The sequence below is a fragment of the Lampris incognitus genome, chromosome 4, assembly GCF_029633865.1.
Source record: "Lampris incognitus isolate fLamInc1 chromosome 4, fLamInc1.hap2, whole genome shotgun sequence".
Taxonomy (NCBI): domain Eukaryota; kingdom Metazoa; phylum Chordata; class Actinopteri; order Lampriformes; family Lampridae; genus Lampris; species Lampris incognitus.
The window spans coordinates 5,691,997-5,836,175 of NC_079214.1; the positions used below are offsets into that span (position 1 = coordinate 5,691,997).

General features: G+C 46.1%; 3 protein-coding genes across 6 annotated transcripts in view; 1 reads left to right on the forward strand and 2 right to left on the reverse strand.

The window, feature by feature from the left end:
• Positions 1-9,914: 9,914 nt before the first annotated feature.
• Positions 9,915-78,345, reverse strand: rnf111 (ring finger protein 111). Of its 4 annotated transcripts, none has more exons than XM_056278089.1 (15): positions 77,835-78,345; positions 60,704-61,656; positions 36,198-36,330; positions 23,730-23,884; positions 21,502-21,684; positions 20,984-21,375; positions 18,231-18,474; positions 17,137-17,509; positions 16,912-17,037; positions 16,687-16,804; positions 15,576-15,656; positions 14,432-14,527; positions 14,079-14,165; positions 13,575-13,678; positions 9,915-10,896 (listed from the first exon to the last, which is right to left on the reverse strand). In XM_056278089.1, exons 2-15 carry the CDS (start codon positions 61,575-61,577, stop codon positions 10,779-10,781), a joined length of 3,084 nt encoding a protein of 1,027 aa, XP_056134064.1. In that variant the 5' UTR covers positions 61,578-61,656; positions 77,835-78,345; the 3' UTR covers positions 9,915-10,778. The 4 variants fall into 4 exon arrangements, with proteins under 4 accessions (XP_056134064.1, XP_056134062.1, XP_056134066.1 ...); XM_056278087.1 differs by having other exon boundaries at positions 18,231-18,477; XM_056278091.1 differs by lacking the exon at positions 14,079-14,165.
• A 30,734-nt stretch (positions 78,346-109,079) lies between these two features.
• sltm (SAFB-like, transcription modulator) lies at positions 109,080-134,600 on the forward strand. Its single transcript, XM_056278384.1, has 20 exons — positions 109,080-109,214; positions 117,386-117,467; positions 117,564-117,625; positions 118,908-118,935; positions 119,958-120,534; positions 121,153-121,196; positions 121,308-121,420; positions 122,013-122,162; positions 127,525-127,637; positions 127,730-127,893; positions 127,993-128,096; positions 128,184-128,243; positions 128,333-128,478; positions 128,591-128,771; positions 130,039-130,163; positions 130,372-130,545; positions 130,644-130,958; positions 132,666-132,798; positions 133,299-133,459; positions 133,544-134,600. Exons 1-20 carry the CDS (start codon positions 109,080-109,082, stop codon positions 133,653-133,655), a joined length of 2,979 nt encoding a protein of 992 aa, XP_056134359.1. The 3' UTR covers positions 133,656-134,600.
• A 7,187-nt stretch (positions 134,601-141,787) lies between these two features.
• mindy2 (MINDY lysine 48 deubiquitinase 2) overlaps positions 141,788-144,179 on the reverse strand; it is a 62,777-nt gene continuing 60,385 nt past the window's right edge. The window contains exon 9 of the mRNA XM_056278770.1: positions 141,788-142,527. Within this exon, the coding sequence (XP_056134745.1) occupies positions 142,381-142,527 (147 nt within the window). The 3' untranslated portion in view covers positions 141,788-142,380. The remainder of the gene's footprint in view (positions 142,528-144,179) is intronic.

A 144,179-nucleotide genomic window follows, 5' to 3' on the forward strand; every position in this document is an offset into this window, starting at 1 on the left:
TGAAAGAGACGGCTCTGTTTTCATTTGCTTAAATATTGATGACTTGGGGCATGAACTACATCAGTTCAGCCTAATTTTAGAAAGGAAAATACAGACTGAGATGCAGAGACCTTCTGGTGCAGTACAGCTGGTACTGTTCATTGAGCCATATAAAGAAGTGTTTTTTGAGCTCTTCAGACTCTGTGAAATAGCAGTCGCGATGCCAGTGAGTTCTACTTCTCGTGAGCGGAGTTTTTCTACGCTGAAGCTGGTGAAAACTTACCTCAGGTCCTCCATAACCAATGAGAGACTGAGCAATCTGGGTGTACTGAGTATTGAGTCTAGGAGGGCAAAGGCTTTGAATCTTGACTCATTTGTTGATCGGTTTGCCAAAAATCCCCAAAACCACAGAATACAGTTGCTGTAATGTGAAATTCAAGAAAGGAAAATACAGACTAGGATGCAGAGACCCTCTAGTACAGTAGAGCTTGAACTGTTCATTGAGCCTTATTACATTACATTACAGTCATTTAGCCGACGCTTTTATCCAAAGCAACTTCCAATAAGTGCATCGTTTAACGTAGGAAATCAGAACTACTAGTCATCAGAGGTCATAAGTGCATCTAAACAAGCATCTAAGAGCAACACCAGTGCTAAAGTAAAAGTGCAAGAAAGAGTTTTTTTTAAATGAGTGAATACAATAAGTGCTAAGAACAAGTAAGAGGGTAGTAGTTCTTTCCTTATAAAGAAGTGAGTGTTGCAGCAAAGAAGAAAGAAAGCCACATTATTTTGTCATTGTAGGTTACAATGAAATTTGTTCTCTGCATTTAACCGTCCTGTTGTATAGGAGCAGTGGGCGGCTACAGCACCCGGGGAAGAATGTGCTGTAACTTGAGCTGAAGCTAACAGGAATGTGTTTTATTTTGTTTTCAGTATTGTAATTTAGGCAGCACCGTGGCGCAGCGGTTAGCGCGGTCGCCTCACAGCAAAAAGGTCCCGGGTTCGAACCCCGGAGTTGTCCAACCTTGGGGGTCATCCCGGGTCGTCCCCTGTGTGGAGTTTGCATGTTCTCCCCGTGTCTGTGTGGGTTTCCTCCAGGTGCTCCGGTTTCCTCCAACAGTCCAAAGACATGTAGGTCAGGTGAATCGGGCATACTAAGTTGTCCCTTGGTTTGAATGTGTTGTCCCTGTGACGGCCTGGCGGCCTGTACACAGTGTCTCCCCGCCTGCCGCCCAACATCTGCTGGGATAGGCTCCAGTATCCCGCGACCCTACTTGGGATAAGCAGCTTGGATAATGGATGGATGGCTGGATATTGTAATTTATTAATATTGTAACTGTAAGTTATTGAAACAAATATTGTTAGGGAAACAAATAACTGCAAGTTACTGAGAAAAAATACTGTTACTGAAACAAATATCAATCAGGGTATTTTATGTTTGGTTTTTTTGTGTACTAGTACTGAACTAAAAATTTTAAAACTTGGACACTCTTCGTCTCTTTTGTCCCGGGTCGAATGTGCCCCTCTGACAACATAACTGGCCCCAGCCTGGCCCCCCCAGTAAAACTGGTCTAGAACTGCCACCGTGCCTCACACATCCATACCCCCACCCCTCAGCCACTTGCCCAATTTTTAGCATTTTTCAAAATTATGCAGTGGGTGGAGTTAGGCTCAGACGTGGGGGATTAGTTACACTTTCACTTTTTTCAAGGAAGATAAAATAACTTGAAAATGCATTTACCAATACATCGGATGTCACGTAGAGCTCTAAAGTGTGACGTAAATTTCATCCCCAAAAAAGGGATTCCAGATCCAATCTCGTTTAAGTTGTGTCCTCTCAGCAAGCCGCCATTACCGGAACCTCCCCCAGTGTGTATTTTATGTCTGAAAACTCTGGCAGCTGATAGTGTGAGACCAAACCAACACGTAGAGACGTTACACCCCAGTCACGCCAATAAGCCACTGGAGTTCAGAAAGCTTGGTGCCCACCGTCAGCAGGAACATGGCTTTGTAAAAGCTGCACCAGTGAACAACAAAGCACTAATGGCATCATACAGAGTCACATACGGAATTGCCCAGTGTAAGAAACCACACACAATAGCAGAGGGGCTCATGCGTCCCACGGCTTTAGATATGGTCAAGCCAAGTCAATTTTATTTGAATAGCCCAGTATCACAAATTACAAACTTGCCTCAAAGGGCTGTACAGCAACACAACATCCTGTCCTGTGACCCTCGCGTCGGATAAGGAACATCTCCCTAAAAAAGCCTTTTACAAGCGCCGCAAATTTGAAGGCTGTCCCTCTGTCCAATGTCCCAGTTGCAAGACGTATATTACAAATGACCTTGAGGAACAACTCATTGGAAAAACTGAAAGACGAACATTTCGTCTTACAAGTGGACGAGGCTACTGCCAGCAATAAAGACTGCTTACTGCTTATGTTGGCTTTGTCACGTCACATCCCTGTGTGAGGGTTTGCTGTTTTGCAGGTACGTCCCAAGTAGAGCGACAGCTGATGAGCTCTTTGGGCTTCTTGACTGTTTGTTACCTGGCAGAACATGGGCTGAAATGGGAGAACAGACCATGGCAGGGAAAACAAAGGGATTGCAGCCACTAATCAAGAGGGTCTCGCCAAATGTGCAATGGACGCACTGTGTCATCCAGAGAGACGCGCTAGGCCAGCATCAAGACAGATCAGCCCTGACCTAAACCAGCTTTTGACCCATGTTGTTCCGTGGTCAGTGTCATCAGAACAAGACCCCTGTTCTCTGCACTTTGGGAGGGGATGGGAGCTGAACATTCAGCTGTGTCGCTTCACAGCGACGCCAGGTGGCTCTCGCAAGGTAACGTGTCGTCTTGAGTCTTTGAGGTCAGAGAGGAAATTCGGGTGTTTCTGGAGGAGCGGCGTATGCATGAAGTTGCAAGTTTAGTGATGAACGATTTCTGACGAAGCTGGCTTATTTCAGCGATATATTTGGAAAGTGGGATGAATTAAAATCTTCAGCTTCAAGGCAGCGACAAGCACCTTCTTCACCTGGCAGACGATATCAGTGCGCTCGCTCTCAAAAGCTTGAGACGTGGGGCAGGCGACTTGATAAAGGAAATACTGATTTCTTTGAGAATCTGAGTGAATTTGTTGGAACCTGTGATTTTGGAGCCACCACAGCGATTACATGTCTTAAGGAGCACATCTCTTCCCTGAGAGGATTCTCTCAAAAATACTCCCCAAACTACAGTGCTCAGTATGACTGGGTGACAGATCCATTCAGTGCAGCAGCACCTGCTGATTTCAGCTCTGCTGAAGGGGACCAGTTCATGGCGATGACATCTGACTCCACCCTGAGGCTGAGCTTTACAGCTCAGACACAGTGAATTCTGGCTTGGTGTGGGGAGGGAGTATCCACTCATAGGACAGACGGCTGTGGGCATTCTGCTTCCCTTCACCACTTCCTGTCTCTGTGAGATGGGCTTTTCTGCTGTTGCCACACTTAAAACAGTACAGAGCTCAACATTGAGCATGACTTGGCAGTATCAAACCTGCAACCCCGTTTTGAAAAGCTGTGCAGTGCAAAACAGGCTCATTGCAGCCACTAATGCGGTGATGAGACTTGAGCTCCCACAAATTGACTTGCTCATCGTTTTTCCTAAATAACTGCATTTCTTCTTTTCTTTTGCAGATTGAACTTTATTGTTATTGTTCTAGCAAAGTGGTTATAAATTGTATTTCGTTTTGCTGTTTTTGAAAAAGCACACAGACTGATGGAGCAATCTAGTGACAGATGTCACAACAAGAGGTTTGATAAAGTTGAAGTGGAAGTTGCGTTTGTTGTTTGCGCAACAGAAATTACTGAAAGAAAAGTGAAAGTAATGTTCATGATCTTGATGTTATTTAAATAAAGTTAAACTTTGCCCATTTTGTTGGGAGCGGGGGGCATGAAAAATGTTCTTCCTCCAAAGGGGGGCATGACAGAAAAGTTTGAGAACCACTGGCCTCCTCTGTTGTTCTCCCTGAGGTTTCTTCCTATTTTTCTCTGTTAAAGGTTTTTTTTAGGGAGTCGTTCCTTATCAGATGCGAGGGTCTAAGGATGGGATGTTGTGTTGCTGTAAAGCACCCTGAGGCAAATAATATGGGGCTATACAAATAAAACTGACTTGACCTGACTTCTGGTGCTCTGATGTTGCCAAGAGGCTCAAACTTAAGTGTACAATGCATCCGGAAAGTATTCACACCCCTTCACTTTCCCCACATTTTGTTATGTTACAGCCTTATTCCAAAATGGATTAAATTCCGTTTTTTTCTCATCAATCTACACACAATACCCCATAATGACAAAGTGAAAGAGGTTTTGTAGAAATTTTTGCGAATTTATTAAAAATAAAAAACTGAAATATTGCATGTACATAAGTATTCACACCCTTTGCTATGACACTCAAAATTGAGCTCAGCTTCATCCTGTTTCCACTGATCATCCTTGAGATGTTTCTACATCTTGATTGGAGTCCACCTGTAGTAAATTCAATGGATTGGACATGATTTGGAAAGGCACACACCTGTCTATATAAGGTCCCACTGTTGACAGTGCATGTCAGAGCAGAAACCAAGCCATGAAGTCAAAGGAATTGTCTGCGGACCTCCGAGACAGGATTGTATCGAGGCACAGATCTGGGGAAGGGTGCAAAAAAATGTCTACAGCTTTGAAGGTCCCGAAGAGCACAGTGGTCTCCATCATTCGTAAATGGAAGAAGTCTGGATCCACCAGGACTCTTCCTAGAGCTGGCCGCCCAGCCAAACTGAGCAATCGGGGGAGAAGGGCCTTGATCAGGGAGGTGACCAAGAACCCGATGGTCACTCTGACAGAGCTCCAGTGTTCCTCTGTGGAGATGGGAGAACCTTCCAGAAGGACAACCATCTCTGCAGCACTCCACCAATCAGGCCTTTATGGTAGAGTGGCCAGACGGAAGCCTCTGCTCAGTAAAAGGCACATGACAGCCCGCTTGGAGTTTGCCAGAAAGCACCTAAAGGACTCTCGGACCATGAGAAACAAGATTCTCTGGTCTGATGAAACCAAGATTGAACTCTTTGGCCTGAACGCCAAACGTCATGTCTGGAGGAAACCAGGCACCTCTCATCACCTTGCTAATACCATCCCTACAGTGAAGCATGGTGGTGGCAGCATCATGCTGTGGGGATGTTCTTCAGCGGCAGGAACTGGGAGACTAGTCAGGATCGAAGGAAAGATGAATGGAGCAAAGTACAGAGAGATCCTTGATGAAAACCTGCTCCAGAGCGCTCAGGACCTCAGACTGGGTCGAAGGTTTACCTTTCAACATGACAATGACCCTAAGCACACAGCCAAGACAACGAAGGAGTGGCTTCGGGACAAGTCTGTGAATGTCCTTGAGTGGCCCAGCCAGAGCCCAGACTTGAACCCCATTGAACATCTCTGGAAAGACCTGAAAATAGCTGTGCAGCGACGCTCCCCATCTAACCTTACAGAGCTGGAGAGGATCTGCAGAGAAGAATGGGAGAAATACCCCAAATATAGGTGTGCCAAGCTTATAGCTTCATACCCAAGAAGACTTGAGGCTGTAATCGCTGCCAAGGGTGCCTCAACCAAGTACTGAGTAAAGGGTGTGAATACTTATGTACATGCAATATTTCAGTTTTTTATTTTTAATAAATTTGCAAAAATTTCTACAAAACCTTTTTCACTTTGTCATTATGGGGTATTGTGTGTAGATTGATGAGGAAAAAAAGGAATTTAATCCATTTTGGAATAAGGCTGTAACATAACAACATGTGGGGAAAGTGAAGGGGTGTGAGTACTTTCCGGATGCACTGCATCTGTTGTGTCCTCTATCGAGGTGGATGAATCTATAATTGGTAAACTTTGTTTTTCAAATCATCATGAAAGTACAGATGTGTTATGAGCTTCATTCCAAACATATTGTGTCAATCAACACCTTATGTCAAATTCTTTTGGGGGCAAACTTGTGGAAAACCTTCTTTGGAAAAGAGTTTGGACTTTACCGCTCAGATATCTGGTAATAAAGTGAGAGAAATGACATTTAAATCAAATTATACTCTCTACCCTGCTGAATGTGATGTTAAAAGTGACGGCGATATTGGTTGTTCCTTTTGCGTTACCATGCCTGAGACTGCTCTGCATCTGTTTGGGAATTGTACACACTAGAAAGTTTTGGTCTGACGTCCTTTATTAAAAAACTCCTCGTTGCCGTTTTGTCTTTACCTTTAAAAATGGCCTCCTTGCCTTCTTTGATCTCAGGAAGTCAAGTCAATGTATTTGAGTAGCCTAATCGCACAAATTACAAATTTACCTCAGGGGGCTTTACAGCAACACATCCTGTCCTTTTTATTGTAAATCTCATCTTTTTACTTGCCAAATATCATAAATACACATTTAGAAATGCTAAACCTTCTTTTACTGCAGTCAGGAGTGAACTTGAACATCGTGTGGGTATTATTGGGTCCTCTGCCATTGTGAAAAGAAGGAAAACTGTTCTCTAGTACTCATCTGTGGCCTCGTAACGCATAGACTCGACATGTGTGGCATCTTTATAATATGGATTCCCTCCCCCGGCGTACGTGGTGTTCTACATGTGTGTTGGTGCATAAATGTCTTGTGTAACGTTTTGTAATTGCAGAAAGTCAAAACCCACCATTCTGAGAAAGATGGGTAGAACTTTTCCCAACACCACTGAAAGTGAGCGACAACACTGATTACATTACCCCTTGTGTTGTCCACACATCGTGTATACTGCCCTTTTCTTAAGGATCGTGTATGACCCGCCTTCATTAAACCTCTAAATTAAAGCAGCTTCATTTTAAACCCCAAATCTATTCTGCATGAAGACACAAGCTGTCATCCACCACAAACTGTGTGACCATCTGGGTTTTCCCTCTTCACACTGCAGAGAGACTGCATTTAATCAGTGGACACCCCTCGTTTCTATCAGGTCACATGACCCACACATGTCTGAGGGTCACACATGACCCTGACACCATCTTCGTACCCTAGTGGTGCACCGCTTTCTTGGAAAAACCCTGTTTCAGTGTTTCTAATGTTGGGGTCACTGTAGGACAAGTCATCACGTCAGGTTAAAGAAGATCTTTTCTCTGCTGTTATGGGTCCTGCTGACCCGGAACGCAACCCAAGGGTAAGGTGGGTTTGGTACTGAACAGAGTATTTATTGTCATGAACTTTTTTTGGGGTGGTGGGGTTCCCCCTTTTTCTCCTCAGTTGTACTTGGCCAATTACCCCACTCCTCCGAGCCGTCCCGGTCACTGCTCCACCCCCTCTGCCGATCCGGGGAGGGCTGCAGACTACCACATGCCTCCTCCCATACATGTGGAGTTGCCAGCCGCTTCTTTTCACCTGACAGTGAGGAGTTTCACCAGGGGGGATGTAGCGTGTAGGAGGATCACCCTATTCCCCCCAGTTCCCCCGAACAGGCGCCCCGGCCGACCAAGTGCAGCGACCAGGACACAAACCCACATCCGGCTTCCCACCCGCAGACACGGCCAATTGTGTCTGTAGGGACGCCCGACCAAGCTGGAGGTCACACGGGGATTCGAATGGGCGATCCCTGTGTTGGTAGGCAATGGAATAGACCGCTACACTACCCGGACACCCCATCATCATGAACCCTCGATGTGTAGTTCCACCTACGATTCAGCAGGCTAATCGTTACCGTTAATCCTAGCCGTGCAACATGGTGCAGCTTCTTCTACCCCCACCTCTACAGAAAGTATCGTAAAAAGGTTTATTCCATCTGTAAACTCACAAAGATCACCAGAATCAAAGGTAGGCTCAAATCAGATCTAAGTGGCACTGTTGCCTTTACATTGCAGTGTAGTCCCAAATATGTAAACATCTTTAAAAATGTCCCCTGTGAAGAATTCAGGCTGTCTCGGCAGGACCACCATCTTGTCCAGGACCACGACATTCACTTTCCCTCTCATGGAGGAAAACAGGAAACGGACCCGGGTGTAGTCTGGGAGCTGCGAATTGGGGGTCCAGTATGTGTTCGTCGCTGCTCGTCTACATTCATCCCTGAAGAAGCGTGGCTGAGATGATGGAAATGGAGGGGTCAGAGGTGACTGGCCTTAACCGTCTGATGACACCTCAGAAAGGTTCCTCCACACGACCTGCACTTTGCTGATGTCTCACATGTAAGCAGAGACATGAAAGTACACCAGGACTTCCACTTCCAGCCTCCTCAACATGCTAATGGCCGTTTCTTGTATCGACAGAAATCCCACTCATCCAGCAGAAACGCTGCTTTATGTACCAACTGTCAGTAGGTATGGGTGCTGTCAGTGATGTGTGTGTGTGTCCTGCAATGGACTGGTGCCTTATCCAGGGTCTCTCTGCCTTCTACCTACCCAATGCAATGCATGCTGGGATAGACTCCAACCCTCTGTGAACCTGAACTGGATTAATTTGGTATGAATGTGTGTGTGTCGGCCCTGTGGCCTGGTGGCCTGTCCAGGGTCTCTCCCCGCCTGCCGCCCAATGATTGCTGGGATGGACTCCCAACATCTTCGTGACCTTGAGAGCAGGATAATGGATGGATGGATAACAGATAGATGGAAATCAAGTTACTTTTAGTCTCACTTAAAATTGTATGTCAAGTATTTAAATCACATTCAAACTGTTAAGTTTGGTCCTTGGGTCAAAGTGGGCAAGTGGATCTGGGAAACCATTTATTCATTTTGGTGGACTTGGCCAATGACCCCACTCCTCCGAGCCGTCCCGGTCTCTGCTCCACCCCTTCTCTGCTGATCTGGGGAGGGCTGCAGACTACCACATGCCTCCTCCCATACATGTGAAGTCGCCAGCCGCTTCTTTTCACCGGACAGTGAGGAGTTTCACCAGGGGGACATAGCGCGTGGGAGGGTCACGCTACCCCCCCCCCCCCAAACAGACACCTGACCGACCAGAGGAGGCGCTAGTGCAGTGACCAGGACACGTATCCAAATCCGGCTTCCCACCCGCAGACACAGCCAATTGTGTCTGTAGGGACGCCCGACCAAGCCGGAGGTAACACGGGAAATCAATCCGGCGATTGTTGGTAGGCAACGGAATAGACCGCCACGCCACCACGCCCAGTTTTTCTTTATAAATATTAAGAGGGACAGGACCACATTTCATGTACACCGTCTGATTTGGACAAAAAGTTCCATGGCTGCCACACAGTCACACCGTGCAGCTCACATCAGTCAGGTGTCTACAGGTCTAAGGTGTAATAGTCTGCTATTTTAAAGACAAGCAACATTTCCTTCAACCCCCCCCCCCCCAAAAAAAATCATCCTAATTTCAAAAATGAAATTAAGGAAAGGACTCAAGAAAGAGTTATCCAAGTTTATTTAGATTATTTTTTAAAACTAATATAAATCCCACAGAATATGTTTCTGGTTCCATTAAGTCAGTGAATGCATGGATACCTGCTGTAAGTACTGCATTCCAACACTCCAATCAAAATGTTAGGGCTCGTTTCCTCATTAACTATCAACCCGAGTGGAAACGCGTGGCCTCGGCATGCCGTCATATTCACTTCTGCACCCTTGTCGGTTTCTCTCTTGTGCAAGTATACGCAGGTGAATAGTCAAGAATATTACTGTGAGCAGTTTTCGCCTCGCAGCACAACTGGAAACTGCTGCAGAAACACAACCAGAGAGACGTGAAAGTGTAGCTCAAAAGTTCATCTGCATCGTAAGAGTAAAACATAAGTAAATGAGTCCTAACTGAGCTGTGGACCTCCCTCAGCACAAAGAAACCAGGATTCGACTCAAATCCGGGACGCCGCTGACGCCATTAGACGTGTCGATATGACGAGGTTACCCCTGGCGGTAGATTCATGTGACACTGGTTAAAGACCCCACCCCCCACCACCACCACCTCCCCCACAGGACCCCCCCACTAAACATCTCAGCCCCTCCGTCCGCAGGGGGGAAATCCCTGTAAAACACAAACTAGACTCTCAGCAGACCTCAACAATCGTCGGATTAAAAAAAGAACAGTCAAGAGACAGATGTGACATTCATTTTCTTTTTTCTCTCTAAAATACATTAGATAAGTTTTTTTTTAATTGCGTTTAGTAAAATGAATGTGCAGGAGGGAGGTGTAACGGTAGCCAAGCATGTGCATATTTTGGGAGTGAGGTGAACATCGGAGCTTAATTCACTCTAAAAATACTGGGGATGCACTAATACAGCAGCTGATCTGTTAACGATACTTTCCTAGTCAGGAATGTCTTGATTTACTTACTTCACTAACAATCCACATCTTCTAAACATTAACTAATCAATACAATGATTGGCAAAATGAATCCTGCAACGTTTTGAAAACGGAGGTTGACATTCTATTCCAGTAAAGCAAGGCATTAGGTTTACAGAAATGCTTCTTTACCGGAGCAGCTCTCCTCACCTGCAGTTGTCAGGCCACCTCGGGCCTGCGTTATATGTGCAAAGAAACGCATTGCGAGGAAACATGCGCAAAACCAGAGAACAAAACGATGACACCTAAGGAAACGAGTAAAAGCTACAGAAAAGCTTTATAAATACAACAAAATTTCCAATCCTTAATGGAGAACTCTAGCTGGGGTAATAGGTGATAGCTGGCACTCTGTTGGGGTTTATTGAGTTTGTTTCTCGTAGAAGAGCGGCGCAGGTATTATTCATGCCATCTTTGGTTGACTGCAGTACTGAAGAGAAAATTAAAATGGTTACGAACGAAAAGAACATTTCGACAAAAGGGCTGGTTAGAAAAACAGCATCAACTCTCAGCAGACAGCTGTGCCTCGATGTCCACCCTGCAGATGGGGCACTTCTTATTGGTGAGGAGCCACTGGTCCACACACAGCTGATGGAAGAGGTGCATACATGGTAGGCGTCTGGTTGGAGGGACACAGAGGAAAGCAGATTCAAGACATAAAAAATGTGTGTTTGCATGTCACACTTTAACGCACAGTGTGGCGTTAACACAAACCAGCTTTTTAAATCAAATATGGCCGGTGTCTACCTCCCACACATGCACAACAATCAATTCCTGCTTCACATCTACAGGAGAACAGCCTCGCAGTTTCCTCATTGCTTTTTCTTTTTCCTCCCCAATTGTATCCGGCCAATTACCCCCCTTTTCCGCCCCACCCTGGTCACTGCTCCACCCCCTCTGCCGATCCAGGGAGGGCTGCAGACTACCACGTCTCCTCCGATACATGTGGAGTCACCAGCCGCTTCTTTTCACCTGACTGAGGAGTTTCACCAAGGGGGACGTAGCACGTGGAAGGATCACGCTATTCCCCCAGTCCCCCCCCCTGAACAGGCGCCCTGACCAACCAGAGGAGGCAATAGTGCAGCAACCAGGACACATACCCACATCCAGCTTCCCACCTGCAGACACAGCCAATTGTGTCTGTAGGGATGGCTGACCAAGCCGGAGGTAACACGGGGATTCAAACCGGAGATCCCTGTGTCAGTAGGCAACGGAATAGACCGCTACGCCACCCGGACACCTCACTGCTTTTTTTTTCTAAATTTATTTCTGATTTTTTTTCCTCCAATTTAGTGGCCAATTGGTCCCTATTTTAATCCAAACACCCACCCTCGTACTGCATGCGTTCACCAACTGCATCTCTCCGGCCGACAGTCTGGAAGGAGTCGCCTCGCCACTTTCGTGACAAGGTGACTCCAGGCCGAACCACTGCTTTTTCCGACACACACAGAGACGCATTCATGTGACGCACACAAGCCGACTCCGCCCCCCTCCCGAAGACAGCGCTGCCAATTATCGCTGCTTCATCGAGTCCGGCCATAGTCGGATCTGACGAGACCGGGGCACGAACCCCGGTCCCCAGTGGGCAACTGCATCGACACAAAGTCGATGCTTAGACCGCTACACCACCGCGGACTCCAGCTCACTGCTTTTTTTTACCCCAAACTGCAAATAAATCAGCGGGCTGGAGAGATCACTCCGTTTTAAAAGTGCTCCAAATGCTTTTCAGCAAACGATAATGACTGACAGGTTTGTCAGTGCAAAATGAAATAATTATTAATTCTTCTTTCAGCGTGTTCCCTGTTTCTCTGGGGTCGCCACAGCGGATTTTACAGTTTCCATCAGGACCCTGTGAGGGCACAGCACCAATGCTGGCCATTGTTAATGCGGGCCTCGACCGATCCGTTATGGTCTTGTCAATCCACATAGGGACCGATTTGGCAAAACATTAAGTCAGCTGCCTTTCCTGACACAACCACTAACCCTATGGATGGGGGCGCAGGTGAGGCGCTGCATGCCATCCCAGTATTCATGGACTTGTGCCCATGTCTATCGCATTACATAATAAATAATTAGTTCAATAATTTTTACGTAAAACAATCTTGTTTTGTGGGGTTTCTGGACCCCACACAAACACTGCTCAAGGCTGACTGTATTTTTTACCTAAAAGGTGCTCTATTCAATACTTGTGTATATATATTTTTTTTCAGTTCCATAAGAATAAAAAAAAATGTCTTTATTTTACCCCCCTTTTCTCCCCGATTGTATCTGGTCAATTACCCCACTCTTCCGAGCCGTCCCGGTCGCTGCTCCACCCTCTCTATTGAACCAGGGAGAGCTGAAGACTATGCCTCCTCCAAGCTGCTTCTTTTCACCTGAGTGAGGAGTTTCACCAGGGGGACGTAGTGCGTGGGAGGATCACACTATTCCCCCCAGTTCCCCCTCCCCCCCGAAAAGGCGCCCCAACCGACCAGAGGAGACGCTAGTGCAACGACCAGGACACACACCCACATCCGGCTTCCCACCCGCACACAAGGCCAATTGTGTCTGTAGGGACGCCCGACCAAGCTGGAAGTAACATGGGGATTCGAACTAGCGATCCCTGTGTTGGTATGCAACAGAATAGACCGCTACGCCACCCGGACACCCCAATACTTGTATGTTCTATCAAAACATAGAAAAATCCATTTCTACAAATCATGGTAAAATGTTGCAAAACAGAGATATGAACTGAAAATGTAATGGTGTCAAACGTCTGTGGTAACTGCACAGGACGTGAAGCAGCAGCTCATCTTACTTCGGATACAGAGCCAGTCGAAGTTGTACAGTGAGAATGTGAAGCCGGGATGATCTCTTGCTACTGTCGCCTATAAACCATCAGCAAACCAGGCGTGATGAATAAAGGTGAGCCTTCCCCATCTGTACGACCAATCAATGTTAAACTGTTGATTTTCTACATGGACATCATTTTGGTGCGCTCAACAGATCCAACCTGGTGGTCATGACTCGATTTGTACCAGCAGGGGGCAGAAAATCCCCCTCAGGAAGTAAGAATGAATGTTAGAACGTGAGGGTGTCCTCAGAGAGCAGTCGTTTTGGGTTCCTGGGAGAGGTTTTTCCACTGATTACTGTGCTTGGGGGTTTTAAAGAAAAACAATACTTGGTTTCCTCCCGTGGGGTTAATGAGACAACTCGCGTGTGGCACGTGTCAGTGTTCACACAGCAGGCCCATGACGGCGTGCCTGAACACACAACTACACACTGCTACAAAGTGCAGAAGAGAGCGGCGGCGTTTACCTGACGTCCTCCCCTTCCTCCAGTATAGACAGACAGATGGTACATTTCTCCTCAGTGTCTTCATCTGCACCCTCATCATCCTCTTGCTTGCCATGCAGCTTCCTCTGTAAATGAAAACAAAACAAAAACAAACATCACAACTCTGTTCAGATGCTCGACAGCAGACATTGTATTTGAGGATTCATTCTAAAGCATTTCTAATATTTTCCATAAGACTTTAATTAAACTGTACATGATGTCCTATTGGGGTTGTTGTGTATAGAGGGAGCATTTCAACACACACACACAAACACACACAAAAAAAAAATATCATTACTATTATCCTTTATGGACAGAGAGAACCGTCATTTTGTCCTGGCAACAGAAAACTTGGTCTGTTGTCTCCACAGGACAGAAGTAATTACTCTACAGCCGAATTCCCTGGGGGCCCAAAGCTAACAACAACTACTGTACATGTGAGCAGAGACATGTTTCCAAATCGATTTGTTCATTTTTATTTCTCACCGATTCTGGGGTTGGGTGCATATTTTTCCCAATAGATGCCCATGCTTCGGGGGTTAACTGTTGGTCAATGTCTCTCTCCAACACCTTCTGTATTGGGCGGCAGGGTGTTAGATTGCTTATTTAGATACATCTTTTGTTCCCCTCACAATACTGTCACAGCTGCTATCTACGATACAGGACAGCAGTTCTGCTGAATGCTGGCAGTACACAAGTGTCTTTTAAATGAGCACGGTAGACCGTCAGCACTCCGTCCCAGCCTAAACTGTCAGACATGCAGAAACATATGTATGTTCAAAGCCAGATGTGCATGTTAAACTAGGCCCTCGCCCCACCCCCTCGGTAGGAGCAGTTACCTTTTTGTACTTGTGTGGGTAAGTGCACCTCTCTATTGTTCCCTGGGACGCGCCGCGGTTCACAGTCCCCAGTCTCTCCTCTAGATGCAGCAGATCCTAAATGGAAAAGATGACAGACTCAGACACACGGGTAAACCTGCAAACCTGGGGGTGTGTGGACAGCATTGGGAGAGGATGCAAATTCTCCCGCCCGGTATTGAGCTGCTTTAAACCTGCACAGATCACATGTCATCCATGCTGGTTCTGCAGACGGACGCAAGAGTTGTGTTGTGTTCTTACACACGTGACTGTGTTGCTGAACAGGACAAATGAATTCCTTTGTAAACATTGAGACATTTGTATTTCTATCTGTCCACAACTCCTCCAGGCTGTTCTGTCCACACACACATTTAGTGATTGCATTCTGATCACAAACTGTATGAATACATAGTGTATGTCACATGGTTCTGGTACTGGATAGTGCCTGTTAGCATAAATCCTATGGTTCTGCACAAAACCAGTTCCTACATTTATCATTTATTTATAACTGAAAGTAACACCCCCCCCTTTTCTCCCCAGTTGTATCCGGCCAATTACCCTATTTTCCAAGCCGTTCCGGTCGCTGCTCCACCCCCTCTGCCGATCCGGGGAGGGCTGCAGACTACCACATGCCTCCTCCACTACATGCGGAGTCGCCAGCCGCTTCTTTTCACCTGACAGTGAGGAGTTACACCAGGGGGACGTAGCGCATGGGAGGATCACGCTATTCCCCCCGGCACCCCAACCGACCAGAGGAGGCGCTAGTGCAGTGACCAGGACACATGCCCACATCCGGCTTCCCACCCGCAAACACGGCCAATTGTGCCTGTAGGGACACCCAACCAAGCCGGCGGTAACATGGGGATTCGAACTGGTGATCCTCGTATTGGTAGACAACGGAACAGACCACCACAATACCCAGACGCCTGAAAATAACAGCTTAAATGACAATTCAACCCTAACTTTCCATCAACCATGGAGCCCTCTCCCCCTCTTGAGATCAGCACAAGAACAGGGCCAAAATCTGTCATACGGTGAGGACTAAACATGACTGATGAAGTCATTCTGCTGGGGCAAATACAAACACAGCAGCAGGTAACTCACATGTACTGAGCCTCAATCTTACCTCGTAGGTTCTTCCAAAGCCAGTCATTCGGGATGAGATGTACCGGATGTGCGGGTAGGTCACTTCAGATATGCCAGCGTGCTGAGGGAGGAGGCACAAGAATTTTGAAATTTTAAAGGAGTTGCAAATTAAATTGGTTCTACTCAAAAACAAATACAGGAAGAAAATTGTCACTAAAATTATATTACTTTTAACAAAAGATTTCTAAAAGTATATTCACATTGTATAGAAAATGTCCCCTTTTTTTTTCCAGCCCTAAATACTTTAACCAGATCTGAAGTGACTGGGCAATATAACTGTTAGCCATGTCTCATCACAGCTCAGCTGTTGTTTATTAACATTTATGAATATCACAATATGTTTACTGACAGGAGGTCCACAACAAAATGTGTAGTAATGTAGTAAACTTAATATGTAGTACTGTAGTCAACTTAAAAATGCAGTTCTATAATACATTTGTCAAGGTGTTTTTGTGTGTCCACCGTTGTGAGAGCTCTACAACTGATAAATCCCATGATGCCGTGAATACAGAGCTGTTAAATAAGCATCATGGTGACACCGTAGCCCTCTGCCTTGCGTGTTCACTGGATGAGGTGACAGCTAGCCCACTAAAAATCACAGCTGGTACATTCTGAAGGCACTTGACTGCACCCACAGCCAATGAAATACTCAAACATGGCCCCCCTTGTTGGTGCTTTGGATGATGTTCCAGGAAACAGGAAGTCTGAAAATACCAACTGTGCTCCGACTTCAGCAGTTTGGATGTGAATTTGATGCTTTGATGAACTCACTTAAAAGGCTGCTTTTTACCCAGAGACGACCATGGAATCGGTCACAGAATCTGGAAACTGTCAACTAGCTGTGTGTGCGTTGACGATCTCAAAGCTTCCAGATCTGTTGAGTGCAACCTTGCAACGCTTGATGAGCCACCATTAATTGGTAATGCATTATTCATGTAGCTCACCAAACCATCCTTGAAATAAGCGATGTTATAAATAAGGGTCTATCATCATTAATCTACACCAGACTTCAAATGATAAATGAAACCGAATGAAAATGGTTCTTCCTCATTAATGGTAATATATGCATATGTGCACAGTCTTCCGCTCACCATGAAGGGGATGGGGAAGTGGTGCAGCCGGGGGGGAGCGTGGTAGTGTGAAAGGTGGGGGTGGAGGTGCCCTGATGGGTATGGTGTCACAGTAACTCCAGCCTCGATGCCCAGCTCCCTGCGGAGAGAATTAAAAAAAAAAGACCGGTCAGTCCCCATCAGGTGGTCTTTCCTCCTGACCGCAGGTGAAAATAACACCAAGACACTCTCAGCTCTGACACTGACCAGGCCGTCCGCTGCTCCGCCTGCCGAGGGTGGGAAGACATGGTCTGGGGCACGTGGATGTGGTGTCCATGGCCGTAGTTGGGGTGCATTCTGTGGGGGTGTGGGGGAGGGCGCTCGTGTGCCCGTCTAGAAAGAGAGGAGTGCACCGATAACGAAACATTTTATTTCAAGAGCCTCACAGGGTGTGCTTATCACAACCAGCAAAGTAACAATTTCTGCACTCACGTGGGGTGCTGCATCAGCCTGCGTCGCTGGACCTCCATCCTCTGCAGCATCTCGTGCTGATGCAGCCTCTGCACCGATGCCCCCAGTGGTGGCATGTGGTGCGGCAGGGTCTGGTGATCCGCGGGCAGGTGTTGGGCCAGTGGGGCACTGGTGCCTGAGAGGTGGTGGGCAGGCAGGGAAGGGGGAGGGGCAGTGGGCACAGTGTGCCCTGAGGGGTGGGAGGGCAGGGGTGTGTGGAACGGGTGCACTGGGTGGGGGATGACATAATCCCCCTGCGGAGGAGGCTGGGGGGCAGGGGGAGGTGGGGGGTTTCCATGGGAATGGGGACAGGCGGAGGAGGGCTGATGGTGCAGTGAGCGTGCTAGGGGGCCATCTGGGTTGGAAGAAAAGAGAGCAGGAAGGACACTAGTTAGATGTATTGTCTTTCAGGGATAAGCAGACATTTTGAGACTTTTCCTCCATCAGTTACGATACTATTTTCATTCCTCATGGATAAAAAGCAGTGCTGCCAAAGGCAGGCTATTCTATTTGCTTGTTATGCAGTGAATGTATTCAAGACAATCTTCAGACTAAACAAGGAGTCAATACTTAAAAAATTCCATGCTAAAATGAAAAGTCTAAATGACGTGGTATCTCTTTAGCGAACACTCATTTCATCATTTCTGTCATGATTCATCTCTCAGTGGACCTCACTGCTAACTCTTCACCAGGAGTAAAGCAGGGAAGGAGAGAGAAACACAAATGGCTTGAGTGATGTGATGGAGCAGTGAGTATTGTTCTTCCCAAAGCCCCACCAGGAGTCTCACCACGCTGTCTCATTCGCCATACTAATATATCAGGAGCACAAAGAACAACGAACCGTTCCGGCTCCCGACACACTGGCCAAATTAAACATCAGCTTCTGTGATTTACTACTAGCAAAGCCTTTCAGGAGTACAGCTGTCTGCATCACTTTGCAAATGAGAATGTGGTCTTCTAGAACTCACGTGGAGGCAGGTTTCAAATCATAGCTGGATATTTCCCTGTTAATAATGACTGGGTTTAAACCAGTCATGAATATGTTTCGTGTCCGGTGCTAGAGCTAGAGGACTCACAGGAGGGGTGCATGTAATGTCTACATGAGGACAGCTGGGACTGGGGCTGAGCAACCATGGAGGAGCTAAAGGAGTCCACACCGGTGGGCTGGCTGGGCCCAGGAGTTGCCTGGGAAACATAAGTGGGAGGCCGGGAGGCGGAGCCTGGGCAGCAGGGGTCAAAGGCCGAGGTGTTGCCATGGAAACCAGCTCCACTGCTTCCATTGCTCCGTACGCTGCTGTTGCTCAGGTCAACGGGCAGAGTCTGCTGAGGGGAAAAGACACGGGGGTTACAGAAAGGAGGAGACAACACTAAACGTTAAATGTATTGGTTTACCAACACATTTAATAGAATAGCTCCCCTTTTAGACAAATGGACCCACTGGGTCAATACCCAGTCAATAACATACAGCTTTAAGTTTTTTCTTTTCCTCCCTAGTTGTACGCGGCCCATCACCCCACTCTTCCGAGACGTCCCAGTCGCTGCTCCACCCCCTCTGCCGATCTGGGGAGGGCTGCAGACTACCACATGCCTCCTCCCATACATGTGGAGTCACCAGCCACTTCTTTTCACCTGATGGTGAGGAGTTTCACCAGGAGGACGTAGCGTGTGGGAGGCTCACGCTATTCCCCCCTGCCCCCCCCGAACAGGCGCCCCAATCGACCAGAGGAGGCGCTAGTGCGGTGATCAGGATACATACCCCCATCCAGCTTCCCACCCGCAGACACAGCCAAATTGTGTCTGTAGGGACGCCCTACCAAGCCGGAGGTAACACGGAGATTCGAACCGGTGATCCCTGTGTTGGTAGGAAACGGAACAGACCACCACGTCACCCGGACGCCCAAGCTTTAAGCTTTTGAGAGTTTAAAAATGGAGGTACAGCAAATTTATTAGAACTGAGGCCTTGCAAGTTGGACGACTCACCAAATGTTTAAATTAAGTGCAATAAACTGAAAACAAATGTGTACATACTAACAGCTCATGCTGCAGTTCGACAGTTCATGAACTCATGTTGTGGTTGGTGTTAAAAATGTGGTATTAAATATTGAACCTCAACATAAACACCTCCACTCCACATGTAACAGACTGAACAGGGGCTCATGTCAAGGGCTAGGAATATCCAGGGACTGGAATAAGGTTGCTGGATTGGAAGTAATCCAGTTCGTAAATTGCACATAAGTCCACCCGGCACATGAGCACATGTTGTCTTCAATTCTACATCACATCAAGACATGGGCATCTGGACAACAAAACAAAAAAAATCTGTCCCTGTATTTCTCCTTTGGACAAGTGGCCTTTCACTGTCTTAGTGCATCCTTTGTACCTGCACAATGAAAAGAATCACTGCAATGTCTTGTTAAAACAAATAGACAAGGAAGTTGTTAGGGATGTTTCAAACAGTAGGAACACAATTTTGAACCCTCTGTTCCATAAAATATGATCCTGTCACCTCATGAGGCACTGTGCTGGCACAGCTGAGGACAGTTCCTCCATACAATCACCCCTCATTAAAAGGAGGGGGGGGCTTTGCTCTACGCCTCTCAACATGTAAACCATGTGACCCATTTTTTGAATACTTGCCTCAAACCCTCATAAATTATTACAGAGCCTGTGCTCTGAGACAAAAGAGGAGACGAGGATGCTGAAATGCTCCAAACCTCACCTGCAGACCCAAGCGCTGTTATCCGACTAAATAACCCTCATCTTCCACACATACAACCACATCCCCCACTGTGAGGATGAGTAGCAGCAAATCTGGAGGTTTAAAACTAGCACAATGAAAATCATTCAGCAGCCACATTTGCTTGATGGAAGGTCTTCTAACAAGAAGGAGGGCTTCCATCAACAAGGTTTATTTTAAGATCTTACTGAAGGAAGATTAGCTTTTGATTGCCTGGAGAACATATGATAGTCTATGTCTAGGCCTGGAATTCATATATCATGTTTTAAAAAACCATGACTAGACATTGGACTTCTGTCCCAGCATGGGAACTCTTGAGTTGGGGATGTGAAATTAGGAGGTGAAGAGAGTTCACACAGCCACTATTCAAGCAGGGCGGTAATTCAACAAAGGTACAGGGTACATGTTGGTAACCCTGGCTCTGCCAAATGACGGAAGCGAAGCAGGTATGGGCTTGGCTTGTACTTGGATGGGAGACCTCCTGGGAAAAACGGTGTTGCTGCCAGAAGTGGCGTTAGAGGGCCAGTAAGGGGCAGTCTTCCCTCTGGGCCAAATAAAAACAATAAATATCAAACCCCAGTGCAGTGACGGGGACACTGTGCTGTAGGAGATGCTGTCCTTCGGATGAGATGTTAAATCGACGTCCTGACTCACTGTGGTCATTAAAGATCCCACAGCACTTATCGCAAAGAGTAGGGAGTTCCCCGGTGTCCTGGCAAAATTCCCAAACTGGCTCTCTCCATCTGGCCACCTAATCACCCCCCTCCCATGTAATTGGCTCAATGATTCCTCCCTCTCCACCTCAAGCTGATGTGTGGTGAGCATTCTGGTGCAAAATGGCTGCCATGAATCACCCACGTGGGTGCTACACATTGGTGGTGGTTTAAGTCAGTTACCACCTTCAATGTGAAGCGCTTTGGGTATCTTGTAATTATTATTATTATTATTATTATTATTATTATTAAAGACATTTTGGAGGAGGTTGAGTAGGTTTTCCTACAGACCTGTATACTGGAAAAAAACTGACTTCCATCACACATAGGATTCTTTAAAACAGAACACCATCTGAGGATGGCCAATACATATGCGTACCTGGTCATGGAAGTGGGTTGCCGTGCTGTTGCTGCTATTGGTGCTGCTGGCACTGACTCCAGCGCAGGGTGCAGGCAGAGCAGTAGGCCGCTCCACAGGACAGACAGACTCCTGGAAGGGCATGGTGGTTGCGGGCTGTGGGGCTGGGTGGTGGAGGTGGTGGAGGAAGTGGTGAGCATTGCTGTGGCTGTGGCTGTGGGCATGCTGGGAGCTGCTGGTTTGCTGAGAGGAAGAGGAGGCCTGCAGGCAGCTGGAATGAGAGTGGCTGAGGGGCAGGTGACCGGGGGACGGACCTCCACATGGAGAGTGCTGCTGACAGCATGAGGGCAGCCTAGGCATGGCTGGCCCTCCACTCTCTCCTGCTGTGCTCGAAAAACTCTGTCTGCTGTCATCTGAACAGAGCAAGATAAACATAGCAGGTTAGCATTTTTTATGACAACCCTGAGGGCAGAAATAATGACCCAAGGTACAGAGAGGCAGTAAACAGACTAGCTTCAGCATGCCCCATCTTGTCTTACCCTCTGTGGCTGTGCGGGTGGAGCCATTTGATCCCTGCGGGTGTGTGCTGTCAGGGCAGCTCGTGGAAGGGCCAGGGGCATCATTGAGCTCTGAGGTAGAGGCATGATGGGAAGATGAAGATGAGGATGACCTGACTGTTTGAGGGTGAATACTGCCAGAGGTGGTAGGCACCACTGAGAGATCTGGGAAAGAAAAGAAAACAAACAGCTTAACAAGTAGTCAGTCATATGTGACGGAGAACATTCAATGATTGGAAAGCCAGCAGGGTGAATTCCCTTCTGGAGCTTTTGTTTTAATGTAATGAAAGAATGACTGCACACAAGTCCTTGATATAAAGAAAATACTAACAATTAACAGTATTTCCTTTTCTCTCTTGAATTTTTCATTGGTCAGAAAGAGAAACCTAACATCTAAGTATTTCTTTACCCACTGGTAATATTTCTGGTCAATATCAGCTTTCTATAGCTGAGGTATTGGAGCAGATACATATGGGAGAGTGGCGTTCAGAATATGGGCCTTTGGGATGCAGACAGATCCTTTCTATGCTCAGCAAATAAAACTATCAGTGTTATCATCTGTTTTTAAGCATTTTTAACCTGCTGTGCATGTAAATCTATTTTACCTTTACAATATCACCTTACATTTGTTTTCAAATAGCTTTCAACAGAAGGCAATCGAACCTTGTTCAAAGACTTGACTTGTGATACTGAAGGACGTGCCGGCGGGCAAAGAATGAAGCCAGTGTGAACATGAATGTATTATAGTAGAAGATGCCGGATGTAAAAATGGCGCCCTTTTCATTCCTATTGCTCGCCTGACGCATACGCCCATGGATGTACATGCATACGTCGAAAAAGTTTCTGGCTTCCTTCCGGCTACATGGGGCCCACCGAATATGTGCAGTAGTGTTACTCCCATCATGCCTCTGGGCTATGAGAACGGCTTGTACACAGGTGTGACGTCATGCAGAAAAAAAGATTTTTCTGGGCTTTGGAACATTTTAAAAAAGATTAAAACCCCATGGCTTGAAAATATACAATACAAAGAGTAATAACTGACCATGATTATAGCTGCAGGTGTCCTGTCAACAGTTTTACAGGCGTCTCTTTTACAGTGGTGGTCTATGGGGGAAATGCTTTTTGGGCCGCAGGGGATTTTTCACTGCAATACCGCAAGTGACCAATGGAAAAAAAATGGCTGCATGGCTGCAAGGCTGAGCGGCGGTGCCGTATCCAGTTCTACTAATACATCCATGAGTGTGAACTGTGGCTATGGTGTCCTACTAGCCATTAAAACTCTGGGGTGCACACACTCCGTCTGCTTTTCGAACACATTAACTGCTCCTCCTTGTCCAAAGAAACTGAAACACCGTACGCATGATGAAGTTGTACTGCTCCATCATCAGCCACGTCAGCCAGTGAAGAGAACCACGCTGGACAAAACGTACAAGTTCTCTGGTCTGACGCAATGCGTCAGGTCACAGAGTGCATTCAGAAGGGAAAGAGCTTGTGTGCCGTGAAAAGGAACACTAAAGTAAATGAGCACGGCACAGATGGACACCAGTCAACGTATGCAAAACTCTGCCTGATTCTTATCGTGGAACAGTTCACCTGGTGCTTCAACCCCAGTCAGTCATGTGTTTTCCCTTCCAGTTAGACTTCCCTTCCAGTTAGACTTGGATAAAAACTGAGGAGGTTTCAAGTCAGGACCACGTCGGTTGTGCACTCAATATGAACTACACTTGACAGAACTGCACTTACCGGGTTGTCTTATGGACCATAAATACATATAATAAACTGGAACAAGTGCTAAATAACAAATAATCATTAAACCAACATTAAAAAACATTAACCACGGGAATTGAATGAAGGCCTGTATGCTGCATTTCAACAAGTTTTATGGTTTTTAATTCGTACTCTGAAATGCAAATAACCCTGGATAAGGAACGGGGACTGTTTTTGCATAGTTTCATAAGGACAGTGTATTAAAATATATTGCATCATTAAATATTGCCAGTACAATGTACATACACATACATGTATCATGCCCAGCATCACAAAGGGCTGTTTTTCTGTGAAAACTACTGACTGAGTACTAGACTTTTACCTAAGGAAAGTCCTGATGCATTTTGATCTTTGTAACAGAGGAACTGACGTAACGTTCAACTGTTAAACCGTTAAAAACTTTAATTTGCATAAATTAGGTCTACTCTAAATGTTATTCTTACCATCCTCATCCACGGTGAGGTCCACGACCTCGCCAGCGCTCTGCCGCAGAGGCTGGATAACGGTGGAGAGCCGGTGGCGTCCGCGTGGCTCCTGGAGTCGGTTCTGGGAGCAACTGGTGGCCCAAATCCTACCAAGACCTCCGACTGAGCGAGACCTGTGGACATACAAGACAAAAACACATCTTTGCTCTCAATGTCAAGATGATAATAGTCTGACATGCATCATCTATTAATTCAAATTAAATGACAACAGGGAGCCCGGCCAGGACACCACACCACCAGCAGAACTGGAATGGGACTGGTGTTCACTGATGGGGACTGTGTTACTGTTTTTGCCGTTTGGCCTTCCAGACTTATTTTTTGTCATTTAATTTATCTCTTTTTGTATTCCGCTATCTGTTGTCATTGATTGTGTGATGCCACATCTCAAAACCACTTAAAAAATGAGGAAAGATGATTAGAAACCTATGAGCCACCATCCTCAGTTCATCTCTTCACAGTTATGATACAGAAAGTGAATTTCCCTCAAGACAACCTTCATGTGGACATCCAGGTGGCGTGGCGGTCTATTCTGTTGCTTACTGAGACAGGGATTGCTGGTTCGAATCCCTGTGTTACCATCGGCTTGGTTGGACGTTCCTACAGACACATGTGGCCGTGTCTGCAGGTGGGAAGCCGGATGTGGGTATGTGCCCTGGTAGCTGCACTTGCGCCTACTCTGGTCGGTCGGGGCGCCTGTTCGAGGGGAGGGGGAACTGGGGGGAATAGTGTGATCCTCCCTTGTGCTACGTCACCCTGGTGAAACTCCTCACTGTCAGGTGAAAAGAAGCGGCTGGCGACTCCACATGTATTAGAGGAGGCACGTGGTAGTCTGCAGCCCTCCCCGGATTGGCAGAGGGGGTGGAGCAGTGACCGGGACGGCTCGAAGAGCGGGGTAATTGGCTCGATACAATTTGGGGACAAAAAGGAGGGACAAAAAAACAACAACAAACAAACAAAAAACCCCACAAACTTAATTCCCAACTTGTATATGACCAGCACTTGTTAATACCTTTAGAGAGATACCTTCCTGCTGTTTCTGAGCACATGTTTAACTAAGGTGGTTTGAATTACAACTGAAGGTAGGTGTGGTTTTATGATTTCATAGCTATTGGCTACTGAAATTCAGGGTGGTCGTGTGGGTGTGGCTGGGTGGGCTAAACACTGGGGCTAAACCGCTTGCCGTAGAAAAACGAGAAATTTACTGGTGACAGCTCCCTTCCTGCTCTGTCGTCACTTTACAAAAAAAGAAAAAGAAAACGCGAGCGACGAGACCACCGACAGCAGCTTTGAGGTTGAGGATGTGGACGTGGAAGACAATTCCTCTTTCTCTGGAAGTTGACTATTCGCCTCACGAATATGTTGCTCAGCCAATACAGTATTCCTGAGCCAAAAGGGGGCATCTCTGCTTTTATAGCGTCCCGCTACGGACACGCCCTCTATGCTAATGATAATTTGTGACGTGGCAAGTTACCACATTTTCACCAACCGGAAATCAGTTACTCGACCACCGATATCGCTCGTCTGGCCATAAGTGTGATTTTAGGGCTACCATTTGTCTCATCGATCAAATCCACACTCCGTACATTGATCAACAACAGGAAAAGTGGGATTTATATGCAGGTATCTCTTTAACAATGTAAAAGAAGCACTGTGTCCTTATCGTCAAGTGGCATCCATGCAAATACTGAATAACAATTCATCTCCACAATCAAAGTTGTATAATTATTTTTATAGCTACATTTCTTTTTCTTTCTTTCCCCCCCCTTTTTCTCCTGAATTGTATCCGGCCAATTACCCCACTCTTCCGAGCCGTCCCAGTCTCTGCTCCACCCCCTCTGCTGATCCGGGGAGGGCTGCAGACTACCACATGCCTCCTCCACATGTGGAGTCGCCAGCCACTTCTTTTCACCTGACAGTAAGGAGTTTCACCAGGGGGACGTAGTGCGTGGGAGGATCACGCTATTCCCTCCAGTTCCGCCCCAACCGACCAGAAGAGGCGCTAGTGCAGCGACCAGGACACATACCCACATCTGGCTTCCCACCCAGACACAGTCAGTTGTGTCTGTAGGGACGCCCGAACAAGCCGGAGGTAACACGGGGACTCGAACCGGCAATCCCCGTGTTGGTGGGAAACGGAATAGACTGCTACACCACCCGGACGCCCTCATATGCTCTTATTTCTGATAAGCATTGCACGCACTACATTTAGCCTAACACAGGGAACAGGAAAGAAAAGGTATGGATCAACTCATGAGGTGTAAACACATTCGAATTTGCATGTTAATATTTACTGCTTTCTGCGTACAGTCAGCATCAAACCAAACTGACTGAGGGCTGTTGAAAGCTTGGCTGGAATGTAAACAAGACGGCTGACAAGATAGCATAGCAGCTAACGCACACACACACACACACACACACACACACACACACACATTCCCCTCTGTATGTGTACAGAGGGGAATGGGGCTCGGGTATTGACTTCCTGTCTGTTGGGCTGACAGATATATGTTAAATCTCTAAAACAAGCACGTGGAGCCATCCTTGTACAAGCTGCTCTTGCAGAAAGCAGGGACAGTGTGTCCTCTCCGAGTCCTCCACCAACCTCCCATACCTCCACCAACCCCTCCCATCTTTATCCTAACGCTCTATCCTTCACCCTCCCCTCATCCCTCAATTCTCCTTATCACTCTCTACCTCACTTGCCTTTTCTACAACCCTTCCTCCCTCCTTTACTCCTTTTAATTTTCGCTCCCTCCGGGGCTCTCATCACTCTACCCTTTCATCGCTCGCTTTTCTCTCTGTCTCTCTCAACCCTTGGAATAGCTGTGTTTCCCTCCAACAGTGCCATAAAGCAGGCTGTGCAGAGGACTGCCATAAAGCGGGTTGTCATGGAGAGACACAACTGGGGAGCAGCAGTCTTCTCTCCACTGAGCTCAAACCTGAAATGTTTGATGTTTAAGCAAAAATCAGAACCTGGTGGAGAATCACGAGACAAGGGGGGGAGGAGTCGAGTGGCTGGAGTAGACATGCGGAGTAAAGGGGTTTGTCATACAACTAGACCTTTATTAAGGTCTGAGAGAGTGAGCAAGAATCAGGAACACTTTGTCATTTCACGTCATGTACTTTTGCACATGAAGAGAAACAAAATGCCGTTTCCCACAGCAGTACAACACACAGACAAACACACATCCAAGAACTACAAGAACACACATATTCAAGCTAACACACATATCCAAACCAAACAAAAAAACAAAAAATCACTGTCCAAGGGAACAAACGCCAGCCAGGGAGCTGTTGGAACCGCTGGTCTGCATGGGCTAGCGGTTAGCCTAGCCTGCCCCGATTATGCGTCCTGTCAGACCGCCCTCCATGACTCCTCCTCGGGTGCAGCTCCAGGCAGGGGCCATGGTCCCTGTGGCAACCGGACGAAGCAGACCAAGCCCTCCCAGCCGATCTAGCGCCAGCTCTCCTAGCCAGACACCCTTGACAACACCTCCCCGCACTCCACACCGCAACACCAAAAACACCAGTCAACACCGGGTGAGGCCGCCGCCAGACCGGCCTCGGTGTTATCAAAACTGCTGGTCTGCATGAGCTAGCAGTTAGCTTAGTCTGCCCCGCTTCTGCATCCTGTCAGACCGCCCTCGGTGCCTCCTCCTCGGGCGCAGCTTCAGGCAGGGGCCGTGGTCCCTGTGGCAACCGGACGAAGCAGACCAAGCTCTCGCAGCCGATCCAGCGCCAGCTCTCCCAGCCAACAAACAAACACAAAAATATAGACACAGACGTGGACAAAGACACTGCACTGGGTGAGGCCACCACAAATGTGAATTTGCGCCGCCATTTTCCCACAACAGCTACACACTCCTCAAAATCCAACATACACACAGAGGTCACATTGCTCTGTATGATCAGGGGAAGCCCAGTTACAACCAAGTAGATGAATAAAGGAAAGTAAAGGAATAGAGAAGGAAGAACTATGGTAACTTTTACACGCACACACACACGTGCAAACACACACACTCTCTCTCTGATGAGCCAAAACATTATGACCACTCACAGGTGAACCGAATAACGATCAACTCCATACAAGGGCTCCATGTCAAGGTCGGGGTAGATCAGATGGGAAGCGAACAACCAGTTCTCGTAGTCAACATGTTTAATGCAGGAGAAATGGGCCGGAGTAAAGACCTGAGCAACTTTGACTTGGACAAAATTGTTATGGCGGGACGACTGGGTCAGAGCATCTCTGAAACACTAAGGCTTGTAGGGTGTTCCCAGTCAGCAGTGATGAGTACCTACCGATAGCGGTCGGAGGAGGGACAAACCACAAACCGGCAACAGGGTTTTGGGCATCCAAGACTCACTGATGCAGGAGGGCAACAAAGGCTATCCCTCTGGTCTGAATCGACAGAAGGTCTACTGTGGCACAAATTCACAGAACATTTTAATGGTGGTTACAGGACGAATGTGTCACAACACATTGTGCATCACACCCTGCTGCATATGGGGCTGTGTAGCTGCAGACCAGTCAGAGTGCCCATGATGACCCCTGTCCACCGTCAAAAGCACCTACAATGGGCACTTGAGCATCGGAACTGGACCTTGGAGCAGTGGAAGAAGATCACCTGGTCCGATGAGTCCCATTTTCTTTTAGATCATGTGGATGGCTGTTAACGTGTGCGCCATTTACCTGGAAAAGTGGTGGCACCAGGATGCACTGTTGGAAGACTACAAGCCGGCTGAGGCCATGTAATGCTCTGGGCAATGTTCTGCTGGGAAAACCAGGGTCCAGCCATTCATGTGGACGTCAGTTTGACATGTGCCACCTACCTAAACATCATTGCAGGCCATGTACACCCCTTCATGGCAGTGGCCCTCTTTCAGCAGGATAATGCACCCTGTCACAATGCACACATTGTTCGGGAATGGTTTGAGGAACATGATGAAATGTTCAAGACATTGCCCTGGCCTCCAAATTCTCCAGATCTCAATCCGATTTAGCATCTGTGGGATATGCTGGACTGACAAGTCTGATCCACGGCAGCTCCACCTCGCAACTTACAGGACTTGAAGGATCTGCTGCTAATGTTTTGGTGCCAGATACCACAGACACCTTCAGGGGTATTGTAAGAGTCCATGCCTCTGCAGGTCAGTGCTGTTTTGGTGGCACATGGAGGACCAACAGCATATTAGGCAGGTGGTCATAATGTTTTGGCTCATCAGTGTATACACATACACAGAAAGCTAGAAGGGTAGTAAGTAGAATGGAGGAGCATAGAAAGCTTTGTTGGGGTCTAATTGGCCCGGGCTCCTCAGCTCTGGGCAGTACCCAGGGAACAGGCCTGCCCACTTGGGAGAGGCTCCTAATTACCCACAAGAAGAACTGGGATTATTTTGTAAATATCTGTTTACCACTATGGCCCCCTTAGGGGGGTCAGCCAAGAGGATAAAAGTACACAGTAAATATGGACGCTCGGGGATTAGAGGGGGGTCGAGGTGTTTCTTGGCAAAGCAGAGGTTCCATCACCCTCGAGTAATGTCAGCAAAATATCTAGTGGGCTGATGGAAGCACTAAGGGCTTGACACTGGGGTAATGTGGGGTGAGCTGCTGGAACCGCTGCTCTGGACTCTGCTAGAACTTGGGAGTTGCAGAGGCGGAGCCAGTGTCACGCAGAGACCGTGTTGTGTTGAAATGGTATGGTAATGGTCAGGCTGACTTTGGGGGCTGTTAAAAGCTTGGCTGGAATGTTAACAAGACAGCTGACAAGATAGCATAGCAGCTAACGTGCACGCGCGCACACACACACGCACGCACGCACGCACGCACGCACGCACACACACACACACACACACACACACACACACACAGTTAGTAGAGGTCAAAATAATTGTGATTGCAAATGCAGACAGAATTCCAGTGTCATGAAAACTGCACCATTTGCCTCACATTTTCTGGTGACAAGGCGGAGAGCACACGTCCGGCCATATAAATGTTAAATGTGTTTGTTGAGGCCATGGTTTATTTTCAAGAGCTTATTTATTGTAACAGCATGTAAAACCAATTACCCACCAAGCAGTGTGGCCATCTCGTTTGCTAGTTGTCTTACTACATTTTCTCTGACTGACATATTGTCTTTTCCACACTGTTTCTGACGACCAACCTCACTGCTAAACTAAATATGCGTCCAGGATAGTGAAAGCACGCACACACACACACACCGTGCACTGAGCTGAGTAGGCACAAACGTGTCCTTGTGTGGGTGTCACTGATGATCACCGTTACCCTTCATCATATGGTCAATCTCACAACTTTCTAAGAAAATACATCACCTCAAATGTTGAACTAGATTATAGATTGAGAAATAACATTTTCATAATCGTCACGTTTATTTGTAAAAAATGTGGGTTATAAGAGCAACCTCGAGCTGTATTCCTGAGGAGTCTGGTCTTAGTACATGTGTTTCAGATGGAGCTTAAAGACAGACAGCATCAATAGAATGGTAACCATCATGTGAAAGCCATTTTAATGGGAATGTTTCCACTGATGATATGATGCTGAGGATACTAAGCGTTAACTGTCTTTCGCCCAGCTCCAACAGACCCAGTAAAAAATAAAAAACCAGGGCGTCCGGGTGGCGTAGCGGTCTATTCTGTTGCCTACCAACACGGAGATCAGCGGTTCGAATCCCTGTGTTACTTCCGGCTTGGTCGGGCATCCCTACAGACACAATTGGCCGTGTCTGTGGGTGGGAAGCCAGGTGTGGGTATATGTCCTGGTCGCTGCACTAGCGCCTCCTCTGGTCGGTCGGGGTGCCTGTCCGGGGGGGGGGGGATAGCGTGATACTCCCACGTGCTACGTCTCCCTGGTGAAACTCCTCACCGTCAGGTGAAAAGAAGCACCGGGCGACTCCACATGTATGGGAGGAGGCATGTGGCAGTCTGCACCCCTCCCCGGATTGGCAGAGGGGGTGGAGCAGTGACTCGGATGGCTCGGAAGAGCGGGGTGATTGGCCAAGTACAATTGGGGAGACAAATGGGGGAAAATCAACAACAACAAAAAAACAACCCACTTCCTCCCAATTAGGGAGTGTAAAAAAGAATTTTTAGGAAGGTAATTAGCCACAAACTCCTTACAACCCATCACAAAAAATGCTGTGTATATAGTCTCACAACACACCCCAGCAAACAAACAAAAAAAACACACACACGAATGCACACACACACCAAAACAACCCCCTTCCCTCTGTGTTATAAACAAAGCTTCCATGGTTCATCCTGCTGACTCCTGACCCCCCCAGCCGTGCTGACCATCCCCCTTCAGCAAGGCCCGGTCTGCATTCCCCAGCAGGCCAGGACAACTCCGGCAGTCGGGGAACAGGAAGACAATCCCCTCATTGCTGTATCATCCTCGAGACAAATTTCTTCAGAGAGAAAGAACAGGGAGAGACTAGTAGGAGGGAGAAAGGTGAACGGGAGGTAAATAGACAGACAGACAGACAGAAGGCTCCGCAGTGGACTGCTGCATGTTAGCCACCAGGAAGAGAGGATGATATACAGGAATAACATTAGGATAAAGTGGGGATAAACCTGATACTCAGATGGGGTATGATGAATGGAGGGGGCTACAGAGACCACGACTTAAGTCTTTTGAGACCACCACTTAGTCTTTTGAAACGTGGCTGAATCATCTGTATATTTGTAACAGTCTTATCGACTTTCAGTTTTGCTAAATTCCTCGGTCTGTAACTAAATTATTGAGTAGCCTCCAGCAACTAGAGGGTAAGGAAACAAAATCCATGGACAATGTTTATATGACTGACAGTGTCCAAGATTTAAGTCACTACCTCTTCAGATTTGTTGGAAGTCCGTGTGGTAGGCTAGCTGAAGCTATGCATCATGTGATCCAAAAAAGTGTAATAGAAAGAGCCAACATGCAAGATAAATTCTTTGCTCTCTGTTAAAGTCATGATAGCTCGATCCACCATCAGGTTATAATCAAGAGAAGAGGCCAGCGGTTCTTAACATCTGTCCACAGACGTTCCATCCTCCCATTATCAATAATGTCCAACATAGCTGAATTATGTCATTATCCATTATCCAAACCGCTTACCCTGCTCTCAAGGTCGCGGGATGCTGGAGCCTATCCCAGCAGTCATTGGGCAGCAGGGGGGGAGACACCCTGGACAGGCCGCCAGGCCATCACAGGGCGCTCTCTCTCACACACACACACACACACACACACACACACACACACACACACACACACACACACACACACATTCATACCTAGGGACAATTTAGTGTGGCTGATTCACCTGACCTACATGTCTTTGGACTGTGGGAGGAAACCGGAGCACCCGGAGGAAACCAACGCAGCATGGGGAGAACATGCAAACTCCACACAAAGGACGACCCCCAAGGTTGGACTACCCCAGGGCTCGAACCCAGGACCTTCCTGCTGTGAGGCGACCGTGCTAAACACTGCGCCACCATGGTGGGATAGTTATGTTTCCAGGGTTTCTACTGTGTCCTACTAAGACCGAGTCAGACAAACTCACGGACACCTTTTATACGTCTCTGTGTGCAGTTTGAAGGTATGTCGAATGCTGAGTCTGGCCTAGATTTACTCAACTGCTGAATGCCCACCAAGATCATCTGCAGCTCCTCTCAAATGAAGGGAAATATGCCTACTCCGAAGCTGATTCTTTAAACTTTTTACCGGCTAGCCTAGTGGTAGCAATTCTTTTTTTCCTTCTTTTTTTTTTTTTTTAAATTTTCCCCCCTTTTTTCTCCCCAATTGTACTTGGCCAATTACCCTATTTTTCCAAGCCGTCCCAGTCGCTGCTGCCTCCCCTCTGCTGATCCAGGGAGGGCTGCAGACTACCACATGCCTCCTCCCATACATGTGGAGTCACCAGCCGCTTCTTTTCACCTGACAGTGAGGCGTTTCACCAGGGGGACGTAGCGTGTGGGAGGATCACACTATTCCCCCCAGTTCCCCCTCCCCCCCGAACAGGCGCCCTGACCAACCAGAGGAGACACTAGTGCAGCGACCAGGACACATACCCACATCCGGCTTCCCACCTTGCAGACACAGCCAATTGTGTCTGTAGGGACGCCTGACCAAGCCGGAGGTAACACAGGGATTCGAACCAGCGATCCCCGGGTAGCAATTTTTCTTAACCTACATTTTCATAGGTATATACAATATCCTATAAATTAGATTAAAGTTTTGGACTATTTTATAAAGGGCTGTATTTAATACACGTATCTGTCATCTCCCGCTGTAGAAGATCTCGGTTGACAGCCAGTAATTGAGCTAAGCTAGAATAAACTCACCATTCAAGGTTCCTTTTAAATGCATACACAGAAATAAACAAGGTATCCATTAGTTTAACTGGCTCTATATGCGCCAGGACACATGGTGAATGAAAACTCTGGAAACTGAACTATCCTTTTAACCCATGATACGGTCTGTGGGGGTAAGACATACATGCCCGTTTTCAGCTTCCTACTGACTACCCTGACCAAGATTAACCTGGAGATGAAAACTTGCCGTGTGGTTTTTAACCTTTGCCTATAACCATGTTTAACTCACTGTATCAGAGGGCCTCTGACATTTTTCTAAAGACTGTCAAGTTCCACCTCTTCAGACTTTGAGTAAACATCTTGTTGACCATCCAAAAGGCTTTATCTGGCTCATGACATCGCTCAGTCCAGGTATAGACCGAGACAGGCTGAATAAAGAGCTTTTGCTGCCAGGCAGGCAGTTGGCTTTGTGTCTGGTGTTTCTAGTCAGTTGAGTGGAGAGGCATGGAGAGGGCTCAGATCAGATGAGACGGCCCCTTTGCAGGGGGACATGGCCTCACTGCTATAAACAACCAGGCATGCAGTTCCTCTATGCTAGTTTTCTCTGGCTGATGTAAGGAGCGCTATGGAACCCATGAGCAAAGCAAATACACAGGATTTCGCCACGCTCCCCCACAACCCCAGTTACCCTCTCATCCTTGAACCCTGGCTCACATCTTCATTAGAAACCAGTAACCTGGTTCCTGAGCGTTTCAATTCTCATTAAACTGACTTTCTATCTGACCTTAGCAACAGGTCGCTGATTTCCCTGAGATTATCCCCTTCCCACGGTCAAGAAAAGAAACATTTCTACCCCCACGCTTCGCATTCCACACACAGTGCACAGCCCGGTCGTGCACACTCAACATGCACATATCCACACAGTCTTAGGATGAGTCACACCCGCCCTGAGAGCTCAAGAGTGAGAACAGCTCTGACTAACTTTAGATTTCACATAGAGGACCCCACCCTGGAAAAAGCAGACATCTTTAGTCTAATGTTTCAGCCTTCAGAAATCAAAAAGACAAACCAAGGCTCAACCTGGTGAACTGCTCACTGAACATATCAAAATCAGTTTGGTCTTGCAGTCCACAGGGAAGGGGCTGTTGGTGGTCAGATGAAGGAGGACCAATGCTACATGACTGGTCATTAAAGATATAATGAAAGCCTGCTGGAGTTGCCTCATCAAGCCAGGACTTTACAATGATCAATATATGTAAAGGAACTGAAGGATGTGGTAGCAAGAGCCATTAATGAGGTACCAACAGATTGGACGATCTCCGGGTTCAAACACTGGCAGGTCAAGCTTCACGACATATTCAACTTTTTTTGTTGTTCCAACGCCTGAGATTTGGTCATATGCTTGCCGCCCCAGATAAGGACCACTGGAGCAAACACCCTGCTGCCCGAATACCGCGAGACCAGGAAGACTTAATGTCTGGAAGCTACATCAGATACATCTGCAACATTAACACATTCATTCACTCATTCGCTTCTCCGGGGTCGGGTCGCAGTGGCAGCAAGCTAAATAGGGCACTCCAGGCATCCCTCTCCCCAGCAACGCCCTCCAGCTCCTCCTGGGGGATCCCAAGGCGTTCCCAGGCCAGACTGGACATGTAGTCCCTTCAGTGAGTTCTGGATCTACCCCGGGCTCTACTTCCAGTTGGCCATGCTCAGTAAACCTCCAAAGGAAGGCGCCCAGGAGGCATCCTAATCAGATGCCCAAACCACCTCAACTGGCTCCTTTCGACGCGAAGCAGCGGCTCTACTCCGAGCTCCCTCCGAATGTCCGAGCTCCTCACCCTATCTCTAAGGCTGAGCCCAGACACCTTATGGAGGAAACTCACTTCAGCCACTTGTATCCGCGATCTCACCCTTTTGGTCACTACCCAAAGCTCATGACCATAGGTGAGGGTTGGAACGAAGATTGACTGGTAAATTGAGAGCTTTGCCTTCCAGCTCAGCTCCCTCATCACCACAACGGTCCAGTACAACGTCCGCATTACTGCAGACTATGATTAACACATTAAAAAGCAGGTCTGGTTATATCAAACTGCATCAATGAAAAGCAGTCTGCTCATACAAAACAGGCACTAAAGGCACAACAAAAATTAAACTTGTCCTCTTTGGATTGTTAATAGACAATGCTGCAGAAAAGACTATCCATACATTATTAAAACCGCTTATCCTTACTCAGGGTCGCGGGGAGGCTGAAGCCTATCCCAGCAGTCATCGGGCAGCAGGCAGAGAGACAGCCTGGACAGGCCGCTAGACCATCACAGGGCCGACACACACACACATACATTCACACTGAGGGACAATTTAGTACGGCCGATTCACCTGACCTACATGTCTTTGGACTGTGGGAGGAAACCAGAGCCCCCAGAGGAAACCCACGCAGACACGAGGAGAACGTGCAAACTCCACACAGAGGACGACCCCCAAGGTTGGACTACCCCAGGGCTCGAACCCAGGACCTTCTTACTGTGAGGTGACCGCGCAAACCACTGCACCACCACTGCAGAAAAGACTACTACAAGGAGATTTTCAGCAAACATACAACTTCTAGAAATGTGTGTATTGTATAACTGATAAAATATGAAGTGTAACCAGTAAAATGATGATAAGAAGTGAACGTCAAACCAAATCTCCACAGGCTGTTCCAAGGACAGTCGAATTCATTTTTTCTACTGAATCATAAGGTTGAATAACCGATATTGGCAAAACAAACCAGCAGATCAAGTCTATATAACTCTAGCCACTGACTGGATCTTTCATAAAGCCGGCACAGCACTTACTACTCCAACATATTACCTTATAGCCACAGTTTGAAAAACCCCATACAATTACGTGGCTGCAACTATCTAACGGTTAATTTTATATCTAACACTAAATGTCAAAGTAAATCAACATTACGGTAATTTAGCTTTCAGTTTAACCTGAAATAATAAGTAAAATAACTACCTTTTCAAATAAACAATTAAAACATTATCCATTTGCTTTCAACATAATGAGAATCCAGTTAGTAATGTCATCAAACGTCAATCTTTGTCCCTGGTGATAAATCAAAGCACCTACCTGAAGCCATCTCCCACTGTGACTATCTCCACCTCACTATCTGTGGAGGTAACGTTGATCTCCTCACTGGCGGGAACTGGGGGAGGCGGAGCCGGAGTTGCTTCAATCACCACAACGTCCTCATCCAGGGCACCTGAACAAACCAAATAGTCCAGTTTTATACCACAAATATAAACAAAACACACACACACACACACAAAACAAATTTCCATCTACCTCAGAAATGTATGTAACCTGCTAACATCTATTTTAGCATCTCTGGTATATTCTCTGCACCACTGCACTTTATCACCTCGTATCTCACCTGTACAAGTCAATCCTTGTGTATATATCTGAAGATTGCTGTGTTGTAGTGTTGTTATTCTATGTTTAAGTACACAGAGAGAGCCATGAAACTGGAGTCAAATTCCATTTTTGTGCAAACCTTCATGGCCAATACACATGATTCTGACTGATTCGATACCATCTTGTATTTAAAAGTCTTAACACACATACCCTTTAATCCTTTTCATAATTATCAGAACAGAATATTTTAATTTGATATCACAGCAGAAATATTTCTGTGTTATACAAGTGCAAATAAACTATAAGGTATAAAACGGTGAGCAGAGGCCGACATACAAACACACCCCACAATGGAAATGGCCTGCTTTCATGTTTTGTTCAGCTCTAAACAGCATGTGCAGTGCTTCCTCTCCCCTCACTGGCTTAATGTACGACATAGTGGGGCTGAGAGCGTTTTTCTAGTATCAGCATGCAGGGCAATAGTCAGAGTACTAGGCCTATGAGAAATGTGGGTCAGCAAATGCTGCTCTGCACTGTTTGCAATAGGACTGGCTTTTTGCAGCACCATGACCAAGTCTGGCCTCTGATTGGTCCCTTACGGCAAAACTCACTTTAAGCCCCGCCTGGCCTTGCTGTCAAGAGAGAGCCGCTGGGTGCGTTCAAAAAGCCTGTACATCTTACACTGTTACAAGCAGACAGAGAAAAGGAGTCTAGTTGTATTTCATAGAGGCTGCTGGAGAAAGGAGATCTAATTTCTCACTACTAGTGAGATTTGGTGAATCACATGCGTCCGGGGGAAGGGTATAGCCTTCAACCTTAACCTCGGTCTTAAATTCCAGTGGTAATCCCTTTACATTTCATGTTATTAGTCAACAGCTCAACAAGGAAAGGACATAGTTCAGACACCTACATCGACGTTAATCATGCTAGAGTTTTCAATGAGAGCAACAATTCTTGAGTTATTTCGAAATCAACACATGCACAATTAGTTCCTTCACTTAAAAACTGTTAAATCCAAACTGATCTTAAATGCTTTTGATACAATAAATGTTATTCGTTTTAATATTGTCTTATCACTTGAGTGAATAACAAACTCAAAAGGAGCTAGCTGTGCTCTTCGGTTATAACAGGTTGTGCCTTTGTATGCAGTTACTAATGAACAAAACAACCCCCAAAAATTATTTTCATTGCAGTGGTCTCTGGGGAGCTGCTGCTTAGCACCATGAAGACTTACTGCTACTACACAAGCAAGAGTTTGCTGAGCGTAACCAGGCAAAATTAAAAGTGATACAAGTGTGTATATGCACTTTTATAAAACAGAAAAATGTGTCTAAAATGGCTGTATGTGGGCCTGAGTGACCTCTTTTAAATGTTAAACATAGGTGGTCACACTCAAATATTAAATGGCCATGTGATTGTCTTGATTCTGAAAAAAGGCACTGCAATTATACATGTCCACTTTTGATGACAACAACATGCAACCGTTTCAGTTCAAGTGTTCTGAATATAACTTGTGGACTTGTATGAAAATAGCAACACCCCAGGAGTGATCTGTGGTCATCGTTCAATTTAAATTTGCCAAGAAATGTGTTGTACCCCTCTAGCTTCCTCTTATTCATGTCAGTTCTGTGGCATAAACAGAGTTGAACAAATCTACAGTTTTGGAGATTTGGCTTTGGAGATTTTCATGCCCTATCCGGCATTAGCTGGCTCCATCAGCTGTCTCCTTCCTCTCTTCTGCTGTAAACAAAAGTCCTGTTTTCCCTTAGGGACCTGCTGTTTTTATGCACAGGCAGTAGCTTAGTGCCGAGCATGCCTGAGTCTTCTCAAACTACCTGCCCCTCATGATGGAGGCAAAACAACAGCATCTCCCCTGACCCCTTTTAGCTCTCTTCAGGGCCATGGCCCTGAAAACACTGGTATAGCCACATGGAGAGGACAGAGTGAACTTAGTCAGAGGCACAAGTTGCCGAGGATTAGAAAGCCAATATTTCCATGATACACTGAGTCCTTCTACAAATTCTGCACCATTTGTACTTAGGAAACAGACGGTGCTCATCATGTGACTTGTCACTCTGCTGAGGATAAGAAAGGCAAGTAATGGTGCACTTTTGGAAACTGAAGAAACCCGCTCTTCTAACTGAGATATAAAGAGCTGTGGTTTGGCCTACAGGATGCCGGATGCAGCACCCTGAACAGCAGAAGGGAGATAGAGATGTTTAGCCATCAATCAGAATAAAAAAAATCAATCAGTTCATCTGTCAACGGTGCCTACAGCATTGGCCCAATATTTTCCCAAGTAATCTCAAAAAAGTTTACACCTATCCTGTCCCTTGTCATGTTCAGAAAAAAGTGACATGAAAAAGAAGAAAGTTAAAAGTATAAAAAACAAACACACACATTAGAACAAATACAAGTTCCCTGATCCTTGTTGTGACATTTCTCTTACACTAAACTGGAAAAATAGCATCTAGCAGAGATCCAAGATGGAAACATGGGCGACAACGTTAACCAGTCGACTAAAAGGTCCGACCTGTTAGCCAAGGGCTAGCGAGTCTATTAATCCGTGCATGTTACAACATTCAGCCGCAGGACAAACTGCCTAGAGCAGTCACAGCTAGCTAACAGTGGCAGAATGTCATAGAACAATTCTCTCACTTTCTCTTTGGTGGTGCGTTGCCAGATCGCCCTAAGGAACAAACCTCCCATGCTTTAAGTGTTGACATAGATCAGAATAACATGATGTCTCTAAACCCAGGTGTATGTATGATATATGTCATTATCATGGACACTAGCATAACCCAGCTAAGCACTTGCTTGGCCGCATTGACGGTAACCGGCCAGGCTCAGCGCTAGCTCGGCTACTATAAGCTAATGCGCTTGTTTCCACCCTCACAGACAATTGACCTTTCGCGAAGTACCGCCCCAGAACGGTGCTGGTCCAATCCTACCTTAGCAACGGTCCGTCAAGCTTTCAAACACACAACAACATGCTGAAACGGTGTGCCTATGGGCTCTGCAAATCGGATGCTAGATATGTGAAAAGTTTGGAGCGGGTGTTCTTTTCTTTCCCTTCCCGAAACCCAGAACGCAAGAAGTGCAATGTGGGCAGTAGATTTGGCAGTATAGCAGACCCCATGGCCCGCTTAATCCATCCAGAATCAACACAAACACCTGTCTGCTCCAAGCTAAGCTTGCTACTAGCTATTATTGATAGCTAATACAGCTAACGTATTATTACTGTTACTTTTACCCACACAATGCGCTGATTTCTTCCTTCATATTTTGGGGTTTTCCGGCTACTTTCTGGATAGTTCTGAAATGGTAGCGGCTAGTTCCCATCGATGCAGAGAACGGTCAACTGAGCATGCGCAAGTACTCTCGCCTCCGTTGTTTGGGTAGGTTAGGGTTAGGGCGGGGTTAGGGTTAAAGTTAGCTAATCAGACGCAGAGTAGGGGCGGGTCTTCCTAGAAACCTAGCGCCTCGACGCTACGCGGGGCGTGCGGAGGCGTGGTAGAGGCATTTCGCGCATGCTCAGTTGACCGTTCTCTACGTCGACGGGAACGAAACGCTTGACGGGCAGCAACTAAGGGGGGCGGGACTTTGCGAAAGGTCAATTCTATTAACCTATGAGCACATTTGAATGCAAACAAGAAATCCAATGTTTAAGATTCCTCACATTATACTAATTTATATTTCTTAAAAAGCTCATTTGGGAAGGGACACTGTACATTAATCAGCATCCGAAACAAGAGTAAACGTACCCAAGTTAGCTGAGAGGCTAGTTTCTATCCGCAATCCCTTTGCCAGATGTTGCTAGGCATCCTCGATTACGTACACGTGGATATCGGAAATGTCATTAGTCCAATATCCGGAAATAAACGATTCTTTGCATGAATGCAGTACGCTAAAGGGAAATCATGTGTTATCTGCTACCCTCGATCCCTCCGCCCTTCAGCCTGCGCCAAGGGTTTCAGTCGCTTTGATCTACCTATAGGCAGTTCTGTTTTTGGCTACCCTATAACATATGCTGAACATGGCTGAAACAACGGATTCAAACACCGAAAGAAACCGGAGTAAGACGTTCACATGTACCAGAAGATCAAAACACTGGTAAAGATCCAGAGATCTCAACTAAGTTCTGAATTCATCCTTTAGGACCTTACCCCAATTTCGGGAGCCAGATATAGAAGTACGTACGCGTGACCACTCCACTAATCGCGGTATCGCCATAGTCGGTACAACTAGACTAGAGTAATCTAGAATCTGTAGGCAACGGACAAGATTTGGGTATCGGAAGCATTCTGGTTTCCGTTTCCGCTGTGCGCCGTTGTAGTCCGCAGAGTACCGACCATCACGTTTCAGTAGGCGGCGATTTAAACAGCAACGTGCTTTGACTGCGTGCAGGCGCAGAGTCCGTGTGAGGAGCGAAGGAGGCGGAACGCATTGGTCGAGATGTCGTCTGGACCTTGAACACCTACAGCAAGTCTTGACGTGGATGTACCGTAGAAACGTTCGACTCGTGTTGACTATATGTGAAACAATCCGGTCGTCTCTCAATTCCATTCTTGCGTCTCAAGTTTCTAAGCCGACTTTAAACACTCAGTATCGTAACGTGCATGGATAAGTAGACACGCTGGCAGACTGGCGGGTCTGATCCTGTAGCCGAGCGGTTAGCGGTGTCTCCTGCGGTGCGGGCGATACGGGTTCGCGTCCCGGCCGCGGCAGCTCCTGTGGTTGCGTTGTCCCCCGAATTCGCTGCAGTATGTTTACATGACCACAATAAACCGATAACTGGGAATAGTCAGGTAATGATAATAATCCGACTTGATGTGTTTATATGCACTTTAGTAATGCAATAATCGAAGAAAACTGGTTTACATGATTCAATCGAGAGTTGGATTTCTTTCCAAGTACATGACGTAACACTTATTTTCAAAACTTCCTGTCAACATGGCGTCGCTTTCCATGGCCTCTCCGCCGGTCAGGGCTGTCCTTATGTGGAATTTGTTGCAAAACATGCAAAACACTGCTCTCCTTCTTCGCGTTCTGCACATGAGCAGAAAACGACGAGAAGCATTTATACGGCAAGCATCTGCCATTGGTCGAAGCAGCATAGGTCTTCCTCCACTCCAACCTAAAACTTGTGCTTGCTGGATGCGCGTTAGGAGTAAGGACTGGTGGGAGAAAGTGGTGCTCAAGTAATTCTCAGATCAGGAGTGGAGAGAGAATTTCAGAATGTCTCGGGGAGCATTTGTGAAACTGTGTGATCTGATGAAGGATGTCATGGGCCCGGCCCCCGACGAGGTGACAGTGCGTCATACCTCTACAAATACGGGTAGCAATAGCGTTGTAGTACAAGCTCGGTAGCTGCGGAGAGTATAGGCTGACAGCGAATCAGTCTGGTGTCCACAAGTCAACAGTGATGAGGTTTTTACACACGTTTTGTAAAGGCATGGTAACAGAAGTAGTACAACACTTAATCAAAGTCCCAACGCTTGAAGAAGCCTGCACCATAGCCCAGAGGTTTGAGGCCAAGTTCCACATCCCTCAAATCAACGGGTGTGTTGACGGTACCCACATCCCTGTTCTGGTGCCCAGTGATGGTTACAGGGATTTCGTGAACAGAAAAAGGTTGGACATCCTATGTCCTCCAAGGCGTCGTTGATGACAAGTACTGGTAAGTTTTGATGAAGTTTATATGCTATGTGTTTTATGCTATGAATTGCATTAAACCTGCAATACCTATTGCCAGTTGTTTTATTGATTACTGTAACTGTTGTGCACCAATAAGGGACCCAAAACAAATTCCTAGTAGGCATATAAACACACCAATAAGTAGTTTTAGTAGGTAATATTGTTCTGTATTGTTCTTCTGTCAGCTTTTGGAGGGCTAGCTATAAGGTCCCTGGAAGCGCCCATGATGCTACTGTGCTCAAACAATCTCAGTTGTTCAACAAGGCTCACCTTCTTCCCAAGGTATGTATGGGCCAACATTGAGTGCATACCTTGATCACAGTCATGGTTAGTTTCAAATCCAATGTGCTAGAGTACAGAGTCACAAAAAAAAAAAACGTATACTTTTTGTATATATCTGTTATACCGGCAGAGAAATCCAAGCCCTGTGGAGAAAAAGTAATGGAACTACCTTGCTCTTTTCTAAAGGAAGCCGTTATTGCATCTTTAACAAACTGTACTTTTTCTGTCATACTTTCCAGCATGTTCAGGACATCAGTGGAACACCTGTCGACTTATTCGTGCTTGTTGACCCAGCCTACCCCTAATGGAATGGCTCATGAAAGGGTACACCCACACTTCTGCTCTCACCCCTCAGGAAAAGTCCTTCAACATCTGCCTCAGTGCTGCTAGGGCAGCAGTCAAAATTGTGTTTGGGAGGTTGAAATCAAGATGGCGGGTTCTTCTTAAGCGGAGTGACTTCCACTTCACCTTCACACAGTTTGTTGCTGTCACTTGCTGTGCTTTGCACAATTTCTGTGAGAAGATAAGATTCTCAATCCAACCCGGATGGAAGAGGCAGCTTCCGTGGAGAGAACCGTGCCCCAGCCTGCAGCCCGGTCGCACCCTCTACCACGCAATGCAGATGAAGCTGTTAGGCGAGTCCTCACAGAGTATATGGCCAGCAATTTCCCACTTCGTGTGCAAGAAATATGAACAGTGACTGACCTACATTTTTTTTTTTTTTTTGGAGTCAGTTTCACAGGAATGCACCCCAGCTGTTCAGCTCTGGTAAAAGACACTACATGCACAAGGGGTGGCATGACAAACGGCAGCAGTTATGATTTTGACATCTACTCCTCTACAGCTTAGCTGTACATAAGTAATTATGTTTGTTTTACAAGTCATACATGTCATTTAGTAATTACAAACTTTTAAAATCTTTTTTTAAATAAAGCAATGCTCACTGAGCACTTATGTCTAACTTGAATGAACAAGTCTGTCATTGGTTATCAAAACATTTTAATTTTCTTCTGTGATTATACAGAGAAATTGTGAATATATATAACAAAAATATATAAATGCTTTGTTTCACAGTGTAAACACTGCTAACAGTATCCAACTGCTTTAATAATTGTAAAAAGTATATTAAGTCTTCCTGTGCACTCACAGTTTAAACAGTGCTAACAGTAGCACACTGCAGACTTTAAAGTGTAAAAAAAATCTGTGCACTCACAGTGTAAACAAAGGTTATCTCTGCAATAGAACGGTCACAGTATAAAGAGTGCTAACAGTGATGCACTGTGCTTAATTTTAATTATTAAAAAACTCAATGTAAACAGAGGTATTAGTGTAAACCTGAAATTCAGAAGATGATGTTAACAACTACAGCATCTGGTAGAATGCTGTATCATCCGAGTGGTCATCGTTTGGTGGCTTCGGGGTAGACGTGTAATTTGGAGGATGATAGAACCCTGGGTATGAATGGAGGCCGTACATTTGTGTAGGGACCTGGGGCATCGGGGGCATTGGCGGCATCCGTCGTTGGAGACCCACCAGCATAAGAGACAAAGCCCATTCTGTGGACCGTGCATTGCACTCCATCAGGGATGAGATGAACTGCTCCTCCCACTCTTGCTGTTGTGCCATCAGGGTTGTCACCCACGCTTGGTGCTGCTCTTGCAGCCTCTCGAGGTTCGAATAGTGCTGTTGAGCACTCCTTCTGGGCCTTTTTGCCTGTCTGGTGGTTGGGCCTGGCACAAGAAAAGTCAGTTAGGCTGGCAGGCTAGTACCTTTCCATAAGAAAAAAAGTGTTGCAAACTCTGGCTCCATATGCATAGCTCTTTTAATAGACTGACGTTTCGGCCAACTGGCCTTGTTCAAAATACTCTATTGATTTTGATTTTGAAGGAGGCCAGTAGGCTGTTACTGAAACGTTGACAACAGAACGTTGTCAACGCCCTATGTTCCATAAGGGAGCAACAGGCATAGAGAGAGAGAGAGAGAGAGAGAGAGAGAGAGAGAGAGAGAGAGAGAGAGAGAGAGAGAAGGCCAAAAACGTCAGTCTTTTAAAAGAGCTATGCATATGGAGCCAGAGTGTGCTATAATTTTTTTTCTTATAGTCTAGTGCTTCTAGTGATCAGCACCTCACCATAACCCTTGGTGTGTGTTATTTTTTTTCTATTGGCTGGTACATTACACCATATCTAGGCCAGATGTACTCTGGTCAATATAAATTTGTAGACCTGGTTGCTGGGGGGCTGAGTGTGGGAGATCACTTCTTGGGTGTCAGTTCTCTCCAAGTCAGATCTCTCCATGTCAGACCTCTCCATTTCTTCCAAAGAGTCCTCTGTGAGTACAGTATCACTTGTCGCTGAAAGGCAAACACAAATGTTCTTACATTTATACACTTGTTGACCAGGGAAGTGAAACAAAACATATGGCATAGCTGTTCACTGTCTATTGCCGTCTATATTAGCTAGATACCTGAACAGCTACTTGGTAGTTCAATTAAGGTCAGCTAGTAATTAATACACATATTCTGCCTAGCTACAATACAGGTGTAGCAGTAGGCCTATCCCTTATCATCAATGGTGTGTATAAGTTACTAGCGAGCTGATAAATCTTGTGGCCATCTTATAGCATTAACATAATTCAATGTGTGAGTTTATTCTCTCCATCAAAGGGAGACAAAATGAGACACTAACGTAACGTGCTTCTCATGCCTACCTGGTGATGAGGCGACATCGTTCCCTTGGGCAGGAGTAACGGGCTCGTCCCCAAAGCCCACGTCTACTCCACTGCCCTCAGTACAGGATAATGGTCTGTGACCCAACAGGTTTTCCAAATTGTCGAAATAAGGGCATGTAGCCGGATCAGCTCCACTGGTAGTGTTTTGCCGTTTAGCTTTGTAGTAAGCTTGTCTCAAGATATTTCCAGCGGCATCTTATTTGTTCCACGCTTCTCATGAAGCCCGCCTCTGCCGTTTTCGTTGAGACCTTCTTAATTGTCTCTCCGTTTCTTTATTTCCGTCCATCTAATAGATGTAGAATATTAAGAGTTGTCATTTCATTTAACATGAATTTGGTTTCTTCCTCACTCTGAATTTGGTTTCTTCCACAGCTGCTTGCCATGTCTGATGAACTGCACCTGCTCGCAGTTTGACATGTTTTTTTTTTACATTTTTACACATGCACAGATGTAAAACAACGAAATAAACCAGATTAACGATACACATGCGCCGAATAAAATGGAATATTGGTCAAAAAGCTAGGTGTGTTTATCAGATTTTCCATAATCCGATAACGGCCTTTATCCGATAAAGTATATTGTATTATGCTGGTTACATGACCACTTGAATAATCTGGTAACTCCATAAATCCAATAATGGTTGGCTTATTAGTGTGCATGTAAACATGCTGAATGACATCAGAAATGCACTGTGTAGCTACTTTTCTACAATTTTAATGTTACCCACACAAGCAATACAGCTCTAGTTCAGTATTCTTTAGAATGTTAAAAAAATGACTAGTTATGGGCTGTGATCTCCCTTGTTCATTTGTACTCATTCACGTACAGTATGCTAGTGTATTCCGAAGGCTGGGAACCTGTTTGTCTGATTCAAAATGGATGGAATGGAAACCCTATTGCTTTGAAATACTGTTTATTTCATGTTTAACTTGTGACATAAAATTGACACATCTGAGCATAAACATTCTTTGCCTCCATTTTGAAAACAAAGTCTTTTTTTTCAAGAGTGGTTTTCTTGTAGATTTCTTGAAATTACAAAAAAATGTTAAAGCTTTAAGCAAACAGTCAAAACTGAAAAATTCTGCAAAAACAAACTATTCTACTTCTATCACAAATAGTGCTTCTCTTTATATAAAATATTCTCCTCATGTGTAGCCCAGTAAGATCAAAACCTTGAAAATGAGGTATCATTTCTTGGAAATGTGAATGCACACAAAGTCGTAGTAATGCTAAAAAATAAATATAACATTCTTGATCACACAAAACCAAAAAAGGTACCTTCTTCAAACAACACAAATAACGAACGTGTGCATTAAAGGCCTACACAAACAGCCTTTCCTAATTTGGAAAAAAAAATTAACCTAGTTTCTAGTAGCCCCGCTGACTATTAATTTCATGCAGAATGGATGAAGTGCTGGGATGTCCATCTTGGGAGGATGGAGATTCTGACTGCCGGTGCTGATGTGGAGGAATCATGGGTGGCACAACAGTAGGCTGTGTTGGCTGATACAGCTGTGGAATGGACCAGGCACTAGGGGTTGATGTTGGTGAGGACGGTGTGGTCCAGGGTGGCATTGTTGAATGAGGTTGAGGTTGACCAGGATTCAAATGAAGTTGAGGCTGACCAGGATTCAAAGCACTTGCAAGAGTGTCCATTAGTTGCAGAAACATCTGGTTAATGGCCTGTTGCTGCGCCTGCATCGCCCGCAATATTCTCTCATCAGCCTCCCGTTGTGCCTGAAGTATCCTCTCAAAAGTAGAAGCCTCTTGAGCCACATGGCTCTCTTCAGCTCCATGTATTTCCTCCAGCATCCTTCGATTGTCAGTCATGTATGCCCGGAATTCATCATCTACTCAGCACAATTTTGCACTTCTTTTTCGAGCCTTGGCTCCAGGAATAGGCAGTGTCCCTGCTCTCTGTGCTCGGAGCATAGGACACACCTGGATCAGCAAGGGTGTTTGTGGCATCAGTATCACAGGATACATTGCTGGAATCTCCCCATTTATTGAAATAAACAATTTCTCTGTTACTCCTCAGGTCATATTAATGCGGAACAAAAGACATTTCGATGCATAATGCTGTGTGTGTGTGTGTGTGTGTGTGTGTGTGTGTGTGTGTGTGTGTGTGTGTGTGTGTGTGTGTGTGTGTGTGTGTGTGTGTAGAAACCAACTGAATAGAATGTATTCATGAGTAACAGGTTTATTCCAGCTGCCTTATATGAAGTAGCCTAGGCTAGCAGGCAATGTAACTCTATCCATCACATCGCCTGTCTCTACTTGTGTCGCACACGAATAATTGCAAAGTATACTACTACTATCTCTGCCTACATCACATCTTCTGTAACAAGTGGTTTGTATCGGCAACTGCAAAAAGTTAAATGAACTCACCATCAACATCCGTGTCAGATGCGGGAGCCAGGTTAGCTGTGCTAGCATCTTTAGCGTCAGTGGAAGCAGACGATGGTGTTGAACTCTCGTGGGACTCCACAATACCCACCAGATCAACGACTGGTTTTGGCCCAAGTATTTTGTCAAGTTCATCGTACCATGGGTATTTGTCTTTCTCTTTACCAGAACTTCCTGTTTTATTAAGTGCATTGCACACTTGGCACTGTGCAACAGACCTTTGAAACCCCCTTTCCCTGAGCTGTTTGCTAAAGTGAGTAAATTTCGCTGTTCTTGTGTGTTATCGAAAGTTGTGAGCTTATATATTCATATGACCAAATCTCTATGAAGCACTGCACCTCCTCATGACTCCACATTCTTCCACAATTTGCCATGCTCGCATGTTGTTGTTAAACGGGATTGTCTTCCTCATCTCATAATGCACAGCGTAGCTGGCTACGGGAGATCGTTTAGTCCAAAAATGTGCAGTGCTTTCTGCAGTTGCGTCGGTCCTAGGTCGGATCACGTTCTCACCACAAACGAACCGCACCAGAGTGCGTTTGGAAGCGTACGGAGACCACCTTTTCAACAAGATATAGGTCCGCTTGTTTGGTCCGCTTATGGTGTGCACCCAAGTACGATTGCTGTGTTCTCACCTGCCCAAACGAACCGCAGCGGGAAAAGGAACCAGAGTTCGATTCAATCGAACCAAACAAGGCAGGTGTGAAACGGCCCTCATATAACCATACAACATATTAACATCTCTTTCCATTATACTCCTAAAAATATTCCACACCTCAACTTTCCTCTTTTCCTAATGGGCTATATTCCTCCTTAGCTTGACAGCAAATGTGGCATGGCTTAAAACATAATTTAATAAATTAACATTACATCCGTTCACTTTGCCAGCCACCCCAAACAACCACAATTCTCTCCATTCCATTCTGTCAACAAACCTTTCTTTCCAACATCTACTTATTAATTATTTTTTTTATTTACAACATGCATCCCTCCAGTTCACAACATTCGACAAACTCATGTATAAATGTTTCCACTGCCACATCACACACATATTCTTTCTCCACATTCACATCAAACTTACTGATTATTAAATGACTGAATACCCTATTGTGCCGTAATAAAAAAATGTAAAAAAAAAAATCAAGATTCTCACATTCAACATTCTTCCACTTCACTCTCAGATTCCTCCATATCCTCCCTACAACCATCTCGTTCATAACCCTCTCCCACACTTTCTCCACAGCCGGTCTTCTCACTTCTTCCTCTCTTAAACATCGATACATCACTTTCGTTTTCACATTCATCAGACTCACTCTCCTCTATCCTTCTCCTACACACATTTCTATAATAATAATAAAAATAATATATTTTATTTGTATAGCCCCTTTCATTGTCAAAGACAATCTCAAAGTGCTTGACAGTGCATTCTATCTCTCCTTCCTCGTCCGACACAGCCTCTCTCTCAGTCATACTGACCCAAGCTCTCGGCATCCCCCTCTTGATCTTTCCAAATATCCTCTCCACTGTTCCCAACCATATTCCATCACCCCTTCCCCTCACTTCATCTACCAGTACCTGTGCCCTCATAAACCCTGGTACATATCCACTGACTAAATCACTTGTCTTTCTAAACCCCGCTCTCCAAATCACCCTGTTGTAGATTGTTTTCCCCTCAAATGTGATTTTTGGATTTAAAAAAACTGGTTGTGTCCACACCTGCTTCACGTTGTAACATTCATACTGCACACATTTCACAAACTCTCCCCACGCTTCCAACACCTCCTTGTAAAACTCAGACACTCCCCTCAACATACACTATATGGACAAAAGTATTGGGACACACCTCTTAATCACTGAATTCGGGTGTTTCATTCAGACCCATTGCCACAGCTGTATAAAACCAAGCAGCTAGCCATGCAGTCTGCATTTACAAAAATTTATGAAAGAATGGGTCGTTCTGAAGAGCTCAGTGAATTCAAGCATGGTACTGCCATAGGATGCCACCTTTAAGTCTGTTCGTGAAATTTCTTCCCTGCTAGATATTCCACAGTCAACTGTAGGTGGTATTATTGAAAAGTGGAAGCATTTAGGAACAACAGCAACTCATCCAAAGTAATTGAATCAAGTGCAACTGGACTTGGTATATATCTGAGAAGACGTTTCACCTCTCATCCAAGAGGCTTCATCAGTTTGTGCCTTTCTGACTAGACCAAGCTATTATTGTTGATGTATTTTATCCATTGTTTTATAGCACTTTGAGGTTTCTCTGAAATGTAAAGTGCATTTACAAATAAAATGTACTATTATTATTATTATAGGTATTGATATGCGTGGCTCTTTGTGATCCGATGTTAAGCAGCGACGGTCGTTGGGGGTGTTAGTTTGGACTTCGTTAGTGCTCCATTCAGTGGTCATGAGTCGTTGGAGCCGTTAGTGACCAACTGTTGTTCTTGGAGGCTAAGCTTCTTGAGTCTCCTGGGTAGAGATGAAAGGACAGCATTGTAAGTGGGAGATAGGTGGTGTCGCAGACCTCCTCCTCTGTTGAGGGATGTTTTTTCCAGTTTCGCATAGATGGCTTCCTTCACCCCTCTTTCAAACCATCTATCTTCCCTGTCCAAAATGTGTACGTTGCTGTCCTCGAAGGAGTGTGTCTTCTCCTTTAGGTGTAGATAAACTGCTGAGTCTTGTCCTGAGGAGTTTGGCCTTCTGTGTTAGGTGATCCGTTTGTGTAGTGCTTGTTTGGTTTCTCCTATGTATAGGTCAGTGCAATCCTCATTGCATTGTACAGCATACACCAGATTGCTTTTCCGGGTGTGTGGTACACGGTCTTTGGGATGAACCAGTCTTTGTCGGAGTATGTTGCTGGGTTTGAAGTATACCGGGATGCGGTGTTTGTTAAAAATTCTCCTGAGTTTCTCGGAGACCCCAGAAACATACAGGATGACTGTGTTATTCCTTCTGTTCCTTTTCTACTCAAGTCAAAACTAACACCCCCAACAACCGTCACTGCTTACATCGGATCACAAAGAGCCACGCATATCAATACCTCTGATAACGACGGGCATTGCTAAACATCGGAACACAAAGAGCCATGGACATCATTAGCTCTGATAACGACTCCAAAGAGGATAAATGTCTGAGTTTCATCACCAGCCAGTCAGACTAGCTTGGTCTAGTCAGAAAGGCACGAACTGATGAAGCCTCTTGGATGAGAGGCGAAACGTCTTCACAGATATATACCAAGTCCAGTTGCACTCGATTCAATTACTTTGGATAACCATGACCTGGATGAATGAGAACATTCACAGACAACAGCAACTCAGCCATGAAGTGGCAGACCACGTAAAGTCACACAGCGGGGTCAACGAGTGCTGAGGCACATAGTGCGTAAAAATTCGCCAACGCTCTGTTGAATTAATAACTGCAGAGTTCAAAACTTCCTCTGGCATTAACATCAGCACAAAAACTGTGCGCCAGGAGCTTCATGGAATGGCTTGCCATGGCCGAGCAGCTGCATGCAAGCCTTACATCACCAAGCACAACGCCAAGCGTTGGAAGGAGTGGTGTAAAGCACGCTGCCACTGGACTCTGGAGCAGTGGAAATGTGTTCTGTGGAGTGATGAATCACGCTTCTCTGTCTGGCAGTCTAATGGACGAGTCTGGGTTTGGCGGATGCCAGGAGAATGTTACCTGCCTGACTAAATTGTGCCAACTGTAAAGTTTGGTGGAGGAGGGATAATGGTATGGAGTTGTTTTTCAGGGGTTGGGCTAGGCCCCTTAGTTCCAGTGAAGGGAAATGTTAATGCTTCAGCATACCAAGACATTTTGGACATTTCTATGCTTCCAACTTTGTGGGAACAGTTTGGGGAGGGCCTTTTTTCTGTTCCAGCATTACTGAGCCCCACTGCACAAAGCAAGGTCCATTAAGACACGGTTGGGGGAGTTTGGTGTGGAAGAACTTGACTGGCCCGCACAGAGCCCTGACCTCAACTACATTGAACACCTTTGAGATGAACTAGAATGGAAATTGCGAGCCAGGTCTTCTCGCCTAACATCAGTGCCTGACTTCACAAATGCTCTTCTGGATGAATGGGCAAAAACTTCCACAGACACACTCCACAATCTTGTGGAAAGCCTTCCCAGAAGAATGGAAGCTGTTATAGCTGCAAAGGGGGGACCAACTCCATATTAATGCCTATGGATTTAGAACGGGATGTCATAAAAGCTCCAGTAGGTGTAATTGCCAGGTGAGCCAATATTTTTGTCCATAGTGTATCTTTCTTCATTTGCATATACACTCCACTCTCCTCACACCAACCAATTATAAATTGCCTCCCTTAAAAACACCTTCCATATATGAGCTCTCTTGTTTCTTAAGTATCTAACCATCATTTTCACCTTAAGTGCTTTCTTTTTCAACCCTAATCTTCATAGTCATTTTCCATCACCTCCTTTACTATCCTAACTCCCTTCCCATCCCACAGAAAATCACTCACCATTCTTTCCACCTCCTTCAACACTCTCAGGCACATCCAACACATTCATTATATACACAATCATACTCATAACTAATCCATTCACAACCATCACCTTCACTTTCAGCTTCAACCCTCTTATGTTTCCAAAACTCCAATGCCTTCCTAATCTTATTCAATATCTCTTCATACTGTATATCTCTATCTTCCTTATCTCCCCAATCCCTAAATTCACACCTAACACCCTGAAATAATCATTCTTCTCTTTTAATCCTATTCCTAAATCTTCTGTACTTGCCCCTATATACATAATTTCTGACTTATCTATGTTTACTTTAGCCCCAGATGCCCTACCATACAGCTCTAAACTACGTAATACCTCAACTACACTTTCCTTGTCCTTTACTGTAACTGTTGTGTCATCTGCATACTGACAAACTAAACTAATCAGCTCTCCTGGTAGCTCTATAATTAATTCTATCATTTCCCTTCAGTAGTGCCACTATCGGTTCTGCCAACAAGGAATACAGCAGAGCCGATAGGGGACAGGGGACACCCTTGCCTGACTGACATCTCTATCTTAAATTTGTGTCTGTGACTATCCCATTGATTATAATACAACTAACTGCTCTATCATCCATTCTTCTGATCCATCCTACGAGCCTATGTTCAAAACCAAATTTCTCTAAGACCTTGTATAAATATCTGTGATCTACTCTATCAAATGCTTTATTCAAATCTAAACTAATAACTATCCCTCTTTTCTCTCCCTTCATAAAGTCAATAGTGTCTCTGATGCTACTTATTGTGTCTGCTATGTCCCTACCCTGTATGCTGTAAGCCTGTCTGTTTCCCACCACCGTTCCTATAACTCTTTTGATTCTGTTGGCTAATACTCTTGCTAATATTTTATAGTCATTATTTAACATGCTAAGTGGCCTATAGTTTTCTAATCTAGTCCTACTCCCTTTCTTGTAAATGATGCTGACTAACCCTGTTGACATACTACCCGGCATCTCATTCTTTTCTTCTATCCACCTAAATAATCTATGTAACACTGGCACTAATTTCTCTCTAAACTCTATGTAAAATTCACCAATTAAACCATCTATCCCTGGACTCTTGTTCCTACCTAACCCTGCTATTGCTGCCTCTGTTTCTCCTGTCCCTATGGCTCCCTCACACATCTCTCTATAATCATCACTTACTCTGACCTTCACCTTATCTAACACTTGTCCTATGCTGTCTTCATCAATCTGTTCTTACCTAAATAAATCCCTATAATAATCTTCTACTCTTTCAGCCATCCCTACAAAGTCTTCAATCTCTCTACCTTCCTTTCCTTCCACTTTTTCTAAATAATTCTTTTGTTTCATCTTTTCTAACCCTAAAAAATACTTTGTACATTTCTCTCCTTCAACTACATATCTCGCCCTGCTTCTAACTATTGCTCCCTACACACTTTTGTTCTATCTCCTTCAGTTCATCTTTATTCTAATATATTCCCCTAAATCATAACCTACCTCCCTATCTGCCCTCTCTGCCTCTCCAGTTAACTCTCCCTTTAGCCTCCTCTCTCTTTTTCTTTCTATCTTACTTCTGCCTCTGCTATAATCTATACTCAATCTTTAACTGTTCTTTCACACTCTCCCTCCACTTCCCAATGTTCTCCTCATACATACTCTCATTCTTTCTTCTCATTATACACTCTCTCACCATCTTCTTATATATCTCATCTTTCAGCAGTCACCATTCAGACACCACAACCCCCCTCCTCTCCTCGCTACACTTTGCTCCACGCTAAACCTAACATCAAGTGATCACTAATTATCATGTCTTTGTATTCTATTTCCCCCATCTTATCTACTATGCTCTTCGTGCTCAAAACTAAATCTATCCTGCTCTGTTTTAACACCCCTTTCACTGTTTGTCTCCTGGAAAAAGCCCTCCCCTCTGGATTCCTCTCTCTCCACGCGTCTATCAGCCCTTTTACTCTCATCATTTCTTTCAACACACTTCTCGATGAGTCGCTCTGAAATCTCCCACTCGCAGTTGCGTGCAACCTTCCACACCATACATTAAAGTCACCCACTACCATACAGTTCTCACCAACCATCCCTCCCAATTCCGCAAAAAAAAAACCTCCTCTCTCTCTCATCGTTCGGTGCATACACATTCAACAATTGAAATGTTTTACCGAAAATACTCAAAAGAAATCCCTATCGCTCTCCCTTCACCATCATCCACACATTTTCTGACATTCTAAACTACAACTCTTTTCACTAATATTGCAACCCCTCTTGTTCTGACTCCACCATTGTTCACATACATTTCTCCTATCCATTCTCTCTCAAACTCTCTCATTCACGCCTCATCCCAATGTATCTCTTGTAAACATAAAATATCAGACTTACATACCATGAAGGTTTGCTGTCTCTTAAATCTTATCCCGTAGCCCATTTGTATTAAAGGAGGTGATTTTAACCATCAAAAATATACAGTTAGGTCCATAAGTATTTGGACAGTGACACAATATTTGCAGTTTTGCCCCTGTACACCACCACAGTGGATTTGACATGAAGTATTTGAGATGTGATTGAAGAGTAGATTTTCAGCTTTAATTTAATGGGTTGGATAAAAATATGGCATTAACTTTTCAGGAACTACAGCCATGGATATACAGGGTCACCCCATTTTCAGAGGCTCAAAAGTAATTGGACAAACAAACATAACTATGATTATAACAATTATATTTAATGTTTGGAGGGAAATCCTTTGCCGTCAACTACTGTCTGAAGTCCGGAATCCATCGACATCTTCAAATTCTGAGTTTCCTCCTTTGAAATGCTCTGCCAATACTTAACGGCAGCTGCCTTCAGTTGCTGGTTGTTTGTGGGTCTTTTGGCCATTAGTTTGATCTTCAGCAAGTGAAAAGCATGCTCAATTGGGTTGAGGTCAGGTGACTGACTTGGTCACTGATGAATATTCCATTTTTCTGCCTTGAGAGACTCGGGTTGCTTTCTCAGCTTGTTTTGTGTCATTATCCATCTGCAGTATGAAGCGCCGTCCTCTCAGTTTTGTGACATTTGGCTAAATCTGAGCAAATGGTATATCCTTATAAACATCACAATCCATCCTGCTACTTCTGTCAGTAGTCACATCATCAATAAACACCAATGACCAAGTTCCACTGGCAACCATACATGCCCATTTCATAACACTACCTCCACCATGTTTGACAGATGATATGGTATACTGAGAATCATGAGCTTTTCCTTTTGTTCTCCACACTTTTCCTCTTCACATCCTACTGGTACAAGTTAATCATTGCTTCATCTGTCCAAAGAACCTTGTTCCAGAACTGGGTAGGTTTTTAGATGTTTTTAAACACAGTCTAATCTGGCCTTCCTGTTCTTAAGTGACACCAATGGTTTTCACCTTGTCGTAAACCCTCTGTATTTATTTTCATGCAGGCGTCTCTTGATTGTAGACTTGGACAATGATACCCCTACCTCTCAAAAGTGTTTTTGACTTCACTAGATGTTGTGAATGTCTTTGTCTTCACTAGGAAAAGAATTCTGCGATCATCCACTGTAGCTGTGCTCCGTGGTCTTCCCAGCCTTTTGGTGTTGCTGAGCTTACCAGTGCATTCTTTCTTTTTAAGAATGTACCAAAATGTTGATTTGGCCACTCCTGAAGTGTCTACTATCCATCTGATAGATTTCCTTTGCTTTTTCAGCCTAATGATGGCCTCCATCACTTGTATTGACACCTCTATGGACTTCATGTTGAGTTCCGATGAACAGCTACCAAATGCAAATGTAAATACTTGGAAAGAACTCCAGACCTTTTATCTGCTTAAGTTGTCATGGAATAATGATGGAAAAGGTCTTACTTGCCCATGAAACCACTCGTTAATCAAGTGTCCAATTACTTTTGATCCTCTGAAAATAGGGTGACCATATATAAAACTGGCTGTAATTCCTGAACGGTTAATGCAATATTTTTGTCCAACCCCTTAAATTAAAGCTGAAAGTCCACACTTCAATCACATATTGGTTACATCATTTCAGATCCACTGTGGTGGTGTACAGGGGCAAAATTACAAATATTGTGTCACTGTCCAAATACTTATGGACCTAACTGTAAGTGTAAAGAGATGTCCCATTTTAACCACTTTCTTTTATTTTCTACCAGATCTCCTCCCTTTTGAGGTTATCCTATTTATAGACAGCTGTACTTGTTTGTTCTACTTACTATCTGTATTGTTCGAAATAACCCACTGCCCCCCTCCCTTCTCTACCCCAGAAGCCTCCCCTGCTTCCCCACTGTTCTTCTTCCCTTCATTCACTCTCACCACCACTTCGTCTTTCTTCTTCTCTCCTTTCTCATTTCTCAGCTTACTGTCCTTGTGGTTGCTGGTCTCCTCAGTCTCCTTCTCACCTTCTGCCTCCATTGGTGCATCCTCAGCTGCCGTCTCGTCTTCCTCTCCTTCTTGCTCCACCACCTCCTCCATCTGCTCTCTGTCATCATCTTCACTTACAAAGTTCTCCTCTGCTCCCACCTCTTCTTCTCCACTTCCTTCTCCTTCTCTCTGCCGCTCTTCCTCTTCTCTCCCCGTCTCTCTCCACTCGTCACAGTCTCTGGCGTAGTATCCCCTCTTGCTGCATTTAAAGCAAGTAAACTCTGGGCACTCTCTAAAAATGTGCCCAGGTTTAATGCAGAGTCTGCACACATGAACTTGTCTGTCATGAATGACTCTTAAGTATTCTGCACCTCTTAAGAGTCAAATTTTGTTGAGCAGGGGAGTGAACGGACCTGGTCGTTGAAACGTAGTTCAACAAATCTCGTTCCGTCAGCTATTCCTGTTCCAGGCCACATGTGTTGTTTAAGTGGCGATAACGCCTTCACTCCACATTCTCCCAGTTTTGCCAGTATCTTCCAGTCCTCCAAATAGACACGCAGGTTGATGAAGGACTCCACCACGTCATTGTTTGTGATGTCTTTGGCATGAATCATTGCCCCTTTCACTCGCACACCGTCCATCAGTTTGGATTTCCCGTCCTCATCCTTCACTGTGACTTCAAAAGACTTCTCTCCTCTAACTCTGCAACCAACTACCTCAACACACTCTTTCGTCACCCCCTCCAATATTTCCATCATGGTAACTCTTCACCTTCCTCTACCTCCACTTCCACCATCAACTCTTTGCCGTATTTCTCTCTCCTTTCTCCACATTCTTCTCCACTGTTTTTCTGTCATTCGCCATCTGTTCGCTCGTTTGTTCCGTTTCCTCTCTCATTGTCGTTGTTTTCTTTCCGGTTTTCATTTATTTTATTCCCCTTCGTCGCTTCACTTTCCATGTTTTTATCATTCTCTCTGTCGTTCTGAATATTCGTCATTTGATCCTTTCCATTGTTCGTAGCCGTGATTCCCATCAGAAAAAAAAACAAAAAGCCGCACACACACACAAGTCACAGATGCTAACAGTAGTGGGGTTTCAATAAAATGTCAAGCGAATTTTAAGCAAACTGTTGAAAATTCGCAAAAAAAAAAAAAAAGCGAATTAGGCGCATTGATGCGCGTTTCCATTAACTGGTTTGTAGCAAATTAACTAGGCTACGCAAAAAAATATTTGTGATGCCATTAAGTGACACTTCAGTAGAACAAGCGGCCTTCTACAAATATCATTTATAAGGCACAAGAAACACAGGCTTGTATTCCCTACTCCAAGTGTAAATATGAAGGGTCCGCAGGTGGTTTAGCGGTCTAAGTGTCGGCTTTGTGTCGATGCAGTTGCCCACTGAGGACCGGGATTCGCGCCCCGGTCTCGTCAGATCCGACTATGGCTGGACTTGATGAAGCAGCAATAATTGGCAACGCTGTCTTCGGGAGGGGGGCGGAGTCGGCTTGTGTTCGCTACATGAATGCGTCTCTGTGTGTGTGTCGGAAAAAAAAAATCAGTGGTTCGGCCTGGATTCGCCTTGTCATGAAAGTGGGGAGGCGTCTCCCTCGAGACTGCCGGCCGGAGAGATGCAGTTGGCGAACGCATGTAGAAGGAGAGCGGGTGTTTGAACTAAAATAGGGATCGATTGGCTACTAAATTGGGAGAAAAAGGGAAAAATCATAAATAAATAATCCAAAAAAAATGATGTGAACGACATGCTGGAATCTTGTGTGTCCGCAGAGGTAGGTGGATGTTGGCTGCCAGGGGTTGAATGGTGTTGGTTGTGAGGGGTAGACTGGTGGTGGCTATGGGAGCTAGACCACTGTTGGTTGTAGGATATCGATGGCTGTTGGCTGTAGGGGGTAGACTGTTGGTGAGGGGCAAATGAGGGTGTTTGGAAATGGCCTTGCACTGTGTTGTTGCTCTGTTTCCCTGAATCAGCCATTACCTCACATGCACGTGCCTGCCTCTCTGCTGCTGGTGCACAGCGCTCAAAGCACTGCACTGCTTGACCCAGAACAGTGGAAATGTACTGCATGGTCGCTTGGTCTTTCTCTGCTTGATCCTGCTGTTGTTTCAGGATGGTATCAAAGATGGCTGTCATGTCCCCTGCTCTTAAAATGGGCCTTGTATTTGTTGTGGAATGTGTCCAGAATCTTTGGCGACTTGACGGTCCTGACCTCTCGAGCTGGGAATGGGATATGTCTGATTCATTTGAAGATCTGTCACCATCTGCTTCCAATGAGGCCACAGAGTCAGGCCTATCTGGTGATTCTGCTATATTTAAAAGGAAAAGGTTGTCAGTAGGCTATATTTCTCATTTATTTCTCAAAACTTCCCTTCCCCATCCTAATAGTAGTTCTAGGACACGTGAACACGGCATGTCATCCTAGACCTTATGTCTTAGCAGTGTAGTTGCTAAAGAGAAGATAGGCTTCAGTTAGCCTACAACATTTTTGAACAATAAGTGGATACAAGAGCTATACATTCCACAAGTTGTGAATTAGGGCTATACAGTAGCCTACCTTCACTATCAGCATTGCTCTCATCTCTTTCATCTTGTCCATCGGATAAAGCGCTCGGTACTTGATCTACAGTATTTCAAAAATGGTTGCCCCCATTAGCTAGCAAGTATTCTACACAAAATGATGAGAAAATAGGGTAGCATGCAGTTTCCTATGTTCAACAAAAATTCGATTTTAAAATAACTTAATACCAACCTGAGCCGTTGATAGTAGAGCTTAGAGATGTAACGATGGGCCTCTGGCCGAGAATTTGCTCCATTTCCTCGAAAAACCTACATTTTATTTGGTTTCTCCCACCAGCACCACTTTGAGACATCTCTCGTCTATCGGACATGTACTGCTGCTTCAGACTTCCATTTAGTACGCAAAACAATCCAGGGCTTGTCAAATCCTCTTGCGAGCATTTCATTATGTAATTCCTGGTAGATTGTTGCTTTACATTGCTGTCTTCCATCCAAAATTGAAGTTACGTTTCTCTCGTGGATGAGAGCAAGGAATATTTTGGTCTCCTCATCGGTCCACATGTTCCTGTTACCAGCAATGTTTTCGCGCATGTGAATGTGAACAGGAAGACGCCTACAGTGGAAACAGCTGGCCACGTAAGGTAAATATTCGCTATGTCAGAATTAATTCGGCAAAGGTGTTTCCATTTACCATTTTGCGCATTAACTCTGTTTCAAATCAGGCTAAAACCACCTCAAGCGAGCATACTAACTTTGATGCAGATTAGAGGAGTTCGCCCGAAGTTGATTCAAATTTTGCCCTTTCCATTAACTTTTTTAATGCGATATGTCCATAATGCGCCTTAACACCCTTTATGGAAACCAACCTAATGCTGTTGTAGCTAACAGTGTTATTAGCTTATGCCTGTTTTATTGGTAAAGTATATACACGGAAAATATCAATAATGTGAGGTCACTAACACATCAACACAAAACACACAACACCGCTCTAAGATGTGTTGTGAAATATAAGGCGTAATAGCTATGTTCCACTTATGTTATAAAGGTGAACAGCTCTCGAAAACGTGCACTCACGTCGACTTCTTCAGATGAAAAAAAAATTCTCAGCTAAATTTTGCAATGACAATTGTTGACGTAACCATTTCCAGCTCAGTGTGATGAAATTGCTAAGCTAACATCTACAAAAGTACAAATACTGTGCATGAACAGTGTTTTATCTGTGTGTGTGTGTGTGTGTGTGTGTGTCAGGAGACATCTAAAGAGACATAAAGCCAGTACCACATCCACACCCTGTCAGTGCTCTCACCTGTTCTGTCTGTGGCAGACAGTGTGGATCGCGGATTGGACTTTACAGCCATAAGAAGACTCACAAGTAACATAGGCAGGATTGTCATCATCGGACACGATATACAACCTTAAGCTAAGTAAGCTAAGTGTGTGTGTGGGGGGGGGGTGGGGGGGGTGATAACAAAACATAGCTTTGCTCATATTTTACGTGTGGGTTTAATAATAGTGACCTGAACACCTGGAAAAGCTATAAGGTGGCCAGAAGATCAAAAATAATCATCCCACAACAGAGATCATAGACAGGATCAAATCCAGCAACAGCCAAGAAACCAATATTCGCTCATTCACTGAAAGTCACTCTACATATTAGCAACAGCTGAATGCAAATGTAATTTAAAAGGTTGTGCTTTACCTGTGGCTACAGCAGTGCTGTTGGGCTGGCTGCTGGTACTGCTAACGTCTACGTACAGTTCATCCTCTGCTTCTGTGGAGGAGGGGGAAGACGACTCGCTACTCAGCTCCTCACTCGAGCTACTGGTGCTGTGGAGCAGGGCATATTTCCTACGAGCAATCACTTCGCGTTTCTTCCTCTGGAGAAGCAGTCGCTCTTTTTGCTTCTGGGTCCGCTGGGCCCCACCAGGTTTGACAAAGCGCTTCCTATGTAGAGGTCGCCTGCTGCTAGGACACGGTCGTTTCAGCAGCACCGGCTCAGCCTCTGACCGCACCCACTTTTGTGAGCGACTCCCTCGAGTTCGACCCAAAACAGGGCGCAACCCTGCCCCGGTCCCCCCACTGGATGTCAGCGCAGGGGCCTTATGCTGGCCCCCGGCTGCTCCTGCCTCTCCCTCATCCTCTGAGCTGAGAGTGTCAGAGTCCCCAAATCTCAGGCTGGAGGATGGGGAAGAGGCACAGTCACTGAAAGAGGACTCGTGATTATGTTCATCCTCACTGGGCTGCTCCAAGAGTTCTACCCTGGGACGCTGAGGGGCCAGTGAACTCTCACTAATGTGGTCCTCCTTCAGGGAGCAGTCTGAAGGCCCTGCCTGTTGGCTCTTGCGCTTTTTACGTCCAGGGAGGCTTCTATCTGAGTCCCTACGTGCTCCCGTGTCCCTCAAGGACCTGTGCCTGGACTCGGCACATAAAGTTGCAAACTCGCTGCCTGCCTTTCCAATCACCTCCATGTTACCAGGGAAGCTCTTGGCAGCTTCCATTGGCTCTGGGTTGACCAGCGGCTCCTTCAGGTGCTCCTGTCTGCCCGGGGCCTCGGATGACACCTCACTCTTCATGGCAGCAGGTACTCACAGATCAAACACCAAGCACGCTCACTATGCTTCCTGGGTGTCTTTCAGTGGCATCTCAGTTTACCTAAGGTAAGGTGAAGGAGGGCAGAGGGGGGAAAAAAGAGGGGATGTGAGCTCCATGAATACTTCCAAAGGAGAGTGACAGTTAGGGCAATATTATCACTAGTTGACTTGTAATTGTACTGTATGGGGATGAAATCCAGACATTGTCATGTTACTATGATAAACAATTTATTTGAACACCAACCTGTCAAACAAGTATCCAAATATTCGGATATTCAGGGGCTGCCCCATAAAGTTTACATTATTTACATTAGTAAACAGTTCAATGTGATGAACCTCAGTTGAATTCTTAACTATGGTATTTTTGCATATGCAAGCAGATGATGATTTATCATGTAAAATTTGCTGCAATTATTATCATATTTTACATAGCATCCAGCACTAGTGACAGTTTACCAATCAATACCTTTCAGCCGATTCAACTTTACATGACATCTAATGCCAGTTTGGCAAAAATTTGTACCAGTTCTACAACGCCAAAAAGTGCAAGCGATTCCTCACTAGATACCCCCCCCATATTCTCCACAATTGTATCCAGCCAATTACTCCACTTGCTCCACCCCCTCTGCCGATACGGGGAGGGCTGCAGACTACCACATGCCTCCTCCGATACATGTGGAGTCGCAGCCACTTCTTTTCACCTGACAGTGAGGAGTTTCACCAGGGGAACGTAGTGCATGGGAGGATCACGCTATTCCCCCCAGTTCCCCTTCCAACTGACCAGAGGAGACGATAGTGCAGCGACCAGGCCGCATACCCATATCCGGCTTCCCACCTGCAGACACGGCCAATTGTGCCTGTAGGGACGCCCGACCAAGCTGGAGGTACCGAAGGGATTCGAACCGGTGAGCCCCATGTTGGTAGGCAATGGAATAGACCGCCATGCTACCCGGACGCCCCCCACTAAATACTAAACTAAACATAAAGCCAAATATAAGTCTGGACAGCAAGCAAAAAACAAAAACAAAAACCTTAATGTTCTCGAAAAAAAAATATCCCAAAGGCTGAAGTGAACCCTCTGGTATTCATTTGATTATCATCAAAGTTCTTTGCATCTTAGCTCAAAGTCCAAAACATAATTAAAAAAAAAATTCGATTCTTTATATATAATAAATAAAAAGTCAATACACCGTTTTGTCTAGTTATATATACCACACATTTCACTCCATAACTTTGGTTAGCAGAGGCAGCCTCACGGGCGGTATTCTCTACTGACTTAAAACACCAGCTCGCTAAGATTTCGCAATTTCCACCTTCGTAAAACTTTTATTGGCTTGGTCTGGACTGTTGAAGGACTTAGACATAGAAGGTTGTTTTGAATTCATACTCCCACCTTTTCTCAAGCTGCTATAGCATTTATCATACTTGCAATATGCTAACCCCCCCCCCTTCATTATAATAGCTCATCCTTGCTACAGCTACAATTTCTGTCCAATTTTGTAATCTGGGGAAATGTGAGTCTTCCTCCAATGACTGTTCTGTAGCATTTGTCTTCTTGAGAGAAACCGATCAACAGCCATCATTAACTGCCGTTAACTATAAACATCCACGTCCCAAATTCTGAGTCATCACAGCAGCTCTTTATAAAATGTCCCACAATGCATGTCAGCACTGATTTACAGACAAAATTTTAACCTTTAAATCAGAAAACCTTGAGTTTTTTTAAAGATCTACCAGGAACTGGTGTATAAGTTTCAAAATAAATACAAATCGATATTTATTCTTCTTTGGACAAAATTGTGACAAAGAATTATAAAAAATCTTTCTAAATCCCGTACAGAGGATTTAGATGGATGGTCAAAGTTGACAATATCATTAGCCACTCGAATCCCTACTGCAAAAATTAACCTACTCCCAAGGCTTGTTTCTTATAGCAGTATGTTGCAGAGAGGTCCCTCAGTGGGGTTATTGGGATAGATTGCAAAATCTTGTCTTAAAGTTCATATGGAAAAGGACAAAAACCAGAGATTAGAACTACAATACTCCAGCAGGATAACAGATGGCGAGGTTTAAATGGCCCAAATTTTGAATTGTATTATTTATCTTATTGATGTGCTTACCTTGGGTTCTTGTGTACACATTATATTTCTGTATTTTTCATATTATTTACCCCCCCCCCCAATTGTACTTGGCCAATTACGCCACTCTCCGAGCTGTCCCGGTCGCTGCTCCACCCCCTCTGCCGATCCGGGGAGGGCGGCATACTACCACATGCCTCCCCCGATACATGTGGAGTCACCAGCCGCTTCTTTTCACCTGACAGTGGAGTTTTGCCAGTAGTGCATGGGAGGATCACGTCATTCCCCCCGTTCCCCCTCCCCCCCGAACAGGCGCCTCGACCAACCAGAGGAGGCAATAGTGCAGCGACCAGGACACGCACCCACATCCAGCTTCCCACCTACAGACACGGCCAATTGTGTCTGTAGGGACGCCCGACCAAGCCAGAGGTAACACAGGGATTCGAATCAGCGATCCCCGTGTTGGTAGGCAACGGAATAGACCGCTACATTACCCGCATATAGTTTACTTTTGTATGTCATTCCATCTCACTATGTGAATGTAAATGTATATGCATTTATGATGCATGTGATTACCTTAGTGAAAAGATTTAGATATGTTGTGCAATGTCAACACGATATTTCAGTTACTTGATTTTGATATGTAACGCCTCCTCCGTAACGAAAGGTTAAAAAAAGGAAAACCAATAAAAATTTGGTCGCAAAAAAGAAATACAAATGTACACACAAAAAAAAATCATATAGTGTTAACAGATGTAGTGATGCACATACGTATACTGATAATTTTTGCACACAGTGCAGAAAAGACAAAACAACACGATCAAATGTTGCCTTTGTGATATGAAATAGCCTCAATCAGAATCAACCGACACATTTGCTTTGTTATTAATTCCAGGCAATGCATGACACGGACTGACATTCAAGGCCACAAAAGAGAAAATCCACCATAAAACAGAATTCACTAGCTATAGTGCTATGTGCTACCTCCCACAAGTAAAAAAAAGAAAAAGAAAAAGAAAAAAATAGGCAAAATTCTTTTCATGACACAATCAAAATCAAAATCCTGGAGCCACTCTGCAAACGAGAAATGGGAGAGTAAGGAGAATTTCATAGGAATATGAGCTTGACTTGCCAACTCAACCCTTAACTACACAAAATCAGATATCGACCTACTGTAAATAGTGCAACTACTGATGCTTTTCCATTTCCACATTTCTGAACAGAGAACAGAACCGTTCCAATAGCACTCTGTGAGCAAATAGTTTGGCATGGAGTGGTTCTAAACTGTGCTCATTTCTGGATTTTCGGCACCATTTGATAACTGTGCTGAACGCGGCCAGATTGTGCTGGTGGGAGGGCTCAATGACATTGGTATTCAATGATTGGAATTCCATTCACATCACATCCAGTGACACCATATCTCATAGAGTTCAGAGCCATTATTACATAATCTAGTGATCCCGCAGCATGTAGTGAAATCATAAGGAGCAGGCATATGTCTTTTACGATCAGAAAACAAAACGAAAATGCCTCAATCTGCATGAGGGTCAGCAGAGGAGACGCTTCTCATGTGCATTATGTAGAATGAAACCACTGCATGGGGTCACTTGTTGTTGTCATTGTAGTTTTTCTGTGGGACTCTTTTGTTCTGGCTTCAGCTCCAACGGTACTGGTAACACAAACGACAACCATGTGCACAACTCCTCGCCAACATGGTGTGATGCAGCGGACAACAGCAAAGGTATACCGGCGTCCGGGTAGCGTAGCGGTCTATTCCGTTGCCTACCAACATGGGGCTCACCGGTTCGAATCCCCGTGTTACCTCCGGCTTGGTCAGGCGTCCCTAGACACAATTGGCCATGTCTGCGGGTGGGAAGCCGGATGTGAGTATGTGTCCTGGTCGCTGCACTAACGCCTCCTTTGGTAAGTCGGGGCACCTGTTCGGGGGGGAGGGGGAACTGGGGGGAATAGTGTGATCCTCCGACACGCTATGTCCCCCTGGTGAAACTCCTCTCTGTCAGGTAAAAAGGAAGCGGCTGGCGACTCCACATGTATCGGAGGAGGCATGTGGTAGTCTGCAGCCCTCCCCGGATCAGCAGAGGGGGTGGAGCAGTGACCGAGATGGCTCTGAAGAGTGGAGTAATTGGCCAGATACAATTGGAGAGAAAAGGGGGGGGCGGGGTATACCAAGCCTTGTTTTCTAAGCCTCTGGCTTGATTCAGCTAAACTAATACAGAAAGAACTAAGGGTTCCAAGAAATGTGACAGGTTAATTGTGCCTGAGGATCGCTCTCTATTGTCATACCACTTTGTGCTATAATCAAATTTGTAGAATAATAAGACACAGTAAGGGTATTCCAGTAAAACCGATGAATTTCAATATAGCTAAACTTTACTCGGGAATTGAGCTCGTTTGGGATCGTTATATACAGATACATTTCACAAATGGCTTTTGCCTGATAGCATACAGTTTGAAGTGGCTACATAGCTGCTCATTGTTCATGTTCTGTTAATTGTTTATTTGCTCTTCTCTTTTCTATTGTTTTAACATTCTTCTTATTGATTTTGATTTTCAAAAAGAAGAAAACATCAACAATAACTCAGTGGCATATGCAAAACGTTTGCATAATAGGTCCAGGAAACAACACACCGCATTCATCTAGTCACCAGAGCACAGAAATATCAAACAATGGTATTGTACATAAACAGAACAATCCCTCAGCTCTGTCAATTATTTTCATGCCAAACTGCGCTTAATTCCAAGAAGATTTAGTGGTTTCTCCCATTTTTTTTTTACAATAAGAAGCATTCTCCCACCAATACAGTATCTCAACTTCTCTAACGTGACAACATTGGATATCAGGGATTTCCACAATTCAACAGGACAATCATCCCCAACCCACTTCTCATTATGGCCTTTCTAGCTAACATAATAATAATAATAATAAATAATAATAATACTCATATTTATACAGCGCTTTTCTAGACACCCAAAGCGCTTATGAGAACCGTTTCTTTGTGTACCTGCAAAGAATTCGGTATGCTTCCTAGTAAGCATAAAAGTGGGGGGCATAAAACACATGCACTAGACCAGGGGTCGGCAACTTCTGCTATCAAAAGAGCCATTTTTGGCCCCCCCCCCCCCCCAAAAAAAAATCTGTCTGGAGCCGTTAAACATATTTGAGCCTTATAATGAAAGTAACACAGTCAATTAAGTCGAAATTGGCTTATCAAAATTACTAGATAAGATGTATTTATTAATCCCCGTGGGGGAAATGATGCTCAGCATTTAACCCATCCCAACACACTGCAAACAGTGGGGAGCCATTAGCTAGGTCTGAATGAGCATTCATCAATCAAAGAAAGGTGAATCAGTTCATCTGGACACAACGTTTATTGACGGAAATGCTTCATCACTCATCTAAGTGACCTCTTCAGTCTAAATTGACTGCAGGTATCCCCACCCTTATAAACAATACAGTGGCATAATGACCGAAACCAACGATCGGTTTCATATGCAAATAGGATTGATCATTAACTAGAGTTACAATGGCCATGTGTACTATTTACAGAGGATTTGGGAATGTTGGCAATCACAGCATTGTAAGATGGTGACAGAAGAACTCTTACCCCCCCCCCCGGGTTCAGAGATGGTCGTTCGCTCTTGACATAGATGGCCTCTTTGACGCCCCATTCAAACCAGCATTCCTCCCTATCAAGGATGTGCACATTCTCATCCTTGAAAGAGTGGCCACTGGTCTGTAGATGGTGTAGACTGTGGAGTCCTGGCCTGATGTGTTAGCTCTCCTGTGTTGTGCCATCCTCTGAGCCAGCGTCTGTTTGGTTTCCCCAATGTACAAGTCACGGCAATCCTCCTGGCACTTAACAGCATACACTATATTGTTCTGTTTGTGCCTGGGGACCCGATCCTTGGGGTGGACCAATTTTTGGGATTTGAAAGCGACTGGGGCGCGGTGTTTGAAAAATACGCATCTCAACTTTTCCAACACTCCCACCACATACAGAATCACCACTGGTTTAGACTTAGGTTAGGTTAGCTAGGTAGGTTAAAGCCCACTGAGGCAAATTTGTAATTTGTGATATTGGGCTATACAAATAAAATTACTTGACTTGACTTAGACAGCTGTTGTCCTTCTCATCTCTTCGATTGGCTGGTGCACTGTCTGGGCATCTTCCTGGCTTTGACAAATACCCAGTTAGGATAACCACACTTAACCAGGGCCTGTTTAATGTGGAATTTCTCCTCTTCCCCAGTTGCTGTGTTGGTGGGGACGTGGTCAGCTCGGTGGTACAGCGTCCTGATGACTCCTAGTTTGTGCTCCAGTGGATGATGAGAGTCAAACCTGAAGTACTGATCAGTATGTGTTGGTCTATGGTAAACATGAACAATCAAATGTCCCCCATCACCATTGTAATTTCATGGGAGGGGGATTAGAGTACATCTATTGCCATCTTACAATGCTGTGATTGCAAACATTCCCAAATCCTCTGTGACTAGTCATGCCTATTTGCATGTGAAACCGATCGTTGGTTTCAGTCATTATGCCACTGTATTGTTTATAAGGGTGGAGATACCTGCGGTCAGTTTAGACTGATTAGATGAGTGATGAAACGTTTCTGTCAATGAACATTGTGTCCATATGAACTGATTCAACTTGCTTTGATTTTCTTACCTGACTATTGAGCATGCATAAAGACACGAGCATTCATTACGTTTTATCACATGTGGCTAATCTTCAGTGGGCCATTAATGAGTATTTAGTTCTCTAACTTTACATTTCCATTACAATGCCATTTTTTGTTGCATTTATGAAATTATAGAACTACAATAAAGAAAACTTAACATTTTTTATTTTATTGTATATATTTTATTAATATATTTATATTAAATATTTTATTAAGAGACGCAAGAAAAAAACTTTTATACATAGCAGTACAAGCTTGTTTCATGTGTTGCGCACTCATCAGCTGCCAATGCCCTTCAATCCTTTAATTATACTATTCCGCCAAGTTCCCCCTCCCCCCTGAACAGGCGCCCCGACCGACCAGAAGAGGTGCTAGAGCAGCAACCAGGACACACCCACATCCGGCTTCCCACCTGCAAACACAGCTAATTTTGTCTGTAGGGACGCCCAACCAAGCCAGAGGTAACACGAGGATTCGAACCGCCGATCCCCATGTTGGTAGGCTGCGGAATAGACCGCCACGCCACCCGGATGCCCAAAAAATAATTCTGACCGAGAAATCGACGTTCTACTGCCAACAGAGCTGACGTTCTCTGCTGACGTCACTGGTGCCGGAAGTAAGCCAGATTGCTATGGCGAGCTACAGCAATGCAGACGACACTGACAAGTATTGCGTATGTTATAGAGACGTCAATCCTACGATTAATACATGGAGCTGAGGATGAAAATCGGCGAAAATTCCCTTTAATCTGTGCATGCAAAAAAACAAAAAAATTCCGCGAATCTCATAGTTGCACCAATATTGTTGTTATGAAGCACTGTTTTACTTACAAGTGAATTATTTACAAAGATCACTATTTCCGAAGTACCGCGCTGCACTACGTGTGAACACGGCATGACTGGCATCAAGTAAGGGATGCTCCTTAGCTGTGATTGGTCAGGATCAAATTGAGTTGTTTGCCAATCAGAATACAGCCCCAGAAACAGGCAGAGAGCGGATTTTTTTTTTCCCCCCACGGTACATTTACTTGATGGAAAACCAAATATGACAAAAAGGTGTTAAAAGAAAGTTACCAACAGCAGCTTTAACAATGCTAATGGCAATAACAAAGTAATAGAACAATTTGGCACAGTGATTTTAAATGGTTACATCCATTATCCAAACCGCTTATCCTGCTCTCAGGGTTGCGGGGATGCTGGAGCCTATCCCAGCAGTCATGGGGCAGCAGGCTGGGAGACACCCTGGACAGGCCGACAGTCCATCACAAGGCGGACGCGGACACACACACACACACACACACACCTAGGGACAATTTAGTGTGGCTGATCCACCTGACCTACATGTCTTTGGACTGTGGGAGGAAACCGGAGCCCCCGGAGGAAACCCACGCAGACATGGGGAGAACATGCAAACTCCACACAGAGGACGACCCGGGATGACCCCCAAGGTTGGACTACCCCGGGGCTCGAACCCAGGACCTTTTTGCTGTGAGGCAACCATGCTAACCACTGCGCCACCCATGTGAAACAATGATGTCTGCTTCTTCTTTTTTTCTTCAGTCATACCCCCACCCCCAACCCCTCTGGTTCACGTTGCCCTGATGGCAAACCTCTTGTTCCACGGGGAACACCGAATGTAGCAAAGTAATGATGACAAAAGGAAAGAGACTGGAAAAATTTAAGTATATGTAAATGTCTCTGTGATGCTCGGGGTTTTTGGGGGACTGTGGCTCAAAAAGCCACAACTGTGCACACCAACATCTCAAAAGTGCATCAACCAGGACATACCAATGCTGACTAGCATGACGTCAATACGACACCAAAACAGAAACGAGGAAAAAAAGCTGACACAATATATATAGACGACTCAGAATAGACAAAACAACAAAGCACAAAAAATAAAAAAAAATTTTTAAAAAGGATATGTTCCCACCATTTTAAAGCCATTTTGGTTTTTGCTTATTTTCCTTGATTCTGTTTCCAGATTTCTTTGGCTACTCCGGTGGAATCTGGATTTGTAAACATGGCACCACTCTTTAAGCCACATGGGAGCACCACGTGCATGCACATAGGCAAGCACCTATGCAGACATCCGTGTCAAAGCGTTGCGTATGTTCACAAACAGGCAGACATTTTACCACGACTCTAGCTTTGGGGGTTATTCCAGGTGTAGTACAAGATTCTTCTCCATAATACCCTCCAACTGACCACTAGCAGAGGAGGCCTGTAGCTGGATTCATTTCAACGCTATCTCCACGAACTACAGCTCAAGCCTGAATATGACGCCTTTTGTTTTTTTTTTATTTTCCCTATTTTTCTCCCCAATAGTACCTGGTCAATTAACCAGCTCTTCCGAGCCGTCCCGGTCGCTGCTCCACCCCCTCTGCCGATCCGGGGAGGGCTGCAGACTACCACATGCCTCCTTGACACATGTGGAGTCGCCAGCCGCTTCTTTTCACCTGACAGTGATGAGTTTCACCAGGGGGACGTAGCGCATGGGAGGATCATGCTATTCCCTCCAGTTCCCCCCTCCCACCCGAACAGGTGCCCCGACCGAAAAGAGGAGGCGCTAGTGCGGCGACCAGGACACAAATCCACATCCGGCTTCCCACCCGCAGACATGGCCAATTGTGTCTGTAGGGACACCCGACCAAGCCGGAGGTAACACGGGGATTTGAACTAGCGATCCCCGTGTTGGTAGGCAACTGAATATGGCTCCATTTTACACGTTTTATGAATTTTGTTTTATGATGACATGAACACTTGTATACATTATTAAGTATAGTCCCCATTAAGTACCCTCCCCGGATATTTTACCTTTTTTTAATTTATATTGCATTTTATTTCATTATTATTGTTGTTTTTCATTTCTCTTGTTGCAGTTTTGGAGTTACCAAAAAAATGATTCCACTATTTATTGTACTTGTACATGAAGTATGTGCAAGGCTCGGCGTTTTCGGTTTTTACCGATTTTCACTGAAAAATACCCAGATTTTCTTTTATAAAGAGCAGATCAGTTTAAAGTGATTTTCACCCGGATTTTATGTTTCCACGCATCCAAACATTGTTCCTGTTCGTGTGAGGTTAACAACAGTGCCCTCTTGTGGCGAAATTTGGCATGCTGGATGGCTTTGAAAATAAAAACCGAAAACGCTGAGCCTTGAGTATGTGACAAATCGACCTTTGAATCGTTGCCAAACATTTTATCTCTAAAAATGAAAAACAACAGAGGGGAGGGTAGCCTGTATATTAAGTTAAGGCTGGGGGGGGGGGATTTTAAACTCACGTGCATTTTATTTGCACTCAGCGCGTTAAGCTACTACGCTTTTGTATATGACATCACCACCTCAGACTGAACCAGACGCAAACAGCTGCATCAAATTCAAAACAGCAGACTCTTATTTTTTGCTTTCAAAATGTCTGTGTGTCATCAGACATTGAATTCATGACCTGTGCTAACAGTTTTTGCCATCAATTATTTTCAGGTATAAAAAAAAACTTTATCATCAATCAGTGACAGGTGACTGTCAGTATTTACTCTGGATAGGTTTGTAACTCTCCAAGTGGTGTTTAACCAACTCCGATACAAAACCAAATTCATTAAGAAGAAAATGTAAGCTTTTTGCATTAACACAATATCTCCTTGTTCTGTATACAATAGCCAGTGATGTTTCCACTATTATCTATTCACATATAATATTTATCTATTCACATACAACACACAACACACGGATGTATTGTGCTGTAGAGTTTAACATGCTGTACCGAAAATAAATTCTACCGGCCTTGGTCGTGTGGCTAATAAATCTGTCTACAATTTCCAAATAAGGAAACAAATGGTTCAAGATAAGCATAATGCCCCATCTATGAAGAACGCTGACCGGAAAGAAATTGGGATTTAAAGAGAAACGAAACCCTACGCCATTATAATGAGTTTGCTGACATCTGCAGGTTAAAAACCAACTGACGTTTGAAACATACCAGGCAGGTCTTGGTAGTCTGGTGTGAGCATAGCAGGATAAACACAGCTGTCACCAATAACATTAATACTGAGTCTGCTGGACGTAGCTCTGCCTAGGTTTGCGTATCGTTTGGGTTTTCTTTCTGATACCGGTGATAAAACAGTACCAGTGCCTAAACGGTGCCTGAACCGATACTTTAAAAAAAGCACAGGTGTCCGGGTGGCGTAGCAGTCTATTCCATTGCCTACCAACACGGGGATCGCCAGTTCGAATCCCCGTGTTAACTCCGGTTTGGTCGGACGTCCCTACAGACACAATTGTCCATGTCTGTGGGTGGATGTGGGTATGTGTCCTGGGGGCTGCACCAGCACCTCCTCTGGTCGGTCGGGGCGCCTGTTCAGGGGGGGAAGGGGAACTGGGGGGAATAGCGTGATCCTTCCACTCCTCACTCTCAGGTGAAAAGAAGTGCCAGGCGACTCCACATGTATCGGAGGAGACGTGTGGTAGTCTGCAGCCCTCCCCGGATCGGCAGAGGGGGTGGAGCAGCAACTGGGATGGCTCAGAAAATAGGGTAATTGGCAGGATACAACTGGGGAGAAAAAGAGGGGTGGAAAGCCACACAAAAAAGCACGAAACAATGGTTGACGACGTTAAAGAACGGCCTTTTTATTTTTTGAAACCCCCCCCCCCAATTGTCCTTGACCAATTACCCTACTCTTCACATCCGCCTTCCCACCCGCAGACACGGCCAATTGTGTCTGTAGAGACGCACGACCAAGCCGGAGGTAACACGGGGATTCAAACCGCCGAGCCCCGTGTTGGTAGGCAACGGAATAGACCGCTACGCTACCCGGGCCAAGAACGGCTTTTCTTTTTATTGCCAAGGCAAATTTGAACTTGAAAATTAACAATTTATATCAACTATTAACAGTTTAATGTACTATACTTAAATAGTTTAATATAAATAAATACAAAATACTTTACAAATTTACATAAATTCACATAAATAAAACCTAAACCAACTACAACAATTTAACACTAAATAACATAACGTTTGTCAAATTAGCCTTCTTCGCCAAGGTAAATGGCGTCGCTGTTGTAGCTGGAGAGCCAATAATGTAAACATGAATAATGTTAAATATTTTACAAATCATTTGGTCATTTGTTAGTACTTTATAAATGCAATGCAAATGCGAAGGACTATATGACCTTAGAGTGAGGAGCTCCAACTACTTGTACACATTCTCACTCACAAATCCCAGCCATTGGTCATCATTTTCCCATTCCCTTATGTATTTCTGTAATCTTTTTTTGCCGGTGGACTACGCTTTCAGGTTGCCTTTTTTTTTTTTTTTTAACCCATGCCATTGTGAAGCATAACATAGCAACGCTGTCACTCACGAGCTGTAAATGACAGCACTTCTCATTGGTCATGCTTCTTCACTGGTCATGAGTCATGACCAATGGAGAAGCACATTCTCTGTTTTGGTAGTGGAACAAACCATGACATACAGGCTGACGGAAAACACAGGGGGAGAGTTTCCTTCTATCTCATACAAATCGCCCTGTCTTGATAATCTAACCTGTAGTATTTCTCTCCCATAGGTTTGCACTGAACTGATTCTCAAAAACATGGCACAGAGCATGTCCCGAATCAGTTCAATACGCAACACGTCTCTATAACGCCCCTTTTCCACTGCATGGTACCGGCTCCACTCAACTCAACTCTACTCACTTTTTTTGGTTTTCTATTGGGGAAGAGTTAGGGATAGCACCTGGTACCAGGTACTTTTTTTGGTACCGCCTCGAGGTTCCAAGTGAGCTGAGCCGACACTAAAAAGTGACATGAAAATACCACTATAAATAAACAAATGAAATATAAATATATGTATATTTATCTTATAAAATAAATAAATACATAACATTTTTTTAATTTAAATATGAATAAAATATAAATAAAATCTATTTATATTTATTTGAATATAAATAAAATCTGACCACTGATTGGTCAGAGAGAAATTGAACAGCTCTGTTTATAACCAGGAAATGCCAAAGCGGGTGTTATGAAACTTGTATTATAGTTGATAATCTGTCCACGTAAAAAATTATTTTTTGTCAGCGAAATCTTTTGGTTACACTAATATTGTTTATGTGACGCACACATTTACAGTTGGTCTTGTTGATTTTTTTTTTGAAAATAAAATACTCGCGTGGGGCGCTGGTAGAGAAGGGAGTAAAAACTAGTCAACACACCCACAAATGACCAGTGGGGCTTCGCTGTAAGGGGACGCTATCTGCAGTGGAAAACCAAATCCCAAAAAGTGAGAGTCGAACAGAGTAGAGTCGAGTTGAGCCTGTATCATGCAGTGGAAAAGGGGCCTTAGTTTCCATTATGGGGTGAGACCGTGTTTACGGGACGCTTGGCAACCCTATCTATCTGTAACATCCGTTTCGGAGCACCAGTTATTTAAATATTTCAATCAACAGCCCAGGCATTTAAGTGGCACCAAAATGAGGCACCGAAATCTCTATTGGGGTTCAGTGTGGTAGATACCGGTCGTATAGGAACCAGTGCCATATTGTCTTTATGCATGCTCAATAATCCAGGTAAGAAAATCAAGGAAAGATGAACTGGTTCACCTGGATACAACGCTTACTGACAGATACGTTTCATCACTCATCTATAAATGACCTCTTCAGCCTAAACTGACAGCAGGTGTCCCCACATGTATACACAATACAGTTCCATAACGACCGAAACCAACAATCAGTTTTATATGCAAATATGGGCATGACCATTAACTAGTTACAATGGCCATGTGTACTATTCACAGAGGATTTGGGAATGTTGGCAATCACAGCATTGTGAAATGGCAACAAATGTACTCTTAGCCCCCCCCCCCCCGGTTCAGGGATGGTTGTTCCCTCTTCACATAGATGGCCTCTTTTGACTCCACGTTCGAACCAACGTTCTTCCCTATCAGGGATGTGCACATCCTCATCCTTGAAAGAGTGGCCAATGGCCTGTAGATGGTGCAGACTGGGTAGATGGTGCAGACTGGGTAGATGGTGCAGACTGTGTAGATGGTGTAGACTGTGTAGATGGTGTAGCCTGTGGAGTTCTGGCCTGACGTGTTAGCTCTCCTGTGTTGTGCCATCCTCTTGACCAGCGTCTGTTTAGTATCCCCAATGTATAAGTCACGGCAATTCTCCCGGCACTTAACAGCGTACGCTATATTGCTCTGTTTGTGCCGGGGGACCTGATCCTTGGGGTGGACCAATTTCTGGTGCAGCGTGTTTTGGGGTTTGAAAGCAACTGAGATGCAGTGTTTGGAAAATACATGTCTAAACATTTCTGGAAAAGTTGAGACGCTGGCCAAGAGGATGGCACAACACTGGAAAGCTAACGCGTCAGGCAAGGACTCCATAGTCTACACCCACCTACAGGCCAGCGGCCACTCTCTCAAGGATGAGGATGTGTACATCCTTGATATGGAGGCACGCTGATTTGAATGGGGAGTCAAAGAGGCCATCTATGCGAAGAGGAAACGACCGTCCCTGAACCGGGGGAGGGGCTAAGAGTACATCTGTCGCCATCTTACAATGCTGTGATTGCAAACATTACCAAATCCCCTGTGAATAGTACACATGGCCATTGAAACTCTAGTTAATGATTACACCAATATTTCCATATGAAACTGGTCGTTGGTTTCGGTCATTATGCAACTGTACTGTTTATAAGGGTGGAGATACCTGCAGTTAGTTGAGACTGAAGAGGCCACTTAGACGAGTGATGAAACCTATCTGTAAATAAACGTTGTATCCAGATGAACTGGTTCAACTTTCTTTGACAATGCCATATTGGCACCGGGCTTCGGTACCCAACCCTAGGTGTGCCCAAGAACCAGCATTGACAGTATTATTGACAACTGGTACTGCAGGCTCTGTCTGTCAATGATGATAAATTTAACAAATCCATTTCAATGTTATTCGCTGCAGCTGAGTTTATCCTGCTATGCTAACATCACAGAGTACCAAGACCAGCCAGGCATGTTTTTAACTTTCACAGGGCTTTTAAATGGTAGACATCAGCAAACTCACTAAAATGATCTAGTGTGTTGTTTCTCTTTAAAATTAGCAAATGGAAAAAAGGTGGAATTTTCCAGTACATCTAAAACTGTAAAGGTGTATGATTCTGTCTCTGTAAATGGTGACTGAGTGGGGAAACTTCTCTAAAACGGGGCTGCTACCACTGTATTGAAGCCCCCAACCTATTCTCCACTGACACTTTGTCAACAAGCCACTGATGAGTTCTCAAGTGTCTTTTAATGTCACAGAGCAGCCTGCATAGAGGTATGCATGGGTACAGAGGCCTCAAAGGACAGCCCCGAATGCAGTCTCCCTGTGCACCAAGGATGGATGCAGATTTCTTAGGAAGAGGAAAAAAAACGAGACAACACAGGTATTCATTTCACGAAAAAAAGACAGGCCACCACTATAGAAATTGGGGGCAAACAAAACAATACAAGTACGACTTAGGACTGCTGAGCTGCTGGATGCCTGCTGCACTTGCTTTCTATGCAAAGGATGAACAGCCGCTCCAATTGAGGAACCAATAGTCACAATTAGGTCAAATGGGTGTATTGCGCTCAATAATATGGAGTGAGAAAACCGAGCCAGAGTAGGCAGAGGTTTCTAATTCCTGAAAAAGCATCAGCACAATTACAGTAAGCTCTGCGACTTCCTGCTTGTCTTTCCAAAATGTTGTGGGACGTCCCGATGGTTCAGCCCAGCTAAACGCAGCCCACGACGGCTCAGGTCTGACCGCAGCACCCCAGGTTCAAATCCACCCGATTACCTTTGCTGCATATATATATATATATATATATATATATATATATATATATATATATATATATATATATATATATATATATATATATATATATATTCCCCCACTCTCTCCATCCTGAGCTTCCTGTCTATCCATACTGTTCCATCAAATAAAGGCTTAAAAAAATGCCATAAATATACCAAAACTGAGCCTAGTTCACCCAACTGAAATGGCCTGAGGTCATATAAGGTTACTGGGAAGAAGCAGAATAGAATATAAATATACACATATAATTTCATCTTGCACAGATGTAGGTTGTGAACTATGATCACATACACTTGGAATAACAAACGAGCAAAGCACGTATCATTGTGCAAGAGATAAGGCAGTGAGCCGGCTGCGAGCTGTAACCAGGGACACACTCGGAATAAGAATCAACAAAGGACGTTATTTGGTTTTTCCAAAAGATTAGATTGTGCACTGTTGTCAGCGGGGGGGGGGGTGTTGAAATTACACCTCGCACAGCCAACAAACAGCGTTGTTTCCTTTCCAAACAGACGAGGTTGCTCACCGCGTATAATAAGGAATCAAGTTAAGTGAGGTTAGGAGAGCGACCACCGAGTCCGGGAATGAGGGAAGACAACAAAAGGCCAAACATACCTGGGGGGGCCAGTCCGCTCTCCAACAGTCTTGTCACCGGCCCTTTCCTAACATGTGAGATCAATCCCGGGGAAGGGGTAAAATATCGCGAACGTTCAAAAAGAGGACTTCTATAGGAATAAACCGTTGTCCGCGGCTGTCGAACGAGCCAGGTCGGTGCGCAAATCGCGTCCGACGACGTCCGGCGGCTGAGAGGGGGGGCGGCAGAAGCTGACAACCCAAGTCCGGGGCAGAGGAACCAGAGTCGACGGGGGGAGAAGGGCCCCGGTCTGCGACGAGCTAAGCTAACGCTAGCCGCAGTCCGCCGCTCGCACAACCCGACGGCCCTCGGTTATTTTTCATCGTTAAGCGAGCGCCGTGGTTCACCGACGAGCCGCGCAGCGTTGCCTAGTGAGCGTTGCCCTCGACCGGACGTGAATCTCCCGCTCATGAAGCGTGACGGAGCTCCATTCCTCGGGTGTTTGTGTTTTTTTTTCCGCCGAGGCGTCCGCCGTTGTTTACCCAGCGGCTCGTCTTCTCCTCCGGAACGCCAACAAAAAACGCGTACGCTCGCGGCCGCGCGGGGCGCTAGTGCGCGATCGGCGCCCGCTTTGCGACACTTTGCGACGGATCGGATCCCGCGTTCGTTTCTGTTACAACGGCGCGACGCACTCGATTAAGACCCATACCCGAACGCTCGCCGTCCGCAACGGGGGGGGGGGGGACAGCCTCGGGGCGGAGGGGAGGCGCTTCCCTGGGGAAGCTTTTTACCACTACTTAGTACTTGCGAATAGTGAAATAGGGTGTGGGCCATGGCGTATGTGAATTTGTAGTGGTTATGGGGCTACATAATTCCCCTTATTGAGCTGGTAGGAACGTTATTTCACAGCTGCTGTTTACTCGGTTCGGGTTTGCAGTGGCACACTTACGCTGCGCGGGTTTTTTGTTGTAATGGTGGAAGGAATAAATGGTGCACGTTGTGTAGCCGAAATAGAAAGTTGTCACGACTCCCGCTTGAGCTCCTCTACAAACTCAAGTCATTTCGATTCACTCCGTTTCCGTTACCCAAGAGGCAAGAAGCAAAACAAGTATGGCAACTGGCCTCTATGGAACGAATCATGGTGTTGTAGTGGTTATAGGGATACACAATTCCCCTTATTGAGCTAGTAGGAACGTTAGTTTACAGCTGCTGTTTCCTCGGTTCGGGTTTACAGTGGCACACTTCCGCTGCGCGGGTTTTTTGTTGTTGTAATGGTGGAAGGAATAAATGGTGCACGTTGTGTAGCCGAAAGAGAAAGCTGTCACGACTCCTGCTTGAGCTCCTCTACAAACTCAAGTCATTTCGATTCACTCCGTTTCCGTTACCCAAGAGGCAAGAAGCAAAACAAGTATGGCAACTGGCCTCTATTGAACGAATCATGGCGTTGTAGCGGTTATGGGGATACACAATTCCCCTTATTGAGCTAGTAGGAACGTTTGTTTACAGCTGCTGTTTTCTCGGTTCGGGTTTACAGTGACACACTTCCGCTGCGCGGGTTTTTTGTGGTCGTTAAGGTGAAGCAATAAATGGTGCGCGTTGTGTAGCCGAAAGAGAAAGTTGTCACGACTCCTGATGGAGCTCCTCTACGGTGTAGCATCCCCCACCGGATGATGGTCAACACTTCGACTGATGATTTTTCATTTATTTAAAAACTCCAAACCACCGTGAGAGCTAGATATAAAGCACAAACAGAAATACATTAACTACATAGCCATGTAGCTTCAAGCGTTACCCTAGCTTAACATTAGCTCACATCTGTTAACCGATACTCAGCTTAGAAGAGCTGTGAAGTTCTTAAGGCTTCAAAATTACATCAAAGCACAAAAACAAACAACAATACAATACAAAGAACATTAACCTTGTGCCTCTTCGGAGGGTGCTAATACAATAAAATTCGACTTAACGAGATCTAATTTCATCGTTAATGTTCCTTCTTTCGTTCGCGCTAGGAAATACTAAGAATCAAGCCGTCATTTCAGAATAAAAGTCCCTCAAAGCAAACAAAACAGGAAATGCTGTAATACATATTTAAAACATTAGACCTGCAGTAATATGAATAAGTGGTTGTTCAACTGGGAAATCTCTTTAGAATGAAACTTAGAATTGGGTTGGCGACACATGGTCTTCATTTGTAGTGTGGAGTTAGAAAACAACGAGACAGGAGACGTGAGAGTAGACGTAGTCGAGGTAGTTTACTAGCTCCAACTTAGCATGTCATACATCTGACAACGACACTGAACTGAACTGTGAACCGCAAGCGGAAGTGCATTATCTGACCCCTCGCCTCTTCCCTTAAAGGTACACCGTCCTCTTAGGTGAATGTCTCTCGATATATAGATGTGGGTCACCACAGTAGACTGGATGCATGGCCGATGTTGGTGGGGCTCCGTCTCTAAAGAACAGATTATGTCTTTCCCGAATAGACCTGAGGTTAATGTTGGAGCTATTGTCGTCGCCGGGGTACTTTGGTGACCTGTTCGGAGGAGTGTGTTCAGGTATGGTGAAGACCGATGAGAATACCGTCACCACATGTGATCTATACGTCAACCGAGGCTATTACAAATGCACCGACTTTGTACAATGGGAATATGTGAGATCCTGTTAGGATGATAAGACATCTGATTGAAGAAGTCCCAGAAAGGTACTTGATGGCTAGAACGAGAGACATACTTGTAATATTTGCTAGTAATATTTGATTTGCTAATGTCCCTTACGGCTTTCCGTAGCGCCACAACAAAGTCACGTGATGTACGTAACAACGTCAGTCGGAATCCGGTCGGTGAATAAACACCCAGCACGAGAGAAGTCGTCCTTGCTTTATTAATGTTATAAGTTAACATAGCCAGAGGGCACAGAACATTACATGGTGTCAGAGTAGCGGAGTTTAAATACCCAATATGGATTCGTACGGCGTTCCAGCTCCACGGATGGACTGGGAATCGGCGAACTTACCTGAAGCATGGAGACGATTTCGGCAAACAACGGAGCTAATGTTCAAGGGCCCCCTGCGCGGGAAGAACGAAGAGGAGAAATGCAGCTACCTCCTGCTCTGGATAGGGGAAAAAGGGCGCGATGTGCACAACACTTGGACACTCAGCGGAGAACAAGCCAAGAAGCTAGAAACGTACTACGATAAGTACACTGAGTACATCACCCCCAAAGCAAACCCGATTTATGCCAGATATAAATTTCATGAAAAGATGCAGGGAGAGAGTGAATCCTTCGAACAATTTATAACTGAGCTAAAGCTCCTAGTCAAAGACTGTGGCTACCCAAATGCCGACGAGATGGTCAGGGACCGCATCGTGTTTGCCACCAACTCACCCAGAGTGAGAGAAAAGCTACTTAGCCAGGGAGCTGAGCTAACGCTAGAAAAGGCCATAGATGTAGCCCGCTCACACGAGCTAGCAAAGCAACAGCTAACGTTTATGGGCCAGGGCAGCACACATGAAACGGTGCACGCAATAGGCAGAAAGACTTACAAACCGAACGCACCCAAAGCAGCTAACGCTAACTTCAGACAAAGTGAGGGTAACGTTAGCACCGCCGCTAGGGCGTGTAGCTATTGTGGAGGGCTACACGGCGCTAAAGCCACTTGCCCAGCTAAGGGTAAACAATGCATTAAATGCAAGAAGCTCAATCATTTTGCTAAAGTATGCAAGTCTAGCTCCCAGGGACAGACAAAGTACTACCGCGGCACAGTACATGCCGTCGGAGAGAACCCAGAAGAGTACACCACTGACAGAGAGCAGGAAGAACTGTACTTCGACAACATTACAGTGGAGAGCACCGCTGTGGGAGAACAGACAGAGCTGTACATAGACTGCATCTCAATAGAGAACAACGGAAAAAGCAACGAGCAGGCTTACGTAGAGGTTGGAATTGGCACACCTCCACAGAAGGTAAAGTTTAAACTAGACACTGGGGCACAGGCCAATACTATTCCCACCAACCTGTTCCAGGCGCTGTTCAAAAATGTGACACTGAAACCAGCAATACACAGACTCACTGAATATGGAGGAGGCGCGCTGAGCGTGAAAGGCACATGCAAACTCAAATGTAAGTACAGAGACAATGCAATTATGCTGGACTTTTACGTCATTGACACAAACGCCCCACCAGTCATGGCAATGAAAACATGCCGTGACCTAAACTTGGTAAAAATAGTGATGGCTGTGAGCGAGGAAAACAATGTCACATCACAGAGCATAATGGATGAGTATGCAGATGTTTTCCAAGGAATAGGAGAGTTCCCAGGCGAGTGCACCTTCCGCGTCACACCAGATGCAACGCCGGTCGTCTGCCCGCCACGCAGAATCCCCATCGCCCTACGCAGCAAACTGAGGGACGAGCTTGACAGCATGGAGAAAGGCGGCATAATCTGTAAGGTAACAGAACCCACAGAATGGGTGAACGCACTCGTCATTGTTGAGAAGCCAAAGACAGGCAAACTTAGAGTGTGTTTAGACCCCAGAGCTCTTAACAAAGTGATACAACGACCTCACTACCCCCTCCCCACGCTGGAGGACGCCACCACAAAGCTTGCTGGAGCTGAGTACTTTAGCGTGTTAGACGCGCGGTCAGGCTATTGGGCCATCAAACTGAGCACTGAATCCTCAATGTTGACGACATTTAACACAGTGTTTGGCAGGTATCGTTTCCTCAGACTGCCATTCGGAATCGTGTCCGCTCAAGACGAGTTCCAGAGACGCGTGGATGAAACATATGAAGGATTGGACGGTGTGACGGCCATAGTGGACGATATACTAGTGTTCGGCAAGACTAAAGAGGAACATGACCAGCGTCTCAGAGCGATGCTGAAGCGCACAAGGGAGCGAGGGGTGAGGCTCAACCCCGACAAGTGTCACATATGCGTGTCCGAGGTAAGCTACTTCGGCCACACGCTCTCACACGAAGGCATCAAACCAGACCCACACAAGGTGAAGGCGGTCAAGGACATGCAACCCCCACAGAACAAAGCAGAGCTGGAGACAGTCCTCGGCATGATCAACTACCTCGCCAGATTTGCTCCACACCTCTCACAGATAAACTCACCCCTCAGACAGCTTCTGAAACAGGACAGTGAGTTTGTGTGGGATGCAGTCCACGACAAGGCGTTCCAAGAGATGAAGAATCTCATTACACAGCACCCAGGTCCAGTACTCTCATATTTCGACCCGCAGAAAGAGCTGCGACTCCAAGTGGATGCATCCAAAAGTGGCCTTGGGGCTGTCATGCTCCAAGATGGCAAACCAATTGCCTATGCGTCCAAGTCACTCAACAGCACTGAAGAAAACTACGCACAGATAGAGAAGGAGCTCTACGCTGTGGTCTTCGGCTGCAAGAGGTTCCACGAGTACATGTATGGACGAAAAGTGATTGTGGAGTCAGACCACAAGCCTCTGGAGGCAATACTAAAAAAGCCACTGGCAGCAGCACCACCCCGGCTGCAACGGATGATCCTGGCGCTCCAAAAATACGACATCCAAATCATCCACCGCCCCGGTAAGGACATACCGGTGGCCGACACACTGTCACGCAAGTCAATAGAACACCATGACAGTGACCTACAGGAAGGGATGGAGGCCCAAGTGCACACAGTCCTCAGCAACATCCCTGTGAGCGACACAAGACTCACAGAAATCAAGCAGGAAACAGCGCAAGATCCACAGCTCACCGCACTCAGACGAGCCACACTCACTGGCTGGCCAGACACAAAGAAAAAGTGCCCGCCCAGCATCCAGGAATACTGGAACCACACAGCAGAAATCTCAGAAATGGACGGTATCCTGTTCAAAGGTGAGAGAATCATTGTCCCCCAAAAGCTTCGCAAGGACATGATACAGCGCATCCATGCCAGCCACCTTGGCGTGGAAAAAAGCAAATGCCGAGCAAGAGACTTACTGTTCTGGCCTGGCATGGGGAAAGAGATCGAGGATGCAGTAGCAGACTGCAGCATATGCCAAGAACGGCGCAGCGCAAATGCAAAGGAACCAATGAGGTCACACGCCATACCCGAGCGGCCGTGGCAAGTGATAGGCACAGACCTATTCACATGGAACTCACAGGACTTCATAGTCACTGTGGACTACTACTCCAGATTCTTCGAGCTAGAGAGACTTTACAGCTGCACCTCATCTGCCGTCATCATGAAGCTGAAAGCAGCAATGGCTCGACACGGAATCCCCGAGACTATCATCAGCGACAACGGTCCGTGCTACAGCTCTGGTGAGTTCCGCAACTTCTCACAGACATGGGGTTTCTCACACACCACCACAAGCCCCCACTACCCACAGAGCAACGGCCTCTCCGAGAAGACTGTCCAGACGGCCAAACGCATCCTGGACAAAGCCAAAGCTGAGAACAAAGACCCCTACATGAGCTTACTGGAGTATCGCAACACACCGGTGGACAACCTGAAATCACCGGCACAGCTACTGATGAGTCGGAGGCTGCGGTCCATTCTCCCATCAACAGCAAAACACCTGCAGCCACAGATCGCCAGTCAGGAGGATGTTCACAAAAGGAGAGAGGTATGTCAACAGCGCCAGCAGGCATACTACAACCGAACAGCCAAACCTCTGCCCCACCTGCCCGCAGGCACACCAATCCGCTTCCGGCAGGAGGATGGATCCTGGAGACCTGCAACTGTGGAAAGACCAGCGAACACAGACAGGAGCTACCACATCCAAACCAAAGAAGGTCAGATCTACCAACGCAACCGTCAACACCTGCGACAAAGCAGAGTGAACACTCACACTACGCACACACACACTTCACAGCAGACTGTTACCAGCGCTAACAACAACACACAAGCCCATCAGCAAGAGCATGCTGAACCTCCAGACACGAACAATCAGCGACAACCAGACACACAGCCTGGTTACACCACGAGGTCAGGTCGCACGATCAAACCAAGACAAATCCTTGACTTATGAATGTTAAAAAAAGAGAATTTTACACCAACCTGTACTATACCTGCTATGTTTTGAAAAGAAATATTTACAGCGTTCACTTACCTTGTGTACCTACCTGCTGTTTGCAGTTACCAGTAATGAAATGAAAAAAAAAAGATGAAATGTTATTACGGTGTCACATTTAGACAGTGAAGGAAATGTTTTACACTACTTTGTTGCAGTCCAGTTATATAAGAGTTCCACTTTCATATTCTTTCTTATTAAGATTGTATTCGCTTATAAACATGCTCAACGTGGTCTGTATCTCTGCAGAGAAAGCAGCACTTTTCAGAAAAAGGGAGATGTAATATTTGCTAGTAATATTTGATTTGCTAATGTCCCTTACGGCTTTCCGTAGCGCCACAACAAAGTCACGTGATGTACGTAACAACGTCAGTCGGAATCCGGTCGGTGAATAAACACCCAGCACGAGAGAAGTCGTCCTTGCTTTATTAATGTTATAAGTTAACATAGCCAGAGGGCACAGATCATTACAATACTGTAATGTTCTGTGCCCTCTGGCTATGTTAACTTATAACATTAATGAAGCAAGGACGACTTCTCTCGTGCTGGGTGTTTATTCACCGACCGGATTCCGACTGACGTTGTTACGTACATCACGTGACTTTGTTGTGGCGCTACGGAAAGCCGTAAGGGACATTAGCAAATCAAATATTACTAGCAAATATTACATCTCCCTTTTTCTGAAAAGTGCTGCTTTCTCTGCAGAGATACAGACCACGTTGAGCATGTTTATAAGCGAATACAATCTTAATAAGAAAGAATATGAAAGTGGAACTCTTATATAACTGGACTGCAACAAAGTAGTGTAAAACATTTCCTTCACTGTCTAAATGTGACACCGTAATAACATTTCATCTTTTTTTTTTCATTTCATTACTGGTAACTGCAAACAGCAGGTAGGTACACAAGGTAAGTGAACGCTGTAAATATTTCTTTTCAAAACATAGCAGGTATAGTACAGGTTGGTGTAAAATTCTCTTTTTTTAACATTCATAAGTCAAGGATTTGTCTTGGTTTGATCGTGCGACCTGACCTCGTGGTGTAACCAGGCTGTGTGTCTGGTTGTCGCTGATTGTTCGTGTCTGGAGGTTCAGCATGCTCTTGCTGATGGGCTTGTGTGTTGTTGTTAGCGCTGGTAACAGTCTGCTGTGAAGTGTGTGTGTGCGTAGTGTGAGTGTTCACTCTGCTTTGTCGCAGGTGTTGACGGTTGCGTTGGTAGATCTGACCTTCTTTGGTTTGGATGTGGTAGCTCCTGTCTGTGTTCGCTGGTCTTTCCACAGTTGCAGGTCTCCAGGATCCATCCTCCTGCCGGAAGCGGATTGGTGTGCCTGCGGGCAGGTGGGGCAGAGGTTTGGCTGTTCGGTTGTAGTATGCCTGCTGGCGCTGTTGACATACCTCTCTCCTTTTGTGAACATCCTCCTGACTGGCGATCTGTGGCTGCAGGTGTTTTGCTGTTGATGGGAGAATGGACCGCAGCCTCCGACTCATCAGTAGCTGTGCCGGTGATTTCAGGTTGTCCACCGGTGTGTTGCGATACTCCAGTAAGCTCATGTAGGGGTCTTTGTTCTCAGCTTTGGCTTTGTCCAGGATGCGTTTGGCCGTCTGGACAGTCTTCTCGGAGAGGCCGTTGCTCTGTGGGTAGTGGGGGCTTGTGGTGGTGTGTGAGAAACCCCATGTCTGTGAGAAGTTGCGGAACTCACCAGAGCTGTAGCACGGACCGTTGTCGCTGATGATAGTCTCGGGGATTCCGTGTCGAGCCATTGCTGCTTTCAGCTTCATGATGACGGCAGATGAGGTGCAGCTGTAAAGTCTTTCTAGCTCGAAGAATCTGGAGTAGTAGTCCACAGTGACTATGAAGTCCTGTGAGTTCCATGTGAATAGGTCTGTGCCTATCACTTGCCACGGCCGCTCGGGTATGGCGTGTGACATCATTGGTTCCTTTGCATTTGCGCTGCGCCGTTCTTGGCATATGCTGCAGTCTGCTACCGCATCCTCGATCTGTTTCCCCATGCCAGGCCAGAACAGTAAGTCTCTTGCTCGGCATTTGCTTTTTTCCACGCCAAGGTGGCTGGCATGGATGCGCTGTATCATGTCCTTGCGAAGCTTTTGGGGGACAATGATTCTCTCACCTTTGAACAGGATACCGTCCATTTCTGAGATTTCTGCTCTGTGGTTCCAGTATTCCTGGATGCTGGGCGGGCACTTTTTCTTTGTGTCTGGCCAGCCAGTGAGTGTGGCTCGTCTGAGTGCGGTGAGCTGTGGATCTTGCGCTGTTTCCTGCTTGATTTCTGTGAGTCTTGTGTCGCTCACAGGGATGTTGCTGAGGACTGTGTGCACTTGGGCCTCCATCCCTTCCTGTAGGTCACTGTCGTGGTGTTCTATTGACTTGCGTGACAGTGTGTCGGCCACCGGTATGTCCTTACCGGGGCGGTGGATGATTTGGATGTCGTATTTTTGGAGCGCCAGGATCATCCGTTGCAGCCGGGGTGGTGCTGCTGCCAGTGGCTTTTTTAGTATTGCCTCCAGAGGCTTGTGGTCTGACTCCACAATCACTTTTCGTCCATACATGTACTCGTGGAACCTCTTGCAGCCGAAGACCACAGCGTAGAGCTCCTTCTCTATCTGTGCGTAGTTTTCTTCAGTGCTGTTGAGTGACTTGGACGCATAGGCAATTGGTTTGCCATCTTGGAGCATGACAGCCCCAAGGCCACTTTTGGATGCATCCACTTGGAGTCGCAGCTCTTTCTGCGGGTCGAAATATGAGAGTACTGGACCTGGGTGCTGTGTAATGAGATTCTTCATCTCTTGGAACGCCTTGTCGTGGACTGCATCCCACACAAACTCACTGTCCTGTTTCAGAAGCTGTCTGAGGGGTGAGTTTATCTGTGAGAGGTGTGGAGCAAATCTGGCGAGGTAGTTGATCATGCCGAGGACTGTCTCCAGCTCTGCTTTGTTCTGTGGGGGTTGCATGTCCTTGACCGCCTTCACCTTGTGTGGGTCTGGTTTGATGCCTTCGTGTGAGAGCGTGTGGCCGAAGTAGCTTACCTCGGACACGCATATGTGACACTTGTCGGGGTTGAGCCTCACCCCTCGCTCCCTTGTGCGCTTCAGCATCGCTCTGAGACGCTGGTCATGTTCCTCTTTAGTCTTGCCGAACACTAGTATGTCGTCCACTATGGCCGTCACACCGTCCAATCCTTCATATGTTTCATCCACGCGTCTCTGGAACTCGTCTTGAGCGGACACGATTCCGAATGGCAGTCTGAGGAAACGATACCTGCCAAACACTGTGTTAAATGTCGTCAACATTGAGGATTCAGTGCTCAGTTTGATGGCCCAATAGCCTGACCGCGCGTCTAACACGCTAAAGTACTCAGCTCCAGCAAGCTTTGTGGTGGCGTCCTCCAGCGTGGGGAGGGGGTAGTGAGGTCGTTGTATCACTTTGTTAAGAGCTCTGGGGTCTAAACACACTCTAAGTTTGCCTGTCTTTGGCTTCTCAACAATGACGAGTGCGTTCACCCATTCTGTGGGTTCTGTTACCTTACAGATTATGCCGCCTTTCTCCATGCTGTCAAGCTCGTCCCTCAGTTTGCTGCGTAGGGCGATGGGGATTCTGCGTGGCGGGCAGACGACCGGCGTTGCATCTGGTGTGACGCGGAAGGTGCACTCGCCTGGGAACTCTCCTATTCCCTGGAAAACATCTGCATACTCATCCATTATGCTCTGTGATGTGACATTGTTTTCCTCGCTCACAGCCATCACTATTTTTACCAAGTTTAGGTCACGGCATGTTTTCATTGCCATGACTGGTGGGGCGTTTGTGTCAATGACGTAAAAGTCCAGCATCATTGCATTGTCTCTGTACTTACATTTGAGTTTGCATGTGCCTTTCACGCTCAGCGCGCCTCCTCCATATTCAGTGAGTCTGTGTATTGCTGGTTTCAGTGTCACATTTTTGAACAGCGCCTGGAACAGGTTGGTGGGAATAGTATTGGCCTGTGCCCCAGTGTCTAGTTTAAACTTTACCTTCTGTGGAGGTGTGCCAATTCCAACCTCTACGTAAGCCTGCTCGTTGCTTTTTCCGTTGTTCTCTATTGAGATGCAGTCTATGTACAGCTCTGTCTGTTCTCCCACAGCGGTGCTCTCCACTGTAATGTTGTCGAAGTACAGTTCTTCCTGCTCTCTGTCAGTGGTGTACTCTTCTGGGTTCTCTCCGACGGCATGTACTGTGCCGCGGTAGTACTTTGTCTGTCCCTGGGAGCTAGACTTGCATACTTTAGCAAAATGATTGAGCTTCTTGCATTTAATGCATTGTTTACCCTTAGCTGGGCAAGTGGCTTTAGCGCCGTGTAGCCCTCCACAATAGCTACACGCCCTAGCGGCGGTGCTAACGTTACCCTCCCTTTGTCTGAAGTTAGCGTTAGCTGCTTTGGGTGCGTTCGGTTTGTAAGTCTTTCTGCCTATTGCGTGCACCGTTTCATGTGTGCTGCCCTGGCCCATAGACTTTAGCTGTTGCTTTGCTAGCTCGTGTGAGCGGGCTACATCTATGGCCTTTTCTAGCGTTAGCTCAGCTCCCTGGCTAAGTAGCTTTTCTCTCACTCTGGGTGAGTTGGTGGCAAACACGATGCGGTCCCTGACCATCTCGTCGGCATTTGGGTAGCCACAGTCTTTGACTAGGAGCTTTAGCTCAGTTACAAATCGTTCGAAGGATTCACTCTCTCCCTGCATCTTTTCATGAAATTTATATCTGGCATAAATCGGGTTTGCTTTGGGGGTGATGTACTCAGTGTACTTATCGTAGTACGTTTCTAGCTTCTTGGCTTGTTCTCCGCTGAGTGTCCAAGTGTTGTGCACATCGCGCCCTTTTTCCCCTATCCAGAGCAGGAGGTAGCTGCATTTCTCCTCTTCATTCTTCCCGCGCAGGGGGCCCGTGAACATTAGCTCCGTTGTTTGTCGAAATCGTCTCCATGCTTCAGGTAAGTTCGCCGATTCCCAGTCCATCCGTGGAGCTGGAACGCCGTACGAATCCATATTGGGTATTTAAACTCCGCTACTCTGACACCATGTAATGTTCTGTGCCCTCTGGCTATGTTAACTTATAACATTAATGAAGCAAGGACGACTTCTCTCGTGCTGGGTGTTTATTCACCGACCGGATTCCGACTGACGTTGTTACGTACATCACGTGACTTTGTTGTGGCGCTACGGAAAGCCGTAAGGGACATTAGCAAATCAAATATTACTAGCAAATATTACACATACCTGACATGATACTGTAACCGGTTAGAGACTTCTGAGGATCTGCGCACTTCCGGATCCCACCGCTGCCACCAATGTAAGCGGTTATTTTCTTGCCCGGTGCGGGATTCGATACGGGGTGTACTGCACCACAAGGCGACATCACTAACCGCTCGGCTAAAGGGTCAGACCCGTTAGCTAGCTAGGGGCTAACGTGTCTTATTAGTGGTTTACAGTCGTCACCCTCCCCAGAAGCGCGCCCTCGTGCTTTGTTATTCCCGCGCTCCGAAGAGACTTCTGAGGATCTGCGCACTTCCGGATCCCACCGCTGCCACCAATGTAAGCGGTTATTTTCTTGCCCGGTGCGGGATTCGATACGGGGTGTACTGCACCACAAGGCGACGTCACTAACCGCTCGGTTAAAGGGTCAGACCCGTTAGCTAGGGGCTAACGTGTCTTATTAGTAGTTTACAATACTGACCACGAATACTGTGGCGAGATACTGTGGCGAACGTAGAAGTAATGACAAAGGTAACTTTTCAGTCTCCTTTATTGAACTCACGCAGAGAAATGCGACGCAATTCACCCTTTGCAGACGCGTCACAATTATCACGTGACGAGGGATTCTGCGCCATGACGGACGGCAGTAAGTGATAGACCGAGAAATTCAAAAGCGAACAACAAAAACAAACAAAATATTGTGACGGATGAGTAGCTATTATAGTTTAAATTGAAGTGATGGCTACCAATAGTCAGAGTAATGTTGTGGAGTTGTCCTGTGAAGTGAGTCACCTTGTAGGACGGTACAAAGAGCAATATGTGGAGAAGCTAGCGATAGCAGGGTTAGCTAGCGATAGCAGGGTTAGCTACCGACCCGTACCTTCTTCCTACCGATGTGTTCACGGATTTAGCAAAATCGTCCAGTCTGCCCGAGTTCAATCCACACGATCTGTACCACAATGTTACCAACGGAGTGTCCCCATACACAGGTGTTGACCTAAAAGCATACAAAAGTCAGGATGCTTACCAGTTCTTTGTAGCTGGTTGGGTTACAGAATCACGGTGCTACGCTCACAGCAGGGGGATGTACCTCATAATGGCAAAGGTAAGACATAGCTAGCTAGCCAGCTGTGTATGTGTTTAACCTGTTTCCCCTAGGATGCCATCAAAACTCAAATCGACTGTAACCAAAAGCAGCTCATACTTTCCTTGCCATTTAATAGTAGGTTACACAGTCTTGCCAGCTAGCTAGCATTTGGGTCATTCCATAGAAAGTGTTAAGTTTGAGTCCACAACATTCAAAGGGGACAAGGAGGCATAATAAAACTGTCAGTAGTGTTTTCAGTGTCTGAAGCCACTGATTCAAGTGTACTGGTTAGCATGAAGCAAAATACAATTAAACAATAAATACACAATTTTTATATTTTTAGCTGTTTTTGCTAAATTACAATAATTTTCTGATGTCCACTCTGACCCTTTCTCACATTCATGTAAGGTAACACTTAAAATATATCACATAACTCTCAGACTTTTATTGTTCTTATGAGCAAAAATACTTCCCTCTTCATATGAAATGTGTTAATTAAATTAAAAATGCATAATTTTTGGTTAAAATATATATATATATATATATATATATATATAATATTTGGTTATGATCAAAAACCTCAAACTTCCAAAGTCCAATCTTAACACTTTCCATGGAATGACCCGCCTGCACTATCTGTAATTTCAGGCCACTGCATGTGCGGCCACTGCACATGTAAATCAGGCCTTGGAGAGGTCTGCTCCCACATCACGGCTCTGGTGTATGCACTAGAGTCCGCCGTGAAACACCTGGAAGACAGAAGCTGCACTGATGGGCCACGACAGCGGGGACAGCCTCCCTTGAAACCAGGCAAAGCTCTGTTTGAGGAGGCGAAATCGATTGATCTTCTGCCGTCCGTCATGGCGTTCATATTCCCCGCGAGTGGGACGTCATCTACCTGAACAACAATGTTGATCAGGGTTTCAGTACCAAAGTTACACAACACAACAGAATGACAACTACGATTACACCACACCAAATAGTAATCACATAAACGCATAAACCACATAAAACACTTACAAAACACTGAATAACAACTGACAATCTGAACGCAGTGACTGATGGGTAAAACAGGAGGGCGCAATTCTAACGGGGTAGCCTATTCGCTACATTACCCCCTCCAGCGTGTCGCCTGTCCTCAGCCGACAACAAAGTCCCTATAGCGAAGGGGAAACCGTCTCTGTCGCCGCAGGGGCATGGGTCCCTGTTCCCCACTGTCCGTCCGGTTGGTAGGGCCTGTGGGTGTAGGAGGGACCATCCCGGGTGGGCTAAACTGATCTGCAGCTTCTTCAGCCAAGGGGTGCAAGGTGCCAAACAGACCCGGTGCAGAACTACCACCCGCCCCCGGACACAGTTTCATCCGGTACACAACATCCGAAAGCTGCTCCAACACCTCACAGGGCCCCACCCACTGGCTGGCGAGCTTGGGGGAGACTCCTCTCTTCCGGGTTGGGTTGAAGACCCACACCTTCGCCCCCGGGGTGAAGGAGCGGCCCTGACAATGAGCGTCATACGCCCGCTTTTGTTTCGCACCTGCCTGTTCCTGATGCTGCCGAGCAAACTCATGTGCCTCGGCCAGACATTGTTGTAGGTCCCGCAGGTACTTTTAAACCGGGTATCTTGGGAAGGTCAGTGCCAGGGGGCGTGCCAAAGGCTAAGTCCACAGGGGTCCGCAGTTCTCTCCCGAACATGAACGCGGCCGGTGTACACCCAGTACTTTCTTGTACTGCCTACCGGTACAGGACCAGGAGTAGATGACAGTCTCAGTCTCGCTGGTGCCGTGAGGTGACAATAGCGAGTTGTGTTGTGAGCGTTCGATTGAACCTCTCCACCAGTCCGTCGCTCTGGGGGTGGAGGGGTGTTGTCCTGGTCTTCTTCACCCCCATGCGTTGACACACCTCAGCGAACACCTGTGCCTCGAAGTTCCACCCCTGATCGCTGTGTATTTCTTCGGGCGCACCGAACCGACAAAACATCTCAAACACCAGTCGCTCGGCTGTAGTGGCAGTGCTCTGGTCTGGGACCGCATACACCTCAGGCCATTTGGTAAAGTAGTCCATGGCCACAAGGACGTAGCGGTTTCCTTTGTCTGTGGTGTGAAATGGGCCAAGGAAGTCCACACCGACCCGCTCCACGGGGGCCCCCACCTGATATTGTTGTAGAGGTGCATGGGAGCGCCTGGTTGGTCGTTTCTTGGCGGTGCAATCATCACAACAATGCACAAAAAGTTCAGTGTCATGCCTGCATCTGGCCCAGTAGAACCGTTGGCGCAGTTTGTTCAGCGTCTTTGCCACCCCATAGTGACCTGACCCCACCGAGCCATGGGCCTCCCATAGCACTCGTTGGCGCCAGTCCTTCTTCCCCAGCCCGGCGCTTGCCAGATCCGGTACAACAGTCCATCACGCCGGGCCAAGGTGTCCCACTGGGAAAAGTAGGCCTTGGTCTCCACCGACATGGCAGAGATAGCTTGCCAGTGGGGGCGTGCCTTGGCGTCGACCCACTGTCCCACCCTGGCCAGGGTGCGATCACTATCCTGTGCTGTTTGCCACTCCTGCTTGTCCATTGCCATCAGCCACGCCTCCTCTGGCTCGACCTGCCGTGTGGTGGACATTTGGAGGATTGCTCTGTCTCGCTCCTCTTGGCGCTCATAATGTCTGCAGTCCTTGCAGGGATGACGGGAGAAGGCATCTGTGCAGGCGCCCAGCTCGGTGCTGGGTCTCGAAGTCGTAGCTCTGCAGCTCCTCAATCCACCTAGCCACCTGGCCTTCGGGCTCCTTAAAGCTGAGCAGCCAGATCAGGGCCGCATGATCCGTCCGCAGGAGAAAGGCCTGGCCATAGAGATAGGGGCGAAAATTACTGAAAGCCGCAACCACCGCCAGGAGCTCACGTCGTGTAACGCAGTAATTGCGTTCAGGGCAGCTCAAGACACGACTGTAGTAGGCCACCACTCTCTCTCCCCCAGCAACCTCCTGAGACCAGACTGCCCCCAGCCCCACATTGCTGCCCCTGTGTCCACAAGGGCCAAGCAGCAGTGTCCACCAATGGAGCAACAAAGATAGAGACCATGTGCGTGGCCACGCTGCCGATCTGGGAAGAGTTCTCAATGGGGGATATGGTCGGTTGGCTGGGTGGCAGTATCCCCACGGTGCCACCCCATTCTAGTTTTCTGACTGGGGAGTGCTACGGTGTCGTGGTGCAGGGGCAGGGCAGTCACGGGCCCTGTGCCCCGCTTCTCCACAGCAGTAGCATGGATCATGAGGCGTCCAAGGTCTGAAGGGTGGTTGGCGTCGGCCTGGTTGCTTTCGGCGTGGTGACGGACAAGCCTGGCAGACGACCCCTCTTTCGACGTCCCGCTCATCTGCGTGGACTTCAGCCTGACGCACTCAGGGTCTTGGTTGGTTGTGTGGAGCCATCACAGCCTCCACCCTCTCTGCCTCTTCCAATGCAGTCTTGAAGGCTGTAGGCAGTGTAGGTGCCGTGATGCGGAGGTGCTCCTTCAACCTCTCTGGGGTGAGCCCCTGGATGAAGGCACTCAGGGCTAACTCGTCACGAGCTGCTGGATCAAAGGTGGGGTAGCCACGATGTGCAAAGAAGCGCACGTCTGCTGCATAGGTTCCCAGGCTCTTGCCCTCTTGGCGGCGCCGGTGGGCCAGTCGGTCTAGCATGCTGTCAGTAGAGACCCGTTGGCCAAAGCGTCGTTCTAAAACAGAGGCCAGTGTCTCGTAATCCTGCAGTTCTGATGGCGTAAGGTCGAGCAATACCTGCAGCGCATTCCCTTCGAGCGCCAGGGCAACAGGAGCAGCAGTGTCTTGGGTGCGCCGTTGGTTGTGCTTTGCTGCCAGTTTTACTTGAGCTAGGTATGGCTCCAGGGCCGTGATGCCAGCATACAGTGGGAGCTTGAAGATCACTGGTGGTGGCAGCATCGCCTTAGCAGGGGGTGCTGGGGTTGTCGTGACGTTGGTCAGTGAAGTGCTGACGGTGACCGGTGATGGAATGGCGGCGGCCGGCGGCGGAATGGTGGCTGTTGGCAGTGGGTGGGCGGCGGCCAGCGATGAGTCGGCGGCGGCCGGCGGACATGTGGTCGGGGATGAAATCAGAGTGGGCCGCAACCTCTCGGCGGCGGTCATTGCCTCCGAGCCACCGAGCCGCCCGACCGCGCCGGGCCCTGCAGGGCGGGGAGCGCTGGCTCTGTCAGCCCTCCCTCCGCAGGACATTCTTCTCTGAACGTCGATGCTCTTCCCCCGGGAAAGTTCTGTTTCAAGACGCCCAATGAAGTCTTCAATCTCGCGGAGCATCACGTCGAATGTACTTCTTGGCGTTGCCATCTTCGGGTTGTGGATATTATCTGCGATCCCACTTTTAGAGCCAAACCAACATGAGATTTGTCCAACCTTTAGGTTGGTGACTCAGACCCAGGATCCCTATATATATTCGCACACTCCAGCACAACAGAGACACAGTTCCCCAACACCACCACCGAGACACAAGTCAAACAGCTACAATGTCCCTCCTGCTACTCATGCTGCTAGCAACAGGAGTTGCTTGTTGTCAACAACAACAAGAAGAACAAGTGCTCCACGTGGCCTTACAACGAGACACTGTATCAGCAGTATCCTGCCCTCTGAAAACAACTGAGCAGGTAACCTGGACTGAATTGGAAGGAAGACAGAGGGGTGTTCCATGGGAAAAGCACCTGATATTCACAAACGTACAAGGACCTGGGAATCAACTGTGCCGGTGTCAAGACGGCAATGTCTCTGCCCTGGTGAACGTGACCGTGAGCGATGTCCCCTTGAACACCATGGACGGAACCATCAACTACTGTCAACACGGTAAACCCTGTGCTTTGAGATGCTCTTTCACCAAAGAAGCTGCCATGGATTGGCCTGGGATGGCGTTCGAGAAAGGGTTGTGGTGGGGTGAAGAATGGAACAAGTTTCACATCGAGGTACAGTTAAAAAAACAAAAACCTTTGTGTTTCCTCGAATTAGACATTGTTGTCAAGTGTAGCTGACATGATGACCAAACTCTTTATAACCTTCTCATTCTACAGGGAGAGAGTCCGATAATGATCAGTCCCAGTGTGGTGATCGCGGACTATCTACGGAACCCATCCCTTGCAGGCTGCAAGACACGGTACTACATAACGGAAGTAGGTCATGAGCTGACTGGTGTACCCGTGGGTCACACAATGGACAGCCGCACCAAGAAGATGAAGATGGAGATCATACAACCTTATTCCCAGATCGTACGACCCATCTACAAAGACCTGTTGAAGACTGTAATTATACAAGTCACAGTGGGCCAGCGTCTTGGATGTGAGGGTATTGCGTGGGACAGCCTGTTTGATGAAATGTACTGGTTGAAGAGGCCCTGCCGTGATGAAAGTAAATGTAAAACAGAGTTCATCCCAGACGAAGGAAGGCTGACTGACTGACTGACTCTAGTCTCCCAGACCTAAAATCTTTTCATTCCGTCAGCGACCGAGCTAGTGTGAACTTCTCTTGTGAAGTTTCAACTCTTGAAGTTTTTTTTTCGATCGAGGTCGAAAACTCATCCTGCCTGGGACCCTAGTGAGCCTCTCCTACATGAACTTGGACCCTCCTGAGGGTTCGTGAGCCTTGATTGACCATGGTTGGAGGATTTAGCCGTGGTTGAATAAAACAGCCACAGTCGGATGATTTAGCTGTGGTTGGATAAAACAGCCGTGGTTGGATAAATGGGATAACTCCTCCCACTCTAGTCTCCCAGACCTAAAATCTTTTCATTCCGTCAGTGAATGAGCTAGGGTGAACTTCTCCTGTGAAGTTTCAACTCTTGAAGTTTTTTTTTTCGATCGAGGTCGAAAACTCATCCTGCCTAGTGAGCCTCTCCTACATGAACTTGGACCCTCCCGAGGGTTCGTGAGCCTCGGTTGACCATGGTTGGAGGATTTAGCCGTGGTTGGATAAAACAGCCACGGTCGGAAGATTTAGCTGTGTGTAACACCTGTCCCACGTAGCTATATAGTTTTCACTGTATAACTGGGGATGGGCGGGTTGTTTCATCTTACCCATTGCCATTCTCGTTTACTGCAACGGCATGATAGTATACAGTATCAGAAAGCACGTGAACCGGAATTCGTTTGGGGGTAAGATGAAAAGGGCTCAAGTTCTGCCCTTCCTCACGGCGATGTTCTTCATGGGCTGCTGGATACCCTGGATCACCATATATTACCGCTCGCATGTCGAGTGTGAGGAGGTCAAGTACGTGGTGCTCAATGTCTGTATAGCTATAGGGAACATGCACTGTATCACAAGTCCCACTTTGTATATCATCATGAGGTTCTGCCGGGGTACTACGAACTCCTTTAGTCTCCGAAGCGCAGATACTCTCCATCTCAACAAAAGCGCACAGGGTCACAGACTGTTACCAGGAAACGGTCCGCGACTTCTATCTCTAATGGGTAGGAGTGTCATGTGGACTAAAGGAGATTACTATGAAAGGTGTCACAAGCACTGTTGCTGTACACCAAATGAACTTTTTAACTGCTGCTATTTCAGAGCCCCGGGAACGCTCCCCGAGTTTAGACTGCAGTACCGCGATCCCAGGCCTGCCGGTGTGCCTATCTCGAGAGACTGGATGAATCCACAGGGTTTAAGTGGTTACCACTGATGATAAACTTGATGAAACCATGATAAGCAATCTCACTGTTATGACCTTTGGTGATTTGTTGTGTAACATGTATGTGAAATAAACTAAGTGTCAAAACTAAATGTGTATTGGTTATCATTCTGAGTACAGAAAAATCACAAACTCTCAGGGTGCACAGAGTCACCTGACTTTATTGTACAAAAGTCGCAGGGTATCAAATAGGATAGAGTGACTGAAACCCCGGTTTTGTCGAAACTACACCATGTCCAGGCTTTGGACCACCCAGCTTTCATGTCTATCGCACTCGCCCACCCGGTGGGAGCAGACATCGAACAGCTGAGCATTCTCATCCAACGACACATCGAACAAGTCTCTGCATCGGATCAAGGCGGTGTGGTCTGAGTTCCCTGTGTGGAGAGCATCGGCATGCTGCATTGGAGGATCCTTATCAGCAAAGAACTCAGCGTCGTTCTCGGGCACCCAGGTTGAACGCATCGGCCTCACTGAAAGGCTATTTCGCCCAGGCTCATCCAACTTGAAGGTGTCGGGTGGCTTGAAGTCATCGAGCATCGAGAAGACGCTGGCACACAGCGCCACTATCCTGTCAAGCAGTTCGGCCTACCGGCTGAGAAACTCATCCACATAGACCTCGTACTGATCCAAAGGCATGCGGATGAACTGGGTGAAGCTCATCTTATCAAAGAACACGGCAAACTGGGACAATTCCATGACCCTCAGGCACGTAATAACTAGTGGGTCACACTGACGCTGCTCCCGACTCTGCCTCTCACGCCTCTCTAGCCGGTGCTGCTGAAGGGCGTTAGACCAAGCATACATGTTTTATGATCCACAGCTCCACGGAGTCTGCGATGCATCATAAGATACTATTCGTTTTTGGAAAGGTTCTCCTTTACTGAGAAGAGGACTTTGACTGTGAACACTGCGCACTGATATCCCTTTAGTCAACCGGAATATCCTTGGTGGTTGAACATGCAATGTGTAGTTGCCTGCATGCAGTCCATGACTGAATATGTCTGAGAGATACCTATCTCACTTGTGATGTATTCCTGTACCCCTCTTAACTCCGATCTCCAGTTTTCTTAACTCAGACCCATTCCTAATCTGTCATACACCTAAAACCCCATTTCTTATACCAGGTCGATGAGGGTGATGACACAAAACACTACACACAGCTTAGTGTTGTTGTTTTTTTTTCCATGTACACTTTTATTTTTATTTTCACATGGCATACACCAAACGCAGTACTCTGAAATGAATGTAAATGCCTTATAAAACGTTGTATTCACAGTAAGGTTAATGTAACCCCTTCCGTATTAACGTTATAACTTGTAGAATTTATCTGTGTGACTAACACAGCGTCTCTGCTAGCTAACGTTAGCCTTCCCGCTCCTTGAGCAGCATTGGCAGGAGTTAGCAAAAAACACATTTACTTAATTCAATACATATTTCTCAACCTCAGGTTTCATCATAACAATGTGTTTATCTTTTAAGTACGCGTTGTTTGTGAGGAAACTTGCAAACCTGTGAGTGATGCTGAATAGCGGAGTATTCACCTCTGCAGTCACGTGTTAGAAGGCCGCCGCCAGTACCAAAGAACTAATACCTTTAAATATTGTGGGATGGGAATGACATGAATGCTGGCACATACAGGGAGTATATGCCCAATATTATATATATATATATATGCATATATCTAGTAGTGGATGGTCTTGTTTATTTGGGGGGGGGACTTTTTCGCCTTCCCCCCACATTGAGGGGGACTTGTCCCCTCTGCCCCCCCTCCCGGTTCCGATGCCCTTGTCTGTGTTTGTCCTATATGTATTGTACACTGATCAGCCCAAACATTAAAATCACCTGAGGCCACTGCCATCAGGGAAGTAACAGCCACCTGAATGCCAGGACCCAAGGTTTCCCAGCAGAACATTGCAGAAAGCATCACACCTCACATAGCATCAGGATGTGGGCCACTTCAGGCAATGATGCGGCACTGATGGCCTTCTTCTGGCCCGGACAAAATGGATGTGAGCCTGAAGTAGCCCACATGTATAATAGCAAATATGGCCCAAATATGCCAAATCAAACGTGGGCCTCTTAATGACAGCAGTCACCGTGTTCTGAAGATCTTTTTATTCCAAAATCAAATATCAGATTGAAAGTGTCTCTTAAAAAGACACGCATGCTGAGGTTAATACTCCCTTGTCTGTGTCCCTGAAGGGGCATGGCAAGACGAACTGGAGTTGGTCCCCGGGCGCTGCACTGCAGCTGCCTACTGCTCCTAGCTCCACAGCAAGGATGGGTTAAATGCAGAGCATAATTTCCCCACAGGGATCAATAAAGTATATCATAATCAATCATCATAATCAATCATAAAAATCCCATAGTGCATCCTGGTGCCATCCCCTCCCCAGGTAAATCGCGCCCTTCACGTGCTGTAAAAGAAAACGTGATTCATCAGACCAGGCAACCTTCTTCCATCGCTCCATGGTCCAGTCCAGATGCTCACGTGCCCATTGTAGATGCTTTTGTTGGTGGGCAGAGGTCATCATGGACACTCTGACCGGTCCGAGACTATGCAGCCCCGTACACAGCAAGCTGTGATGTACTGTGTGTTCTGAAACCTGTCCATCATGGCCAGCATTCACTTTTTCAGCAATTTGAGCTACAGTAGCTCTTCTGTGGGACTGGACCAAACAGCCTAACCTTCACTCCTCACATACATCAGTGAGCCTTGGACGCCCATGACCCGGTCGCCGGTTCACCGGTTGTCCTTCCTTGGACCACTTCTGGTAGGTACTGACCACTGCATACCAGGAACACCACACACAAGAGCTGCAGTGTTGGAGATGTTCTGACCCAGTCATCTGGCCATCACAGTTTGGCCCTTGTCAGGGTCGCTCAGATCCTTACGCTTGCCCATATTTCCTGCTTCCAGCACATCAACTTCCAGAACTGACTCTTCACTTGCTGCCCAATACATCCCGCCCCTCGACAGGTGCCACTGTAAAGAGATGATCAATGGTATTCACTTGCCTGTCAGTGGTTTTAATGTTCTGGTTAACCGGTGTAGATTATTGTTTTTACTAAAATAAAAATTTATTTATTTATGTCCTTTAATCCACGGTCTCAAATACCAGCCTGCCCACTAGCGGTCAGGGTATGTCTGTGTTTCAAGCTTTTCCCTGGTTTCTAGTGAGGCAGGGAAGTTACAGCTCCCCTGCTGGTTTTGTTTGTTCTTGTAAAATAATTGATTTCCCCCAGTAATTTACCCAAAAACCTGATCACTGAGCTGGACTGCACTGCTCTTTGCAGAATAATTAATTTTTATTTTCAATAGATAAGTTAAATTATGATTACAAATAAATTCCATTGCTGCAGACCGAGCATTGTAAAAAAAATAAATAAAAAAAAAGTCATACTTTTTGTAGTCTGCAGTTCAGTTAAGAATGTTTTGTGTGCCTAGTGCTTAATTCGGCATACTCTGATATCATCTGACATCAAGTTTCTAACAAAAAAAAAAGTCATTTCCTCACTAAACTTCAAATGCTGTTTGTTTTCAGGGGCACACTGCACAGGGCCTTCGAGGGGGGTTACAACAAACACGTCAAAAGCATTTCTGAAGAGGTGAGTTTTAGTCAGTGATTTAAACATGGACAGGTCGGTGCAGTCTCTGATGGGTTTGGGGCATTCCAGAGGGAGGGGGCAGCTATGGAGAAGGCTCTGTCACCCCAGGTCCGGTGCTTGGTCCTGTGTGGTGGAGACAGGAGGTTGGCATCGGAGGGGTGAAGGCTTTGGGAAGGAGTATGGTAATGCAGCAGGTCGGTGAAGTATGTATATAGTGAGGTATATATATATGCCCCCTATATTTAATTGGGTAACGTGTTACATTAGGTGCATGTCTACTACTACCACCACCACTACTACTACTACTACTGTCGGCTGCTCCCGTTAGGGGATCATCCGTTTCCATCTCTTCCTGTTCTCTGCATCTTCCTCTGTCACACCAGCCACCTGCATGTCCTCCCTCACCACCTCCATAAACCTCACCCTGGCCTTCCTCTTCTCCTCTTCCCTGGCAGCTCCATATTCAGCATCCTTCTCCCAGTATACCCAGCATTTGATCAATTTTAAATGTCCACAATTACGAGGCTGAGCCGATGGACGGACAGATGTGACTTGATATGTACAAGTTGACACTGTTCACCCGTTTGCTGGTAGGTGCAGGGGAAAGTTTGTCGACGGTTCTGTGCATGTCGTTGACATTTATCCATCTTGCAGGCATCGTGAAAAATATGCCATCGTCAATAGCACTCGCCAACACACAGGAAACTGGTATGACTACTGCAGTGGAAACCGGAAGTCGGTGGACTACAGTTATGCACAGAGCCGATTGGATTTCACAGGTCTATCAGTCACCTTTCACGTCCAAAACCAGAGGCATTACCATCCTTTTCCATGGGTCAAATCAGTTTTATTTGTATCGCCCAATATCACAAATTTACAAATTTGCCTCAGGGGGCTTTACAGCAACACAACATCCTGTCCTTAGACCCTCGCATTGGATAAGGAACAACGCCCTAAAAAACAAAAACCCTTTTAACAAGGGAGAACAAAATAAGAGGAAACCTCAGGGAGAGCAACAGAGGAGGGATCGCTCTCCCAAGGTGGACAGATGTGCAATGGATGTTGTGTTTACAGAATAAAACACAATTTACAGAGTATAAACCTGAAAGAGGATAACAGAATTATAATGGCATTATAAGATATATGAAGAATATGATGAGGAGGGTGCCAAGCAGTGTCCAGATGCCACCGGAACAGCCTAGGACCTGAGCCACATGACCACCATCACCATGGAGACCTGGGAGGAGGACAGACTACACGTGCACACTCACATCACACATCACATCACATCTCACCATTCACACACACACACAAGAAGAGAAAGGGGAAGACATCACTCAGAGAGAGAGAGAAAAGACATGTGAGAGAAGAGAACAGTTTGCAATAGTCCATAATCTATACTCTATAATCTGGTGGGCAGAGCAGTGCCTGGTAGATCCATTGAGACAGAAACCGACCCACCATGCAGTACAGGCGGTGCAGCACTCAACTAAAAGGCAACTAATTGTAGGCTGAGGAGAAAAGATGAGTTTTAAGTTTGGTTTAAAGGACTCAACAGACTCTGGTTGTCTGATGGCAGCAGGCAGGTTATTCCACAAGAACGGGGCCTGATAGGAAGAGGCCCTGCTGCCACCAGCTGACTTCTTTTAACTTTGGGTCACACAGGAGCCCTGTATTCTGAGAGTGAAGAGCTCGAGATGGCATGTAAGGTTTAAGGAGATCAGACAGGGGAGATGGGGCAAATCCATTTAGGATTTTATGAGTCAACAGAAGCACCTTGTATTCTGATCTAACATGGACAGGAAGCCAATGAAGGGAGGCAGGAATTGGTGTAAAATGGTCACATTTCCTAGATTTAGTTAGGATTCTAGCAGCAGCATTCCGAACCATCTGAAGACTTTTTGTCACGGCCACCCCCGCGCCCTCCCAGGACTCACCCTCTTCGTCCCGGTCTCCCTAATTGTCCCCCCTTATCTTGGCCATTCCCCCTGCCCCAGTTTCTCTCTCTTGTTTGTGTGTGTATGTCAGGAACACTGCAGGAATCAGGAACACTTTATTGGTCATTTCGCCTCATGTACTTGCGCACATAAAGTGAAACGAAATGCCGTTTCCCCCAGCCCACAGCAGTACAACACAAAGACAAAAACGCATTCAAGAACTACAAGAACACACATATCCAAACTAACACATATATTCAAACAAACAAAAAATCACTGTCCAAGGGAACAAACACTAGCCAGGATGACTGTCAGAACCGCCGGTCTGCATGGGCTAGCAGTTAGCCTAGCCTGCCCTGATTACGCGCCCTGTCAGACCGTCCTCCGTGTTTCCTCCTCAGGTGCTGCTCCAAGCAGGGCCGTGGTCCCTGTGGCAACCAGACGAAGCAGACCAAGCCCTCCCAGCTGATTCAACTCCAGCTGCCCCAGCCAGGCACCCTTGACACACCTTCCCGCACTCCACATGATGACATCAAAAACACCACAGTCAACGCCAAGTGAGGCTGCCACCAGACCACCCTCGGTGTTATAGGAACTGCCGGTCTGCATGGGCTAGCAGTTAGCTTAGCCTGCCCCGCTTCCATGTCCTGTCAGACTGCCCTCGGTGTTACCTCCTCAGTTGCAGTTCCGGGCAAAAACGCGGTCCCTGGGCCCACAGTGGAGCAGACCAAGCTCTCGCAGCCGATCCAGCGCCAGCTCTCCCAGCCAACAAACAAGACAAAAACTTAGATGTGGACACTGTATGGACGGTACTGGGTGAGGCCGCCACAAATGTGAATTCCCACCGCCATCTTCCCACACCGGTACTGGGTGAGGCTGCTGCGAACGTGAATTCGTGCCACCATCGGAAGCGGTGTGAGAAGTCTTCAGGATTAGAGGCAGGTGTGCGGCAGTCAGAGCAGAGGTTCATCACCTGCATCTCATCTATGGCAATCAACCCTACTCCTTATATACCCAGCCTTGCCACATCCACCTTGTCAGTGCAGTCTATCCTGCTAGCCTTTATGTTGAGACAGTGCCTGTCACATCCTCTAGACCTGGCTCTCCGTCTTTCCCATAGTCCTGTCTGCTCTACCCAGCCTCTGCGTCCGGTTAGTCTGTCTGTGTCGGCATATTGGGTTCAGCCTTGCAGCCCCCGTTAACACTTAGTACTAGCATGTGGCAGACCTGAAAACAGAACATTACAGTAATCAAGCCTGGATGAAACAAATGCATGTATTATAGAGTCTCTGCATCAGCCATGGACAGGAACGACTGAATTATAGCTATGTTACATAAGTGAAAAAAGGCAGGGAAAGATGATATCTTTTACAGCATGTTAGCTCATATGAAAGACAGTGCACTTGAAGGAGGATTAAATATTTTTTGTTTATTGATTTTTCATGCAAAAAACATTAAACATTATGATTGAGCCAAAGCAACACACATCAACAGAAAAAAGGAAAGAGACTCGCAGACTCTCACATTCAAACAGGCAAGGGACTCAGGAATTGCATAAAATAACAAATAGCTAAATACCAGGTATCACACAGTTGTGGACTACATAAACCCTCTTGTAAGAATAGTGGAGATATCTAAACCAATATGACATAGAAGGCTTCCTTGTTCTGCGAAATACATTGGTGACGGGAGGACTCTGGAATTGCCAGTCTGCGGTGCCGAAAGCTGAGTATATCTCAGGCTACGCATCCTTGCTCTCCCTCAACTTTCTTGCTCTAACTGAGACCTGGATCATGCCAGAAAACACTACCACACCCGCAGCTCTGTCTGATGTGTACTCTTTTTCTCACACTCCCAGAGCTGGGAGGCGGGGTGGTGGTACTGGCCTGCTGATCTCCCTGAAATGGAAATACGCTCTTGTTTCCATTCCACAATTTTCTCCGCCCTCTTTTGAATTTCATGCTGTTACTGTCTCTTATCCAGTCAAACTCACCATTGTGGTTGTGTACCGCCAACCAGACCCCCTTGATGAGGTTCTGGAGGAGCTTGATACACTTGTCTCGCACTTCTCTGTTGATGACTCTGCACTTATCCTTCTCAGTGACTTCAGCATCCACACTAACAAGCTAGATCCTCTTCTAACTTTCCTCTCCTCCTTTGACCTTCACCTCTCACCCTCTCCTCCTACCCACAAGGCCGGCAACCAGCTGGACCTTATCTTTACTAGACACTGTCCTATTTCCAATCTCTCTGTTACTCCCCTCCAGCTCTCTGACCACTATTTCATGTCCTACTCTCTCTCCCTCTCTTCACCCCCTTCAGTCCCTTCCCCTACCCACATGGTTTCCACCCGTAGAAAACCTCCGCTCTCTCTCCGCCACTGACCTTTCTTCTTCTGTTATCTCTATCCTCCCTACACCTGAATCTTTCTCTCTCCTATCCCCTGACACTGCTACTGATCTTCTTCTCTCTACCCTCTCCTCTTCTCTGGACAACCTCTGTCCCCTCACCTCCAGGCATGCACGCCCAACTCCACCTGCCCCTTGGCTGACCGACTCAGTACGTACTGACAGACAGAGCCTGAGAGTGGCAGAGCGCAAATGGAGAAAAGGCAAACTCCCAGAGGACCTTCTCAACTTCCAGTCTCTTCTTTCCACTTTCTCATCCTCCCTTTCTGCTGCTAAGGCTGCCATCTATCGCTCTAAAATCCTATCCTCTGCCTCTAATCCTAAGAAACTCTTTGAAACCTTCTCTAGACTTCTTCAACCCCCACCTCCTCCTCCTATTTCCTTCCTTCTCCCTGATGACTTCGCTAACTTCTTTGACAAGAAGGTAAATGACATCAGATCCTCCTTTTCTCACCACCCAGTTAGTGCTGCTTGCACTATACCACCCTCTGCACCCTCCTTCACCTCTCCACGTCCCACCCTATCCCACCTCGGTCCCCTCTCCCCCGACGAGGTCCTCAACCTCATCACATCCAGTTGCCCCACCACATGCTCCCTTGACCCGGTCCCCTCCCCTCTTCTTCAGTCTATAGCACCTGAACCCCTTCCCTTTCTAACCCACCTCATCAACACCTCCCTCCAGGCAGGATGCTTTCCATCTGCCTTCAAGACTGCTAGAGTCACTCCCCTTCTCAAGAAACCATCACTTAACCTCTCTGACGTCAGAAACTACAGACCGGTTTCCCTTCTACCCGTTCTATCCAAAACTTTTGAACGAGCTGTCGTTAACCAACTTTCTTTGTACCTCCACCAGAACAACCTCCTGGACCCCAACCAGTCTGGGTTCAACGTGGGTCACTCGACAGAGATGGCCCTCCTTGCAGTGACAGAATTGCTGCACTCTGCAAGCGCAAACTCTCTCTCCTCTGTCCTGATACTCCTGGACCTGTCAGCTGCGTTCAACACAGTGAACCACCAGATCCTCCTCACTACCCTCGAGGGGCTGGGTGTTACAGGCTCTGCACTCTCAATGTTTGCATCCTACCTGACAGGTTGTTCCTACCAGGTGACATGGAGGGGATCTGTGTCGGAGCCTCGCAGACTGACTACAGGCGTTCCACAGGGTCCGGTTCTGGGTCCTCTGCTTTTCTCCCTGTACACGACAACCCTGGGTTCTGTTATTCGCTCACATGACTTCTCTTACCATTGTTATGCTGATGACACCCAGCTGATCTTGTCCTATCCTCCCTCTGACACACAAGTAGAGACATGCATTGCTGCGTGCTTGACTGACATCTCGGAGTGGTGGTGACACACCAACCGAAGCTCAGTCTGGACAAGACAGAGCTGATGTTCCTCCCGGGGCAAGGTTGCCCGCACTGAAACCTGGCCATCACCATCGAGAACACTGTGGTGACGCTAACTCGGACTGCGAGGAATCTGGGTGTGATCCTGGATGATCAACTGTCATTTGCTGCAAACGTTGCATCGGTTGCTCGCTCCTGCAGATTTGTCCTCTATAACATCAGGAGGATTCGCCCATTCCTCACCAACGAGATGGCACAGGTGCTCATTCAGGCTCTGGTCATCTCCCGGCTGGACTACGGAAACTCCCTCCTTGCTGGCGCCCCGGCGTCGGCCATCAAACCTCTGGAGCTTGTTCAGAAAGCTGCAGCTCATCTGGCGTTCAACCGCCCTAAGTTCTCCCACACAACTCCCCTTCTCATGTCCCTACACTGGCTCCCAGTAGTTGCTTGCATCCAGTTTAAGACTCTGGTGCTAGTCTACAGGGCAGTGAAAGGAACAGCTCCTTCCTATCTCCAGGCCATGGTCAAGCCCTACAACCCCGCCTGACCAAGTCGCTTTGGATAAAAGCGTCGGCTAAATGACTGTAATGTATCCAAAGGAATTGAATCGAGTGCAACTGGACTTGGTATATAGTTGCACTCCATTCAATTCCTTTGGATAACCATGACCTGGATGAATGAGAACATTCACAGACAGACCATAATGTAATGTAATGTAATATAATGTATTGAACTGTGGGTAGCCAGTGTAGACTGAAGAGGTCACTTAGATGAGTGATGAAACGTTTCTGTCAATAAACGTGTCCAGATGTACTGATTCAACATTCTTTGATTTTCTTACCTGGATTATTGAGCATGCATCAAGACATGACATTAGGATGTATTTTTCTTTTTCTTCTTTGTCTCATGTGTTTTTGCTATGTTTATTTCTGTTATTGTTCACAGTAGTTGAGTTTGTATTGTGCAGCACAACTTGCGTTGAATTTGAACTATACAGTACAGTGGGAATTGAGCTTGAATGTATAGTAGCTGGATTAATTTAAGAGTAGAGGACATGAAGAGTGGGGTAATTGGCCAAGTAAACTTGGGGAGAAAGGAGGAAAAAAAAGATTAGGTGAGCAGGGGTAGGAAAAAAAATAAATGTATACTTCCTCCTACTCCTTTTCGAACGTGTAATAAATAAGCTGGTGATGAAAGGGTTTGATGTGTGGATTTGTTGATCACTTCCGGTTATTGGCTTCTTATTTGCATCTTCGAAAAAAATCATCATTCTGTAGTGGTTATGGGGCTACATAATGTAATGGTGGAAGGAATAAATGGTGCACGTTGTGTAGCCGAAAGAGAAAGTTGTCACGACTCCTGCTTGAGCTCCTCTACAATTCATTCATTCATCCAACATCTCTCTCTCTCTCTCTCTCTCTCTCTCTCTCTCTCTCTCTCTCTCTCTCTCTCTCTCTCTCTCTCTCTCATTTATTGCAAACTCTAAGGTTGCAATAATATTCTGAAACTGGACAATAACACCTGTATATTTCGCATGTGCAAAAAAAAAATGCTGACTCTGGTTAGTGCGACACAGACTATTTATCTAGTAACAGACTGAAGAGCAAAATAGAGACTGAAATTGTGGAAGAACAAGCTGGTTTCCGAGCCGGAAGAGGAACAGCTGATCTGCTAGGCGTATTAAAAGTCCTCATTGAGAAGATTAATGAATACAGTGAAAAAGAGGGGTACATAGTTTCCACAGACTACAGCAAGGCCTTTGATAATGTAAGTCATGCGAAACTCCGCCACAACGGAGAATATGGGCCAAGCTGCTGCGCCACACTCCTTTCCAGTAGATGGCGGTAACGAGCACATAAAGTGATATTTGCCAACCGCTACAGACTCAAGAAGGAGGAAGAAAGAGACGGAAAAAGAAGCATTTTGCGCACGCCCACAAGTTACTGCGAGAGAAAATGGCGTCGGTGGCCATTTCCACGGAGGCTAAAAAAATAGCAGATTTGCGCGTTATAGATCTTAAATCTCAGCTGAAACAACGGAACTTGGACGCGTCCGGCGTGAAAAGTGTTCTCATCGCCCGACTCAAACAGGTACGTCAAGCTGTGAGCGCCGTGTTTTGTGTTTTAAGGGGATCGTTGCGGGCGACGCAACGGTAAACCCCGACGTTAACGAGGCTTGGGCTTGGGCTATTTGCTGCAGACGAGCCACAAAAAAAAAATCTCTTAAAAACAGGTTCCTTAACCACCCCGGGCCTGCGGACTACTCATGAGGCGTCGTTGCCTTGTGGTTATTATAGTTTCCTAAAAATTTTCCAAGTACGTTTTTCCAAAGCGGGGTCATTCGCACCGTGAGGATGGCCGCAGTCTATACACACATATAAATACGGACGCACGCGCGCGCGCGCACGCACACGTCACAATAAAGCGGTCCCGTCCTCTCCTGCGTGAAATAAATCCCGGATATTTCCGAGCTGAGGCAAGCTAGAGATGCTTATAGCCCCGTGTTTTTGTGACTAAAGACGATTAATGTGAACCGGCCATCCATGTGGCCCTGGTTCGGCTGAATGGGGAAGAAACATGGCGCCAAGGCTTACCTGACGACAGGGCTTGGGACGTATCCCAGCCTTGGCTTTAGAACGAGAGGCGGGGGGGAAGATGGAGGAGACGGGAGGAAGATGGAGGAGACGGGAGGAAGATGGAGGAGACGGGAGAAAGATGGAGGAAGATGGAGGAGGCTTTATTGATCCCCGCTGCGGTACAGCAGCGGCACAGCGTGACCGTGCGTCAATAGCCGCCGCCGCTCGGCAGGCGGGCGGCGATGGTGCGCACACGTGATGGATGTTGCGTTGCGTCGAGCGTTACTTGCTGGTGTGCACCGAGCGGGGCTGAACGTGGGCGCATCTTACTGGTTGCGTTCGCGGGTTGAAAGAAGAAGGATTTAATGAGCATATTGTTGAAATGCAGTGCGTTTGCAGACCGTGTTACGAAGGTTTTGAACTCAAAAGTTCACACACGCACACACACACACACACACATGCCAGGGGTGTATCAGCACACAGTCGTACTGCGAATGTTCGTTATGGGTCTTTGCAGCGTTGTTTTAACCACTGCACGTGTGGAACTTTTGTGTGTGTGCGTGTCTGTGTGTGTGTCTGTGTGTGCGTGTGTGTGTGTGAGATTTAATTTAAAACTCCCGTGTCGCCGACCCACTAAGCATGCGCGCGCGCCACGGGCAGATTTCCGGTGATGCGGCGCGGCGCAGCCTCGTAGTCGCGGCAAACGCAGATAATACACTGCTGGAACATCCGGGACAGCTCGTTTTCTAAACCTTCCTTCCGGCTAAGTTTTTCTAGGTGCAGGTGGGAAAGCCTCGTCTTCCGGACTGCAGCACTGTACTGCCACCAGCAGCCTGGCCAGCTGATGTTAAAACCATGCACCTCCTAACGAGACAAAAACAAACTGATATTTAAACGTCACACCGTCCACTTTCTCAAACCCCAGCTGTTCCAGATGTTCTTCCGCTGAGCTACTTCAATGCAAACCGTTAATAAGAGGAGCTGAATGAAATTACTAAAACGTTGGGGGAGGGGGGGGTCTCACAAAAAAAATGGTAGCTTGAGGTGAAAGGTTGATGTGTCAATAAGAGAATGAAATGCTGAAGAGCAGGAAAGTATTCAAAGTTAATTTTCTAAATGCTGCACCTTGATGGATATTAATTTTAGAATAGCGTTTTTTTTTTCTCCCTACGGCACCACGCAACTGCCGCTGTGGGCTATGCGTCGCAAATTGTGGTCGGTCACTCGTGGACGACTTGACGGGGATGTTTAGTAGGACGGCTTGCAACTCACATCATATGCGCCGTGGGTCTGGACGGTTTCGTGCTTGTTTATTTCCATCCGTCCATTATCCGAGCCGCTTATCCTGCTCTCAGGGTCACTGATGCTGGAGCCTATCCCAGCAGTCATTGGGCAGCCGGCAGGGAGACACCCTGGACAGGCCGCCAGGCCAACACACACACACACACACACACACACACACACACTCATTCATTCCTAGGGACAATTTAGTATGGCCAGTTGACCTGACCTACATGTCTTTGGACTGCGGGACGAAACTGGCGCCCCTGGTGGAAACCCACACAGACACGGGGAGAACATGCAAACTCCACACAGAGGACGACCCCCGAGGTTGGAATACCCCAGGGCTCAAACCCAGGACTTTCTTGCTGTGAGGCGACTGCGCTAACCACTGTGCCACCGTGCCGCCGCTTGTTTATTTATTTGAGTTTTTTTTGCACAGTCCTAATGTGAAGCTGCTTTTGTGAACACAAGTACAGTTTAGTTTCTAAATGCTGCACCATAACGGAAGAAAGCAGTTCATGTGGATACAACATTTATTGACAGATAACGTTTCATTGCTCATCTAAGTGACCTCTTCAGTCTAAACTGACTGCAGATATCCTCACCCGTATAAACCTAATGGATGTTTATGTTAGGTTTTTTTGTTGTTGTTTTTTTTTTTTTTTTTTTTTTTTTTTGGGTCATCATGTCCACATTACTAACGATCATTTCTATAAATGACCTTATGTGTAAATATCTTATTAATGCATCAACAGTCATCCCCATAATATTGTCACATTATTGATATTGAAATATTCAGTGTGTTTGAGCCCAGGGGTAGTCCAACCTTGGGGGTCGTCCTGGGTTGTCCTCTGTGTGGAGTTTGCACATTCTCCCGTGTCTACATGGGTTTCCTCCAGGTGCTCCGGTTTCCTCCCACAGTCCAAAGACATGTAGGTCAGGTGTGTGTGTGTGTGTGTGTATGTGTGTGTGGCGCCCTGTGATGGCCTGGCGGCCTGCCCAGGGTGTCTCCCCGCCTGCAGCCCAGTGACTGCTGGGATAGGCTCCAGCATCCCCATGACTCAAAGCAGGAAAAGCGGTTTGGATAATGGCTGGATGGATGGATGGTAGCAGATTTATTTTTATTAACATTTAAGTTTTAGTTTTTTATTAGTAGGTTGCAGCATTATTGACAGACTTTTTATTGAAGAAAAAGATCCATACCTTATTTTTTTTCCGTAAATCGCTGTTTAATGACAAAAGAAGCCATTTTATGTTGTTTTTTTTTCCTTGCTGTACCGAAAACATACCAAACCGTGACTTCCAAACCAAGGTATGTACTGAACCGTGATTTTTGTGTGCTGTTACACCCCTAACACACACACACACACACACACACACACACACACACACACCAAGCATGAATCAGAATTCTTTTATTGGCAAAGTATTTTTGCACATACAAAGAATCTAGCTTAGTTGTTGCTTTTGTACTTGTTAAAGACATAATAAAACACAATATAAGGCAATAAAAACCGTATATAAAAAGAAACAGTATATACACATTTGGGATGTTCATAATTGACCGTTTAACCATCCATCCATCCATTATACAAACCGCTTATCCTGCCTTTTAACCACTAACCGATAATAAGAATTTGACCGATTAATACTGTCAGTTAAACAGCTAAAAATATATATATATATATAAAAAAAAGTAATTAAGAAAAGTTTGCTGCATAGGAAACGAAAAATAGGCTATACATATCAATCAACTCATGGGGGCATGTTGACACATGCAACCAACCACACGTGCCTACAATCGTATTTCGCTGTGGCTGAGCAAAATGAAGCGAGCAAAAAGACCATTTCGACCAAAAAAACGACGAGGTTATTTGTAAAATATGCAATGCAGTACTGAAATATAGCATTACTACTAGTACAATGCAATACCACTTGCAAAGGAAACATCCACAAGCGTCGGGTGATGGGGCACAACAGACTTTGGCCTCCATGTTAGCAGGGAGAAGGTAAGATGTGCGGCGGTCTGAGGAGATATCTGTTCAGTGGTGGAGAAAGATTTTGCCCATCAGCGTGGTCTGTGACGAAGGTTTTCAACAGCTACTGGGCTATATTGAGCCTGAATACCAAATCCCATCAAGACTGACTATTACCCGTTGAATTGAAGCCCGTTTTGCAGAGGAAAAACAAGCGCTTAAAACAACTTGCTAGCACTAAGTTTGTGGCTCTTGTGAATGACTGCTGGAGGGCACTCACAATGGAGAGCTACGTGACAGTTACATGCCACTATTTCGATGAGGACTGGCAGGTTAAATCGGCCGTCCTATTAACACAGAGAATGCCAGGCAGACACATGGCTAACAACCTCACAGCTAAACTAATTGATGCGGTGGAGACTTGGGGACTTACTGGGAAAGTGTCTGCGTGTGTCTATGGCAATGCACGTCACATCGTTGCTGCTAACGCTCCCGGACGGGTGAACTGGGACTCAGTTGTGCATACACTGCAGTTGGGGATAAATGATGGATTTAATGTGTATGTGCATCGAGTTATTGTTGCAGCCGAGCGGCTTGTCAGGCACTTCAACCACAGCACCCCTGCATGCGAGGCACTGGAGGCCAAAGGAACAAATGAAACTTCCGAAACACCAGCTCATCCAGTCATGCAAAACTAGATGGAATTTGGTGTGCGACCTGTTCGCAAGACTTCTTGAACAACGATGGGCAGTCACAGCTGTTCTGTCCGACTGAACAGTAACAAAGCTGCAAGAAGCCAGAAGGCTTGAGATCCTGGATGAATACTGGCAGACAATGGAGGGGATTGCGCCTGTGTTGGGAGACTTTAAAATGTGTGACCACCGTCATGTCCACAGAAAAGGAGGTGTCAATTTCCAACATTTACCCCATCACCTTCAGTCCTCCTAAACACACACCTGATGAGAGCTGAGGATGACGGACAAAGAGTGACAGAGTTCAAGGCGACGGTTCGGCAGCCCTTGAGTGACTGCATGAAGGTAAGCTATTTCATTTACTGATAGGGTTAATATATGCCTGTGTATTTTTAAAATAGCCCAGGAGATATTCAATTATTATTAGCCCAAGTATATTACTATTACTAGCATGTATTGTTACTATTAGCCTGTTACTATCATTGACAGTCTGTTATGAATTAAGAGGGACATTAATTGGGCTATATTGTTCACCACAGTTTGACACAGATGAATTGGTGGCCAAACCAGCGCTGATCGCCTCTGTCCTGGACCCTCACCATAAACATCTCCCTTTCTTTGCACCAGGGGAAAGAGAAGCCACAAAAGCAAAACTTGTGGAAATCTGTGCTACTGTGGAAGTGGCCACTGAAGATGATGAAGATGAGCCTGGCGTTGGTGCTATGGCAGGAGATGATGAGGCAGCTGACGCTGTGATTGCAACTATGCCAGTCCTCTGCGAATAGTACACATTGCCATTGTAACTCTAGTTAATGGTGATGGCAATTTGCATATGAAATCAATCATATTTTCCGGTCGTTATGCCACTATTGATTATGAGGGTGGGGATACCTGTAGTCGGTTGAGACTGAAGAGGTCACTTAGATGAGTGATGAAACCGTTCCCTCAATAAACATTGTCTAGATGAACTGATTCACCTTTCTGTGATTTCCTTCAGTGGATATTGAGTATGCATAAAGACAGAGCAATGTGGTTCTAAATTTAGGTGATGCATAACAGTTCATATTACCATGTATTCTTTAACCTTTGTTTTCCATCAGAATCAGTAAAGTAATACTTGTGTATTACAAACAGGTTGATACAACATTAATGTTGGTTCCCAAGTCGCTATACTAGGTAGCGAGTATGTTGTGCAGCTTGGCAAACTACAACCAAACTTGTTTGCAGTCTATCCTACATACCTCAAACTGATCCACCAGCATTACCAGGCATTGGAAGACATTTTAACTTTCTTAAATTCCTTTGATTTGCTGCTGACAACCACAAAAGGATGCCTATATACCACGCAAGTGAAATCACCACAGCTGAAGACGGCATAGTGCGATTCAAAATGTCCGACAACAAACTCGTTGCATCTGTTTAAGTACACGCCATCGACAACTACTGATGATATATCTGGGTCTTGAAGGGTTATCCCATTTTATAGGGGAAAGTTTCAACCACTATCCCTTGTAGCTCTGTTCCGAGGGGTAAGTCGAAAAGCAAGGGGCACTTGAAAAAGAGGGGTAGGGATAGAAAATAAGAAATTAGATTGGGCCAGAGTCTTGCTCGCATATGCTGCTGGAGTGCTGCTCTGTAGCACCACTAGCGGCTCTTAGCGCAATGTTACCGCAGCCAATCGGAGCTAGACATCAGTCTCTTGAGGGAAACACTTGTTAGTTATCGGCATGTCGCTTGCCCTGTCACATTATGGTTGAAATAAAACATAGATTAACAATATGCCAACTTGTATTTGTGCATCTCTTTATTGTGATTGTGTATAGGCCTACAATCATAAATCCCCACTGAAGCAAGGGGTTCCAGTAAAAATGCAGCCCAATTCGCCCAATAGGGCTCATTTGAGTTCTACAAGTCAATAATTCACTCAGACAACCTCCAGACTAGTCGACTTGGAAAAAATTAACTTTTGCTCATTCCTAGAAGAAGCTGGTTGACCAATTATGTTCCCATTGCAGACCTGGATGGTGTCTACATGTTAGTCCACTGAAACCAACTCGAAGCCTTTTGAATCTTAAAGTGGCTGTGTGTAATGTCTCCTTTACTGGAGGATAATATGACAAGTAATTGCCAGCAGAGATTTCTGAGTGGTAGTGATTCCTACAGATAGTGGCAAACATGCTGGGTATCGGCTACCTGTTCATATTGGCTCATTCTTGCTTCCTTTGATTTGTTTTTCCATATTATTGAACGATAGACATCAGGATTCAAAAAGAGACACAAAGCTCCCAAAGAGTTGGCGGTATACATATTTTACTTTGTTGTCTTTAAGTATTTAGTCGATGCTTATCTCCCAACTACCTCTGTACTTGTTTGGACCAGCTCAGACGTTAGCTTGGACTGAACATTCTGGCAATTGGCATGTCACTGAATGTTGCTCGCTAACATTTTTTGACCTGTTTGAAGTGGACCTGAGTTGAGATGATCAAGCAATATGCTGACTATTTTATTTGAGATTGGTTCTTCCTGCAATTTCAGCCTCAGTATCAAGGAAGGGTCCCCTCCAAGGTACAATTTAATGAATCTGTCAGTAGGTGGATAAGCTAGCATATATTTTCTGGTCAGACTGTTGAAAACAAGACAAGCAGTTTGGATCAGGTAATGAAGATTGATGTCACCTTTCTGGACGTACATTCATACAGAAAAGATTAAAGAGGTACTAATCATTTAAATGTTGTTTTTTGAGCTCTAATTGAATGACTGCGGTGATGAAACATCAATCCCCCTGCATATGATATAGTCACCTGTGTGCACCTTCCTCTTTTACGTTGATGAAACATCAATGCAGGTGTTAATATTGACATTTCTTAACAAGTGTATAATAATGGGCATTTCATGGGTTGAAAATGGCTCAACACGCCATCTTCTGTTTTAAATCAACCCTGAACCTTGCAAGGCCAATGCTGACGTAGAGTAGACCAGTCGGGACGTATCTACATAATAATAAAAAAAAAAGTGTTAACGCCCTCTAATCAGAGGTGGACGACCCACCTCCCTCAGCCCCCAAGTGTGTCTGAAACCCGCTCATCATCCAATTCCAATATATGCTATGCAATATATGCATATGTGGAATATATGCATCATTCACAGGAGTTTATTCCCTAACCTTGTGCCTGCATTACATTTTCTACCTACCTTTTGAATTTCTCTCAATTTACAGTTATAGTTATATTATTTCATCCTTTTCAGTTTTGGCACAACTTGTGCTTTTGATGGCTGTAGAGGCACCACTGGACAACTGGATCGGTCAGGCTGGACTTGCTCCGCAGCTAGGGGAGCAGTCACCCGCGTATATTCACTGCCAGAAAGCCGCGGCCCGTGTCGCGAGGCCCCTTTCCGTCTGCAGTGCATTCACACCACGGTGATCGGGGTGTCTTTGCGAGATGGTCTCCGATGCAGTGCCAGAGGGCGGGCTGGTGGGAGAGGACTGGGTACGACAGTGTGGGATGGCGAGTCGTGGCAGGCTCTTCATGTGGTCCTCCCCAGCTACTCCTGCCCCCATGCTCCTGCCTCACACGTCCAAGTCCTCCCTGTCCCCCATCTCGGCCTCATGCCCACTTTTTAGCATTTTTCAAAATTATGCAGTGGGTGGAGTTAGGCTCAGACCTGGGGAGAAGTTACACTTTAAATTGTTATTCACTTTCAGCAAGGCTAACTAAATGTGCTCTTTACCTTAGGCTATTGAAGATGAAGGTGGTGACCCAGAAAACATTGAAATACAGCTTTCACTAGAACCACCAAATAAGAAGAAAACCAAAGGTAATTTTTCATGATGATGAAATGGTTGTGAAGATGGTTGGCGTGAGAAATATTTTTCTTTTTCTTTTAAATAAATTTGACCATTTTTCCTTTAAGGAAGGAAAACGGATACTGACACTGATAATATGAGTATGGTGGAAGAAGACTCTTTCTCCAAGGTGAATATAGATTGATTCTTTTATTTGATTTTTATAAAATGTTTATATCCAGCTCGAAAATGGGTTTGGTGTGATTTTTAATTTTTGCTTGTGATCTGAGAATGAGTGATAGAATGAGCTGATAGGTGTCAACAGGCATAAATGCAGCATATGCTTTCATTTTATTTAGTTGGATATTAGTAGGGTTGTCATTGCTTACTTTTAACAAATTTGTCAAGTGATGAAATTGTCTGATTTGCTGGAATTGCTTTGTTCAAAAGCAAAATATTTAACCTGCGGTGGTGTTATCAAGTGCAGCACCAGATGCTGCATCGAGGAGAGCCAGTATCACTAATTCACCTAACAAACGTTATGTTAAAGTATTTATTTGTTTTACACGAACTTACGATTGCTGTCAAAGAAACTGGTTACCCAGAGACTGGAAGTTGGTCTACACAAATTACCTTTGATTCAGAGGTGATTTGAATTGGTTTAAACTGACAGTCTGCATAAACAGTTCTGTGCAGTATGAATAATTGAGAATATAAGCATCTTCAATCACAGAGAGTAGAGGACGATAGCATAACAAAAAAATGTATGAAGTTGGCAAGATCTTAGGCTAACATGTTAGCAAACTGTTACGTACTTAAGTCATTAGGAAATAGAGCAACACCACTGTCAATTTTGAGTCCTCTACAGATATCCAGTTGAAAAAATGTTCTTACACTTCGGCCACTGTTTAGACAGGAAGTGAGGGGTGAGTGGCTTAGTTGTCAGTATGTGTTTTGTAATACTGTAACACTGCTGTCTGACATCTAGTGGTAAGAAATATCAGTTAATGCAGTTTTTACTTATGAGATATCATGACAGAACAGACTTCAGATAATCTTGAAAAATCATGAGATAAAAGATTGGTGAATTTTTACTTTTGGTCACCTAAACATACTCATTGACCAATACTTCTGGTTAGATTCTACATTTTCACAGACTTCAAATTAGTATATTGGGTTTGATTGGATCATTAGCCTTTTTCTTGCAGAATAGGTACACGTTTGGCTGGTTTCCTTGCTTTGCAAAGGCTTTTTTTTTTAGATTCTGATTCCTACTTTTTAATCACAATAATGGCATGTATGGGTTTTCTGTAGGATGGCGTTAAGAGTTAGCCTGATGCTACTATTAAATCTCAGTGATAAAACATAGAATGCTGGTATTCTCATGGGTCAAGTTGAACTTTCCTTGCTGTCCCAACTCTTGAATCCACATTGTTTTCTCATATTTACATTAGAACGGTTTCTCTTTTCAGGAGACGGAAGAGGATGAATCAGAAAAAGGTATGTCTGTCGATAGAGTAATGTAAATGGCTCAGTGTAAGAATTTTATTGGTGGCATTTTTAAAATGAGAGAAAAAAAACCCAGTGTATTGCATGGCATGCATCTACTGGATGCATCGCTATCTGGTTCACAAATTGGTATAGGGCCTTAAGGACACATTTTAAGGTCATTGATCATTCCTGCTGGATTTGGAAGACCTGCTTTATTATATTCCTTAAACCACTACAATCACTGAAGTAGCTCAAGGCCTACACTACTGCTTCAAAACGTTTTCCTAAAGATGCAAAGGCCTCACGTCAGATGCCACAGTCCAGCTCCAGAAAAGACCTGGATTGACTAAAGAGGGCATCCATAAGGGTGCGTCAGCTGCCTGCTACATGAATGGAACATTGGCATGATATGCACAGTGAAGAACTCACCAAAGATCATGGCTAAGAGACTTGGCATGGGCAAACCGTTGAAGCCAGATGGACATTGTTATATCCAGTTGACGGGAGGAGATGCAGAAGTGTTGATGTCATGGAGGATGGCACTACTTGCCCCCGAATTCTGAAATCTGTTGATTGAACCAGAAATTGATGACTGAGCTTAAGGAACTGAAGATGTACTGAAGATTTTCATAAAGACTAACTTGACGTACCGTATCACTGACTGGCTGAACACTGTGAATGGGAATGCATTTTCTTTGCAGAAGAAATTGACTGAACTGATGCCATTTCCCCCTCATGCAAACTTAATCCCTTGGTTTCCTCTGAAGAAATTCTGGGCCCTTGAGAAGCCATATGGAACTGTGCCCTCATCGATATGGAATGTGACTCAAATATGTTGAAATGAAGAATGCTGCCTCACCCACCATTTACAATGAGGAATGTGTGTTATGTGTCTTCATGTGGTTGCTACGCCCTCGATAACCACTAATCCTTTATTTGCTTTCTATTCTTTTTTTTCAGGTGAAATAACATACACCATGTCAATGTTAAAAGTTGTTTTTTGCCATGTTTATCCTCATTAAATCCCTCAGATGTAACTGATACAGATGATGGTACTCGCGAAAATTCTAAGCCTCCACCCAGTGAGGATGGCCTCGCTGAGGCCGAGGCCGATGCCGAGCCAGAGTTGGAACCTGCGATGGCGGCTGAGGCTGACTCAGAGCCTGAGCCCGAGATGGAGGCTGAGCCAGAAGCTGAGGTGGTGGCTGAGCCTGAGGTGGAGGCTGAAGTGGGCGAGATGGACGCCGAAGCCCTGAGTTCCTCTAAAGAAGCTGAGGACGATCACCTATCCGTCTCAATCCCCAATGAAGATGCCATCACACTTGATGTGGATGGTGATGACCTCCTGGAAACAGGTAAACATGTGAAACTTCCAGATCCAGAGGCCGTGAAGGGCACCGATGAACCAGAGGCCTCTGCTGAGATGGTTCTCAAAGATAACACAAAGGAGGAAGAGATGGAGGGCCATAAGAAAGATGACGGATCCAAGGTGGACCCTTCGAAGAAAGAGAGCCGGGACGCCTTGAAGAAAGCTGAAACGGGAGACAAAGAAAAGGATTGTGGGAAGAAAGGCCCCTCTTCCTCTGGGGCATCAGGTCAAGCAAAGAGGTTTGTCTTTCTATGTCAGTTCTTTGATACTACTACCAAGTTCCAGCTCACTAAGAACGCAGCATTGTGGGTAGCCTCAAGATTTTTATATTTTTTTTTTTAAATTTTTGTTCCTAAAGGAAAATGTTCACTGAGCTACCTAATCCTGCCATTTACTATAATTTTATTTTTCTGAAGTTGGTTAAATTGTTGCATAATCCAGGAGACGAAAAACACCTGTTACTTTCACCTTTCCAGCAGTTTTAATGCCATTTCCAGTTTCTACGCAAGGCATTGTAAAAGAGCAGTAGACCGTGTGATGTCAGAGTTTTTTATCAGAAATGATTCGCTGTGAAGTTGATCACACTTCTGAAGATTTCATTGGTCCAGGGAATAAATTGGCTGACAAGCTGACCCATCTCTCCAGCGGAAAAGCAATGAACGAAGCCTTTGAGAGATTTTTCCAAATCCACGCCTTACCGATGGGATTTTCTTTCTTTCTTTTTTTATTACTTTTTTGGTTGTTTGAAAGGTGCTGAATGTGTTTGGGTCCATGTTCGTCTTCATCGGTTTCTGACAGGGTCTTCATTTACTTGCACTCATTTCTTCTCTGTTTATTGTTGCAACATTTGTTTGTAGCTCCTCAAGAGATCGAGATGGTAAAGCCGCAAAAGATGAAAAGGGTAAGGAACACCAGACTAAAAGCTCCTGAGAGCAATTGGGGGGGGGGGGTATTTTCTGTTTTGACACTAGCCAATATTTCTGAATTTGACTTTTTGAAACCTCATCCTAAGGAGGTATCAGCAATAGCAGCACCAGCAGCTCTTCTCGTAACATATGGGTGAGCGGCCTGTCATCCAACACTAAGGCAGCTGATCTAAAGAACCTCTTCGGCAAATATGGAAAGGTAAATGGAAAAAAAAAAGGTCTTTGCATTTCTATTTGTTGGCGCCTGAGGCTGACAACCTGTTTGTATTTTGACGTTAGAGTACACTTAATTCAAATTAACAATTTTTTTTTTTAGCAACAGTTTCTGATTCACCTTCACAAGAGAACAGATCCTTTCATTGACTTTTTTTTTTCCCCATCTACCACGCTATACTTAGTCAAGCTTTTTTTAATGAGGTAAATTGCCTATTGTCAAACTTAATTTTCCTACAACCACTAATGAGATACCCTGGGTAAAGACACTTGAGCCTTGGTAGCCTTAGAGCCCAAGAATTTAATCTAAAGTATATGGGCTACCAGATCATGAAGGCAAACTGAAAACAGGAATAATATTACCTCGTGCAGCAGTAGTAATCTTAGATTTGCAGTTTTAATTTTTGCTCCAGGTTGTATGCTTATCATATGCCATTCTAAGGAAAAAGGGGCTCAGAAGGAGTCCTTTAGGATTTTGCAACGCAATAGAAAGTCTCTTCTTTCGTTCCGGTAATTTTATTTACAGAGAGGTCATGTTCTAGACTATTTGCATGAAGCTCTTTTTTGCTTGCCACAAGGTTTTCAGTGCAAAGGTGGTGACAAATGCACGCAGTCCTGGTTCAAAGTGTTACGGCTTGGTGACAATGTCCTCCAGCGCCGAGGTAGGGCGGTGTATCTCCCACCTGAATCGCACAGACCTCCATGGACAACAGATATATGTGGAAAGGGTAAGCTGGCCAGCAAACCTCAGACCATCGAGGCTCTATGCTGGGATGGGTGGGGTTAACCGATTAGTCGTTTAAATATTTAGTAATATGGGGGGCCTCTGTAGCCAAAAGGTTACAGTGCATGCCACATGGTCGCAACCACCGCGGGCTCAATTCCAGCTGGCGATCTTTTTTGCGTGTCATCCCTCTCTCTCACTCTTTCTTTTCCTGTCTGCCTCTTCACTGTCGCAGTCTAATTAAATGGTAAAAAAATACAAAAACTTTTTTTTTAGAGAAAGTATTTAGTAGTGTGTTATATGATGTAAAATATACTAATTGATGAAGCGAAAATAATTTTTGTATTAAAGTAATGTTTAAGTTTCAACAGAAAGTTGTGACTTAAAATGTCAATCTCAGATTTCCACTGTCCACTAGTGGCCTATCGTTGATGCGTCTCTGTGGTTGGTCCACCAGAGGGGATATTCTGCCTTATCCTCTCTGGTAGGCAAATCACTGCTGACTGAAGTAAAATGGGTCAGTTCATGGTTTATATATATACATCTTGATGTTTTGTTGTGGCATAAAAAGAAACATACCAACGCCGCTTTTTAAAGTGCAAACGTTTTCATGAATTGAGAGTGAGCTAAGGTGGCATAGCATAAGTCAGATTTTGATTCTTACGAGTTTAAGATGTAAACTAAATTGATGATCAGGAAGTTGAAGGAGAATTTTGCATGTCAGTTTGTAAGTAAGAACTTCTTATAGGAGCTGTCGGTGGCTGCCGATTTTTGGCAAAATTTTAAATTTCTTATTATATGTCAACAGTTATCGATAGTACTCAAAAAGAATAAGACGTTTGACTTGAAATGAAAAAAAGCCGTCGTTGCTGTAAGGGGCAGGCGCTAAAACAACGACATCCAATCAAACGAACAACCAAGTCAAATGAATGGAATGAGCGAGCTGTCTATCAAACCCTCAGTAACACGCGTTTGTTATGTCCGACCACAGACGCGTCCTCTTCATCAGACGCACCGATAATGCTCTCATCGAAACTCTACAAAACAACATAATTGATAAGAAGTTATGAGTTGTAGGCCAAAAGCATTGTGTCAGTGTGTCACAGATGGAATAAGATAAAATCGCCACAGGTATATATCTTGCTAGAGCTAACTAGACACATAACGTTAGCTATTAACCAACGTTAGACATAAATCGGTCAAGTTACTGCAGCAGTCAGTTTTTGACGAAATTTTCACTAATAACAGGCTAGCTTGACAGCTGTGAGTGCTAACAATAGCCATGTTCGTTGTTTATGTTCATTATAATAATAAAGTTAGTTTTCTCTTACGTGTGGGACATCCATTCAGTACAGCTAATTCGGCTCCGCTCAGAATGATGCTTGTCTCAGGTGAAATGCTTTCGCTTCAGTCAGCTGGTGTGTCCCGTGCGTGCATGTGTTTTCGGGGCATGGCTTTGGAGGCATCCTGATGCTTTCTGATTGGGAAGGGCAGTGTCGAATTCGGTTTAAGGATTTGAAAATATTTCGACAAGTTCTGCCCAAAATCAACGGCCGCCTGTTGGTCCTTTAAGGAATCTGAAATGGCACATTGGCAGGAAGCATTGTGGTGGTGCTCTGCAAATATTTTATGGGCTGCAATCTGCTTATGATCTGTTTTCTTTCTGTAATTGTTTCTAAGTAAATGGTAGGCTATAGAAATTAACTCCTGAGTTATTCTCAGAATATCATAACCTGAATATCATAGCAAAATGCTTCTGCAATTGAAGACAGTTCATATGTTCACTCTGAACAATGTCTCACCTCACTTGTGCGAGCTTTAAATTTGGAAATAGAACCAAACAAGACATAAAATTGCCAACAACACTGAATGAATATCATTTAAATTGACCATTATCGCCAGTTTATTTATATTGGCATTGGTAATCTACTACTACTACTTTGGCCGCTCACCACAGCGGATCATCCGTTTCCATCTCTTCCTGTCCTCTGCATCTTCCTCTGTCACACCAGCCACCGGCATGTCCTCTCTCACCACATCCATAAGCCTCCTCTTTGGCCTTCTTCTTTTCCTCTTCCCTGGCAGCTCCATATTCAGCATCCTTCTCCCAACATACCCAGCATCTCTCCTCCACACATGTCCAAACCATCTCAAACTTGCCTGTCTTGCTTTGTCTCCAAACCGTCCAACTTGAGCTGTCCCTCTAATATACTTGTTCCTTATCATGTTCTTCGTCACTCCCAGTGAAACTATTAGCATCTTCAACTCTGCCACCTCCAGCTCCGCCGCCTGTCTTTTCATCAGTGCCACCATACAACATAGATAGATGGTCTAACTACCATCTTGTAAAGCCTCCCTTTAACTCTTGCTGGTACCCTTCTGTTGTAAATCACTCCTGACACTCTTCTCCTCCCCGCCCACACTCTCTTTACCTCTCTTCAGCACTCTGTTATTTTGAATAGTTGACCCCAAGTATTTAAACTCATCTGCCTTCATCACCTCTACTCCTTGCATCCTCACCATTTTGCTGTCCTTCCTCTCATTCACGCCATATGTATTCCGTCTTGCTCCTACTTACTTTCATTCCTCTTCTCTCCAGTGCATACCTCCACCTCTCCAGGCTCTCCTCAACCTCTGCACCCTACTCTCGCTACAGATCACAATGTCATCTATGAACATCATAGTGCATGGAGACTCCTCCCTAATCTCGTCCCTCAACCTGTCCATCACTATTGCAAACAAAAAAAAGGGCTCAGCTGATCCTTAAATCCATTTGTCATTCCAACCGTACATCCCACCACTGTCACACCGACCTCATACATATCCTACACCACTCCTACATACTTCTCTGCCATTCCTGACTTCCTCATACAATACCACACCTCCTCTCTCGGCACTCTGTCATATGCTTTCTCTAAATCCACAAAGACACAATGTAACTCCTTCTGGCCTTCTCTATACTTCTCCATCAACATTCTCAAAGCAAACATTGCATCTGTGGTGCTCTTTCGTGGCATGAAACCATACTGCTGTTCAGTAATCATCACCTCTTCTCTTAACCTAGATTCCACTAGTCCTTCCCATATCGTCATGCTGTGGCTGATCAGCTTTATACCTCTGTAGTTGCTACAGTTCTACACATCACCCTTATTCTTGAAAATCGGTACCAGTATGCTTCTCCACTCCTCAGGCATCCTCTTACTTTCCAAGATTGCGGATTGTGTACACAGTCTAGTTAAAAACTCCACTGCCATCTCTCCTAAACACCTCCATGCCTCCACAGGTATGGCATCTGGACCAACTGCCTTTCCATTCTTCATCCTCTTCATAGCTGCCCTCACTTTCTCCTTGCTAATCAATCGCACTTCCTGATTCACTCTCCCCACATCATCCAACCGTCTCTCTCTCTCATTTTCTTCATTCATCAGACTCTCAAAAGTAGTCTTTCCACTTCTCAACACACTCTTGTCACTTGTCAGCACATTTCCATCTCTATCCTTGATCGCCCTAACCTGCTGCACATCCTTCCCAGCTTGGTCCTACTGTCTAGTCAATCGGGACAAGTTCTTTTCTCCTTCTTTAGTGTTTAACCTCTTATATACTTCACCATACGCATTTTCCTTTGCCACCTCTCACTTCGCTTTAGCTACATCTCCTTGTATTCCTGTCTATTTTTGTCATCTCTGACTATCCCACTTCTTCTTTGCCGACCTCTTTCTCTGTATACTTTGCTGTACTTCCTCATTCCACCACTAAGTCTCCTTGTCTACCTTCATCTGACCAGATGACACACCCGAAATACCTTCCTAGCCGTCTCCCTCACTTTTTTCCCAGTGGTTGCCCAGCCATTCAGCAACTCTTAATTCCTTAAGTCCTCCCCTAACTCCACACAACAGTCTTCCTTCTTCAACTTCCACCATTTGATCCTTGGCTCTACCTTCACTCTCTTGCTGGTCTTCAAAGTCATCCTACAAAACACCATCTGATGCTGCCTAGCTACGTTCTCCCCAGTCACCACCTTGCAGTCTCCAATCTCTTTCAGATTGCGCCTTCCTACATAAGATATAGTCCACCTGTGTGCACGTTGCTCCACTCTTATGTCACCCTGTGTTTCTCCCTCTTGAAATATGTATTCATCACAGCCATTTCCATCCTTTTCACAAAATCCACCACCATCTATCTGTCCTTCCACATTCCTCTCCTTGACACCATACTTGCCCATCCTCCTCATCACCTCTGTTTCCTTCACCAACATGCCCACTGAAGTCCGCTCCAATCACCACTCTCTCTCCTTGGGTACACTCTCCACCACTTCATCCAACTCACTCCAGAATTCTTCTTTCTCTTCCATCTCACACCCAACTTGCGGGGCACATGCGCTGATAACATTCATCAACATACCTTCGATTTCCAGCTTCATACTCATGACTCTGTCCGACACTCTCTTCATCTCCAACACACTCTTGACACGTACTCTTCCTTCAGAATTACCCCTACCCCATTTCTCCTCCCATTCACACCATGGTAGAAGAGTTTGAACCCACCTCTGGATTTTCCTGGCCTTCCAGCCCTTCCACCTGGTGTCTTGCACACAGTATATCTACCGTCCTTCTCTCTGTCATATCAACCAGCTCTCTCCCTTTACCAGTCATAGTGCCAACATTCAAAGTTCCGATTCTCACCTCCACACTCTTACCCTTCCTCCTCTCCTGCTTTCTCTGGAAATACCTTCCCCTTCTACTTCTCCTTTGCCCAACAGTAGCATAGTTTCCACCGGCACCCTGTTGGCCAACAGTACCGGTGGCGGTCTTTGGTAATCCGGGCCTGGACCGATCCGGTATGGAAAAATTATTTATGATCCGCATATTTGATTTGGCAAAGGTTTTATGCCAGATGCCCTGCCTGACGCAACCCTCCCCATTTATCTGAGCTTGGGACCGGCAGGCTTGTGCATCCTCAGTGGCTGGGTTCAATCTTAATGGGTAATTGGGTAATGTCTAACTTCAGTAATAACTATTTTATAGGAAACCAGAACATTAATGCATGTTTGTTCCTTTGAGCGTGACTCATATGGACGAGCTGGATGAATAACTTGAGTGAAGCGTGCACACAACCTTTTAAACCCATCTACATTACATCAGTTTTGTTGCTTTATTTTCTTAGACTAGTTGGTTAACCAGTTACATAATTGTTGTTTAAATGGACTCAACATTGAATGAAATGTTCATCCCTTGTTCAGTGGTTGCAATGTTTACTTTTAAGTTTATTGCTGAATTTTTGTTTTAGATAATCTTGTGTGCTCAGGTTCACTACATTTTATTCTACTGCAGATATGCATACATATACTGAGTGGTGTTTCGTTTTAGGTCAAAAGTGATCCTTTCAAAAAGGACCCCTCAAAGAAGGAAGCAGAGGACAAAACCAATTCCAGCAAATCGAGTGACAAACGCAGCAGTACAGGAGGAAAGATAACCAACAAGTGGGTGAAGGGTGGGGCTCAGCAAAGTCTATTCAATGTTGTAAGTTGATGGAAGAATAAACCCTTTGATTTTTTCTTTTTCTTTTCTGAAGAGCCCAACTAGCTTCCAAAAAAGACGACAAGACATCGGACAAGCCTTCAGAAAAGGACAACAAAGATTCATCTAAGAAGCAGGAATCTAAAAGTGGAAAATCTGAGGCTTCGTCTTCCGGCTCAGGCCAAGATTCTACCAAGAAGGATGAGAAGAAACATGGGCGTAGGTTTTCTGGTTCTTTGGGTTTCCCTTTATTATTTTGGGGTCAGTGGAGTTAAGAGAAGAGAAGAGCTTGTTCCATACCCTTGTCTTTATTTTTAGGGACAAAGAGCCCAGGGAAAATGGTGGTCATAGATCATGCTAAAGGAGAAGCGAACCTTGGCAAAATGAGACAGCCCTTCAGAAGAGGACGACACTTTGACAAAGTAATTTGTATTTCGACGCATAGCCCTCTTTTTTTTCTTCATTTCATTGTCATTAGGGGTTGCTAAACAGGATTCTTCTCTTTTCAGTCTGCTTTCCCCAACACGAACACACAGCGCCGGCCCAGATGGTTGATTCCCCCTGAAGAGGTATTGAACGGTTCCCCCTCCCCCCAGACATGAGTCGTGCAGGTTTCTTTATTGTGATTCATTCTAAAAGGCTTTTCTTCCCTTACCAGTTTGAGATGATGAAAAGAGAAGGGCGACCTTTCCTCAACAAGGGAGGCAGCAAAGATATCCTTCCATTTGAGAAGATGAAGGAGCAAAGAATGCGTGAACGACTTGCTCGCCTGGAGCGTGTCCGCAGAGCAGAGGAGTTGCGCAGGTACTTGGCAATACCAGACGAATGTTTGTTTGGGTCGGTCGAACAAAGTTCGATTGGTGAGGTTGCACCTTCATGCAAACATGACTGTTTTTTTTTTAACCCCTGTTCTCAGGCGACGTGAGATCGCAGAGCAGGAACGTCGGGAGCGTGAGCGGATCCGCCTGCTTCGAGAGCGTGAGGAGAGAGAGAACCTGCTCCGTGAACGACAGAGGCTTGAGATGGAAAGGCAGAAACTGGAAAGGGAGCGCATGGAGAGGGAGAGACTCGAGAGAGAGAGACTTCGTATAGAGCAGGTACCATGAGAGTTGAACCCACTATTCATCTTGTAGGTCTCACATGAACTGTGATGAACTTACTCTGAATTAAAAAATGTAAAAGAGTGATGCACCACACAGCTGCTTAGGAGAAAATCTTTTCTTTTTCTTATGGCCGGGGGGGAAATGCACATTACCATCAACCCCCTCCGAATTGTTTACATCATATAGGGGCATCAAAGGTGGCGAGACCCATGTGATGTAGGTGTCATGTTTGGTCCAGCAGGGTAGACCAATAAAATATGAGGCAAGCAGAAAGGTGACATGCAGGGGTTGGCCAATTAAACTCTCTGGTACAGGGCGTCTGGGTGGCATGGCGGTCTATTCCATTGCCTACCAGCATGGAGATCACCGGTTCTAATCCCCGTGTTACCTCCAGCCTGGTTGGGCGTCCCTACAGACACAGTTGGCCGTGTCTGCGGGTGGGAAGCTGGATGTGGGTATGTGTTCTGGTCGCTGCAAGAGTACTTCCTCTGGTCGGTCGGGGCGCCTGTTCAGGGGGGAGGGGGAACTGGGAGGAATAGCGTGATCCTCCCACGCACTACGTCCCCCTGGTGAAACTCCTCAATGTCAGGTGAAAAGAAGTGGCTGACGACTCCACATGTATCGGAGGAGGCATGGTAGTTTGCAGCCCTCCCCGGATCGGCAGAGGGGGTGGAGCAGCGACCGGTACGGGTCGAAAGGGTGGGGTAATTGGCCAGATACAATTTGGGAGAAGGGGAGGATATAGAGAAGAGATAGTAAGAGAATAAACAGCAGTTATCGATCTCACGAAGTTGACTCCCATGAAGACAGAAGCCGGAAACAGCTGGCAGTGCCGTCAGAAACCAAAGTCCACTGATTTTAGAAACCAAAGTCAGGGTTAAGGGGTGTCACGGCCAGACTTGATTTAGGCAGCAGTGATTCTAGCCAGGTAATTGTCATATAAAAAATAAATGAATGCTATTTAACTGGGTTTGAAAACTGCTGTGCAGTACAGCCGCTTTTCATAGAACCGATGTCAAAATAGTCGTTTTTTAAATGTAGTTGCACAAAAACAGCCACTTTCTAAATGTAGTTGCGGTCCAGCCAAATACTAGGTTTTAACCTAGTCTTGTTTGTTTGACTTCTTGGTATTGGTCTGTTAAAGGCGACTAAACAGGATTTGGTTGTTTAGCTCCTGATTAGTAGACTTCAGTGACACAATAGCATGAACAGTTTGGAAAAGTGAAGTTCAATCGCTGTGGAAAAATCTCAACACTGTCAGGAGCGACGTAAAGAGGCAGAGCGACTCGCCCGTGAACGAGAGGAGCTACGAAGGCAGCAGGAGCAGCTCCGCTATGAACAGGAGAAGAGAAACAACCTCAAGAGAAGCCGCGATGTGGATCACAGGTACATAAAGGCCATTTCTACATTTTCAGTTGCACACAAAACATTACATCTGCCGGTCCCTCCAGAACTCTGTTGTTTTTGTGCTCTGAAGTTCCCCATGAAATCAACTCGGTTGTCTCAGTGCCACTCTGGCCTGCTGTCCCATGTAGACATGGTCACCCATGTACACCCGTCAGGCAAATTTTGATGTGTGGTTTGAATGTTCTAGCCGCAGGGATGATCCCTACTGGAACGGAAATAAGAAGATGCAGCCTGAGACAGAGGTTCGCCTGAACCAGGGCTCTGATTACAGTCGCCAGCAGAACCGCTTCACCAATTTTAGTCCAAGAGAGAGAGGCCGTTTCCCAGAGACTACCACTGAGCAGCCCAACAACTATGACCGGTACGGTCGTCTTCTGACTGACAGAGCAAACTTTACCTTCAGTGAATAAACATCGGAAGTTTGAAGTCCTTTTGTTTCCTCGTCTCCGTCTTCTTTAGACGTAATCGCTTTGATGGTGAGCCAGATGCAAAGAAAAGTCGGCCTGCCCCGCCCAGAGATAATGCTGGGTTCGACCGCTACCCCAAGAACTTTACGGCAGTCCGCCGAGCAGAGCCACCCCTGCATCCGCGGGCCGACCTCCGAGACACCGACCGCAGGGACCGAGATGAGCGACGGCCTGTGCCTGTGTCTGAGCGTTCCGTGGGAGCCAGGGTGGCGATGCCGGCCATGTCACACACCCGCTCCCCCAGAGACTCGGGGCAGGGAGGGTGGAAGAATGAAGGTGGCGTCAATACCAACAAAGGAGACATGCGGTAAGGATTTTCAAAGTCCATTATTGTGTTAACGTTTGTAGTCCTACACATGAGATGAAGGAAAAGACTTGTAACAGTTAATTCAGCATGTCTTGATGCATGCTCAATAATCCAGGCATGAAAATCAAAGGTTGAATCGGTTCATCTGGATACAACGTTTACTGACAGATACATTTTATCACTCAACTAAGTGACCTCTTCAGTCTTAGGGCCCTGACACACCAGGTCGGCCATTGGCCAATGTTGGGCTGTCAGTGAGCGTCTGTGACCCTAGTTTTTTGGTGTGTCCCGCACCATCGGCACTAGTCGGACCCGTTAGCAGGTTTTCGGCTGATTCAGCATGTTGAATCGGCAGAGCCCGTCAGTGAGAGCGATCACTCTTGATTGGCTGTTCAGCTTAGCGAATCAGTGCAGAACGTACATGCTAGTTTGGCCGTCGACTGTAGTCTTTGCAGTGTGTTCAAGTGCTGCTTTTTGGCCCAGACAGCAGGCGACGTGAGGCGACGCAACAGTCGGCCTTCGTGTCCGCTAGTCGGTTTGATGTGTCTGGGCAAACTGACTGCAGGTTTCCCAACCCCTTAGAAACAATACAGCTGCATAACGACCGAAACCAACGATCAGTTTCATATGCAGATGTGGGTGTGACCATTAACTGGAGTTTCAAAGGACATGTGTACTATTCAGAGGATTTGGGAATGTTTGTTATCACAGCATTGTAAGATGGCGACAGATGTACTCTCAGGTTAATTCAGCAGTATCGCACAAATGCACCTGTAAGTGGCAGCATCATTGCTGTGTGAGTCTAATTGTGGCCCAAAAAGCAAAAGTGTTGAGGCTTTCAAAATTGGACTGAAATTGAGATGTTACTATTTTCTAATACTTATTATGTTAAGACAATTGAGAACAGTTACTGATAAAGGTATTAAAAGGATAATATTTGGGGTGTCTGGGTAGCGTAGCGATATATTCTATTGCTTACCAACATGGGGCTTGCCGGTTCAAATTCCCCGTGTTACCTCCGGCTTGGTCGAGCGTCCCTACAGACACAATTGGCCGTGTCTGTGGGTGGGAAGCTGGATGTGGGTGTGTGTCTTGGTCGCTACACTAGCGCCTCCTCTGGTCAGTCGGGGCGCCTGTTCTGGGGGGAATAGCGTGATCCTCCCATGCGCTACATCCCCCTGGTGAAACTCTTCACTGTCAGGTGAAAAGAAGCGGCTGGTGACTCCACATGTATGGGAGGAGGCATGTGGTAGTCTGCAGCCCTCCCGGATCGGCAGAGGGGCTGGAACAACAACTGGGACAGCTCGGAAGAGTGGGGTAATTGGCCGGGTACAATTGGGGAGAAAAGAAAAGGGGGGGGGGTCCAAAAAGAAAAAAACAGGATAATATATATCATTTACAAATAAAATTTTACTGATGGTTTTATTATGCCGTCTTAAAGGTTTGTAGACATGAAAAATTAGATCATATTTAATTTTGGTCCGACTTAAAATATTGATCAGTGCAAGTCTGGTGTTCTGTAACATTACCGATATAGAAGTTTTGTGTTGGGTTGCACAACCATGAAGGTTTATTTGTGTGTTCATTTTTTATATCATTCATTTCTTTTATTTGACCTCAATTCACCTAATATTGGCTCTTTATTTTGCCTCCTCATGGTGTTTTCCGGTGTTGATCTCCTGCCTGTGCTGGCGGCGTGTGGTGCAGGGCCGGCGTACGGATGCGTCCAGAGAGATCAGGAAGAGACGGCCCCACCCTCAGAGGAGGTGCTGCAGCCAGCCGAGGGAGGAGCAGCTTCGGTGATCGAGATGGAGGAAGAGCCATGGGGATGGGTGACCAGGTCAGCACACCTTGTGGAAAACCTGGAGATTTATAGACGAGTTTTCCAATCATAGTGAACACCAGGAAAATGACTAAATTAATCACATGTTCTGGAAATGTTGTTGGGGTAATGGGTGATTGTAAAATAAGGCTGAAAAGTCATATTTTTACCTGCTGACATGGCATATTTTTACTTGTATTGTTATCACTTGAGATGTGACATCAGTGTGTGAGGTTTGGATGGTATGCTGCAAAATCCATGTAGAGACTGTTGAGACCTCCACTGATGATTAATACTAAATAATACAACCTTCGGTCAGCAAGCCTGACATGGATATCCAAAAGTCAAGAAAAATGTCCTGAAAAGGGGATTTGTTGATAAGGGTGGGACCCTGTGCTCTGCTTCACCTCCCTACTGTATTTCATATGTGAAGCGATCAACCGCTAGAAGCGAAGAGAGTAAGGTTCTGGATAGATTTACAATCCAGAGCGAGACTCATGTTGTCCATCTCTCCACAGCCTTTTGGCTCCAGCCGGCAGGTGGTGGTGGAGCGTCACAGTAGGGATCAGGGTCCAAGGAAGGACTGGCATGGCGGAGCGGCTTCTCAGGGAGGGAGCTTCACTGACGGCCGCAGGATGGGCGACAACCGCAGCGGCACCATGATGGCTCCACATTCCAGGTATTACCACCATAACATAAACAAGCCCGAGACCCTTTTCAGGTGTCCCAGACCTGGACTTGACTTTTTCTCTTTTTTTTCCAGCCACTCCTCATCTGGAATGAGCCGAATTGTCCAGATCACCAACAACTCTGTGTCTGCCGGCGGCAACGTCGGAGGATTTAAACCCTTCAAAGCGGCACCACGGCGATTCTAACTGCACCCATATTTGCCCATACTGTACCGGTATGGAGACAATAAAAGCAAACATAAGACCTTTTCTTTGGTTATTTTGTGAATTTTGACCATTTTAAGATTTGTAGCCACAGGGTTCATATAAGAGAATGTTTTTTACTTTGTATAGATGAGTGCTTACCTCTATGTAGGGTTTTCCTGACAGTTCAGCTGTGAAGCAACCCTGTGCACAGACATTTTACTTGTACTGAGGAGGACTTTGTACAGCCTGGTTGTTTTGTAACAAGTTTTCATGTGTTATGACGTCTCACCACCTCCTGCAGATGTTAAGTCAGGTATGTAGATTTTCAGTAGCTCCGTGTGAACATTTAAGTCCTTTTGAAGTTAAATGATGTTGTGTTCTACTTCCCTGTCTCACTGGTCGTTTTTCTGCTGTATGGTTATCAGAGGATAAGAGCGATTATGCACTCAAATCTGGGCATTTATTCTCTGTGCAAAATCTTTTATGAAGGATAAAGCGACATATTTTGACACATGTAATCGGGGTGGAACACATGCTTGCAGGTTCCATGGTCTTCGTAGTTGCCAAATAGGTTGACTCGGATCACAAGCTCGTAAATACCCCAGTATATCCCCCATGCAGTCAAGAGTTCAAGGGTAAACTTGGCTTGACTACAGGCTTTTTGGTTTTTGTTCAAAAATGGAGATATGCTTTGCCCTGAAGTGCAGCTTGTGGTTGTCTTCGTTCTGCTCACACCAGCAGACGGTTTTAGAGTGAAGATGGTCAAAAGCAAGTATTGTGGTTTTCATGAGCAAATATGGCTGCATTATGAACTCAAGTCTAACCAGTGGTGGCTGGCCAGTACAGGGCGCTGGGGCGCCGCCCCCTTCAAAGATGAAAATCTACTTAAAACGTGTTAAATATAATTTAGTTGTATAATGCAAATAATGATGAAATAAAAGTGTTTTCAGTCTATGAGCGCCTGTCAGCAGCATTTAATGGTTCAAATGGTGTTTGGTTGGTTTCTGTCTGAATACATATACTTCCTGGGTGAGGGGCGCCGGCCAAACCATACCTTATGTAAGCCCTCAAACGTGTGGCGAGCAGGTGACCTGAGGCTGCCGTCTGATTGGTTTCTTCAGATTTTCCAGGGGGCGCAGTTCTGTGCTGCCCCAGACACGCCCACTTTTACTGGCAGTGAATTGGTATTTTAATGTTTTTTGATCTAATGTGATTGGACAATTCTCATGGCTGTCAATCATGTTCACACCCACGACGCTGTCAATCATCCACCGTCTACAAACCCTGATAAAACCTATAGGCCACATTGTCCCTCTTAATAACTCTGTGACTGTGTGGACATTGAAGCAGCTGTCAGGTGTGCTGCGCCAAGATAAATTGTGCCCCCCCCCCCCCCAAACAACTTAAGCACCAACCGCCACTGAATGTGACAGTAAATTTCACATGCTGTTCTGCTTGTAGTCCACAACATGACGAACCTCATAGTGTTATGAGGGCTCTTCAGCGCCTGACCAAGAGCACGGTATTAAATGGTATTTAACCAAGTTTCTGCCTCTGCATAAGAAACCCAAAGTAGGGGCGTCCGGGTAGCGTAGTGGTCTATTCTGTTGGCTACCAACACGGGGATCGGCGGTTTGAATCCCTGTGTTGCCTCCGGCTTGGTCAGGAGTCCCTACAGACACAATTGGCCGTGTCTGTACATGGGAGGCCAGATGTGGGTATGTGTCCTGGTCGCTGCACTAGCGCCTCCTCCGGTTGGTCGGGGCACCTGTTCGGGGGGGAGGGGGAACTGGGGGGAATAGCGTGATCCTCCCCCTGGTGAAACTCCTCACTGTCAGGTGAAAAGAAGCGGCTGGTGACTCCACATGTATGGGAGGAGGCATGTGGTAGTCTGCAGCCCTCCCCGGGTCAGCAGAGGGGGTGGAGCAGCGACCGGGACGGCTCGGAAGAGTTGGGGTATTTGGCCGGATACAATTGGGGAGAACAAAGGGGGGGAAATCAGAAAAATAAGTAAATAAATGAAAGAAACCCAAAGCACGTCACATTTAGTCCTGTGTCCATTAAGCGTGCCGTTGATGTGATGCCCGTCGCTGTTATTTCAGTTTTTAAAATGTTGGTGTCGCAGATAGCAAGTGGGATTGATAACAGATGGACTCCCAAGTGTTTTGATCTGTAAATGCCTTTTTGGGCCCAGACCAGACCAGACCAGACCAGATCATTCAGTGGTTAAAATGAATTCAATGACTTGGTTTTCAACAGGTGTAAAAACCAGGTCCAGAAAGTAAATGTCCAAACCGTGTATTTGCTCCAACCGTGTTACTAAACCAGCTGATTTGGTTAACCAGTTTCCCCCACCTAGCTGAGGGGTGGTGTTGACTAGAATCTGCTGGTGGAGTGCATGAGTGGAGCAAATACATGGTTTGGACTTTCACTTTCTGGACCTGGTTTTTACACCTCTGGTTTTCAAGTGTGGCGCAGTGGTCAGCATGGTTGCCTCACAGCAAGAAGGTCCTGGGTTCGAGCCCCGGGGTAGTCCAACCTTGGGGGTCGTCCCGGGTCGTTTCCTCCGGGGGCTCCGGTTTCCTCCCACAGTCCAAAGACATGTAGGTCATTGCCCCTAGGGTGTGTGTGTGGCCTGGCGGCCTGTCCAGGGTGTCTCCTGCTGCCCAGTGACTGCTGGGACAGGCCCCGGCGACCCCGGTTGGGATAAGTGGCTTGGATGATGGGGGGGGGGGGGTTTCAGATGTGCTTCAAATGAAACTCTACCAAAATGGACGACAGTGAAACAGAAACTGACACGAGTCTTTTATTGTCCTGGTAGTTCTAATCAGGTTGAGTGTCCCTCGTCTATAAGGCATTTTGTTTATGTATCTATATAGATCCATATAGATATCCATGTGTATCACCATATACATTTTGCAACGGTACTGTGAAAGGCTACATACATTAGTTGGTCATTTATGTGAGTAATAACATTGAAACCAGCACAGGAAAAAAGATTCATCCTTCCATATTCACAAGTAACCTTCCTTTTTCCTCTCGTTTACATGAGTGGAGTTCGAACATACGGGCCGGGCCGCACAGCGCAGACGGTGTTGTCAGGGAGGCGGACGCGATGTCGGTGTTCAGCACTACACATGCACCCGCTGCAACACAGCCGGGAGCCGCTGTTGCATCAAGAGGAGTTGCCACCCCGGCTGTCTGGTGGGGGGGGGGGGGGTGTCACACGCCGTGCAGAACTCACACTGGCGGCACCCCACCAAACACAACAGCAGAGCCGTAGTACACATATCTTCCACTAGGGGCACATCACATATTTATTCGTTAGTGAAAGTAAATCAACAATGGCGTTTGACAGTAAAAAGAGTTACCTGAACTAGAGGTGCACCTAGACTATTCTGGGAAAGAAGCAGTTCATCGTTTTGAGTTTTCCTTTTGCCCAATCTGCCTTTTCGAAATACTAGGAAGAACGAAAACGATACACAGACAACCGTTGTCAGACTAGGGTGTGGAATCAGTGACGTCTGGCTTCCTGTGTGAGTCACTGAAAACCTCCCAGCATCTTCAGCGTGCTGGTGTCACTGGTGGTGGTGGTGGGGGTGGTGGTGGGACCGGCGGGTTTTAACCTGGCGGTGGCGCACCACTGACCTGAATGTTGTCAAGTTGCAGCAAATTCTACTAAAAAGGGTTTCGAAGTTCTCCTCCGGCCGCAGAGCCGGCCGTAGTAACAGTCCTGTAATCCCTTCACAGACTCCAGGTTCTAAACCCAGACCGGATAAGCCTGCAGGCCGTTACTCCCGAGTCCACCAAAGCTCCCCCCCGGGAACGAGCGCCGCCTCGTGCACAATTTCTCCCCGGTTTATAAAATGAGGTATGTTTCCCTTGTTTTAGTAGTGCATATCAACGTAACAGTGCAAAACCAATTACAATGACTACCTCTCCCCCCCCCCCCCCCCCAAAAAAAAGACCCACCTCATCAAAATACCAAGAACACAGCATTTGCTCCACAGTCACGTCAAGGCATACACAAACGTGGACACACAAAGCCCCCCCCCCCCCCCCAGCTCGCCTCATCTCAGCAACGGCGGGTGAAAAACAAAAACTGATGCAAAAACAAACCGCCAAGACCACCAGCGTCCTGGCTGCAGGTGTAGTGACGATGAGGAGCAAGCTGCTGAAGGAGAGTCGAGACAACAAGACAAGCTCGGCATCTGCTGCTCTGCTGTCAATACCGGTCACGCACACGTGCATCAAAACAGACACACAACTCGACACACACACACACCTTAACAAAGCACACTACCCTGTCTGAGCTCCCGCATCTGAGGCGGGTTTGGAATGTTTCTGGTGCCCGGCAGCGTCCTTTATTCCTCGACTTGGATTTAGTTTTGGAAATAAAAGGTTTTCGTTGCAGGCGAGCAGAGGAAGTAACCCACAAGGACCTCGCTGTTTCACCAAGTTGCTGCTTTGCTGCTTTTTGTTTTTGCAGGTTGAGAAATGTTCCCTCCTCCTGCCGGAAGGTTGTGAAAGACAACATAAAGTGTGGTCTGGTGGAGGAAAAGTGACGTTTGTGCGCGCCTACTCCATCACTCCTCCGCCGACAAAACGTGTGTGAAATGAGAATACAGCGTATCACACGAACCTACACAGCCCTCCCTTAATTCACCCTGCAGGACAAGTTACACATTTTGGGGAAGTCCAAGAACATCTGGGCGGAGCATCTTCACAAACCCTTCTAGAAGGACTGTATCCGGCCAATCGCCCCACGCTGCTCCGCCCCCTCTGCCGATCCGGGGAGGGCTGCAGACTACCACACGCCTCCTCCCATACGCGTGGAGTCGCCAGCCACTTCTTTTCACCTGACAGTGAGGGGTTTCACCAGGGGGATGTAGCGCGTGGGAGGATCACGCTATCCACCCCTGTTCCCCCTTCCCCCCCAACAGGTGCCCCCAAACAACCAGAGGAGGCGCTAATGCAGCGACCAGGACACACACCCACATCCGGCTTCCCACTCGCAGACACGACCAATCGGCTCTGCGCGTAACTGTAGTCCAGACTTCCGGTTTCTACTGCAGCGGTCATACCAGTTTCCTGTTTGTTGGCGCCTGCTATTGACAGTGGCATATTTTTGGCGACGCCTGCAGGATTTACCCTGGATAAACGTCAACCACACGCACACAACCACCCACACACTGGAAAGTTTCAAGTTGTACATATCCAGTTGAAACTCCCCCCCCCCCCCTGCTTGCTGGGAGGTGCAGGTGGAAGTGTGCTGGGAGGTGCAGGTGGAAGTGTGCTGGGAGGTGCAGGTGGAAGTGTGTGGACGGTTGTGTGCGTGTGGTTGACATGTATCCATGGTAAATCCTGCAGGCGTCGCCAAAAATATGCCACTGTCAAATAGCACGCGCCAACAAACAGGAAACTGGTATGACCGCTGCAGTAGAAACCGGAAGTCTGGACCACAGTTATGCAGAGCCCATTGCGTCTATAGGGACGCTCGACCAAGCCGGCGTTAAACGCAGGGATTCGAACCGGGATCCCCGTGTTGGTAGGAAACGGAATAGACCGCCACGCCACGCGGAGGCCCGGAGTCGAGTCTTCTGATGTAACAAACTGTCATTTGACTACCGAAACTGCAGAGTTGCAAGAATAAACCAGGCCTACAAATGTGTATGTATACTACATAGTGTGAACACACACACACACACACATTCACACAACAGACACATACACCCAATATACGTACGTACACACATGTATAGCTGTGTGAAAGACCACGTGATAACAGACCAGGTATTTCCAATACAAAGTTTAAAATGTGTAAGACACTGGAGGATATGTCCCTTCAGAGAAGGCCTGAGAGTAAATCTGATGTGTATGGAGAAACGTATGGATTGTCTCGTTCCGATAATACACCTGTTGTGTCCCGTTGTCCTAGAAAATATCCAGTCAATGTCATAAGGCGTGTTATGTACAAAGTTCATCAAACGGGGTTTCACCCCTGGCTTCAGATCCGGTCCTGTTACCCCTCCGGGGTTGCACACTTGCCTCTCTTTGGAAGTTATTTCTGTTTCAGAAGCGAGCGATTTCCCCTCTAACAGACCTGTTCTTGAACGCTGGACGGAGACCCTCGACAAACCCCTCCATCAAACCCCTCATCCAACTCTTGACGCACAACTGAAGCTTGAAGCAAAGCATCAAGCTGGAATGTGCAGACAGCAACGGTGTCCACAGGCGGCGTTACAATGGAAGGAGAATGGGACAAGCGACCATCCTAATAAATGTGCATCTGGTGAATATGTACATCTTGTATGAGTTGAGATGTTGCCGTGAGGGGCGCACAAAGATGAAGGATCAGCTTCTGCGTGAGGGAGGGACGGGTACAAGTATGACTATATTTCCACCATTAGCTCCTATATACAACCCGGTAAGGATGAGCAGCAGTTTGTCTTTTCTTCTGGGTGAGATGTTCCATCATCAACATCTCCAGTGTGAGATTGAACATCTGGATCAGTTTGCGGTGATGGAGGCCACTGTTTTTCTTAGCTAGCTACTATCTGGGCTATGGAGCGACTGATGTGAGATTGAACATCTGGACCAGTTTGCGGAGATGGAGGCCACTGTTTTTCTTAGCTAGCTAGTATCTGGGCTATGGAGCAACTGATCTGAGATTGAACATCTGGACCAGTTCGCGGAGACGGAGGCCATTGTTTTTCTTAGCTAGCTAGTATCTGGGCTATGGAGCGACTAGGACGCGAAAGCTTCGAGTTGCTTCAAGGACATTTCAATTCCAACAACTTCCGCTTGTTCTTGATGTCATGGTGGACTTGATGTTTTATGATAGTTACAGTTTGGCAGAGAATAGCATGTGTTCACTAATAGTGACTGAAACAGAGTTTGTGTGAAATCTGTAATCCTGTTAAAGAGCAAGAAACCAAACTCCCAGAATCCAACACGGGAGGAGGTCAAGATGGCGTCTAGGACACGCTATATCTCTATCAAAGGGGTGGGGTGGGGGCGTTAAGTCTGTCAGGGTTTTCATACAAGTCCTGGAAAAACATTTCCTCGTCTGTCAATCTGTGTTTTCCAGATGTTCTCCATCTCCATGTTAGAAACGTGCAACTAAATCCAGTCGTTTCTCCCTCACAAAACAAGACTGGAACCAGATTCTTTAGTGAAGATGAGCCAGTGAGCATGATTGTCCAAAAAAATAAAAAAAATAAAAATAATAAAACTTAAAACGACGTGAAGAATAAAAACATCAAGATTGTAAAATAAACATATTAAATGTCCCTTATGTACAAATATGACTGATAGAAACCCAAACATTTTGGCTATTTCCAAATAAAAACTGCGTGTAACGTAAGTGATCATAGCGCATGAATATATATATATATATATATAAATATATATATATAAAAGACACCATACAAAGCACACACCCAGACATTCCGACAAAGCAGAACACGTGCCGCCATACTCCTGTAAGGCAAATCTGAGCCGGAAGCTTTAAGAGGATGAACCGGAAGCTTTAAGAGGAGACTGAGACGGGCTGTTTACGAGTTCAGGGCGTTTAGAAAGCGACTCGGCGGTTACGATAACGTCATACACACATTATCAGAAAATCCCTTTCACATATTCGATACTAAAACCTTACAAAAACCAAAACACACACTCATAAATAAAACGAGGCAGCAATAAAAGAAGTGGTAGAAAGTCACAAATGGATGCTGTCGTGACCGCAGCTCCGCCATTTTTGTTGCCAAATGCCCGGATGTTTCAATCGCCTCTGTGCATAACTGTAGTCCGCTGACTTCCGGTTTCTACTGCAGCGGTCATACCAGCTTCCTGTTGGCGTGTGCTGTTGACAGCGGCATAGCTAAATCTCGCAGGCATCGCGAGAAATATGCCGCTGTCGATCGCACACGCCAACAAACAGGAAGCTGGTGTGACCGCTGCAGTAGAAACCGGAAGTCAGTGGACTACAGTTATGCACAGAACAGATTAAAGAAAGAAAAAAAAGGAGGGAGGGCAAAAATGACACCCTTTTCAAAAGCAACTAATATGACCACGATTTAACACATCTCTCGCTCAGAGATCGCCCAAAACAAAATACACAATAAAGCAAGTACACGGATATACGTTCTGTAATTATCGATGCAAAAAAATAGCTTATAAACTCCAATAATTGAAAAAAAAGGACAATGATTCTCTTGGGAAAATGACAAACGAGAGGGTGACATTTTGTTTCCTCGGATTTCATCTAATGCTAGAAAATATACGGACCCCCACTTCATGTGAACCCACGCCGCGGCTGGAGGCTGTACTGCACCACGCTGCGGCTGGAGGCTGTACTGCACCACGCTGCGGCTGGAGGCTGTACTGCACCACGCTGCGGATGGAGGCTGTAGTGCACCGCCTCACTCCTAAAAGTCTGGCAGACTCGATGAACAGTTAGTGGTATTTTTCAAAGTGTCTCATCCTCCGGTGTCCAGAGTCCACCGAGGACAGAGGATAGCAGGCACCAGTGGTTTGTCCTGTCGTTCTCCCTCTCCCTCTCTCTGCAGAGATTTCTCCTTCCAGACCTCCGTCACGGTTCTGTCGAGGGGGGTGGGTGGAGGCGGCCTGGTGTGTCACGTCAGTGTAGAAACAAACGCCGTCCCCTTTCTCACAGATAAGTAAAACACACGCACACACGCACATACACGCACGCGCACAATCTATGTTACAAAATAACACATTTGTCTTTCTCCTTTGATTCTTTCTTGGGTTTGCTTTCTCCAGCGGAGCACTGTTTTCCTGGGCTGGGCGCAGCTCCCCCTGCAGCTCCTCTGTCCTCCTCGTCTCCTCCTGCCGGCTCCTGCTGACCCTGCTGCACACACACACACACACACACACACACACACACACACACACACAAAGAGAGCAGGACTATAAGCTACATGGCCTTATTGAAAACTGCAAACTTCATGTTGTATTTTAAAGGTACAATCCATGATGTCATGCGGTGCTGCGGCAACATGAGCACTCTACTGACAACAAGAAACATGACATAAGTAACACCGAGGGCGGTCTGACAGGACATGGAGGCGCGGGCAGGCTAAGCTAACTGCTAGCCCATGCAGACCAGCAATTCTGATAACACCGAGGGCGGTCTGGTCTGACAGGACATGGAAGCTGGGCAGGCTAAGCTGACTGCTAGCCCATGCAGACTGGCAGTTCCAATAACAACGAGGGCGGTCTGACAGGACACGGAAGCTGGGCAGGCTAAGCTGACTGCTAGGTCATGCAGAGTGGAAGTTCCGATAACACTGAGGGCGGTCTGACAGGACACAGAAGCAGGGCAGGCTAAGCTGACTGCTAGGCCATGCAGACCAGAAGTTCCGATAACACTGAGGGCGGTCTGACAGGACATGGAAGCAGGGCAGGCTAAGCTAACTGCTAGGCCATGCAGACCGGAAGTTCCGATAACACTGAGGGCGGTCTGACAGGACATGGAAGCAGGGCAGGCTAAGCTAACTGCTAGCCCATGCAGACCTGAAGTTCCGATAACACTGAGGGCGGTCTGACAGGACATGGAAGCAGGGCAGGCTAAGCTAACTGCTAGGCCATGCAGACCGGAAGCTCCGATAACACTGAGGGCGGTCTGACAGGACATGGAAGCAGGGCAGGCTAAGCTGACTGCTAGGCCATGCAGACCGGCAGTTCCGATAACACTGGGGGCGGTCTGACAGGACATGGAAGCAGGGCAGGCTAAGCTAACTGCTAGCCCATGCAGAGTGGAAGTTCCGATAACACTGAGGGCGGTCTGACAGGACATGGAAGCAGGGCAGGCTAAGCTGACTGCTAGGCCATGCAGACCGGCAGTTCCGATAACACTGAGGGCGGTCTGACAGGACATGGAAGCAGGGCAGGCTAAGCTAACTGCTAGCCCATGCAGAGTGGAAGTTCCGATAACATTGAGGGCGGTCTGACAGGACATGGAAGCAGGGCAGGCTAAGCTGACTGCTAGGCCATGCAGACTGGCCGTTTTGATAACACAGACGGCGGTCTGACAGGACATGGAAGCAGGGCAGGCTAAGCTAACTGCTAGCCCATGCAGACCAGCAGTTCCGACGGTCATCCTGGCTGGCGTTCGTTCTCCTGGACAGTGATATTTTGTTGTTTAGTTTAGGTATATGTGTTAGCTTGGATATGTGTTTACTTGTAGTTTTTGGATGTTTTTTTGTCTTTGTGTTGCACCTGTGTTGTCTTTGTGTTGCACTGCTGTGGTTTGGGGGAAATGATGCTTCATTTCATTTCATGTGCGCAAGTGCATGAAATGAAACGACCAATAAAGTGTTTCTGATCCTGATTCTGATCTGTCGACATCAGGTCAACATTGTAGGTTTGTTTGACAAATGGAGACGACCGAAAGCCTCGAGAAGAACTACAAGTGACGCCGGCTGGCTGGTTTTGACTGGTTTTCTCATTCACGTGTATTAAAGTGACAACATTTAAGACATCTCACAAAAACAGTGGCAA

Excerpts from the sequence above, each read along its gene's own strand:
- sltm (XM_056278384.1), top strand. The coding sequence starts at position 109,080 with ATGGCGTCGGTGGCCATTTCCACGGAGGCTAAAAAAATAGCAGATTTG. Across the intron at positions 121,197-121,307 it reads AGCCGCAAAAGATGAAAAGG|GAGGTATCAGCAATAGCAGC; the intron begins GTAAGGAACACC and ends CCTCATCCTAAG. Across the intron at positions 122,163-127,524 it reads AACAGATATATGTGGAAAGG|GTCAAAAGTGATCCTTTCAA; the intron begins GTAAGCTGGCCA and ends GTTTCGTTTTAG.
- rnf111 (XM_056278087.1), bottom strand. The coding sequence starts at position 61,577 with ATGAAGAGTGAGGTGTCATCCGAGGCCCCGGGCAGACAGGAGCACCTG. Across the intron at positions 17,510-18,230 it reads ACATTACATGCACCCCTCCT|ATGGCCCCCTAGCACGCTCA; the intron begins GTGAGTCCTCTA and ends CTTCCAACCCAG. Across the intron at positions 17,038-17,136 it reads AGGCTGATGCAGCACCCCAC|ACGGGCACACGAGCGCCCTC; the intron begins GTGAGTGCAGAA and ends CTCTCTTTCTAG.